Below are 144,179 nucleotides of genomic sequence, written 5' to 3'. Positions count from 1 at the left end.
GACGGTCATGTTGTGGCCCTACAGGACATTGATTAGGCCACTTTTAGAAAACGGTGTTCCCTGGTGTAGGAAAGGTGGTGTGAACTTGGGAAGGATTCAGAAAAGACTTAACAAGGATGTTGCTGGGATTGGAGGTTTTGAGCTATAGAGAGAGTCTGAATAGGTTGGGGCTATTTTCCCTGGAGCATTGGAGGCTGAGCAGCGACCTTACAGAGGTTTATAAAATCATGAGAGACATGGACAGGGTGAATAGCCAAGGTCTTTTCTCCAGGGCAGGCAGTCAAAAATCAGAAGGTATAAGTTTAAGTTGAGAGTGGAAAGATTTAAAAGGAACCTAAGTGGCAATCTTTTCATGCAGAGGGTGGTGCTTGTATGGAATGAGCTGCCAGAGGAGGTGGTGGAGGCTGGTACAATTACAACATTTAAGGGGCATCCAGATGGTATATGAATAGGAAGGGTTTAGAGGGATATGGACCAAATGCTAGCAAATGGGACCAGATTAATTTAGAATATCTGGTCAGCATGGACAAGTTGGACTGAAGGGTTTGTTTCCATGCTGTGTAATTCTATGATTCCATAGCTATTGGAACAGTAGGAAAAATAAAACTGTCTGTAGGATCCCAGAAAACTGATTGCTGTGGGGTGGTGATGCAGGGTTCTAAAGCAGCCAAATTTGATATCTCCTCAAAAACTCATCTTTGTCATCTCAATAATACAATAGGAATACAGTAGCAATTCCAATTCTCAGTACTCTGCTGCAAGTTGAACTGTGACAGAAACCAGCAATTCTGCAATATAGCTAGGAAAAATTCAAATATATAAATGGTGCATTACAGAGGAAACAAAATACAATGAGAGAAGTACTAGATATTAGATATACTAGATATCAATACTAGACAAAGGAAGAAAGCACTAGAGTGAATCATTGCAATAACAACCTAGCTTTAAGAAGTTACCTTAAGTTTACCTGAGAAATGCTAAGCTTGTATCCAAAGGTAGTGTAAGAACTGGGTCTGACCTTGATAAAGTAAGGTGAAATTTGTCATAGGATTTTGTTTGCTTGTGCTGGACATCATGTCCCCTTTATTTACCTTTTAATTTTTGAATAAAATGCGTAATTGCAGGTGTAACCCTGAAACTAGCTCTATCTTCACCACATGCTTTGACTGTACAGCCAGAGGCTGTGACACACTACCATATATTTCGTCATGACATGGTCATTTCAGCATGACTTTGGGAATTTTTTAATGATAATTCAATAGTTACAGTTTTTCCTTGATCTTCAACATGGTGTGAGATATTACAGTTTCAAATGTATTTCACATGTGTAATATGTGTGTGCACGTTCACATTACCATAGATTCTCCTGACTCTTTGTGTAATTTTCAGCTTATTTCAGATCAAGGAAGTTGAGGTCTTCATTCCTGGCAGCTACCATGATCCCTTTAAGTGGTAGACCAAAATCCCACCCAGTCTGCTTCCTTAGTGGCAGAAAAGTATGGACTGCTGACTGCAGCATTCCCTCAAAAGTACTTGTGATTGTAGTGGCCTTATTTTGAGGTAACTGAGGCCACAGAGTAAAAGCATCATAGAGTCATACAGCATGGAAACAGACTCTTTGGTTCAACTGGTCCATGCTGACCTTAATCCCAAACTAAATTCCTCCTACCTGCCTGTGTTTGGCCCAAGTTCTTCCAAATATTTCTTATTCATGTACTTATCAATTTTAAACATTGTAACTGTCCCCGCATCCTCCACTTTCCCTGGCAGTTCATTCACACATTACACCTTTATAAAAAATTGTCTCACAGGTTTTTTTGAATCTTTCTCGTCTCATCTTAGAAATATGCCCCCGGTCTTGAAATCCCCCACCTAGGGAAAGTACACCTGCCATTCATCTTATCTGTACCCCTCATGATTGTATAAATCACTATAAGGTCATCCCTCAACCTCCCACGCCCCAGTGAAAAACGTCCTAGCCCATTCCTTATAATTAAAACCCTTCATTCCCAGCAACTTCCTAGTAAATTTCTTCTGAACCCTCTGCAGCTAAATAAAATCCTCCTTATAACTGGGCGACAAGAACTGGACACGATACTCCAGAAAAGGCCTCACCAACATCTTGTATGGCCTCAACATAATGTTGAGAAAATTAGACTGCGCAATTAAGTTCCAGATACCTTCCTGCTAGTTTCTGGGTGCATTCACAATGGGAGTTCAGTGTGTGAAAGAGGGTATTACTACTCATCTCTCAAAGTTGGCAGAGGACTTCAGTGTTTATTTTGAAAATACAACACAGGTAACTAGGAATGGGTTAAGGATCCATTTTCAATGTTTGCAGTGTTATCCTGTCACCTCAGTGGAAAAGTACTGTTCACAAACTTACTGTCTTTTTTGACCCTGAGTTGAAATACCAACCACAAATTGTCTCCAACAAGATCGCTTGCACCTCCTTAACATTATCTGTTACAGTATCTGCTTTAGCTCCTCTGTTGTTGAAACCTTTATCTGTGCCTTTGTTACCGTTGTGTTGATGACCCCCCAAGGATTTCCTGCTTCATTTCCAACTTTGCATACTCTGCAAACTTGACCTTATCCAAACCTATGCTGCCTATAGCCTAATTTGCATTTTGTCCCATTCATGCAACACTAGTTCTTGTTCACATTCATTGACTCTAGGTCCCATAGCATCTCAATTTTAACATTTTTACCCTTGTTTGGAATAACCTCCATAGCCTTGACCTTTTCTGTTGGGAGGTGGGAGGAGGGGAGGTAATTATAATATGAAGTAGTTAGCATAGGACAGGCTTGACTAGGGAGCTAACCCTTATCTGTTCTGCTTAGTGCTTGTATGTATATCATAACAGTGGCAGTAGATGTGTAAATAGGGGTTATGGAGTTCCTCTTTAGTCATAGGAAGGTTTTTGGCTGTGCTCTTTTCAGGGATTGAAATATATGAGTTGAATTGAGGGTTGGATTTCCATGACCTTCATGAATTAGAGGTCAAACCCAAGCCCTCAATCCACTTTGGGGAAATTCTCTGTCCAAGAATCTGAATGTTTTAGATTTGACGAGCACAACAGAATCTCTCTCTCAACTTGGATGTTTTGAGAAGTGATCACGTAACATATTTCACAGAAGTGAATTCATGAAATTTGAACAAAACATCTTGGTATGGCTCTATTCTGGGTTGTAATAAAATCCCATTGGCTGCTTTCTAGTTATCTTACAGGTATTCCAAAATATTTCAGATGAATTATAGTTAGTTATCAAAGGTACAACATCTCTTTTATTTCGGTATGTTCAGTCAGGTTAGACCTCAAAGCCAAAAGTCGGCAAATTGGTAAGGCTTAGAATCTGAGGAGAATACAATTTTAAATCAACACATATTTGTCATGAGAAAGTATGCAGTCATATGATATCAGTGAAAGCTTCCTCCAATAAAGTTATAGAAATAGCCTTAATGTAATTTACCACATAAACCAATTCCTTTCACTTTCACAGTTTGAGCAAATGACATCAAAAAATTCCAATTTTTATCTTAGGCAATTATGCATCCCCTGTCATATATTTTGCTCAGAGGCCTTCCATTATCTGTGTGCCTGGACAGCTAATACCGGCTGACTATTCAATCATAACAATGTGTTATAACCACTCCAGACCCTATTCTCATTTGACATCTGCCACTGTTCAACTGCAAATAAAAAAAACCTCTTCAATATTTTGAAATTTTAATTTACTCAGATAAGTGAAGCTAGTAACTTGAACACTATAGCAAATGCATTGTTTTTATTTGAGCTTACAGAAGTTTAAGAGAAGAGATATACAGCTTGGACTACTTAAATAGGTAGTGTACAATATGGACAAACAATTTTGACTTCCATTTAATACCTGGGATCTTCAAGGACTAATAGGATTTTAGAAAGGAAAGACACTGACTTAAAGTGGCTGCAGCAATCAATTGCCCACAGAATAGTCAAGTTTTATGATACCAATGTGTGATAAAGATAATTTAAGCTGAAATGAACACTTTCAAATGAGATCAAAACTCAAATCCAGAGCTCTTGCTTGACTGATACCTTTGTAGATAAGTTTCACATGTTGGGACATGAGAGAATCCAAATTATCCAACTCAGAAAACAATGAGTTTAGACAAGGAAATATACAAATTGACTGGATTTCAAGCAGTTACTTTGACAGAGGGACAAAAGGATGTGTAACTGGAATTTGGAAGACTTGATCTTTCTTGCCCTGTTTTCTCTCAGTCTCTCTTGAAGGATACAACTGGAGATAAAGCAAATTGGAGCAACGTCAGTTGACGGAAAAATCAAAGATTCAGCAACATTTGCTTCAGCCAAGGATACAAAACATCAGTGGAACAACTGAGATTTCAGTTTATAACCCAACCCCAAAAGGACACTCTAAAACTTTAGAACTGCAGATTCTTTTATCTTCATTTATTGGACACTATTCCTTTTAAAAGTTTTACAGGATGTCCATGATTTACAAATGTCTGACTTACGAATGCTCGTAATTATGAATGAGATCTCACACAGGGGTGTATTAATATTAAAGATCCAACGTGCAGATACTTACTTGTACTTACAAACAGCTATTTCATATTATCCTGTATTGTTTTCCAGCCTGCATACAAATCGACTTATAAAAGTACTCAAGAGCAAAACCCATTCATAAATTGGTAACTGACTGTATACCAATGTTTTTGTTAATTTTTGGTGTTGCATCATTTATTATATTTTCTCTGGTTTAGCAAGTCATAAAATGACTGGATGTCGGTTTGCTAGCTGAGCTGGAAGGTTTGTTTTCGGATATTTCGTCACCACACTAGGTAACATCTTCAGTGAGCCTCTGAATGAAGGACTTGTTGCAGTATGGTGGTGAAACATCTGAAAACGAATCTTCCAGCTCAGCGAGCAAACCTACATCCAGAACCTGAGCTGCAAATCTTCTCAAAACTCACAAATAAAATGACTCATCTTTTCACTCAAGAAAGTCATTACTTTGTTTAAACTGTTCATAGAATGTTGGAGTCACTGGCTGGGCCAGCATTTATTTCCCATCCCTGGTTTCCCTTGAGAAGGTGGTGGTCAGCTGCCTTCTTGAACCGCTGAAATCCATTTGCAGTTCCAGGGAATTCTACAGTTAAACTCAAGGAACAGTGGTATATTTCCAAGTCAGGATGGTGAGTGGCTTGTAAGGGAGTTTGCAGGTGGTGATGTTCCCATGTATCCTTGTTGCTGGTGGTGTTTGTGAGTTTAGAAGATGTTGTCGAAGGATTTTGGTAAATTTCTGCAAGGCATCTTGCAAATGGTACAAATTGTTGTTACTTAGCATTGGTAGTAGAGAAAGCAAATGTTTGTGGATGTGGTGTCAGTGAAGCAGGCTGCATTTACATGGAGGGTGTCAATCTTTTTTAGATTAGATTACTTACAGTGTGGAAACAGGCCCTTCGGCCCAACAAGCCCACACCGACCCGCCGAAGCGCAACCCACCCATAACCCTACATATACCCCTTACCTAACACTACGGGCAATTTAGCATGCCAATTCACCTGACCCGCACATCTTTGGACTGTGGGAGGAAACCGGAGCACCCGGAGGAAACCCACGCAGACACGGGGAGAACGTGCAAACTCCACACAGTCAGTCGCCTGAGGCGGGAATTGAACCCAGGTCCCTGGCACTGTGAGGCAGCAGTGCTAACCACTGTGCCACCGTGCCGCCCCTTCTTGAGTGTTGTTGCAGCTGCATTCATTCACACAAATGTGGGCTATTCCACCAGACTCCTGAGTTATGCTTTGTAGATTGTGGACCAGCTTTAGGGAATGAAGAGATGAATTACTTGTAGCATTCCTAGCCTCTGACCTGCTTTAATAGACACAGTATTTATACGTCTAGTGCAGTTTGGTTTCTGATCAATGATGACCCCCAGGATTTGGCAGTGACAGTAATGCCATTGAATGTATTGAGGTGATGGTCATTACCTGCCACTTGTGTAGCCCAAATGTTACTTAGAGTCATAGAGACCATTGAGTTTTACAATGCAGGAAAAAACCCATCGTGTTCAGGTGGTAATGAAACATATAGCATTTCAATCTTATTTTCCACTACTTGCTACTTTTCAGTCCAAGCTTGGAAATTGTCCTCGTCTTGGTGCATCCGGATTGCTTCAGTATCTGAGGAGTTACGAATGGTGCTGTACATTCTGATCTCACGATGGAAGGAAGGTCATTGATGAAACAGCTGAAAATGCTTAGGCCGAGAACACATTTTATTTGATTCTGGTTGGCTCCTTATTTGATTCTGGTGAACTAACGAAGTACTTTTTTTTACTTCTTTTAATTGAAAAAAATTTTTTTTCACAAAATTATAAAATTACAAAAGAGATAGTATAACAATCTTATGGTACAATAACAATGACAATAAACTAACTACTTCTCTACGAAATAAACCAGAAATACTAAAAGAGAGAGAAAAAAAATCTTCCCATACTACAATTCAGTTCAATAGATAATTAAACATAATAAGTTAAACTAAATTAGGTTGAACTGAGCTAAACTGACTTAACTTACACCACTTGGCCCCACCCCACCGAAGCTCCCATCATTGGCAGCATCAGTTAGCATACCCGTATTTTTTCGGGGTTCCTCCTCTCAGGGTCCCCGACCTGCCAGATGCAGTCTTTGCGACTGCACAAAGGCTGTAGTCAGTGTGGCTGACAAGTCTGCGTCTATGCGATTCAGAAAGGACCACCAAGTCTTCTAAAAATTCCATTTTCTGGTGCACAATACTTGTAAGGAAGTTGAGGGGAATATGCTCCATCATTAACCAATGCCGTCATGAAAGGCCGGATGGAGTTTCCGAGATCCAGCTCATCAGAATGTTCTTCCTCGCACAGTATGTAAGAATGTTAAACAGTTTCTTCCCATCCTCATTTAGAGAAGGCAGATTCGGTGATATGAGGAGGAGGGATACCAGATCTGCCTTAATCTCAGTTCCCAAGATCTCCTCCAACACATTTGCTATGGCGCCCCAATATCTACAAATCTTATGGCATGACCACAAGCAATGTGTGAGAGTACCAATGTCTATTTTACTTTAGGGCACTTTGGAGATGCTCATTTTAAAAATGTTGTGAGCTGCTCTGGAGCCAGATGGGCCCTGTAGATAATCTTTAGTTGCATGGCCTGCATTTTATTTCAAATCAAAATCTTTTTAACGTTCTCACAGATATCCTCCCATACTTCTGACATTTCTGCTCACAATTCTTGATTCCAGATTCTGTAGAGGCACCCACTCACTGTAAATGATAGCTGTAAATGTAAACGATTTGAGAGAGTGCCCGTGGGCCGAAGCACTCAACTCTCCACATCGGACTTATAGGGATGAACCAAAAATGTGGTTCTTTTCTGTATAAAGTCCCTGATCTGAAAATAGAGGAAAAGGTCCTTATTGGATAACCAATATTTATAACTCAGCTGATCAAAAGACATTAAGACCTCCCCCTCAAATAGGTCTCCCAAACAGGAAACTCCCCTAGACTCCCAAATTAAAGCCTGAATCCATCGATCCCAGCCTAAATCCTGGTATTGCTACTATGGGGGTAAGTGGGGAGGTCTTGTGTAAATTACCCTAGCTCTGTCACATCGTTTTGCACGCTTTAACTGTGTTAATGACGATCGGATTTTTATAATACTCCCGACAGCTTTCATCCTATCTATAAATAGCAGACTAATAAGGGGACAGTTTGCCTGGGAGGCCTCAATATCGAGCCATATTGATCTTGGATCCTGGTAAGTCCAATCATTCACATAAGACAATAAAGAACTTATTTGCTATCTTTTTGATTCCTGATGAAGGACTCTTGCTCAAAACATCGATTTTCCTGCTCTTCGGATGCTGCCTGACCTGTTGTGCTTTTCCAGCACCACACTCTCAATCCTGATCTCCAGCATCTGCAGACCTCACTGTCTCTTTCTTGAAATCTGGGATGTCTATCCGCCTCCCTCCCCACCCACAACCCACCTCCCCTGCCGCCTGCCGCCCGCCACCCCCTCAAAATTCTCTGTGGGAACTGTAGCTAAGCAAACTTAATAAGAAGGTGGTGCCAAATAAAAGATCAAAGCAACCATTACGTCTCTGCAGCACCTGTCTAGGTAGCACCAGAGGGAGCATTCACATGAGGTATAATAGGCGAGGAAGAACATTAATTTTGATTGGAGCTATTCGACCCAACCAGGATATTGGTAGCACCTCCCAATGCTGAAGGTCTTGTCTTATCTTTTACAAATTAGCTTTGTACAATTGATGAAAGGTGTGCGTAATGAAAATACCTAAGTAGAGGAAACCACCCTGTGACCACCTGAAAGTAAACAGAGTTCCATCTTCAAGGTTAGGTACTCCCACAAGAGCCTCCACGGGCATGGCTTTCAATTGTAAAATTAATTTTATACCCTGAAAAAGAGCCAAATCAATTAATATTTTGTATTAAATGGAGCACAAACATTGTCGGGTTAGTCAGAAAGAGAAGAACACCGTCTGGATAGGGTGATTTTATGCTCTCCTATCCCCACTTCTGGGGCAACTATTTTGGGGACCTTCCAAATAGTGTATGCCAGCAGCTCGATCTCTAAAGTAAACAGCAGTGGTGAAAGGGGGCACCATTGTTGGCTGCCTCTACCAATACTATAATTGTCTGATTTTATGCCATTTGTGAGAACTGCTGCCATGGCACCGCTAGACAACACTGTCACCCACTTGGCGAAGACCCCCCCAAGACATAAAAATGGTACAGCCATTCCACCTGATTAGATGCTTTTTCTGCATCTAGGGAGACTACCAAGCCCGGGATCAACCTTTGCTGGCATACCTGGACCATATTCAACACTCTTCTGATGTTGTTGGAGGAGTGTGGCGCTTAAGGAAACCTAGGAGAAAGTGAGGACTGCAGATGCTGGAGATCAGAGCTGAAAAATGTGTTGCTGGAAAAGCGCAGCAGGTCAGGCAGCATCCAAGGAGCAGGAGAATCGATGTTTTGGGCATAAGCCCTTCTTCAGGAATGAGGAAGGTGTGCCAAGCAGGTTAAGATAAAAGGTAGGGATGAGGGACTTGGGGGAGGGGAGTTGGGAATGCCCCTGGGAGCAGATGCGGTGGAGGCGAAGGAATTGGGAATATGGGATGGCGTTTTTATAGGGGGCAGGGTGGGAGGAGGTGTAATCTAGGTATCTGTGAGAGTCGGTCGATTCGTAGGAAATGTCCGCGTTGAGTCAGTCACCCGATATAGAAATGGAGAGGTCTAGGAAGGGGAGGGAGGAGTCTGAGACAGTCCAGGTGAATTTGAGGTCGGGGTGAAAGGTGTTAGTAAAGTGGATGAACTGTTCAACCTCCTCGTGGGAGCATGAGGTAGCGCTGATTTAGTCATCAATATAGCGGAGGAAAAGGTGGGGCGTGGTGCCAGTGTAGTTGAGGAAGATGGACTGTTTCACATATCCTGCTCCCAGGAGGACCAATTCCAATACCGAACAACCCAGATGGCCTCTTTCTTCAAAGACCGCAAATTCCCCTCAGATGTGGTTGACGATGATCTCCACCGCATCTCCTCCACTTCCCGCTCCTCCGCCCTTGAACCCCGCCCCTCCAATCACCACCAGGACAGAACTCCACTGGTCCTCACCTACCACTCTACCAACCTCCAGATACATCGTATCATCCTTCATCATTTCCGCCACCTCCAAACAGACCCCACCACCAAGGATATATTTCCCTCCCCTATCAGTGTTCTGGAAAGACCACTCCCTCCACGACTCCCTCGTCAGGTCCACACCCCCCCACCAACCCAACCTCCACTCCCCCGGCACCTTCCCCTGCAACCTCAAGAAATGCAAACCTTGCGCCCACACCTCCCCCCTCACTTCCCTCCAAGGCCCCAAGGGATCCTTCCATATCCATCACAAATTCATCTGCACCTCCACACACATCATTTACTGCATCTGCTGCACCTAATGTGGCCTCCTATATATTGGGGAGACAGGCCGCCTATTTGCTGAACGTTTCAGAGAATTCCCCTGGGAAACCCGCACCAACCAACCCAACCGCCCCGTGGCTGAACACTAACTTCCCCTTCCACTCCACCAAGGATATGCATGTCCTTGGCCGCCTCCATCGCCAGACCATGGCAACATGAAGCCTGGAGGAAGAGCGCCTCATCTTCCGCTTAGGAACCCTCCAACCACAAGGGATGAATGCAGATTTCTACACCTTCCTCATTTCCCCTCCCCCCCATCTTTTCTCAGTCCCAACCCTCGGACTCAGTACCGCCTTCTTGACCTGCAATCTTCTTCCCGACCTCTCCGCCCCCACCTCCACTCCGGCCTATCAACCTCACCTTAACCTCTTCCACCTATCGCATTCCCAACGCCCCTCCCCCAAGTCTCTCCTCCTCACCTTTTATCTTAGCCTGCTTGGCACACCCTCCTCATTCCTGAAGGAGGGCTTATGACCAAAACGTCGACTCTCCTGCTCCTTTGATGCTGCCTGACCTGCTGCGCTTTTCCAGCAACACATTTTTCATATCCAAAGAAGAGGCAGGCATAGCTGGGGCCCATGCAGGTGCCCATGGCCTTCGTGATGGGGGATGGAGGTGATCTGCCGCCAACTGCCGCAGCAACATTGACCACCTCAACCTGTTCACCCCCTCACCCACTCCAACCTTTCACCCTCGCAACATGCAGCCCTCCACTTCCTCCGCTCCAACCCCAACCTCACTATCAAACCGGCAGACAAGGGAGGCGCGGTGGTAGTTTGGTGCACCGATCTTTACATTGCTGAGGCTAAATGCCAGCTCGCGGACACCTCCTCCTATGCCCCCTTGACCATGACCCCACCTCCCTCCACCAAACCATCATCTCCCAGACCATCCATAACCTCATCACCTCAGGGGATCTCCCATCCATCCCCTCCAACCTCATAGTCCCATACCGCCCGTTTCTACCTCCTGCCCAAAATCCACAAACCTGACTGCCCCGGCTGACTCATTGTCTCAGCCTGCTCCTGCCTGAACACATCTCTGCATACCTCAACACAGTCCTGTCCCCCTTGGTCCAAGAACTCCCCACCTAGCCCTCCACCTCCTCAATGATTTTCGCTTGCCCAGCCCCCATGGGGAGCCTTATCTTCACCATGGACATCCAGTCCCTATACACCTCCATCCCCCATCACGAAGGACTCAAAGCCCTCTGCTTCTTTCTTTCCCGCTGACCCAAGCAGTACCCTTCCACTGACACCCTCCTTCGACTGACTGAACTGGTTCTTATTCTGAACAACTTCTCTTTCCAATCCTCCCATTTCCTCCAAACCAAAGGAGTAGCCATGGACACCCTCATGGGCCCCAGCTATGCCTGCCTCTTCGTCGGATATGTGGAACAGTCCATCTTCCGCAGCTACACTGGCACCACTCCCCACCTTTTCCTCCGCTACATTAATGACCGTATCGGCGCTTCTTGTGCTCCCATGAGGAGGTTGAACAGTTCATCCACTTTACTAACACCTTCCACCCCAACCTCAAATTTACCTGGACCATCTCAGACTCATCCCTCCCCTTTCTAGACTTCTCCATTTCTATCTCGAGCGACCGACTCAACACGGACATTTACTATAAATCGACCGACTCCCACAGATATCTAGATTACACCTCCTCCCACCCTGCCCCCAGTAAAAATGCCATCCCATATTCCCAATTCCTTCGCCTCTGCCTCATCTGCTCCGAGGAGGACCAATTTCAAGACCGAACAACCTAGATGGCCTCCTTCGTCAAAGACCGCAAATTCCCCTCAGACGTGGTTGACGATGCTCTCCACCGCATCTCCTCCACTTCCCGCTCCTCCACCCTTGAACCCTACCCCTCCAATCGCCACCAGGACAGAACCCCACTGGTCCTCACCTACCATCCTACCAACCTCCAGAAACATCGTATCATCCTTCGTCATTTCCGCCACCTCCAGACAGACCCCACCACTAAGGATATCTTTCCCTCCCCTCCACTATCAGCATTTCAGAAAGACCACTCCCTCCATGACTCCCACACCCCCCACCAACCCAATCTCCATTCCCGGCACCTTCCCCTGCGCCCACACCTCCCCCCTCACTTCCCTCCAAGGCCCCAAGGGATCCTTCCATATCCGTCACAAATTCACCTGCACCTCCACACACATCATTTACTGCATCCGCTGCACCCGATGTGGCCTCCCCTACATTGGGGAGACAGGCCGCCTACTTGTGGAATGTTTCAGAGAATTCCCCTGGGACATCTGCACCAACCAACCCAACCGCCCCGTGGCTGAACACTTTAACTCCCCCCTTCCACTCCGCCAAGGACATGCAGGTCCTCGGCCTCCTCCATTGGCAGATCATGGCAACATGACGCCTGGAGGAAGAGCGCCTCATCTTCCGCCTAGGAACCCTCCAACCACAAAGGATGAATGCAGATTTCTCCAGCTTCCTCATTTCCCTCCCCCCACCTTATCTCAGTCCCAACCCTCGGACTCAGCACCGCCTTCTTGACCTGCAATCTTCTTCCCGACCTCTCCGCCGCCATCTCCTCTCCGGCCTATCACCCTCACCTTAACCTCCTTCCACCTATCGTATTCCCAACGCCCCTCCCCCAGACCCTCCTCCCTACCTTAATCTTAGCCTGCTTGGCACACCTTCCTCATTCCTGAAGAAGAGCTTATGCCCGAAATGTCGATTTTCCTGCTCCTTGGATGCTGCCTGACCTGCTGCGCTTTTCCAGCAACACATTTTTCAGCTTTTAAGGAAACCTGTCTGGTCAGCCTTTACAATGAGGGGCAATACCTTCTCCAGCCTCAACGCTAACATTCTGGACAGAATTTTAGAATCCTTGTACGAGATGGATCTGTACAAGGTGCAGTCTTCAGGATCCTTCCCCCTCTTAAGAATAAGGGAAATATTAACCTCTCCGAGAGAGGATGGGAGTAGTCTTGACTGTAGGAATGGTTGTACATGCCCAATACTGGCTCAGCCAACGTGTTTATAAACTCCTTATAAAACTCACTCGGGAATCCATCCAGGCCAGGTGCTTTGCCACTGTGGAGCTGCTTTGCCACCTCTTGTGACTCTTGTGTTGTCAGAGGGACGTTCAAAAGGGAGGCTTGCTCTGAAGTTACACCTGGAGGATCTAAGTTCTCCAAAGAGGACTCCATCCTCACCAACCCGAACGGTATAACTATGCACAATATTTCCCAAATGCTGCATTGATCTTTTTGGAGTCGTGAGGAAGTACTAGTACCCTCTCTAATGGACATGATAGATTGAGGAGTGCTCTTTTTCTGGCCATATATGCCAAGTATCTACCTGGTTTATCACCATGCTCAAATAGTCTTTGCTTCACGAAGAAGACCTCTCTCCTTGCTGCCTAGGTGAGCACAGAGTTCAGAGCAGCCCAGAGAGCTGTAACCCGCTGTAACTTAGTCGGTCTGTCAAAATATGCCTTCTTGGCTGCCTTGAACCTGGCTTCAAGTATACTCTGTTGTTCTCCCCTCTGTCTCTTCCGGATCGCTGAGTACGAGAAAATTATATTCCTTGAATAGGCTTGGCAGTTTCCCAGACCACCGATGGGTTACAGGCCGAATTAATATCCCAGAAAGTCTTAAATTCCCTTGTGAAATACTCAATGAACATACTTTCTTTCAAAAGAAAAAGATCCATGTGCCAATGCTGCTTATCTGTCTCGCTACGCCGATCTTAACCTCCAAATACACTGCCACATGGTCCAATATGGCTATATTCCCAATCTTACGGGTTAGTACTGAATCCAAAAAAGTAGGCGTGGCAAAAGACATATTGATCCTTGTGTGGCACTTGTGCAGGTTGGAGAAGAAAGTAAAATCTCTTCCCTCAGGGTGGAGACATCTCCACACATCCACCAACCCCAACTCCCCAACATAGGTCCACCAACTGTTTGGACTGAAGGGGGATGCCCAAAAGACACCTTGGCATTCTATTCACCTTGGGATCCGTAAGACGGTTGAAGTCTCCCCTGATAATTGTGTGGCGCACTCCAAGGACCATTAGCCTGGACAGTGCATCAGTTAAAAATTTGAGGGGGTGTGCCGGAAAACAATAGACATTCTTCTCCCCGTGTATTAGGGTTTTGAGGCTCACAAATCGCTCATGCTCGTCCTTAATTTCGTCTATCAACTGGAATGGTAGACTCTTCTGTATTAGGATAACCACTCCTCCACAAGAAAGACACCCGGCCGAACCCTCCCTGCTGTAACTTCAGATGCTCCTTATCATCTAAGTGAATTTCTTGTAGCAGAGCAACATCAACCCTCTCCTTTCTCATACTTGAGAGCACCTTCTTTCTTTTAACCGGTGAGTGACTCCCGTTTATGTTTCAGGTGTATCATCTAAACTAACACCTATCCATTACCATCTAAAACAGTCCGCGATCCACTGTAAGGAAGAACCCTACTCATAATGTGCCATGTGTAAACAAGAAAAGATTCATACAATCTAAAAAATCTACAAACACTACCAAAGCAAAAATTCTAATAACTACTCTGAAAATAAATAAAAGACAATTAACTAGAGACTTTCCCCCTTGCTCACAGGGGGATTCACTAACACCTCCATGGCTCCCTTCCAGCTGAAGCCATGCCCCAAACCCAGTCAAAACAGATATCTTATACACATGGAAATTAAAAGTGGGCATCCAACCCCTCCCACTCATACATTGACCCCACTAAAAGAAGTGACTATCCCCTAACCAGAATAAAGAAAGAGATAAAAGGGACTAGCAAACATAACAAGAAAGGGGAAAAACAAAGAAACCACCCCACATAACGCAGGAACATAGTCAGGCAAACAAAGTAAACAGCAGAGAGAATAAAGGAGACACCATTATCCATAGTATTTGACCCAACCAGTCTATTTTAAAGTATCTACTAAATCCTTTGCCCTCTCTGCTGAATCAAAATTATACACGGACCTCCATGGCTGAAGCACAACATTACTAGGTACCTTACAGAATATTGAATGTTCAAGTATCTTCTTTACTTCATCATAAAATTTCCTCTTTCTGATCACAGTACCAGAAAAATCCTGAAAAAACATGATTTTCGACCCCCTGTAGATCAGGACCTGTGAATCTTTCCCCAGCATTCTGGAAGCTTCTATAGCCATTTATTTATCCCGATAACACTGAAATCGCACTGGGACCAGGCGGGGGCGCTGGTCCGATCTAGGCCTGCGCAGGTGGTCTGGTGAGCCCGCTCAACTTGTACCCGGCCCTATTTGGCTCCAGGAGGCTGACTAGCTGATCTCCCTCTCGCTCAGGCAACCCGAAGATGTGGCTTTTTTTCTCCGACCTCAATTCTCGAGGTCATCGACCTGCTCAATCAAAGCTTGCACCTATGTTTTCAGGGCCTGAATCTGCTCCACCTCTTCCACGCGCTGCCTGAGATGTTGGATCTCCTGTGTGTGCTTTTGTAGCATGGCCGAGATCGGTTCCAATCTGGTCCAGGACTCCTCCAGTGCTGATTCAATCCTCTCTCAGAGTTTGACGAACTCTGAGACCAAACTCTGCTGCTTAGGTGGGTTCAAAGGCGCCTCTATGGGAGTTGGCGCTGCGGCCATGGGTTGCTGCAGGGTGTGCCCTGTGCGTTACGATTCATGTGGCCCCTTTCCTTTAGTCATTTTCCCTGAATGCTCAAAGTGATATTCAGATAATCTCGGGACTTTAAACTGCTGACTTTTACAAAAATGGCTAGTAAAAGGAGGGTGAAAGCACCACTCTGCTGGGATTGTGGTGCGCAGTTCAGCAAGGCAGACCTGTTAGATCGCTGCCATCTTGAATCTCCTGAACTACATTTTTAATGAAGTATAATAGCATTTTAAATTTTTGTTGTGGCCAACAGAGGGGGTTAAAGAAAGATGAACTGCATTACCTATCCTCAACTAGAGGCAAAATAACATAGATGCTGGAAATCTGCAACAAACACAGCAAATGCTGGAGAAACTCTGCAGGTCTGACAGCATCTGTGGAGAGAAAGAAGGAGTTAACATTTCAAGTCTGGGATCATTCTTCTTCAGACTCTTCTTCTGCAGTTCTGAGAAGAGTGATATAACCGGACTGGAAACATTACTTTGTTTCTTTCTTCACAAGTGCTGCCAGACCCATATGGTTTCTCCAGCATTCTCCATGTCTGTTTCATCCCTCCTCATTTGATCAAAACAAGATTAAAAATGTGAAATGCCACATTGTTCTAAGATTAAAGTTGTGTTAAACATAGAGAAACATTGTCAAAAAATAGAGAAGGCTTTTGAATGTACACAATATTACAGATACAGACCAGAAATTAGATGTTAACAATAACATGAAGTTACTGTTTTTAAAAAGTTAGCCAAACCTATTACTTGTGGAAAGAGAACATGCATTTTGTAACTTAACATATTCCTACTTAACATGTACAAGAAATTATTAATGATGAGATTCATTTAGTTGCACTTAAATCAATTAAATTCCATCAGTTGACTACAGTGTGTATCAAAAAATTCAATTGTTATAAATTATAAAAGATTTTTACATTAACTGTATTTGGTGAAATTTCATCTTTATCCTTTCATGCTTTTCATGACTTAAATTATTTAATGTTAATTTGTACCACGAAAAGAAAGATTAACTGAGTACAGCAGTACAGAATCCAAGTATAATTCGAGTTCATTAGTACTGGGGAGAAAACTCTTCACTTTGATGATGGCATATCAGTAGACATTGTTTATTAGGATTTTAGTAAAGCCTTCAACAAGGTACCATATAGTAGACTAATTAGTAAAGTTAGGTCACATGGGATTCAGGGTGTGCTAGCCAATTGGATACATAATTGGCTTAAAGGGAGGAGACAGTGAATGGTGGTGGAGAGTTGTTTTTCAGACTGGAGGCCTGTCACCAGCGGTGTTCCACAGGGATCAGTTTTGGGTCATCTTATGTTTGTCATTATATAAATGATTTGGATGAGATTATAGAAGTATGGTTACTAAGTTTGCAGATAACACCAAAATTGGTGGCATAGCAGACAGTGAAGAAGGTTTTCTAAGATTACAAAAGGATCTTGATCAAAGGGATCAATGGGCTGAAAAATAGCAGATGGAGTTCAATCTGGATAAAGGTATTGCATTTTGATACAATAAATAAGGGTAAGGCTTATACAATGAATGTAAATCCTTGGGTAGTGTTGTAGAACAGAGGGACTTTGAACTTTGTGTCCCATTTAGACACGGTCGTGAAAAAGGCATTTGGCACACTCATCTTAATTGCTCGGTCCTTTGAGTATAGCAGTTGGGAAGTCATGTTGAGGTTGTACAGGACATTGGCGAGACCTCTTCTGGAAAACTGTATCCAGTTCTGGTTGCCCAGTTATAGGAAGGATATTATCAAGATGGAGAGGGTTCAGAAGAGATTTACCAGGATGTTGCTGGGTATGGAAGGTTTGAGTCATAAAGAAATGCTGAGCAGGCTGGGAATTCTTTCACTGGAGCATAGGAGGGTGAGAGATGACCTAATATAAATTTATATGAGAGGTACAGACAAAGTTAATGGTAGTTGTTTTTTCCTAGGATGGGGGACCTCAAGACTAGCGGGTACATTTTTAAGGTGAGAGGAAAGAGATTTAAAAAAAACATGAGGCAAATGTTTTACACAAAGAGTGGTTCAAGTGTGGAATGAACTTCCTGAGGAAGTGGTGGATGTGAGTACAATTACAACATTGAAAAGCTATTTGGAATAAGTACATCAATAGGAAAGGTTTGGAGGGATATGGGCCAGGAGCAGGCAGGTGGGACTAGTTTAGTATGGAATTATGCTCGGCATGGATTGGTTGGACCGAAATGTCTATTTTTGTACTATATGACTCTATGGCTGATATCGTACTAGAATGAAAGGAAATAGGTGTAACTGTCAGTGCCCAATCATTTCAGTCCAAGGATGCTACTGCCAGAGTTACTCAGCAAATTGCCCTACACCCACATTCAGGTTCTATTTCAATGTCCTTTGCTCCCTATAAAGTCAGAACAAGGACTAATAAATGGCAAGTGACTTTTGTACCACATAATTGCTGAGCAATAATCATCTTCATAAAATAATAGATTAATCATCAATTCATGATATTCAATGGCATGGAATCATGGAAGACACATCATCAACATCCTGAGGTGACCATTGACCAAAGCTATAACTGTGATCTAAATGTTGTGGCTACAAGTTTCGATCAGAAGTTAGATATTAGATTCCCTACAGTGTGGAAACAGGCCCTTCAGCCCAACAGGTCCACACTGACCTTTTGAAGAGTGACCCATTCCCCAACATTCACCCCTGACTAATGCACCTAACACTACAGGAAATTAAGCATAGCCAATTCACCTAACCTGCACGTCTTTGGACTGTGGGAGGAAACCAGAGCACCCGGAGGAAACCCATGCAGACACGGGGAGAATGTTGGAGTTTGCAGACAGTTGCCTGAGGCGGAAATTGAACCCAGGTCCCTGGCACTGTGAGGCGCAAGTGACTCTTCTCCTAATTTCCTGAAGCCCTGAACCAAAGACACATACACCAAACACCACCCAACTTCAACAGCTAGAACAACATTGTCAAGTTAGTGGACCAATGCCTTACCAGCCACTTTACTTTGAATAACAAAGCTGACAGACAAACCAGCAGAACACCCATGGGATCTCTGATATCAGGGTTCTTAGCAGTGGCAGTAATGCAGAGACTCGAACGAGCAGCTCTGCCAACATCCAACCCAAACTTTGGGTCCGCTGTGTGGATTACACCTTTGTCATCACTAAAAGAAACAAAGTAGAGGAAACCTTCAAGACATCAATAATACCCTTACTGGCATAAAATTCACTAAAGAGGAGGAAAACAACACACTGCCATTCCTAGATGTCACAGTGGAGCGAATAGCCAGTGAAGAACTTCAAACCCGTGTCTACTGGAAAACAACATATATGGACCAAATACTGAACGACAGAAGCAATTATCCCAACACCCACAAATGGAGCTGCATTAGAACATTATTTCAACAAGCCACCACACACTGTCACACAGAGGAACCACAAAGAGCAGAGGAAAATCGTATAACGTATTCAAAAAGAACAGGTAGCCAGTGAACACAGTCCGCTGATTTTTCAGCAACAAACCCAAACAAGCAGACAAAACGCAACCAGAAACCCTAGCCACTGTCGCCTACATCAAAGACATCTCAGAAATGACTGCCAGACTATCCAGACCCCTTGGCATTATGGTAGCCCACCAACACACTAAATCAACAGCTAATGAACTTAAAAGACCTGATACAGACAACAAGCAAAACGAATGTCATTTACAAAATACTTTGCAAGAACTGTAACAAACACTACTTTGGACAAACAGGCAGAAAACTAGCCACCAGGATACATGAACATCAACTAGCCACAAAAAGACATGACCCACTCTCACTAGTATTCTAGTGATGAGGAAGGACACCACTTCAAATGGGACAACACATCCATCCTAGGATAAGCCACGATGACACGCACACAAGAATTCCTAGAAGCATGGCATTCCAATTATAACTCGATCAACAAACACATCGACCTGGACCCCTTCTGCTACCCTCTGAGAAAAAGAACAGAAAATGACATCACCAACCCAAAGAAGCCTAAACACACAAATAGGAAGCGGGACATAACACCAGTGTTTCATCAAAGGCTCACTGATGAGGTTACCTAACATGGTGATGAAACGTCTGAAAATGAACCTTCCTTCTCAGCGAGCAAACCTACATCCAGGATACAACCTATCATGGCTTCATTAACAATACCTTAGAAAACACGCAAGCCTTACTACTTAGAAAGACAGGGGCAGATGTATTTTGCAACATTAACATCTGCAGCTTCCTCTCCAAGCCACTGGCAATTCTGACTTGGAAATATGATGGACAGAATCTTAGAGGAGTCTGTACGATGTGGGCTGTGGTGAGAAATATAGTAGATCCACACAAGATGACTGGCAAGGCCTACCTCGATGTTGTGAGCAACTTACTACATCTTCTAACTAAGTTCTGGTTGTTGATTCCCACAAGGCAGCAGTGAGGTACCTATTAAGGGGGATTGTTGCTTGTTGATGAGCTTATTAACTGCTTAACTCACCTCATTAATGTGCAGATAACCCATCCACCATGTGCAAATCACATACCTACAGTTCTTGACATGGAAGTCAGAGTGGGCGCCTTGTGATTTCAGCTTATCACATGCTGTGAAGACCCTCAAAGTAGTAAGGTTTGTGAGTTTGCCAAGGTATTGTCAATGTAGCCTTGGCATGTTGTATCCTGTTGATTTTACACTCAGCAGTTATAATGCACATTTGTCAACAGTTTAACTGTTTAAGGTGCTGGATCAGGTTCAAACAAGTCCTTAAGAGGTGCACCACATCCACAAACATTCACTTTCTCTACCACCAATGCTCAGTAACAACAATTTGTACCATCTGCAAGATGCCTTGGAGAAATTCACCAAAGATCCTTAGACAGCATCTTTTAAACCACAACCACCACCAACATCAACATCAAGGACACGAGCAGCAGATACATGGGAACACCATTACCTGCAAATTCCCTTACAAACCACTCACCACCCTCACTTGGAAATATACCACAGTTCCTTCAGTTTAACTGATCACACAACAGCATCTCAAAGCATGATCTATGGACACCAGTCACAAGCAGCCCTTGTTCATGGACATTGGCATCCTGGAAGTACAGGCCTTCATTGCGAAGTTCACCAGCAACTAACATGGAAAGGCTACTGCAATGACATCTTGCATACAAGGTCACAGATTGGACTGATTGGTTAAATTCGAATTGTATCTGAAGACTGTTCACTTTGTCTTCTAACACACCCAATTAATGTCTGTCTGCATGTTCTCAACATCCATGCCTTGCCTAATAGTGCAGTCACACAACTGGACAGCTTACCTCCCAGTTGGCAGTCCTCAGTCAAGAGGGAAGACATCTTGTTTTACTGCTTTGCATTACATCAATTTCACACCAGCACAAGGTGCTAACAGCTTACATGGCAAACACACTAAATGGTCTATCAAGCACATCTCAAAGTCTTAGGGGAGTAGTCCAGGCACTGGACTCGAGTTAAGCCTTTGATACGAATCTAGGGGATTGTTCCCAGTCAGGCATCTGCTTGGGATTTTCTGAGTCGAGGGAGGGTTCCTCTTTTGTCTGGGGAGTGGTTCATGGTCATTCCATTAAGTTATCTAAAAAAAAGATAAATTGGTTAGGAAGGCATTTGGGGGAGGGCAGCGGTGGTTGAGGAGAGGACATGTGGTACCAGGCATGGTCACCTCATATGCCAGTAGATGGGGATGAACAGCACAGGCTTATGGGAAGGTGCACAAACTATGGGGTTTATGGGATAGGGTACCAGGATGGGGTTGTGGCTGTTTTGGGGCTCACCAACACATGGAGGCAGAAGCTGGAAGATGAGTGCTCACTGTCACCTTCCATTAAGGGAGAAATCAAAAGTTTAATGGGAAGGAAAACTGCTATGCACCCAGGGTGTATTGGCTTAGTTTCTTGATACACAATAGTTGAACTGTACAGGACACACACTTGCAGGGTTCCTAAACCCTGGCTACCCTAATGTATTGACTCCATGCCTCACATATCACTGACTACTTCACACTTTTGCAAACAGAGGCCAGGGGATGAATAGGGATATTTGACCACGAGGGGCAATGGTGTCAGTGGGACTTGTTGCCCTGTATATGATTTATTCCTCTTGCTTCCATGTACTTGATTAGCAGGAAAATGTGTGTCCTGGCATCCTGGCAAAACCTGTTACAGTCTGCACCTGTGAGGCTCAGGATTCTCTTGTCATAGTGGTGGGGAGCTTGAAGTCAGGCAGCCCTCCATCAACACTTCCTCAAATGATTTTTCTTGGTATGCTGACCTCAGAGATTCATGTGTGGAGGCAACATCTGAAGTGGTATGAGATGTGTTTTTCAGAAGGATTTTTTCTGTCATGTTGTTTTTGAAAGCATGTGTTATAAATTTGGAGCTGAGATGTCTGCTCTGGGCCCAGCAAGGTAGCTAGTTTTGTGATTTTGGTTGAAAGCAGTCAAAAGAAACGTCAGTGGGTGGGGTCACTATGGGGTCAAGCTCCCACAGAACTAGGATTTTAGTTTAGCAAAAGACTTGAATTCTCTCTCTCTCTCAGAATTGTCTTGTGATGTCCTTTCCTCCTGGACTGGAGAAATGTAGCACGTGAAACAATCTATTTTACTGAATTTGCCTCTGCCAAGCATGTATTTATGGGATGTTACTATGTTGAAACAGCTAATCAGTGGTTGTCTATATATGTATACTATCTTGTTAAATATTGCGATAGAATCACAGTTAAACTAATTTTTTAATTCTTATTTTGTCTGTATTTTAACTATAGTTTTTCTTCAAGGTAATTTGACCAATCAAAATGCTATTGGAATCTTTGGAAATGGCTAAAATTCAATTTCAAATGAAGCAGCTTGAATTAGAGGCAATTGCAAGGGAAAAAGAAAGAGCAACAAAAGAAAAAAATAGAATAGTCCTGGCAGAACAAAACAAAAAGAGAAGAAAGGTAGTAAGAGACAGTCATTGAACTTCAGAGGTAGAACTGAAAACTCAAAAACAAACTTAAAGTAGCAGAGGTAGAGGTGAAAAGTAGGAGTTGTGATGATGATAGTGATGGAGAGCAATCCCATCATAGGCAAAGGCCTGGTCAGAATCTCTTTAAATATTTCCAAGTGTTGCCTAAGTTCAACAAGAGGAATGTAGAAACACTTTTCATTTTATTTGAGAAAGTGGCTGAACAAATATAATGGCCGGTGATCATGTAGGTATTAGTGATCCAAACAAAGTTGGTAGGTAGAACTAGTGAGGTATTTGCATCACCATCAGAGAAGGTATCTGGGGAGACGATGAGGTGAAAAAAAGCCATCTTAAGTGCATACGAACTAATGCCAGAAACCTACAGACAACATTTCGGGAATCTAAGGAGAGAATTTGGTCAAACGTACATTGAGTTTGAAAACATCAAAGTAATTTTGATAGGTGATAAAGGCATTAAACATAGATCAAACATATGATGCTCTTAGAGAGACAATTATTCTGGATGAGTTCAAAAATCCACTTCCTGAAGTAGTGAGAATGCATGTGGAAGAGCAAAGAGTTAAGACTGTAAGATTAGCAGCAGAAATGGCAGACGATAATGAGTTGATTCATAAATCAAAGTTTGTCTTTGGCATCAATTCCAATCTGTGAGAGATAGAAATTGGGGAAAAGTGAAATCGTCAAGTGGTGAGGGAAAAGGACATTTAATTGAAGATGGTAAAGATAATCTACTACAGGTTAGAAAGGAAACCCATGAGGGGGAAGAGAAGTAGAAAATGCTCAGGTGTTTTCACTGTAATAAAGTAGGCCATATGAAATCACAATGTTGGTGATTTAGAAAAAGCACTGGGAAGACAGATATGGGAAACAGGAGAAGCCAGTGAGTTTTGCTGAATTGGTAAAGGAAAGTACAGGGAAAGCTACAATGATCAAGGATTTGTTGAGAGGAAATGCCCAATCTCTTTAAAGAATTTACTTGAATGGGTAAGGTTTACTCATATATGCCAGTACGAGCAAGTAAAGAAATTAAAATTTTAAAAGATATGGGAGCAAGTCATTCTTTGATGGTGAGTGATGGTGAGATATATAATTTGGAAAGAGCATTGGCAGAAAAGGTGGTAATATGTGGAACCCATGATGAGAATAGTGATTATGAAGTTGAAGGTGTGTACTGTACCTTTAAGAGAGAGTGAATGCTGTTCTGAACTGAGAGTTTAGAAGCACCTGGGACTAGTTGGCAGTCCCAGAATGTACTGTCAAATAGAAAATATGTGAATGGGATACCTGAGTTTTGGTTGCTGTTTTGACAACAATTCGAATTTAACCAATCAGTTTAAATTATGCCCCAGGATACTAAAACCCAATTGAGTTTGAATTTATTGTTTTGCTAACATTAATCTAATGAGATGACCTAATATTGGGGGTATTAAAATGTCGACATTTTTATAATTGGAGAGAGAGCAACTGCCATCAAGACAGAAATGCATAGCGAGCTAACATGATGCTCTCTTCAAGAAACACTCTCTTTCAAAGATACCTTTTCATATGAAACATACTCACAGCAAAAAGAAAAATGATTACCCAGGGAGATCCTCAGCTGAAAGAGCAAAGACAGAAGAAAACAGTGGCTGCGTGGTTTTGAAATTAAGTTGCTGTAATTTTAATAAGTATCTTTTTGGAGCAGCATATTGTTGTAGAGTTGAAGGCAGATATTAAGCAGTAAAGATAAAGGAGGGCTTAGAGTTGAGCATAGTTGTTTAATGTTCACTTTAATGTTCAGTTAAAAATAAATTGATACTATTTTCTTTAAATAGTGGAATTTGGCGGTTCTCTTACTCATATTTTAACAGATTAGGAGGCAAGGGGAGCTTTTCTGGATGTTTGAGTTTAAGTAACAGAGGGGTTCACCTCTATGTCGTAATAGTTTGAAGACTCAGGTCCGAGACAGGGGGTTTAGACAGATTCAGTCAGGGATTTGAACAGATTTGAACTGAGCTGGGCTGAGGAGTGGCAGATGGAGTTCAACCCTGCCAAGTGTGAGGTTGTCCATATTGGAAGAACAAATAAGAATGCGGAATACAGGGTTAACGGTAGAGTTCTTAGTCAGGTGGAGGAACAGAGGGATCTTGGGGTCTATGTACATAGATCTTTGAAAGTTGCCACTCAGGTGGATAGAGCTTGTAAGAAGGCCTATGGTGTATTAGCGTTCATTAGCAGAGGGATTGAATTCAAGAGTCGTGAAGTGATGTTGCAGCTGTACAGGACTTTGGTTAGGCCACATTTGGAGTACTGTGTGCAGTTCTGGTCGCCTCACTTTAGGAAAGATGTGGAAGCTTTGGAGAGGGTGCAGAGAAGATTTACCAGGATGTTGCCTGGAATGGAGAATAGGTCGTACGAGGACAGGTTGAGAGTTCTCGGCCTTTTCTCGTTGGAACGGCGAAGGATGAGGGGTGACTTGATAGAGGTTTATAAGATTCCTCAGAGGAATAGATAGAGTAGACAGTCAGAAACTTTTTCCCCAGGTACAACAGAGTATTACAAAGGGACATAAATTTAAGGTGAAGGGTGGAAGGTATAGGAGAGATGTCAGGGGTGGGTTCTTTACCCAGAGAGTGGTGGGGGCATGGAATGCGCTGCCCGTGGCAGTGGTAGAGTCAGAATCATTGATGACCTTTAAGCGGCAATTGGATAGGTACATGGATGGGTGCTTAATCTAGGATAGATGTTCGGCACAACATCGTGGGCCGAAGGGCCTGTTCTGTGCTGTATTGTTCTATGTTCTATGTTCTATGTTCTATGATTTGGGGTACGAACAGTCCAAGCAGATTTAAACTCTTGATGGTTAGTGTCCTACATCTTTAAATAAAACTTAGGTGAGAAAATTTGTTTAATTTCAGTTACTTGTGGTCGTTTAAATTAAAAGTGAGGGCAATGGCTCTTAACATTGGTAAAGAGGTTTTGGGGTTTGAAGATGCTTCCCAAAATTTGCCAAGAAAGTTTAGAAAGACAGGAAGGACATACTTTAAGAATTAGCAAATAAGTTAGAATTGGGTTTAGATTAGATTAATTACTTACAGTGAGGAAACAGGCCCTTCGGCCCAACAAGTCCACACAGACGAGCCACCCACCCAGACCCATTCCCCTATATTTACCCCTTCACCTAACACAACGGGCAATTTAGCATGGCCAATTTACCTAAGCTGCACATCTTTGGACTGTGGGAGGAAACCCACGCAGACACTGGGAGAATGTGCAAACTCCAAACAGACAGTTGCCCAAGCCGGGAACTGAACCCGGGTCTCTGGCGATGTAAGGCAGCAATACCACTGTGCCACCATGCCGCCCAGCGACAAAAGTAAAGCTGAAATTGTAATGGAGTTGGTCAAGCACATAGGTATATCAGAGAAACAGACAAGTGCAGCAGAGTTAGAAAAACTTAAATTGCAAATGAGGCAAATGGAGTTAGAAGAAAATGAAAGGGAAAGAAGAGTCATGTTAGAGGAAAAAGAAAGGGGAGAAGGTTTTTAGCTGAGCAAAAACAAAGAAAGAGAATTTGAACTTCAAACTTTGCAAATTAGTCAGGAAAGTCAATTAACCAGATGGAGCTACCTGATGAAAGAGCAATGCTCTGAAAGCTAGTACTTTCAAATACACCTATTGGACTATAACCTGGTATTGTGTAATTTTTAACTTGTCCATCCCAGTCCAACATAAGTACCTCCACATCAAGGATGAAGATGAAGGGAGAAGATAGTGATGCATACAAATATGTTAAAATGTTGCCACATTTTGATGGGAAAGATGTTGAAGCCTTCTTTATTTCATTTTAAAGATTGGCTAGGCAAATGGAGTGGTCAGAGGACTTGTGGGTAATGCTAGTTCAGACTAAGCTGATAGGCAGAGCTCGGGAGGTATTTGCAGTGCTGTCAGATGGAAGAATCAAGAGATTATGCAGATGTCAAAAAGATTATTAACAGTACTTATGAATTGGTACCAGAAGCATATAGACAGTGGTTCAGAAATATAAAGGAAGGACCAGGTCAGACTTATATTGAGTTTGAAAGAATTACACATAGTAATTTTGATAGTGCTGCAAGGATCTGTTTTGGAGCCACTGCTGTTTGTTATTTTTATAAATGATCTGGAGGTGGGAGTAGAAGAATGGGCCAGTAAATTTGCAGATTACACCAAGGTAGGTAGAGTTATGGATAGTGCCTAAGGATGTTTGGTTACAGAGGGACATTGATAAATTGCAGAGCTGGGCTGAGAAGTTGGAAATGGAGTTTAATGTGGGAAAGTGTGGGTAGTTCACTTCGGAAGAAGTAACAGGAATGCAGAATACAGCGCTAATGGTAAAATTCTTGGCAGTGTAGATGAACAGAGAGATCTTGGTGTCCAGGTGCATAAATCCCTGAAAGTTGCCACCCAGGCTGATAGGATTGTTAAGAAGGCATATGGTGTGCTGGCATTTATTGGTAGGGGGATTGAGTTTCAGAGCCACGAGGTCATGCTTCAGCTGTACAAAACACTGGTAAGGCCGCACTTGGTGTATTGCATGCAGTTCTGGTCACCGCATTATAGGAAGGATGTGGACTCTTTGGAAAGACCTCAGAGAAGATTTACTAGGATGTTGCCTGGTATGAAAGTAAGGTCTTATGAGGAAAGGCTGAGGGAACTGAGACTGTTTTCATTGGAGAGAAGAAGGTTGAGAGGTGACTTAGTTGAGATGTACAAGATAATCAGAGGGTTAGATAGGGTGGACAAAGAGAGCCGGTTTCCTCAGATGGATAGATTAAGGACAGATATCGGGGTAGTTTCTTTACTCAAAGAGTAGTAGGGGCATGGAATGGCCTGCCTGCAACAGTCATAGACTTGCTGACTTTAGGGGCATTGAAATTGGCATTGGACATACACATGGATAATAATGGAACGGTCTCGGTTAGATGGGCATCAGATTAATTGCGTAGGTCGGTGCAGTATTGAGGCCGAAGGACCTGTGCTGTGCTGAAATGTTCTATGTTGAAACCTTATTATAATTAAAAGAGGGAACTGGAGAAACAGATATTAGGTACTGCCTTGCAGAGTTAAGAATCAATTCAGATGGAGTTTAATGTGTCTCAAAATACATTATGTAATGAGGAAGTCCTTGAGGAGTGGGATAGGTTAATGAGTTATCTCTCCCAGGAGCAAAGAACTGAGTTGGAAGGTTTTTTGTAGCAGTATGAGGACATATGCAGGAATAAGATGGGGAGGACTAATACTATTGTGCATGAGATGGAAGTAGGGAATGCTGTTCATATAAAACACTCCTACAGGCTTTATCCTCTCAAAGCCACACACACACCAGGTCCAGAAGGAAGTGGATGTAATGCTCAACGAAGATGCCATCGAACCAAGTCAGAGTGAGTGGAGTTCACCAATCATGTTAACTTAAAGAAAACAGAATTCGTGAAGACATAGAATGCTGATCCCAAAGTGTCACAAAGCTAGTCCTTTTTTTCTAAAAGCTGTTCCTTGGTTCAAAGAGACTCCATCCTTGATTTTTTTCAGAGGGGCAATAAATTGGGCCGCACACCAATTAGTCTGGTTTGGTAAAGAGATAAAAAGGATTTTGAGAGGCCTTTTGTTTATATGTAATTAGATGAGACTTCAGGCCAAAATGGTCATGTTTTAGAAGTGACCTTTGTAATGAAAGAGGAATGCTCAAGGAGCTGTGTGGAAACTCTCTCTATCTCTCTCTCTTTCTGCCCTTCACCTTCAACCTATAAGCATGTGTTCTATTTATATTCGTTTTTAAAGGGAATTTGCTTTTTGGGACTGTTGTGTATATTTGGAACAGCATAATTAAGTCAAGTTGGATAGGTTGTGTTATGTAGGGGTCCTTTGTGTTTCAATATGCAATTTTGTGAATAAATTTTTTGTCTGTTTTAAAATCTAGTATTCAATCTAGCTAACTTAATCTGAGTAACTTTCACTGTACACTTTCTGAAACAAATTACAAAGTTATGGTCTGGGGCTACCTGCTTAAAAATGTTTTGAGTGGTCTGGTCGAGTCAATAACACAAGGAATGCAATATGAAGGCCACCTAGGAATTTCCATAACCATCCTCAAAGAAACAGGTGCTTCGATTTTGAGGACAGAATGGATTCTATCGGAAGTTTGTTCCAAACTTCAGCAGGACTAACAGATTTACTAAAGAAGAACACAAAATTTTGTTGGAGAGAACAATGTCAGGAGACATTTGAGAATTTAAAAGCAGTATTAACCACCATACTAGTTTCAGCGACACCAAATTTTTTGAAACTCTTCAAAGTTGCAATTGATGCTAGTGATATAGGAGTTGAAGCTGTATTGTTACAAGAAAATGATGATGGAGATGAAATGACCAATTGCCTTCTTTTCCAGCACCTACCAGAGAAAATATTCTACCATCGAAAAATAATTATTGAGTTTGGTATTGGCCTTACAACATTTTAATATTCCTGTGACAAACGATGTGTCAGAAATGGTTGTGCACATAGACCACAATCCTCTTACATTCTTGGAAAGATTTAAAGACAAAAATATGAGACTATTTCATTAGAATTTTACGTTACAGACTTAATTTACAAACTATACATGTTGCAGATCGTAAAAATGTGATAGCAGATGCGTTATCATGGATTTAAAGTAAGTGTTGATAAAACTGGACAGATTCCAATGTGATATATGTGTGCAGAAATTAATATGAAAAGTATAACTTAGATTAATGACGTATGTATTTCATCATAATGGGATTAAGAATTAGAAAAAAATGCCGCCATCCTTTCATTATGATGGCTTTCTTTTCTTAAGGAGGAGGTGTTATGAAGTTAAAGGTGAGTACTGTACCTTTAAGAGAGAGTGACTGCTGCTCTGAGCTGAGAGTTTACAAGCACCTGTGTATATGACTAACTGGCAGTGCCACAGTGTACTGGCAAATTGAAAATATGTATCATTTGGCTGTGAAAGGGATACCTGAGTTTTAGTTGTTGTTTTGACAACATTTCAAATTTAACCAAACAGTTTAAATTATGCCCCAAGATACTAAAACCCAATCGAGTTAGAATTTATTGTTTTGTCAACATTGAACCAATGAGACGATCCGATGCTGGTGTTATGACACAGAGTAAACTCTCCTGCTTAATTTCAAACCAGCAACACAGAAAAGATTTATAGCGTGCTGCAATCAGTGAAAATTCGATAGGCCAAGAACTCGTTAAAGTAAAATTTAACAACTTTATTTCTTAAAGTATAACTAACAACTATTTACATGTCCTTACTCTAACCTATCTTTTACCTTCCCTTCTATAATACTAGTCTGATAAAACTCCTGGTTACAATTTACAAAACCAAACTTCTTATGGATAGCGAAGAGGGTTACCTCAGATTACAACAGGATCTTGACCAGATGGGCCAATGGGCTGAGAAGTGGCAGATGGAGTTTAATTCAGATAAATGCGAGGTGCTGCATTTTGGGAAAGCAAATCTTAGCAAGACTTATAAACTTAATGGTAAGGTCCTAGGGAGTGTTGCTGAACAAAGAGACCTTGGAGTGCAGGTTCATAGCTCCTTGAAAGTGGAGTCGCAGGTAGATAGGATAGTGAAGAAGGCGTTTGTTATACTTTCCTTTACTGGTCAGAGGATTGAGTACAGGAGTGGGGAGGTTATGTTGCGGCTGGACAGGACATTGGTTCGGTCACTGTTCGAATATTGCGTTCAATTCTGGTCTCGTTCCTATTGGAAAGATGTTGTGAAACGTGAAGGGGTTCAGAGAAGATTTACAAGGATGTTGCCAGAGTTGGAGGATTTGAGCTATAGGGAGGGGCTGGACAGGCTGGGGCTGTTTTCGCTGGAGCTTTGGAGGCTGAGGGGTGACCTTATGGAGGTTTACAAAATTATGGGGGGCATGAATAGGGTAAATAGGCAAAGTTTTTTTCCTGGGCTCGGGGAGTCCAGAACTAGAGGGTATAGGTTTAGGGTGAGAGAGGAAAGATATAAAAGAGACCTACGGGGCAATTTTTCAAACAGAGAGTGGTACGTGTATGGAATGAGCTGCCAGAGGAAGTGGTGGAGGCTGGTACAATTGCAACATTTAAAAGGCATTTGGATAGGTATATGAATAGGAACGGTTTGGAGGGATATGGGCCGGGTGCTGGCAGGTGGGACTAGATTGAGTTGGGATATCTGGTCAGCATGGACGGGTTGGACCGAAGGGGCTGTTTCCATGCGATACACCTCTATGGCTCTATCTCAAAACCAGGCAGCTTTCAGTTCTTCTATTTGAATCTTCCTGTGTCTTCTTCTTCTTAGGGATTCAGCTTCACACGTTTCTAATCAATAAAGATAAACAGCAATTTTGCAGGCAGTCTTTTTACATGCTGGTAGCGTGGCAGTTCTCCTCTCAACTGTTCAATTTTCCCTGGTCTTATACCCCCCCCCCAAAAGCATCGGATTGTGTGATTGGTTTTTAAGATTGTCAATGCATTAAATTCAAACTGGATTGGAGTTTGGTATTTTTCGGAGTATAATTTAAACTGATTGGCCTAATTTTAATCTGTTTTGTTGTTTCCAGGCAACCAGCTACCCTAGCAACCCCAGTAGCTGGAGCACCTGTTATATTGTGTCTTATTGAGAACAGTTGGTGCTGTCACTGCTACCTTTTAACCCAAATCTTCATGACACTGGGGGTATAAGAATGACGACATTTTGAAAATTGGAAAGAGAGTAACTGCCATCAAGACAGAAATGCATGGACAGCTAACATCTTGCTTTCCAAGAAATTAGAGAACACTCTCTATGAAACATACTCGCAGTAAAAGAAAGATGATGACCCAGGGAGATTATCACCCGGAAGAGGGAAAACAGAAGACGACAGTGGCTGTGATGTTTTGAAATTAAGTTGATGTAATTTTAATAAGCGTCTTATTGGAACAGCATATTGTTATAGAGTTAGAGGCAGTTAGTAAGCCGTTAAGAAAAAGCTTAGAGTTGTGAATAGTTGTTTAATGTTCAGTTTTAGAATTAAAAAATAAATCAATGCTATTTTCTTTAAATAGTGGAATTTGGGGGTTCTCTGTCACTCACATTTTAGCAGATTAGGAGGTGAGGCGAGCTTTTCTGGGTGTTTAAATAACAGAAGGATTCATCTCCGTCTAGTTACAATAGCAGTGTTCCTTTACATAAAATGAGGTTGGACAGTCTTGTGAAAAGTGATGAAGTGGTGGTAGTAGTAATAAAGAAATTCTTGGTTCTAGAAATACAGTCTATCCTCAGTAATGATATAGCTGGATCACAAGTGGGTGTGATGCCTATTGTGGTTGAAAGGTCAGTGGAAAATTAGGCAACTGAGGTGTTACAGGAAATATATCCTGGGATTTTTACTGAGTGTGTGATGACAACATCACAAAGCCAAGGTTGAAACAGGAGGAGAAATCTATAAATAAAGACAAGACAGTCGAAGTTCAATGATCAGTAACTATGTTTGATTAAATGGTTTGGAATAAGTAAGGACAGGTTGAGGACAAAGTGGATATTTTTATTTGAGAGATTAATTGACTTACAATACAAAGGTGAAAACATAAAGCAGTTATATTAAAAAGCACACACAGAAACAGAATCTAAGAGTATCCAAGAATGTTACTCTCTTAAAAACAAGTATTGATGAGGAAATGGAGACCATCAAACATTCAGGCAGATGACCAATGGGCAGAAATTAATCAAGTTGTATTACTAGTGGGTTACAGAAAGGAGGTGCTGTGGATAGTACATGAATTACCAGAAAAAGGTAATTTGGGAGTAAGGAAAACTCAAACCAAAATACAAAAACATTTTTATTGGCCTAAAGTGCACAGAAATGTGGTTGAATTTTGTCAGGTACATGTCAGTTAATTGGAAAACATCAGACAGTAATAAAACCAGGATCCTTCATACCCATTCCTGCATTTCAGGAATAATTTACAATAATCTTAAACTGATTGTGTAGGACCTTTGCCCAAAACAAAAAAAAGGGCATCAGTATTTGTTGACCATAATGGATACTAGCTTTCCGGAGGCCATTCCATTATACAGTGTAATGGCTAAAAGGATTGGAGAAGAGTTACTCAACTTTTCACGAGATATGAAGAAGGGCTCATGCCCGAAACCTTCCTGAAGAAGGGCTCATGCCCGAAATGTCGACTCTCCTGCTCCTTGGATGCTGCCTGACCTGCTGCGCTTTTCCAGCAACACATTTTCAGCTTTTCATGAGATATGGATTACCCAAAGAAATGCAAACAGATCAGTGATCAAATTGTACATTAAAGTTACTCAAGAAGTTAAGGATAGTTCAGGAATAAAACAGTTCAAATCCAGAATTGTAGGGAGCATTAGAATGGTGACATCAAACTTTAAAGACCAATTTGAGGGCTTATTAGTCAAGACTATCCAGAGGATTGGGATAAAGGAATTTTATTTACACTTTTTGCAATTAGGATGCATCTAATGAATCAACTAAAATCAGTCAATTTGAATTAGTTTTTGGGCATGAGGTATGAAGACCACTGAAATTAATTAAGGAGAAATTGGTGAATAAGAGTTCAGAGACCACATATTTGGACTTTGTGTCAAATTTTAGTGTGTGAATTGTCTAGACAGCATTTAAAAGTAGCATAGCATGTGACTGAACTGAAAGCAGACAAGAAATTCAAAATCTGTAATTTTGTTAGTGGAGATAAACTGTATGTGAACCTTTAAAGGCAAGGTTTGTTGGGATTTATCAAATTAAATGGAAATTGAGTGAGCTGAATTATTTGAAAAAAATGCCAGATGGAAAGAAATCTGGGTGTCTTGTGAATATGCTCAAAAGGTATTTTGATAGGGAAGGAAAGCAAAAGGAGATCGTGTTACTGGTTACAACACAGAGTGGAGAGCCAAGTTCAGATAATTCTAACTTGGACATTCCTCAAACTAAATTGGACAATGAGGAAGTTCTTAAAATTTGGATACATTATTGCATTACCTTCCAAAGGAAAATTAAAATGATTTGAAAGAGTTATTACAATCACATGGGGAGATATGTGAGAATAAGCTGGGAAGTTTACATCTAATTATGCATGTTGTAGATGTAGGAAGTGCTGTTTTAATTAAGCAACATCCTCATAGACTTAACCCTTTAAAGTTGGCACAGGTTCAAAAAGAGATTGAAAGCATACTCAGAGATGACATAATCGAAGTGAGTTGCAAAGAATAGAGCTTATCCATAGTAATGATGTCAAAACCAGATGGCACCCACAATTATGTGTGGATTATCACAAAGTCAATGCTGTTATGAAATCTGATTCATATCCTATTCCACGTTTGGAAGACTACATTGAGAAGATGGGACAAACAACTTACAATTCTAAGCTGGATTTACTCATCGGATACTGATCTGAAAGAGTGAAGGACATTTCAGCTTTCATGACGGCGAATGGACTGTACTAGTTCAAAGCCATTTTGGGATTATCCAATTGTGGGGTGTACAATAATTGTGGGCTGATTTTTGATCACACATGGAACATTTAGAGTATCTTGCAGAATTTTTTGATTGACTTCTGGAGGCGGTGCAAGTTTTTTAAACTTGAAAGTCTTTTGCCTGAGGCAGTATCTATTAGCTATTATCAAATTGGCCTTAAAACCCATCCATGCCCAGACTTTTTAGAACCTGTGTTTTTACGACTGTAATAAAACCAAGGACAACATAAACTTGTTAAAGGAGCATCATCATCATAAAGATTACGAAAGAACTTGTTTGCTGATGCATTTTCACAACTTGGATGAATGAAGAATTGGGTGCACTGTGGCAGAAAAAAACGGACTGAGATGAATAGTCTAACTAAACTTTTGTATACTTAAATTTAGTGGAATGTATAAATACAATATATAGAGAAGTGTACTAATAACTTGAGACTAGAAGTTTTAAAAATGAAGCCAGCTTTGTATTTTAATAATTCATTTTTAAAGGAGTGAAGTGTTAGGAGATGTGCCTTTAAGAAGGATGTTTGTTCCGTCATGATTGTTTTGAAAGTGAGTGCTATAAACTTGGACTCTAGACTGTCTTCTCAGTATATCTTGAGGGGCTTTGGTCTGGTCTGTAATAGAAGTCATTGCATCAGCATACTAATCCCACCAATTGACATATACAGTACCTTGGAGCAACCTCGCTGCCTACAGGGAATTTGGTAAGATATGACAAGGGAGTTACTAGATCTCATGGTGAAGAAACTTTACGAAAGTGACAGTTTGCCAAAAAGAGTACAAAATTTAGCTCATTACACTTCCTTAATCATCAATGGATCCTGGAACTCCCTATACTAAATGACACTAGTACATAGAGAGTACAATGTTTCAAGAAGGTAGAAAATCATCACCTTCCGAAAGGTGCTGGGGATTGCAGTAAATGCTGGCCCAGCCAGTGACATCATATGCAGGAAATGAATAAAAATTAGATCCAAATTAAAATGGTGAACAAACATAGCAGACAGGCTCCACCTAGTGGCCCTTGTGTTTGGGCCGAAATATCTCAACGGTCTTTTTGATACTTGGCACTTAAATGGTATTCTTATTATACTCTATAATACCCTCATCATATGGATCTTAACCATTGCTTCATTTCCTTTTAGACAAAATATGAGATGGATATTTGAACTCTCTGATCCTCTGATAAAATTGGACACTTCTCCCATCTGTAAAATAGGCAGAACAAAATTTTAAATGATGTATGCACAAGATAAATTAACAATCTTTGTAAAATATCCAGTTAACTTAACCTCCAGTTGGCAATAGAAAACAGGATCATTCATCATTATTAGATCTAAAATGGGTATTCATAAAATACGCATAAGGAATTTATTAATCTTCTATTCCATTGAATTTAATGGTTAGCCAATGAAGTAATTCTCAAAATCAAAATAGATAATGGAAATGAAAATCTACTTTACTGTATAAACGTTATAGGTTATGTCACAAAGCTGGTCCCTTTTTCCTAAAAGCTGTTCCTTTTCTCAAGGATACTGTGTCCTTGGTTTTCAGAGGGGTAATAAAACTCTCCCGGTTCCAATTAGACTAGTTTGGTACAGAGATGAAAGGGATTTTGAGATGCCTTTGGTTTATATCTAAACAGATGAGACTTCAGACCAAAGTGGCAATGTTTTAGAAGTGACCTGTACAATGGAAGAGGAGTGGTCAACTCTCTAGCTGAACAGTTCAGTCCAGAACTAGTTGAGAGTTCAGCAGTGGACTGTGCGAACAGGCTCGCTTTCTTTCTGCCTTTCTACCTTCAATCTGTAAGAATCTGTTCCATTTAAAAAAACATTTTTTTAAGGGGGTTTGCTTATTGGGACTGTTGTGAACAGCTTAGTTAGGTGATGTTTGGATAGGCTGAGCTCTGTAGGGGTTCTTTATTCTATTCTTTGTGTTTCATTGTATCATTTCGTGAATAGTTTTTGTCTGTTTTAAAACCTGGTAGTCAACCATGCTCACTTATTCCGGGTAATTTTCACTTTACACTTATCGAAACAAATTGCAAAGTTATGGTCTGGGCTACATGCTTAAGAATGTTTTGAGTGGCCTGGCCTGATCCATTACAGATCGGGGACTCTTTGCGGGATTTTAAACAGCGAGTGGTAGGTGCAAGTGTCTCTATTTCAGGTATTGGTTTGGTTGGGTGCACAAAGCTTGGGATAGTAATGGCTCTTTCAGTCGCCACAAGTTTCTGGAAGTGGATGTGGTGACTTTGGAAGTTTTGCAAAAGGTGACTAAGCTGCAGGAATTAGCGGACAAGCTGGAATTGGACCTGCCTGCTTCTGTGAGGAAAGGAGAGATAATTGCAGTAGCATTTAAACTTGCTGGAGAAGCCATCAGAATCTATAGAGATGGCAAAAATTCAATTGCAAATGAAGCAGCTTGAGTTAGAGGCGAGAAATAAGGAAAGGGCAGCAGAAATGAAACAGTTTGAATTACGATGAAAAGCAGAAGAGAGGGAAAAAGAGAGAGCAGCAGAAGAGAAAGAAAAAAAGGAACTTTTTAACTTCAGAAACTGACACGTAAAAAGGAAAGTCAGCTTAAAAGGCTGGAGATTAAGGCTGAAGGTAACCTCAGTGAGGAAGAGAGTGAGGATGATAAAGCCCTTGGTAGTCAAAAGCCTAGTGAAAAACTGTTTAAACACATTCAAGCATTGCCTAAATTTGATGAGAAGGATGTGAAAGCCTTTTCATCTCATTTGAAAAGGTGGCTAAACAAATGCTGTGGCCAGTAGCAATGTGGGTTTTATTGATCCAAACGAAACGAGTGAGGTATTTGCATTACTATCAGAGGAAGTATCTGAGGAGTATGAGGAGGTGAAAAAGCCATTTTAAGTGCATTAGAACTTGTACCAGAAGCCTACAGACAACGGTTCAGGAATCTGAAGAGTGACCTAGATCAAACCTACATTGAGTTTGAAAGGGTCAAACAAAGTAATTTCGATATCTGGATAAGAGATTTAAAAATCGAGCAAACCTATGATGCCCTTAGAGAAGTAATTATTTTGGAGGAATTCAAAAATTCACTGCCTGAAGTAGTGAAAACTTATGTGGAAGAACAGAGAGTTAAAGCAGCAAGGTTAGTAGCTGACGTGGCTGAAGATTATGAGCTGGTCCATAAAACACAGTTTGGCTTCCAGAATCAATGTCAGACCATGAGGGATAAAAATTGGGCAAAGAGAAATCCTCACATGGAAAGGGAAAGGTAGATCTCAGTGAAGATCATAAGGATAACATACCACAGGATAAAAAATAAATCCTTGAGGGGGACAAAGAAGTTAAAAAGCTCCTGTGATTTCATTGTAATAAAATGGGCCACATGAAATCACAGTATTGTTGGGCTAGAAGAAAGCCAGACAAGCCTAGGAGTTTTGTTGGGCTAGTAACAAAAAGCACAAGGGAAGTTAGACAACTGCCTCAGAGTGTACAAGATGATCAGAGGTTGGTTAAGGAGGAAGTGCCAGATCTGCTTAAAAAATATACATACAAGGGTAAATTTATTCAGATAGGCCAGGAATAGCAGGTAAAGAGGTTACAATATTAAAGGACACAGGATCCTCTCAGTCTGTAATGCTGAAGGATGAGGAGATATGTACTCCTGAGGGACTACTTCCAGAAAAGGTACTGGTAACAGGAATTCATGGTGAGACAAAAAGTGCTCAGTTATGAAAAGTGAGGCTAGAGAGTCCACAGCAGAATGGAGAATTTGTGGTAGGAGTACCCGACAAACTCTCAGCTCCACGAATACAACTTGTCCTTGCAAATGATATCTGATTCACTGGTAGGCGTGCTGCCTACTCTAGTTGAAAAGTCAGTGGAAACGCAGACAACTGAAGAAATGAAGGATGTGTATCCAGGAATTTTCCCAGATTGTGTGGTCACAAGATCACAGAGGCATAAGCTGAAGCAGGAGACATCGAAAGGCACAGATAAGGAAGCTTACATAGCTTTATCCTAGATAAGTTTTTTGATCAAATAAGTGGGACAGAGCAGGAGCAACTCGATAAACATATAAGTATCTTTAGCTCTGCTAAGCTGATTGAATTACAACAGAAAGATGAGAACTTAAAATAGTTGTGTCAAAAGACATTTACAGAGGAGAGTGAATGCATCCCTGTGTGTTATTACTTAACAAATGGTGTCTTAATGAGGAAATGGAGACTATCACACATTCAAGCAGATGAGAAATGAGCAAAGATTCATTAAATTGTTTTGCCAGTAGTGTTTAGAAAGGAAGTCTGCGAGTGGCGCATGAGCTACCACTTGGAGGTCATTTAGGGGTGAGGAAAACACAGGCTAAAATACAAAGATATTCTTATTGGCCTGGATTACAGAAGGATGTAGTTGAATTTTGCCAGACATGTCACACATATCAGCTAATTGGAAAACCACAGGCAGTAATAAAACCTGCACTTTTAATACTTATTCCAGTGTTTGAGGAACCTTTCACAAGAATCTTGATTGATTGTGTAGTTCCCCAACCTCAACAAAAAGTGGGAATAAGTATTTATTAACGATCATGGATGTATCGACTAGATTTCCACAGGCAATCCCATTATGCAACATCTTAGCTAAAAGAGTTGTAGAAGAATTACATAATTTTTTTTACCAGATATAGACTACCAATAGAGATCCAGTCAGATCAAGGATCAAACTTCACATCCAGACTATTCAAGGAGGTTATGGATAACTTGGGAATAAAGCAATTCAAATCTACTGTGTACCATCCCGAATCACAGGGAGCGCTAGAGAAATGGCATCAAACACTAAAGACCGTGTTGAGGGCTTATGATCAGGATTTTTGGGGTAAGTGGGTACTGTTTGTACTGTCTGCAATCAGAGATGCACCAAATGAATCAACCAAATTCAGTCCATTTGAATTACTTTTTGGGCATGAAGTAAAAGGATCATTAAAATTGATGAAGGAGAAATTAATAAGTCAGAATTCAGAGACCACCCATTTGGACTATGTGTCAAATGTTAGAGAACAATTAAATAGAACTGGACAGTTGGCTAGACAGCATTTAAAAGTATCACAGCATATAATGAAACAGGAAGCAGATAAGTAATTAAAAATTTGCAATTTTGTAATTGGAGATAAGGTATTAGTGTTACTTGCAATAACAGATGAGCCTTTAAAAGCAAGGTTTAGTGGACCGTATCAAATCGAGACGAAATTGAGTGAGGTGAGCTACTTAATAAGGACTCCATACAGGAAGAAATCTCACACATTGTGTCATATGAATATGCTCAATAGATATTTTGATAGGGAAGGAAAGCAAGAGGAGAAGGTGTTAATGATTACAGCAAAGAAGGAAGAACCAAGTTCAGAGGATTCTGAATCAGACATTCCTCAAATCATATCGGACACTGAGGAAGTTGTCATAAATTGGGATAAATTATTGAGTTACCTTCCACAAGAAAATTGAAATTACCTGAAAGACTTATTGCTATCACATAGGGAGATTTGCGGAAATAAACTGGGAAGTACTAGTCTAATTGTGCACGATGTAGATATAGGAGACGCTGTTCAGATTAAGTAACATCCTTGCAGGCAAAACCCTCTAAAGTTGGCACAGATTCAAAAGGAGATAGAGCGCATGCTCCAAGATGGCATAATCGAAGTGAGTTAAGTGACTGGAGTTCATCCATAGTCATGGTGCCAAAGCCAGATGGTACCCAATGATTATGTGTGGACTATCGCAAAGTCAACACTGTTACAAAGACTGGTGCATATCCAATTCCACGGTTGGAGGACTATAGCATCATAGAGACGTACAGCACAGAAAGAGACCCTTCAGTCCAACTCATCCATGCTAACCAGATATCCCAAACCAATCTAGTTGCACTTGCCAGCACCCAGCCCATATCCCTCCAAACCCTTCCTATTCATATACCCATCCAGTTGCCTTTTAAATGTTTCAATTGTACTAGCCTGACTATGTTGAAAAAGTGGGACAAGCAACTTATATTTCTAAATTGGACTTGCTCAGAGGCTACTGGCAAGTACCTCTGTCAGAGAGAACAAAGGCAATTTTGGCTTTCAAAAGTGAATTTGCCAAAGCCCAAATAACCTTCCTGGATCATGTTATTGACATGGACAAATGGCCCCATGGGATGCAAAAGTGAAAGTAATTGGGCAATTTCCCACAGCATCAACGACAAAAGCCGTAATACAGTTCTTGGGATTGACTGGATTTTACTGAAGTTTGTGCCGAACTTTAATAGTGTGACTACTCCACTCATCGAATGTTAAAAAAGGACAAGAAGTTTCAGTGGACAGCGGACTGTCAAAAGGCATTTGACAGCCTAACCACTGTGTTAGCTACTGCCCCAGTATTAGCCACACCTGATTACACAAAACCTTTCAATGTGGCTATCGTTTCATTGTGAATAAATTTTTGTCTATTTTAAAACCAGATAGTCATCCTCACTAACTTACGCCAGGTAAATTTCACCGTACACTTATCGAAACAAATTGCAAAGTTATGGTCAGGGCTGTGTGCTTAAGAATGTTTTGAGTGGTCTGGCCTAGTCCATAATAGTTAGGTTCGATGGCGATGGTAGAATCCAGGGCTTTGAATGAACAGATTAGAAGTTACATTTACTTCAACAGAAATCCTTCCAATTGCACAATAAATTTTACTTTGCTTGTATCATAAAAAGTATACAATAATAAAGATTAGACATAAATTTGGAATACTAAAATCTAGCTATGGTTGAGTATTATAAGACAAAGTAGGGAATAGTAATACAACAGTCATATTATTAAGTCTGACCTAATGATCCACAGTTTGTCAGGTCAAGGCTGGTGGGTGACTGTTGTCACAGGCAGTTGGCTGACAGTGTTATTGAGGCCTGGCTATTGAAGTGGAGTTGGGTACATGTTGGGATCTTTGGGCAGGCAGTATGCAAGTTCTGTTGTGTCCAGGAGTTCCTATTCTTTTTTTGTACAAGAATGTGAAGCCGGGTGTATGTTCTCTGGATCCAACCACAACCAGCTGATAGTCGGAATAGGGGGCTACCAACAGTTGTCCTTTCTACTCTTTCAAACAAAAGCTCCTGGTGGTGCATAGTAATAAAAACAAAAAGCAGTCAGTGTACAAAAGAATGGAAACTTACCAAAATCAAATCAAAATAAGGTTATCCAGGGTGATTATGTATCCTACTCCAGTGGTGCCCTCTGGTCTGCTGTTGTACTTTTATTCTGGGTCTAAGGATCTGTTTGGTTTACAGCAGGAATGAATGAATCACTAAGGAGTCTTAACAAGAAACTTATCTTAACACCAAGATGTATTTCATTCTGTGACATCAATAAGTACAAGTTACATTTGCTATTTCAACAAAATTAGCCAAAAAATAAGACAGGATTGACATGTCTAAACCTACTGAAATCTCATGATAGGCTCCTCAATTCTCCACCCAAAACTGTATGGCACGATCAGATTGGGTGAAGCCTAACGCAGTCTCCAATATTAACCTTTTTCAGAATAATTCCCTCATACAATTCTCATCATTGACATTTATATCGTCAAGTTGTCTCAACTGTGAAAAATATTAACCCTCTAATGTCAAAGTCTATCATTTGATTTTAATACCTGAGACCTTTATGAATTGAACTGGTTTTGAAAATGAAGGAACATGGAAGTGAATTGGCTGCCATAGATTGAAGCAAGTTAAGAAAACCAGTGTGGGATAAACAAAATAATCTAAGTCAACTGAGTCTGAAATGAAAAAACTTACATATATTTTAACAACCATTTTTATTGTCGGTTACATGTATTGGAAATGAAATGATTGCCCACAACCATCCAACTTGGGAGACATTTAAGTCAGATTGGGAATTCAACAATGAAACATATTTTAGTAGCTGCTTGGCAGAGCAGCAGAGAGAGACAGAGAGAAAGATTGGTAACAGCAAAGATCGGAAGATCCTTTCTTTCCTTCTGTTTCCACCTTGAAAGCTAGCACCAATGTTAAACAAATTGGAGAAACACCCTTTTGCCAATAACTGAACATTTCTTCAAATTTTACCACTGCTGAGGATACAAGAGATAAACTAAATAGACATGGTTACAGGTTCAATTATAACAACTCAGATGTTAAGAATTATTAAACTACATGTGCGATATCTTTCCATTGTTCTAGATACTCTATCATTACCAGATTTGAGACTACTATTTGTGTGTGTTCGATGCCAAGTTTTATTATTTTTCTTAACACCAGTCGGTAATAAAATTCCTTTTTTACACTTCAGAACTCTTGGGATTGATTCCTTAAATTTGAGAAGTACTACATTTTAATTGAAATGATATATAACTGCCTACTAACATAAATTAAAAATCGTTATTGTGGCTAACCAAGTGAGGTTAAAAAGGGAGTGTATTCACTAAAATGCTCCCCCCAAATCCACTCCTCACAAGGTACACAAATAATTTTGTATTTATCACAAACCCATGTAGCTCCAAGACTCTGACATCATAAATTCAGTTGGTCTGGTATGGTCACAATTCTCACAGAACTGAGTCTATTCAGAATTGAAAGATCGGTAGGTCTTTGGCTTGAGGACTATTTTCCTTGATTCTGATCACTGGAGGGTCTCTTATCTCTCTGACATCCTTTGTTGGGAATGAGGTACTTGCTAAAGCCAATAATTGGTCGATTTTCTTTACTCTTAACCTCCTGCATTACCCTCGCTGAGGAACTCAGGTGGTTGCCCCAATAATATTATCTGGAGGACTGTTATCATCATGAATGTTCTTTATGGAAGGTGGCTTCGCTGTAGAAACCAATCCTTTCCCCTTTTTAATATTCTCAATATGCTGACCAGGCAATGCCTTATTTGTGACCATGCTGAATCTGTGGACATTGGTCTGACTTGCATAGCATCACAGATTTCTGACGAAGAGCTTTTGCCCGAAACATCAATTCTTCTGTTCCTTGGATGCTGCCTGACCTGCTGTGCTTGTCCAGCATGACACTCTTGACTGTTGCATAGCATCACATGCAGCTTAACTCCATTTTCTTCAAGAAAATCTTTACTATCAATCTGCTGATATAGGTGTTTAAGCTCTTCAACTTATTGAGTATATTGAATATCTTCATTCAGCCTCTTTGGATGTGTCCTGTTGAATGGGACATTTTCATGTCATCAATCATGGTACTAGCAAACTGCTGCTTACTTAGCATTACCTCTGTCCCTATTACTGATAATTTTTCTTCAAAAGACAAAAGATTTAAATGTTGCTTCTGAACTTGTGTCAGTTCGTCATTCGCTGCACATGGACCTTGGAGGTCTACGCTGCAACAAAATTACAGGGAATATTGCTTCCTAGTCTGTCATCTGGAAATGTTGATATTGTGCTCTATACACCAAGATCCAGGTCTACAGTATATATCAAAAGTGGCATCACATATTACCAACTCCTGGTAAAGTCTACATACATGTTTCTTAAATCTGAGAAAACTATTTACTACTACTCTTTGTTTCCTGTTACTCAGCTAACTTCTTGTCCCTTTTATTCCATGTACTGTATTTTGCACACAAGCCTATTTTGTGAAATACAAAATCTATTTAGGGAGTCCATATGCATCATACCTGACCAGTTCTTCTAATCAACCAGATTAATCAAAAAATCCAATCAGATTAGTTTGATATTTGTCTTTAACTACTTCATGCAGGCATTCCTTAATTAATTTATTGTTGTCCAAGTGACAGTTAATTTTGTACCAGATTTTGTTTCTAAAAGCTTTCCCATCCATGAGATTAAACAGACTGGGCTGTAGTTACTGAGTTTATCTTTACACCTTTCTTGATGAAGGGTGTAATATTTACAACACTCTAGTCCCTTTGCATCATACTGTAGTAAAGTAGAAAATTATGGCCAATGTCTCAGTGATTTCCACCTTTTTTTCTCAATTTCCTCGAATGTATCTAATCATGGTGACCTTACCAACTTTTAGTCAGGTGTTTTTAATGCTTCTTTATTAGTTTTAGCTCATCTAATGTCTTAACCCTTTCACTTTGAGTGGCTCATTCTGTTTCATTCTTATTTTAACTAGTGGTATGGTACAAACAAGTACCTTTCTAGGCCACTTCAGGGGCAGTTCAAAGTCAGCTACATTCTATGTCTGAAATGTGAAGTAATTTATTTTCTTGGAAAAATAAGGAGAGGCAATGTAACATTGAGGTTCTTTCTAAAAACGGTACAGGAGCAGTGTGACCTAGGGATATTTGAGCATCAATCATCAGCGCATGTTGAGAAAGCAATCCATAAAGCATATGGATTTCTAGGCTTAATATCAAGAGGTACAAAAGTATTAAACTTGTAGAAAACATTTGGTTCAGTCTCAGCTGGAGTATCATGTCCCATGACAATGTTGTGAAGACACTAGAGAGGGTACCGAAAGATTCATGAGCGTGGTTCTCTAGACGAGGACCTTAGGTTACTTCAGTTCAGTTTGGGGACACTGGAGATATTTTGCTTAGAGAAGAGATTATTAAATGGAACTCAAAATCATGTATACGGCTGGACAGATTAGATAGAAAATATTCCTGTTGTTGGAAGAATCATGAAGGAAACAAGAATGGTTAAACATAACTGGCAAAAGGAAAAAACGTGGCATTAAGAAAAATATTCTTGTGCAGCATGTGTTTGGGGTCTGGAAAGCACTTGCCTGACATTTTGAATTTGAATTTTATTGACTTGACACCTGAAAACCAATCAAATTGTAAGAATTTAATGTGTCATGGGGGATATAAAAACCTGGTATTTTGAAAATTAGAGGGAGAGCAAGTGCTGTAGAGCTAAATGCCCACCTAACATCGTGCTCTTAAAGAAATTAGAAAACACTCTATCAAAGGTACCTTTTCATGTGAAGTTAAAAATCACACAACACCAGATTATAGTCCAACAGGTGAGAGTGACACGGTTGCTCAGCAGTTAGCACTGCTGCCTCACAGCACCAGGGTCCCAGGTTCAATTCCAACCTTGGGTGACTGTCTGTGTGGAGTTTGCACATTCTCTCCGTGTATGCGTGGGTTTTCTCCAGGTGCTTCGGTTTCCTCCCACAGTCCAAAGATGTGCAGGTCAGGCGAATTGGCCATGCTAAATTGCCTATGGTGTTAGGTGCATTAGTCAGAGGGAAATGGGTCGGTGTGGACTGGTTGGGCTGAAGGGCCTGTTTCCACACTGTAGGGAATCTAATCATTAACTTTCAGAGCACTGCTCCTTCATCAGGTGGTTGTCAACCATAGTCTTTCCAGACCAAAGGGCTGCCCACTCACAAGAGACATCAGGTAGCAGTTTAACCTGAGGATTACCATGCCTTGGGTAAGGGGAGAAGTTGAGCAGAGTCCTTCATAATAACTTCAGTTGGTGTATGAATTGAACTCTCACTGTTTGTGTCAGTCTGTACTGCAAACCAACCTTCTAGCCAACTGAACTAACCAAACCCCATTTTTCCAACTAATCCATGTTAAAAAGATCCAATTCAAACCCTATTTGGATAAACAAATACTCCAAATTCTTTATTTGATTTATTAGCGACCACTGTGTATTTATTGCCCTTAATTTTGATCATCCCCATGTATGGAAAGATTGCTTTCTGGAAATAGTGTGTGTTGCTGCTCTTTTTAAAACCTCAGCGCCTCCTGAAGCACTTTACAATAATTACATTGTAGATTTTACAATTTGGTGACAGGAAACAGCCTCAAATAGATAACTTACGACGAGAAAGAAGAAGAATTGGAAAGTCATGTCCAGTTAGGAACTGTAAATGGTGATGTTGAGAGAATTTGGATGAGTGTGAAGTGAATGGCAAGTATTGGCCCAAGAGAAGAGATTAGATTAACGTTTCCTGCTATATTAGTTACCTCTGTCAAAGGTTTCTGACAGAAACTTCTCTTTTGAATACGTCTCGAAACATCCTCTTCCTATTATTTTTTTACCCAATTTTCACATAGACATTGATTCACACATTGCCATCACCTGCCTTGACTCATGTTGCTGCACTATCAGATTACTTTTGTATTATCCAATGAACAAAGGATTTCTTGAATATTGAGAAAATTTAAGCCACTTTTTTTTAGCGTTTCTGCTCTAAACTCAATTCTTTATGCTAATATGCTAGGGCATTTTGAGATCAAGAAAGAAATGATGTTGGATCTCTTGAAAAGCATTAAGGTGGATAAGTCCCCAATGATAACCACCCCAGGTTATTGAGAGAGGCAAGAGAGGAGATTTCTGGGGCTTTGACTAAGACCTTTGTATCCTCATTAGCACTGGAGAGATCCCGGAGAACTGGCAAGTAGCTAATGTTGTTCCTCTTTCAAGAAGGGAAATAGGGTTAATCCAGGAAACTATAGACCAGTGAGTCTCACATCGGTGGCTGGGAAGCTATTGGAGAGAATTGATAGAATTTATATGCATTTGAAAAAGCATGGCCTAATTAGGGACAGCCAGCATGCCTTTGTGCAGGGCAGGTCATGTTTTACTAACTTGATTGATTTTTTTGAAAAAGTGACTAAGGTGATCAATGGCAGTAGAGCCATGGATGTTGTTTACATGGAGTTTAGTAAGTTTTTGACAAGGTCCCTCATGGTAGGCTCATCCAGAAGATTAAGATGCATGGAATCCATGGTGACTTGGCTGTGTGGATTCAGAATTGGTTTACCCATAAAAGGCAGAGGGTAATGGTTGAAAGGTGTTTTTCAGGCTTCGGGTCTGTGACTCGTTGTGTTCTGCAGGGATCCATTCTGGGACCTCTGCTGTTTGTGATATATATAAGTGATTTTGATGAAAATTTAGATGAGTGGGTTAGTAAGTTTGTAGATGATATAAAGATTGGTGGAATTGTGGATAGTGTAGAAGGTTCTCAAAGGAAACAACAGGGGATAGTTCCAAATACGAGCAGAGAAATGGCAGATGGGGTTTAATTTGGGTAAGTGCGAGGTGCTGTACTTTGGGAGATCAAATGTTGAGGAAAGGTGTACAGTTAATGGCAGAACCCTGAACAGCATTGACATCTTGAGGTTCAAGTCCATAGCTCTCTGAAAGTGCCCACAAAAGCATGGTAAAGAAGGAATATGGCATGCTTGTCTTTATTAATCAGGGAATTGAGTACAAGAGTTAGGATCCTATGTTGCAGCTTTATAAGACTTTGGTTTGGCCGCACTTAGATTATTACGTTCAATTCTGGTCGCCACATTCCAGGAAGGATATGGAGGCTTTGGAGAGTGTGCACAAGAGGCTACCTGGATGAGAGGGTCTGAGCTATAAGGAGAGACCAGAAAAAAACTCTGGTTGTTTTCTCAGGAGTGAAGGTGACTGATGGGAAACTGATGAAATTATTAGATGCATAGATGGGGTTGATGCTAAGAATCTTTCTTCCAGAGTTGAAATGCCTAAATCTGGGGGGCATGCATTTAAGGTGAGAGGAGGAAAGTTTTTTACACAGTGGGTTTTTTGAAGAAGTAACAAAGAGGACTAATGAGGGCAGAGCAGTAGACGTGATCTATATGGACTTCAGTCAAGCGTTCGACAAGGTTCCCCTTGGGAGACTGGCTAGCCAAGTTAGATCTCATGGAATACAGGGAGAACTGGCTGTTTGGATACAGAACTGACTCGAAGGTAGAAGACAGAGGATGGTGGTGGAGGGTTGTTTCTCAGAATGGAGGCCTGAGACCAGTGGAGTGCCACAAGCATTGGTGCCGGGTCCACTACTTTTTGTCATTTATTTTAACCATTTGTCATTTATTTAAATAATAAGAGATATAGTTAGTAAGTTTTCAGATTATACCAAAATTGGAGGTGTAGTGGACAGTGAAGAAGGTTACCTCAGATTACAACGGGATCTTGATCAGATGGGCCATTGGGTAGAAGAGAGGCAGGTAGAGTTTAATTTAGATACATGCTAGGTGATATATTTTGGGAAAGCAAATCTTAGCAGGACTTATACACTTAATGGTAAGGTCCTAGGGAGTGTTGCTGAACAAAGACACCTTGGAGTGCAGGTCCTTAGCTCCTTGAAAGTAGAGACGCAGGTAGATAGGATAGTGAAGAAGGTGTTTGGTATGCTTTCCTTTATTGGTTTGAGTATTGAGTACAGAAGTTGGAGGTCATGTTGCGGCTGTACAGGATGTTGGTTAGGCCACTTCTGGAATATTGTGTGCAATTCTGTTCTCCTTCCTATTGGAAGGATATTGTTAAACTTGTAAGGGTCAAGAAAAAATTTAAAAGGATGTTGCTAGGGTTGGAGGATTTGAGCTACAGGGAGAGGCTGAGTAGGCTGGGGTTGTTTTCCTTGGCACATTGGAAGCTGAGGGGTGACTTCATGGATGTTTATCAAATCATGAGGGGCATGAATAGGATAAATGGATACAGTCTTTTCTCTGGGATGGGGGAGTCAAGAACTAGAGGGCATAGGTTTAGGGTGAGAGGGGAAAGATATAAAAGAGATCTAAGGGGCAACTATTTCACACAGAGGGTGGGATGTATGGAATAAGCTGCCAGAGGAAGTGGTGGAGGCTAGTACAATTGCAAAACTTAAAAGGCATCTGGATGGGTATAGGAAAAGGAAGGGTTTGGAGGGATATGGGCCAGGTACTGGCAAGCGGGACTAGATTAGGTTGGGACATCTGGTCGGCATGGACAAGTTGGATCGAAGGGTCTGTTTCCGTGCTGTACATCTCTATGATTCTATGAGGAATCTAGAATGCGCTGCAAGGGTTGATGGTAGAGGCAGACATGATAGGAGCAATTAAGGACTTTGAGATAAGAAGATTAATATGCAAGGAATGGAGGGATGTGGGCTGAAGGAAGTAGAAGAGATTAGTTTAATTTGGTGTCATGTTTGGCACAACATCATGGGCCAAAGGACCTGTTCCAGTGCTTAACTATGAATACCATGCATTTCCCTTCTGGAAACAGTGTAATAAAGATTTGCAAAATATTATCAGCAGTTGTGAATTTGGAATCTAAAGAAGAGAAAATTGATGTTAGTTGTCAGTTATGTGAAATCCTTTTCTTTAAGAGGTCATAGTCATTTTTGAAGTTTGAATATCACTTTAAGAAAATATGTTAAGATACATTGATTTAAGTGAGACTACAGAGGAGATGGTCAAAAGCTAGAATCATGTTTCAGCTCTTTAGAATGGAATTATATCAGCTGATGGGCAGCTAATTTGTGAAATCTTCAGACTGGAAAGAAATATTTACTTATTTTAGCAGTTCAATGAAAAGGACCATGAAAGATCATTATTTTGTCTTCAGATTCAGAAGTAAGAGTCAGAGAGATAATCTGTTTTTGCAAGGTTTGTAGCTCAGGTTGAGGTTTAGGGTGTAGGTTTGCTCGCTGAGCTGTAGGTTTGATATCCAGACGTTTCATTACCTGACTAGGTAACATCATCAGTGGTGACCTCCAAGTGAAGCGAAGCTGTTGTCTCCTGCTTTCTATTTATATGTTTATCCTGAATGGGGTTCCTGGGATTTGCGGTGATGTCATTTCTTGTTCATTTTCTGAGGGATTGATATATGGTATCTAGATCTATGTGTTTGTTTATGGCGTTGTGGTTGGAGTGCTAGGCCTCTAGGAATTCTCTGGCATGTCTTTGCTTAGCATGTCCCAGGATAGATGTGTTGTCCCGGTCGATGTGGTGGTTTTTTTTCATCTGTGTGTAGGGCTACGAAAGAGAAAGGGGGTCGTGTCTTTTTGTGGCTAGCTGGTGTTCGTGTATCCTGGTGGCTAACTTTCTTCCTGTTTGTCCAACGTAGTGTTTGTGGCAGTCCTTGCATGGAATTTTATAGATGACGTTGGTTTTGTCCATGGGTTGTACTTAGTCTTTTAAGTTTGTTAGTTTTTGTTTGAGAGTGTTGGTGGGTTTGTGTGCTACTAGGATTCCGAGGGGTCTCAGTAGTCTGGCTGTCATTTCTTCATAAAAGACCCAGTACAACCCATGGACAAAAGCAACATCAAGCTTTGTTTTTATGTTTTGTGTTGTAAAGTTTTGTTAAAAAAGTTGGCAATCTTGCATAAAATGAGTGGCTAATTACCACAGTAACAGAACTATAAAAATAAAACTTTCACCTATGATTTCACTCTGAGAGCTGACTTGTCCAGTAGTACTATCATCGTTCTCAACCTTTGTGTCATTTTTGAATTCTGAATAAGTCATATCAGACTTTAAATGTTGACTTTCTCTCCACAGATGCTGTCAGATCTGTTGAGATTCTTCAACACTTCGTTTTATTACAGATGTTCAGCATCCACAATATTTTACTTTCATTTCAGTGTTACATTTAATCCTGTATTGAGCTTTTGGCTTCATCTTTTTTGAACTGAAAATGTGTTGCTGGTTAAAGCACAGCAGGTCAGGTAGCATCCAAGGAACAGGAAATTCGACGTTTCGGGCCAGAGCCCTTCATCTTTTTTACTTGGCTTTGCCTTGCCCCAGTTTATCTTTGACACCCTCATTCAGTCTTTTGGTCCCTCTAGTCTGGGCTATCTCAATGCACGCAAGTCTCGCATATCTCCCACATTTTACTGTCTCTAATATGAGCTCTGCTGCCTATATCATAACTTCATCATGTTCCATTCTTCTATCACTATTTTGCTTGCTGATTTACAGTGATTTTTAAAAAGTTTATTAAGGCCTTAATTTTAAAATTCTAATACTTGCTTTTAAAGTGCTCCATTCCTTTTTATTTGTTTGAACTCCACTAGCACCACTACTGATAAAGATAGCGGTAGAGTAGGACATTTTAGCCGGAGCTTCTCTGCTTCGCCAGTTCCTTTTGCTTTCTCTTGTTCGTCTTTTTTGCAGTTTCCCCCCGTTTTAACTTCTTAAATTACCCCACCCAGAGGGAATGGAGGTGAGTCCAAGTCCAGCATGGCATGGAGAACGAATCGAAGACTGTGCCAGTGCAGGAGCGAGTCGTGGCCGGGTCCCGGGGTGGGAGAAGACCGATCTGGGAGGCAAGTCGTGGCCGGACCCCACAGCGGGAGCAAACCAAGCCCAAACTGACCTCGGAGGCCAGTCTCGCCTTGAACTGGAGCAGACCTGAACGGTAAATTCCGGAAGCGAGTCACGACAGAGCCAGAGCAGGAGCAGACCGAACTCAGGCTGACCTGGAAGATGAGTCCCTGAAGCAAGTTACGACTGGAGCCTGGAGTGGAGCCCAGGCTGGCCTGGGAGATGAGTCCGAGTTGGAGGCCGTGTTCTGAAGCTTGGTGGGCACAGACTCAGTGAAAAGGACTGGAACTGAGTACTTTCTAAAGATACTTTTTATTCATATTCTAGACTTTGAGAATTTGAGCATTTCTCAAAACTTTGTGTTCCTATGCTATTCTTTATCATTTTTTTCAAATCTGTAAAAAACACTTAAGTATCCGAACCTCAGTATCCTGTACTGAAGATGGTTGAAAAGAGGCAACTTTACAAACTTTTCATTGCACTTATTCAAGCGCACTTGACAATAAAGGCTATTCTATTCTACACCCTTTAAGATGCCACTTTAATGTAAGTTTGACCTCTGCAGCACCTCAATTGTCTAAGCTCCACCATTGTTGATTTACTTACAACTGTTTGGGCAAAAATCTGGAATTGCTTCTCTCCCCTCCCTTAAGATGCTCCTTAAAACTATTTTGACAATCTGACATTTTAACTAATTTTGTGACTCAGCCGCAATTTATTTTATAAGGCTCATAAAGGGCCAAAAATGTGTCACAAAAATGCTTTCATAAAGAACTTTCTTCTTACAAATACATAATGGTACTTTGCGTACTATTCCTTTGTGCTTTGGTTTTTGATTTTTGTTTAGTCCTGGTCCCAAAACTTTTAAGCAAACTTCTATTTTGATTGCAAAGGAAAGAACTGTGGATGCTGTAAATCACAAACAAAAACGCAAATTGCTGGAAAAGCTCAGCATCTGTGGAGAGAAAGCAGGAGGAAAGGTCACTTGACCCGAAACGTTAACTCTGATTTCTCTCCACAGACATTGCTGGACCTTTTCTCGAGCCTCAGCTTTTCCAGCAACTTGTGTTTTCGTTTTCATTTTGAGTTCTATTTCTGTATGGCTTTTGTTCCATGTGTTGGCTTTAATGGCTTTTGCTTTCACGCCTGGATACAGAAAACCACAGGTCAGAGTATATAAATGTATTTCTCCAAACTTATGCACATTCATAAAAAGACAAGAATATTGCATTCTTGTTACCCACATCAACTGTGAATGGTTGCCCATGTTGCTGTCCACGCTGAGAAAATGTTTGAAACATCACGAAGAGTAGATCATAGAAACGTGTGCATAATACACTAGCAACAGTAAGTAAACAATGACTACAACATCCACCCCTACCAAAATTGCAATTTGCACCAGGAAAGCAGAAAACGATGATCAATTAACAGTGTTGAAGTCATGACTGCACATGCGCAGGCGGTCCAGCCCACACTGAGAATGCGCAGATGCTTGAGGCTCAGCTGACCCGAACGAGCCCGGAGGCCGCGTAAGCGCGTCAAGGTCAGCTGACCCACGAAGCCCAGAGAATGCGCAGGCGCGTGAGGTTCAGCTGACCCACCGATCAAGGACCAGGTTGCTCAAGCAATGTGAGGGAAGAAGAGGAGGAGGCGGCGGCGGCGGGGGGAACGGTTACTGAAATACTGACCGTCAGGAGCGGAGTAGCACTGTCTTTCCCCCAGTCTAACAGGCGGTACGTCATTCTACTTTCTGCAGTGGGGCATATTTGAAAGGTGATGGTTGTCTTGTTATGGTTGGGTTTGGGCGGTGGGAGACGTGGGACGGTTGTTTGTTAAATGGAGAGAGAGATAAATTACGAGGGATAAGCCTCGGGCCCCATTGGAGACTGGCCCGATCCTCCTTCCTTTTCCCTCAATGAAGGATCAACTGGTAGATTGAGGTTGTCACTGCCATTGAAGGCCCCAGCTTCTGGCTGTCACTGTGCGAGCATCGCCCTTTCCTACGTCTGTCAAGGGCTGCAAGTTTTAGGGAAGTGTAAACATCAGTTGAGCAATCGCTAAAGTAATCCACTCGCTTTAGCTGGAAAAATGTTCGTCTGTTGTGGTTGAGTATGGAGCGTTTTTGAATAAAATAAAATTCATCCATCTGTTTAGTGCATGACTGCTCTGTTGTTAACCCGTGTAGAAGACACCACAGAACAGGGGTATATGCAATAGCGTTTGAAGTACGGTGTTAACGCATTTTCTGGGAACTGCAATCAAAGACTCTGGTGTTCACATTTTTTCCTGTATTTTGTGGGGTATGAGCAACACTGGCTCAGTCAGCATTTGTTGCCCAGAGTCACATGTAGGTCAGACCGAAGGCAGATTTTCTTCTGAAAAGGAAATTCCTCTAAAGTGCATTAATGAATCAAATAAGTTTATCGCCAATGGTTGCATGGCTGACATTAGAATAACTTATTTTTAATACTGTTTTTTAAAAAATTAAATTCAAATTCTACCAATGGACATTACATGATTCAAATACATGTCAGGGTCACTATAAACAAAATGTTAATTGTGTTTTCTCTCCATAGATGCTGCCAGATGTGAGTTTTTCCAGCAATTTGTTTTTATTCCCAGAATATCGGCCTAGGATTCTGGATTACTAGTCCAATGATTTTGATCCCTTGACTTTCAAGAGTTCTGATTCTTTATTTAAAAAAATGACCAAGTAGTGTATAAAGCAAATTTTACTAGGAATCTGATTTGGATCTCACTTTCATGAGATTTTTCATGTTGAATTGACATTGAAGGGATTTTGCAGTTCATTTATGTATAGATGTACTGCTATCATTTTTATTGGTATTCATATTCCTTTCTTGCAAATGTGTTGCCATGCTCTGTAACCTACACTAATTTTGAAAAAATCTTTTTTATTTCAGTCAGAATGAGAATGATTGATTATGTTGTAAATTACAGGTTTGTGTAGCAAATATCATGGAAGCATAACAACTAGGAACAGGAGTAGGGTTTTCAGCCATTCAAGCCTGCACTCCCATTTGGTATGATTGTGGCTGATGGTTATGTTACCAAAGCAGAATTGTCACTAAAGTGAATTGGATCTCCAAACTGGCATTCTTCTTGTTTATGTGTAAATGTCTTGGCATAACATGTCTCAACTTAAGTAATTTTTGAGAACTTGAGTTTGGATAACAATTGTTTTCCCATTGCAGATGCTGCAATTGACTATTCATGGGCTTTTTTTTATGAAATATCTGGAAAGGTTGATTAGATGAAGCAATTAGATTGTCAGGTTATGTATCTAATACAGTAGTTTATACATTTTGTTCATACTTAGGACTTTTCTGATCCCACTGATCAGTGTAGAGATGTTGTAATATCCCATATTCCTGCAGCCATCTGTGATTAAAAGGTGTACAATCCCATTTCCCTTTTTTGTTTAGGAGAGTCTACTATATGCTGAAGCTACATATTACATCCTGCAACAGACTTCTTTACAACTGAATAGCTTGTAACCTTGATGCATCTCATTAAGTTTAAAATTGATCCCATATCATTCTCCAAATGCAGAAAATTAGCTGACCACAAAGGAATGATTAAAATCCTGTATAATTTTAAAAATCTCCTTTTGTGCCTTTCCTGCATTGAATAGAAAGTCAATGAAAAATTAAACATAGTGCTCTTAGCTGCAACCTCAGCATTGTTTTATTTAAATTTATTGTTTTGCGTTCTGCACCCTAATATATATCACCAAAAATGCTGATGGCCTTTTGTGGCACTTAAGTATTTGAATCTCTCAATTGTCTGTGTTCACCCATACCTTCATCTTTCAATTGAATATATATGCCTTGTTGTTCTTGCTCACTTGTTCCATGTACTGGAAATTCTTTCTGCTGTCAGAAACAAGTTCTGCACAGTAGGTTGCCTCTTTAGGCACCAACAACTAAAAATGGATACAGTACTGATCACCGGATACACTAATCCCCATCTTTTCTGAGTCTGAACAATATTCATCTATCCTGACTGTTTGTTGTCTGCCAACTAAGTTTCTAACTAGATTTACTGTGTCTAGAAACCAAAAAAAGTCTGCTTAGTTTTCAAAAGGAAACATCTTTCATGATGTGCCACATTGAGCATTTCGAAGAAGTAAGTACAAAATTTGATAAGGATGACTTTTCATCTGTAATTTAACTTTCAAAAAGCCTTTGCAATAAATTAATAAATAAGTGATTGTGGGGTCTGGGGACAGGTAACAGCATGGATAGTGTGCCAGTTTTGTTGCAGAGTTAACAGATGGTTAATCCAACTGATTGAAGGTGAGAAGGGTTGGAGAATTTGAGCTATAGGGAGAAGTTGCATAGGCTGGAGCTGTTTTCCCTGGAACGTCGGGGGCTGAGGGGTGACTTCATAAAGGTTTATAAAAGCATGAGGGGCATGGATAGGGTAAATAGACAAGGTCTTTCCCGGGAGGGGGGGGGGGGAGAGCGGAGTGGAGAGAGTCTAGAACTAGGGGGCATAATTTTAGTGTAAGAGGGGAAGGATATAAAAGAGACCCAAGGAGCAACCTTTTCAAACAGAGGATGGTATGTGTATGGAATGATCTGCCATAGAAAATGGTGGAGGCTAGTACAATTGAAACATTTAACAGACATTTGGATAGGTATACGAACAGGATGGGTTTGGAGGAATATGGGTCAGGTGCTGGCAGGTAGAATTGGGTTGGGATATCTGGTCGGCATAGACAAGTTGGATGGGAGGGTCTGTTTCTGTGCTGTAAATCACTATGATGCTATAAGTCTTACATAATGAGTAATTGGATCACTTCACAATTTGATATTAATTTGGGTTTTAGTATTAGGATCACAATTTCTAAATTTGCAGATAGAAACAAGTTGCGGAGTGCCACAAATTAGAAAAAAAATTGAATTTGCAGATTACACGCAAATTTGGCAATGATAATAGATAAATTTGAGGTTTTACATTTTGGCAATCATGGAAAATAGTGAGACAGTTTAACAAGGCTGGAATTAAATCAAGCTTATTATTGTGGCTTCTATCTAGTGGTATAGAATTGCAAGTAAAAGTCTTAAACTTGAATCTAAGCCTGGTTAGACCAAAGCTGGTGTATTGTATTCAATTCTGGTCACTATTATAAAAGGAATATGGAGGTACTGGTGAGAGTGCAATGAGAATTTACAAGGATGATACTAGACATATAAGGATATATCTATTAGAGGTTGAACGGACTGGTCTGTTTCTACTGAAGAGATGGGTGAAGGTTGATTACATTGGTAGAGTTGGATAAAGGAAGATGGGAGGAGAACTGAGTTGAAAGCAATCATCTACATGGAATATTTGGGTCAAGTTACGTGAATTGTATATTTCATGCTTTCTTTCAAATCACTTGAGTTGCATTTTTGATTTCTGAAAATCCTGGCTCATTTAATTGATTACCTTTCTTTAATGCAGTTTGATATCTTTTCAAAACTATTGCTTTAACATCCTATTTGCATTTAATATCAATCACTCTCTCTAATATCATTTTTCATGAATGGTATCAGTAAAGGGTTAGGAGCAGGTTATTTGCACTGTAAAGCTAGAATTCAATGATACCAAAGTAATAGTGAACAAGGATGTAGTTGTGAAACAGGATGGGTTAAAATTTGATAGAGAAAAGTATTGGAAAGGCTGTTGAACTAATTGGTGAGCCACCAAGTTTAAATGAAAGTCTTTTGAGGATAATGAGGGAAGTGAGGTTGGAAACAGCAGAAGCACTAGTCATAATATTCTAACTTCTCTTGGACACAAGCAGTGCCAGAGAATTGCAATTGTGAGCAAGAATGTAGCTATGTTTCCAATGCAGGATATGGGGCAACTTCATTAAAAATGGGTTCTGTGATCCATTGGCATGAATCCAGTTGTACCTAAAGTTTTTAATATTTGGTATTAGTAATATTCACCATGCTTGATACAAAGCAGAACAAAGAACAACAAAATAAATGATTTGAAAGCATTTGGTTTTGCACATATATGAAGGTTTTTCAGTGGACTGTGTTCTCAGGAATGACTGGTATTCGACAGTACTCTGTTATTGCTCCTGTCAGCCAGTGTGACTCTGAGCTATGTAATTCTTTTTAATTACAATTCCTGTCAGTAAAGAGCAGTTTTTGTTGGCAGATTAGAAGAAGGTATTGTGTGTGTGTGTAAGTAATGTACATAACTGTATCTCCTTATCAAATCTAGGATGAGGTGATTTGGTTGATAAATACTGCCTAGCTCCTGGGCATAGGTTTAAAAGCATCCTTCAAATTTTACACATGCATGCTCTCCATCTGGCAATGGCCATAAATGCAGTGAGTGCAAGGATTAACCCAACCACTTATGATGGGAAATTAAGTTGGTTGAATTTTGGTCAGGCAGTGTAGTTGAAATGGCTCACATGAGTTTCCAAAAGGCATTTGATAAAATTAAATGTTAGGTTTGAATGAATTGAATTGAATAATTAATTGTCACTTGTATTTAACAAACCACAGTGCAAAGTGTAATAAGTCACCATGATCTGGTGCCAGTTTGAGTTAATAAAGATATAAAATATAACTAAAAACAGAGTCCTTCCTCCCTCCTTGTGCTCCGCTCAACATCAGTGGCAGGGGGTATGCTCTATACCTATCAACATCCCTGCATCACAGTTCATTCCAGAAGGCCAACATTGTTCCAATACCACAGCTGGTTTACTACACCGCCGCTAAGATCTGCCAGCAATACCAATTCCGGTCTACTGCATTGTCATATCTGAAGTCCAATGTCCTGATTCTGCCGACTGCAGAGGCTACCCTGCTGTCACTGCCATCTTGAAAAACCAGTTCTGCTGGCACTACTTCAAGTCTTGCATTGAGTCCACCAATGTTGAAGACACCATGTTCTGGCGCCATCTGTCTCTGTTGGGCCCGCATTCACTGTCAGAAGCTCTCTGAAGGTTTGCTGTGCCCCACATTGGGCTCACTGTCCTTGATAAACCGACTCCTGTCACTATTGTTGCACGTACTCGGGAGACCAGGCCCACTCTTACCCTGCTAAAGGTGCCGAAAAGGACTCCAAAGAGGAAAAGAAAAGAATAAAAGTAAAAAGGGGAACAAAAAAGCAGATGGATGTGTGTGAGCTCTGGCTCAAGAGCTTGGACATAGCACCACTACTCTACCACCATCTTGATAATAAAGTTAAAGTCCTTGGAGTAAAAGGGATGGTGTCAACATAGATCTCAAGTTAGCAGGGTGACAGGAAGCAGTGATTTGTTGTTTGGGTGGAAGCGATGTCTGCAGGGTTTGTTGAAGATCTGTGTTAGAACCTCTGCTTTTTTCAATGATGTAGATTTGGTTGTTCAGGGAAAAATTCCAAAACTTTGGATAACTGGAAACTTGGTAGTATTGTAAACAGAACAATGTGAAGGATAATTAAGATTTCAAAAAGGCATGGCAGGCTAATGGAATGCATGGTAAAGTGGCAGAAGAAACTTTATACAGTGAAGTGTAAAGTGTTATATTTTAGTATAAAGAGTAAGTAGAGGGAAAAAAAGGATCAGTTTTTAATGGAGTGAAAGATCAGAGAAACCTAGCAGTATATTTGCCAAATTGTTAGGTACCAGGGAAAGTTGAGCAATTAGTTAATACTTGACACTGGGATCTGTAAATTGAGGCATAGAATACATAAGTAAAGTAGTCGTGATTTGGAGATGCCAGTGTTGGACTGGGGTGTGATGAAGCAGCAGTCCGAAAGCTAGTGTGCTTCCAAAAACCTGTTGGACTATAACCTGGTGTTGTGATTTTTAACTGAGTAAAGTAGTTATGGAGAACCTGGCCTCAACTGAAGTATTGTGTAAATGTCTGGACAACCTATCTTAGAAAGCTTATGAGGAATTTAGAAAGGATATATCAAAGATTTACAAGCATGGGTCCAGAGGTGAGGGACTTCAGTAGTATGGATAAATTGGATAAGCTGGGATTGTTCGCCTCAAACAAGTGAAAGTTAAGAGGGGTTCCAGGTAATGAGTGGTCTAGGCACAGTAGATTGAGTGAAACTGTACCCACTGACCAAGCGATCAGGAATCGGAGGAAGCTGGTTTAAGGTATAGATATATAGCAAAGAATCAGTGCCTGTCCTCAAACAAAACAAAACTGCAGTCCATGTCATTTTATTGCTGTGCATCATATGGACAGTAACCAGCACCTGGAAAACATTAATGTTTGTGATTTACTAGTGAACAGCTGTGTTTCCCAGCTGACATGCTTGTGAAAAGCATGCTGGAAATTTCCTACTTCGCACTCTTTCCTCTCTATTTGCCCTTGTGCATGTAAAATATTAAAATAAAAATGTTCAACAGCTTGCAAGTTTATCAGCATCAGAGGTCACTGGGCTTTTAAAGGGGTAAAGTAATTTATTTTATCATCTGCACTTTTCAACAATTTGTGAGGGAAACATACTGAGCCAAGGCTTTATTATACAATGTTGTTGAAGATTTAATCTATGAAACAAAAATAGCGTGTTCAGAATGCCTTGAATTAAATTGTTGTTTCCAATAAGGCATGATTAGATCAGGAAATTTACTAGCTGTGCTCCCTTGGAACCAAATCGAGTTGATATTAATTGTCAGATTTTATTTGTCACTGTACATTTAGACTGGGAATTAATGTTTTAATCATTTTTAATGGTGTTTTACAGTTACATGAAGTTTAATATGAACAACTTCAGATTAATAAAAGTAGACTAGACTGAGAGTGAGGGGAGGATAAACTTATACTCAATTTGTTTGTTTCTTCTGTGAGTAAGAATGGGACAGGAAACAACTAGCACAAGACTTTGGTAAACTGATCATCAGGAAGTTGCTGGAACGCTTGGGTATTTTTCAAGAAGTGAAAACTTGGTGATTTCAGTTCTGGTCCTACTGTGTAACACGTGATTTGTCAATTCTCATTTGAAAATGTCAGTCATAGAGATGTACAGGACAGAAACAGACCCTTTGGTCCAACTCGTCCATGATGACCAGATAGCCTAACCTAGTTTAGTCCCATTTGCTAGCATTTGGCCCATATCCCTATAAACCCTTCCTATTCATATATCCATTCAGATGCCTTTTTAAATATTGTAATTGTACCAGCTTCCACCACTTCCTCTGATGGCTAATTCCGCACACGCAGCACCTTCTTAGTCTGGACTGTCCCACCCTAGGACAAACACTTTCTCTATTTACCCTATCCATGCCCCTCCATATTTTATAAACCACTATATGGTCACCCCTCATGCTCCAGGGAAAACAGCCCTACCTTATTCAGCCTCTCCCTGTAGTTCAAATCCTGCAACCCTGGCAATATCCTTTCCTTTTGAAAGTTCTTTGACTTAATTTTCTTTTGAGCTTGTATTTTACTATGATTCATTCTTAGAATAGCGCATGCGAGTTCATATATCCAAAATTTTTCATATGAAATATATTTGATATGCTTTCTACTTTGTGGAGGGAGAGAGGAAGTATGTGTCATTATCAGAGACTAATTAGCTAGCATCTCTGAACAACCTTGCCACAATACAGAATGGTATGTAGGTACCATGCTTTTCTTTTTCTTGCCTATTTTCTGTCCTACTGCTTTGAATGATATGAATAAAACTGCACCATGATTCCAAACATACAGGCAACCATGCATAACCATGCCATGTGAACCTAAATAGTAATTATTCAGGTGACAGCTGATCCCAGTCTTGCCTTTATCCAATATCTGCGCATGTACTTATCAGCCAGGATTTCTAATCCTGCCATGAATTGCGTTATCTTTCCTGAATGTTGAGGCAAATTTTATGATTGTCGGTATAACTGATTACAGCAAACTTGCATTAATTGGTAATTGAGACTCAAACCTCTGTTCTGTATTGCTTTACCTGTTGCATCGACTGGCTTTACCAGGTAAAGCCAGTCGGGATTCTGTGTAAAATTTCATGTACTTATGACGCCTATCTGTGATTCTCTTTAGTTATAGGCAGGCAATTTTCTTCAAAAGAAATATGAGTAATAAAGTTTGTAAGAAAAATGGCAGTTTTGCATTCAAGTGTCAATGCTAAATATGTAATTAAAAACTGAAGTTCCAGCAATGCAGTTTAAGTTGAGTGCTGAATTATTGAGGTATTATCTTATAACTAAGACATTAGAGAGCACCATGTCTGTTCTCCTTGGATAAATAAGGCCCAGTGGCACTACACAGAACAGCAGAGATGACTTCATGCTACTCTATGACTGAGACTTGGTTGAGGGAAGGGCATGGTCTGTAACAAAATATCCCAGGATATCGATGTTTCAGGCAGGATAGAGAGGGAGTTAGAAGGGGTGGAGGTGTTGTATTACTAGTTAGGATACCACAGCTGTGCTGAAGGAGGGCACTATGGAAGACTCGAGCAGTGAGGCGATATGGGCAGAGCTCAGAAACAGGAAGGGTGCGGTAATAATATTGAGGCTGAACTTCAGGCCTCTCAACAGCGAGCATGAGATAGAGGTACAAATATGTAAACTGATTATGGAAAGATATAGGAGCAACAGGATGGTGATAGGAGATTTTAATTTTCCCAACATTGGCTGGGATTCACTTGGTGTTAGAGACCTAGATGGAGCAGAATTTGTACGGAGCATCCAGGATGGTTTTCTAGTGCAGTATGTAAATATTCCAATTCTGGATGGGCCATACTGGACCTGGTGTTGGGGAATGACCCCGGCCAAGTGGGTGGAGTTTCAGTTGGGGATTACTTTGGGAATAGTGATCACAATTCTGTAAATTTTTAAATACTCATGGACAAAGACGAGAGTGGTCCTAAAGGAAGACTGCTAAATTGGGGGAAGTCCAGCTATACCAAAATTTGGCAGGAGCTGGCGAATGTGGATTGGGAGCAGCTGTTTGATATGTGGGAGGCTTTTAAAGAGGTTAATTAGAGTGCAGGACAGACATGAAAATGAGGGAAAGAAATGGCAAGATTAGGGAGCCATGGATGACAGGTGAAATTGTGAGACTAGCTAAGAGGAAAAAGAAGGATACAAAAGGTGTTGGTGACTGAAAACAGACGAAGTTCTGGAAGAATATCAGGAACGTACAACCAATCTGAAATGAAGACTTGAGGGCTAAAAGGGGTCATGAAATATCTTCAGCAAGCAGGGTTAAGGAAAATTCCAAAGCCTTTTATTCACCTATAAGGAGCAAGAAGGTAAGTACAGAAAGGGCTGGCGCACTCAAGGACAAAGGAGGAAAGTTATGGGTGAGATTCTTAATGAGCACTTTGCATTGGTATTCACCGAGGAGAGGGACATGACAGATGTTGAGGTTATGGATAGATGTTTGATTACTCTAGATCAAGTTGGCATAAGGAGGGAGGAAGTGTTGCGTATTCTAAAAGGCATTAAGGTGGAGAGGTCCCTGAGTCCAGATGGGATCTGTCCTAGGTTACTGAGGGAAGTGAGAGGAAATAGCTGTGGCCTTAACAGATACCTTTGCAGCATCTTTGAACACAGTTGAAGTCTCAGAGGACTGAAGAACTGCTAATGTTGTCCCCTTTTTTAAGAAGAGTAGCAGGGATAATCCAGGAATAGACTGGTGAGCCTGACATCAGTGGTAGGGAAGCTGCTGGAGAAGATACTGAGGGATAGGATCTATTCCCATTTAGAAGAAAATGGGCTTATCAGTGATAGGCAACATGGTTTTGCACAGGGAAGGTCCTGTCTTACCAACTTGATAGAATTCTTTGAGGAAGTGACAAAGCTGGTTGAGGGAAGGGCTGTAAATGTCACATACATGGACTTCAGTAAGGTGTTTGATAAGGTTCCCGTGGAAGGCTAATGGAGAAAGTGAAGTTGCATGAGATCCAGAGTTTACTAGTTAGATGGATAAAGCATTGGCTGGGCAACAGGAGACAGTAGTAGTGGAAGGGAGTTTCTCAAAATGGAAAACTGTGACTAGTGGTGTTCCACAGGGATCTGTGCTGGGACCACTGTTGTTTGTGATTATATATAAATGATCTGGAGGAAAGTATAGGTGGTCTGATTAGCAAGTTTGCAGGTGACACTAAGATTGGTGTAGAAGCAGATAATGAAGGCTCTGTCAGAGAATACAGCAGAATATAGAGTGGGCAGAGAAATGGCAGGTGGCGTTCAATTCAGGCAAATGCAAAGTGATGCATTTTGGAAGATCCAATTCAAGAGCGAACTACATCGTAAATGGAAAAGTCCTGGGGAAAATTGAGATACAGAAAGGTATGGGTGTTCAGGTCCATTGTACCCTTAACGTGGCCATGCCGGTCAATAGAGTGGTCAAGAAGGTATACACCATGCTTTCCTTCATTGGATGGGATATTGAGTACAAGGGTTGGCAGGTCATGTTGCAGTTGTATAAGACTTTTTGGTTCAGCCACACTTGGAATACTGCGTACAGTTCTGGTCACCACATTACCAAAAGGGTGTTGATGATTGGAGAGGGTGCAGAGGAGGTTCACCAGGATGTTATCTGGTATGGAGGGCACTAGCTATGAAGAGAGGTTGAGTAGGTTAGGATTATTTTCAATAGGAGGTTGAGGGGGGACCTGATTGAAGTCTAAAAAATCATGAGCGGTATAGACAGGTTACATAGTAAGAAGCTTTTTCCCAGAGTGGGGGACTCAATTACTTGGGTGACGAGTTCAAAGTGAGAAGGGAAAAGTTTAAGGGAGGTATGCGTGGAAAGTTATTTATGCAGATGGTGGTGGGTGCCTGGAACACGTTGCCAATGGAGGTAATATAGGCAGGCATGGTAGCGTCATTTAAGATGTATCTAGACTGATACATAGATGGATAGGGAGCAGGGCCTGCTCCTGTGCTGTAATTTTCTTTGTTCTGTGACCAGCATGAGAAATGCTTTCAGCCAATATCATTATAACAAACTAAAACATATTATCCTGGATGTAAGTTTGCTCGCTGAGTTGGGAGGTTCATTTTCAGACGTTTCTTCACCATCCTAAGTAACATCATCAGTGACCCTCTGGTGAAGCACTGGTGTTCGTGCCTGTTTCAATTGGTGTTTAGCTTTCCTTGGGTTGGTGATGTCATTTCCTGTTCTTTGTCTCAGGGTCATATTATCTTGATCTGAAGAAAGCTCAATGTTAACTCTGCTTTCTTTCCATGCATGATGCCAGACCAGCTGAGTTTCTCCAGGATTTTCTGTTAGTCTTATTTATTTCATTGCTATTTGCTCTGCTAAAAAGAATTGTTTGGGATGTCTTTAAGATACTCCCAGGCTTGAAAGGTACTTTAAAATGCAGGTTTATCAGTGACGTTAAGCAGCCGAGGTAAGTGGGTTGTTACTATGCATTAACTTCCGTACTCTTAGCCTATACTGATTGGAGTTTAGAAACCTGAGAGGTGATCTTTGTGCGTTTCACAATTTTGAGGGAGCTTGACAGAACATATTCACTTGAGGAAATCTAGAAATGCGGCATTGTTTTAAAATAAAAGCGTGAAGATGGACATGAAGGTTTCTTTCAGTGGGTTTTTAATCTCTGAATTCACTGTCAGAGAGCAGTAGAGACTGGGTCATTGAATATATTCAGGGCTGAGTTTAACAGACTTTTGATTGGTAAAAGAGGCTGGGATTATGGACGAGGCTGACAGTGGTTGGCAGGGAAGTGATCAGCCGTGATCTCATTGAATAATGGAGCAGGCTCAAAGGGTTGAATTGCTTAATCCTTATCCTGTTTCCCATGTTAAAGACAATTGGAGAGGAATGCACTCTATGCAGTTTTTGGCAGCTCCGTTTAATTTTGCCATGAAATGTTTCCATTTGTCATTGTTCATTAGCAGTTGACTGTATATCTTAGAAATATTTAGTTTAGGATCTTTAATTTGATGGAGCAGAAGTAATGTCCAATTTTGATTGTGGGTCTGAATATATAATTCATTCAATGTCATCCTGGCCTTGTAATTGTATTTAACTTTGCAGGGGTAATATGACATGATTAGTGAGGCTAATTCTATAAACTGCATGTACAATGAAGCATGAAGATACTATTGCATTAACTGGGTTTTGTTGTCTTATTTCAGTATATCCGTTTACTTCAAACAATTTACTTATTGAGGATGACAGAATTTTGGTTAATATCTGCTCCTGGGGAGAAAACATGTCAACAGACATGGGACAAATTAAATGCTGCAACGACGAGGAACAACCACCTCTCTACCAACTTCAAGTTTGCAATTCCAGATTTGAAGGTCAGTCACAAATTATTCGTTGAATTTGTGAATTTTCAGATAAAGCTATCTTGAAATGTCATGATATAACTTTGCAAGTAATGCCCTCAACTAGAGTCCTGTTGCAATTAAGCCAATTATATTTTGCCCCAAAATATGTATTCCAAGTCCATTGTCTGGTGCAAGGTGAGCACATTGTTTGGTCTTTTATCCAGCTTTGCTTTAAGTTCCGGAATTGAAGTTAGAGTACAGGGATATACACAATGCTAAAATGATAAACAAATACTGTTGGACTGAAAATAGTCTTAATTTTCGTATTGCTACAAATGCTTTCGGCTACTGTGATCTGAAGTGAATGTGAACATGACGAAGTGGTGAAGTCTTTATTCATCGGTCCACATGATTGATCTTTTACGTTGTTGCCCTTGAAGACAGAAACAGGGCATTATATTACGGGGAAAAACGAAATGACAGATGATTGAATTGGTACTTCAGATCTGTGTTCACTGGGGAAGACATAAGCAATCTCCCTGAGGTAATAGTGACTGAAGGACCTGAACTGAAGGGAATTTATATTTGCCAGGAATTGGTGTTGGAGAGACTGTTAGGTCTGAAGGTTGATAAGTCCCCGGGGCCTGATGGTCTACATCCCAGGGTACTGAAGGAGGTGGCTCGAGAAATCGTGGATGCATTGGTGATTATTTTCCAGAATTCGATAGATTCGGGATCAGTTCCTGCGGATTGGAGGGTGGCTAATGTCGCACCACTTTTTAAGAAAGGTGGGAGAGAGAAAGCAGAAAATTATAGACCAGTTATTCTGACCTCAGTGATGGGAAAGATGCTGGAGTCTATTATAAAGGATGAAATTACAACACATCTGTATAGTAGTAACAGGATTGGTCAGAGTCAGCATGGATTTATGAAGGGGAAATCATGCTTGACTAATCTTGAATTTTTTGAGGATGTAACTGTGAAGATGGACGAGGGCGATCCAGTAGATGTAGTGTACCTGGACTTTCAGAAAGCTTTTGATAAAGTCCCACATAGGAGGTTAGTGAGCGAAATTAGGGCGGATGGTATTGGGGGCAAAGTACTAACTTGGATTGAAAATTGGTTGGCTGATAGGAAACAAAGAGTAGTGATAAACGGCTCTATTTTGGAATGGTAGGCAGTGACCAGTGGGGTACCGCAGGGATCAGTACTGGGACTGCAGCTTTTTACAATATATGTTAATGATCTAGAAGATGGTATTAGTAATAACATTAGCAAATTTGCTGATGATACTAAGCTGGATGGCAGGGTGAAATGTGATGAGGATGTTAGGAGATTATAGGGTGACCTGGACAAGTTAGGTGAGTGGTCAGATGCATGGCAGATGCAGTTTAATGTGGATAAATGTCTGGTTATCCACTTTGGTGGCAAGAACAGGAAGGCAGATTACTACCTCAATGGAATTAATTTAGGTAAGGGGGCAGTACAGAGAGATCTGGGTATTCTTGCAGGTACAGCATGTAGTGAAGAAGGCTAATAGCATGCTGGCCTTCATAACAAGAGGGATTGAGTATTGAAGCAAAGAGGTTCTTCTGCAGCTGTACAGGGCCCTGGTGAGACCACACCTGGAGTACTGTGTGCAGTTCTGGTCTCCAAATTTGAGGAAAAACATTCTGGCTATTGAGGGAGTGCAGCATAGGATCACGAGGTCAATTCCTGGAATGGTGGGATTACCTTACACTGAAAGACTGGAGCGACTGGGCTTGTATAGCCTTGAGTTTAGAAGTCTGAGAGGGAATCTGATTGAGACATATAAGCTTCTTAAAGGATTGGACACTCTGGAGGCAGGAAACATGTTTCCAAACCAGAGGACACAGCTTAAAAATACGGGGTAGACCATTTAGGACAGAGATGAGGAGAAACCTCTTCCAGTCTCTGGATTCATTTAAGAAAGAGTTGTTTAGAGCGTTCAAGCATTGTGGAATCAAGGGTTATAGAGATAAGGCAGGAGCAGGATACTGATTAAGGATGATCAGCCATGATCATATTGAATGGTGGTACAGGCTCGAAGGGCAGAATGGCCTACTCCTGCATCTATTGTCAAATCAAATCTTGGGTGCAAGAAAGATCTGCAGAATGCTAAAAATCACAACACCAGGTTTATAGTCCAACAAGTCTATTTGGATGCACTAGCTTTCGGAGCGCTGCTGCTTCAGGTGATTGTAGAGTATAAGACCATTTGACACAGAATTTATTGGAAAAGTTTACAGTGTGATGTAACTGAAATTATATATTGTGAAAAACCTGGATTGTTTGTTAAGTCTCATCTTTTAGAATGACCATGTTGGTTTCAGCGCTTTCATATGTAAATCGCAGAACATTTAAAAATTACATTCTCAAGTGAACTTTACCAGTTGACAATGTAACTTGAGAATGTAATTTTTAAATGTTCTGCGATTTACATATGAAAGCGCTGAAACCAACATGGTCATTCTAAAAGATGAGACTTAACAAACAATCCAGGTCATTTTCAATATATAACTTCAGTTACATCACACTGTAAACGTCTGCTATAAATTCTGCATCTTACGACCTTACACTCCACAACCACCTGATGAAGGAGCAGCGCTACAAAAGCTAATGCTTCCAAATGAACCTGTTGCATTATAACATGGTGTTGTGATTTTTAACTTTGTACACCCCAGTCCAACACCAGTATCTCCAAATTATGCAGAATGCAGCACTAAACTGAATATTTACTAATAAGCTAACTGTGGAAGTTTATTGTTTTAGTTCAATTAAACCCAAACGTATCTGAAAACTTAACATCTATAACTAAGCTAACAACTTTTCTATAATGGTGTAAATGACAACTGATACCCAATTTCTGGGTACAGAAAAAAATGCTGTAGAGGATGATTGTCTTAGCTAAACTATATTTTAATTTTTAGTTCTAGTGCAGTTGAGTAGTCCACCCACCCCTGAAAATTTTCATTTAACAGCGTGTATAGGATAGAAAATTGTAATGGTTGTGGGATGTATATTTTGAGTACTACTAATTTACACGTTTAGTTAATTCAAAGAAGCCCACATCCAATAAAATTCAGTTGTGATAAGAACTATTTTGACTCGAGTGCAACGACTGTATGTCTGTCTGTTTCATTCTTGAGTAAGTTTTTTTTCTGACAAGTAAACAGTAACTTTTTGAGTTATATAAAAGATTTTAACATGTTTGTGGAATGTGGAGGGGCAGCATGATGGCTGTGCAGCAAACAGATTGAAGTATTTGAGGCTGGTCTAGTGGAACAGAAGCAGTGAAGCTTCAAGTGACCATCAAGCAAGGTTGCATTGTTGTGTGATCAGGTGGACAATCAGGATCAAAATTGTGTAATTCCAAATTTCTTTTAGCTTGCATTGGATAATTAGTGCTGAAGGTTGTACTTCAAATTTTTAGTGAGAAAAATATAGTGCACGTGGCGTGTATTGAACCCTAGGATCTTTAAACTAGTCAGTGTAGCTTTAAGCTAATGGTTAAGATAGAATAATAATCAATAGGAGGCATGTCTGAAAAACAATTTCTCACTGCTTGTCCCATGGGTTGTAATGTTTTCTTCACAATAAGAAAACGCTTCAAGCATTGGAACTTCTAAGCACTTAAATATATGATTAACACTGCCAACAAGTAGAAATAACTAGAAAGGGGAAATGATAGAATGCAAACCTGTTACAAACATTATCTCTTCTAAAATAAGCATGTGGGCAACTCCAGAACAATGTGGAATGCACAAGGCATTGAAATGAAGTTGGCTGCTCAGAACTTCTATCAGAAGATTCTAACATATTGCTAATCACGATCAATAGTGCAGAAATGGGAATATGTGTCACATAACTATCAATCAGTCAGACTGCTGGAAGTGGATGCAAGAGACCAACAAAGTGAACAAAAGGGAGCTCCATTTCAATAGTCAAATTGTCATGATTATGATTGTTATGATTGTCATTTCAATGCCATGTGCATTCTACGTTGTTCTGGAGTTGCCCACATGCTTATCTTAGAGGTAATGTTTGTAATGGGTTTGCATTCTATCATTTCTCCTTTCTGGTTATGTCTACTTGTTGGCAGTGTTAATTATATATTTAAATGATTAAATGTTCCAATGCTTGAAGAGTTTTCTTATTGTGGAGAAAACATGCAATCCGTACAGTTTGGAAGCAGGCAATTTAACCCATCAAATTGACACCGACTGCCTGGAGAGCATCCCACCCAGACCCATTTCCTACTCTATCCCCATCACCCTGGCTAATCCACTTAACCTGCACATTGCTGAATATTTTGGGCAATTTAATATGGCCAATCCAACTAACCTGCACATATTTGCACTGTGGGAGGAAATCAAAGCACCCAGTGGAAACCCACGTAGACATGGGGAGAATGTGCAAACTTCGCACAGTCACCCAAGGTTGAATATGAACTTAGATTCGTGGCACTGAGTGCTGACCACTGAGTCACCATGTTGCCCTTTCAAAGTTATTATTATCTTTCGAAAAAGGTCAACCTGCATTTTAGTTCTTAAATGAAAATGTTTTTACTTCTTTTCGTATTGGATTTAACTTGACATTTTTTGGCTTAGGTTGGAACTTTAGATGTCTTAGTGGGTTTATCTGATGAGCTGGCCAAATTGGACTCATTTGTGGAGGGGTAAGTTCATTGAATATTTTTTACAGTCTGAAACTAAACTTGCAATACTTGTTGTCTGTCCTTTTCTGGAGCGTTCTGTTAAGACAAATGCACAATGTTTTGCATGTTAATTAATAGGTGCTACGGTGACCTTATACAGTTTCTGTGAAAATCATAACAGGTATATGATTATTGCTATCCCTTTTTGAGCATGGATGTCATCATAAATGAGCTACTGCTTATTCAGTCTTTAAAAGCAATCGGTTTGCATGTGGTTTATGAAAAACTATCTTAGAAGCATTGTCTTTAAGTGACCCTGGTTTGGAGGCTGAAGAACTGATTTGTTCTGATGTAGCGTAAAAAAAAATACACCTGTGCAGGGAACCGTATTCATGGAGATAGTTGTTTCTCTGAGACTTAGTTTAAAAAATAGCTGTATAACAAAAAAAAATTTACCTTAGTGATCGGTTTGCAATATATTCCATCAGTTGATATAGTTGTAGGGTCTAAGTGATGAATTTTGATTTATTCTGTTAGAAAATCATATATGACTTATTCTTTTCAGGTTTTGCAGGAATTTTAAACCTGTGAAATATTGAGAGATTTTGTTTTATTTGTGATGTATTACATTATATAGTTAAGGTTCTGTGGTATAAACCTTGTGATAGCATATTAAGATAAGGTTAAAAAATGGCTGAGGGTAACTGGGTAATATGTGCAAAAATATATGGCAAAATCCTTAATAACTGGTTTTCAACAACTCAGAAGTCCTCTTTTGAATCTCAGATGTTGGTGCATGAGAATTCTGAATTATGGATAACTGGGACTTTTCTTGTATTATGTGTTGGAAGGAAATAATGAATCAAATGCTTTATTAGAGCTAGTTCAAATTTCTTTATCTATAAAGATAGAATCCCCTATTATGGTCATGTATACCAATACTTATGAGTGGTCTTAGCCATTTGATTTTAAAATTTCATGTTCATCTTGTGGCAGGGATAAGTCAAGTTCTCCCAATCGCAGCGAGTACTTCTCATACAACCAGCAGATTTAGTTCCCCATTATCTCACCCATTCCCCACATATTCCGGGAAATACTTCTGATTTATAATGTTTATCCTTGTTAACAAAATCTTCTTTTGTTGTTGAAGTGATTATCTGTCACTTGCAGGAAAGTGATTGACAATGTTAGATGTGACTCAGACAGTAGTGCTCTTGTCTGTGTCAGGCTATGGATTTAAATTCAGTTCCAGTTTTCAGCACAAAAACCTTGTCTGACAACTCTTGGCACTGTTGGGCTAATGCTGTTGGAGTTATCTTATGGATGAAGTTGTGAAACTGACACTAAAGAACAGCAAGAGAATTATCCCCAACTGTGCCAAGAATCGCTCCACTTTGAAAATGATGCTGCATTTACTGTGGCATGGACACGAAGCCTTGAAATCTGGCTTTTATTGTTGGATATCGAAGGGAACATGTAAACTTTGAATATATTTCTGCTTGCTTTGTTGAAGACTACAGTGTGATTCCTAATGAAAGTAATTACTTTCACATCAACCAAAGGGATTTTTAAAATTTTAGTTTTAATAATCAAATATTTGTGTTTAAACTTGTTGAATTAATACTTGAAATTTCTCTTTGAACTGCATACTGAGTTCCATTTCCAAGCCTAATTTGGGTTTCAGAGAATGATTTAATACAAGGTGAATTAAGCACACAGACAAGAATTGAAAATGAAAAATACAAGTGTACCTACCTACATATGAAAATGGAAAATAACAATTGGAAGGGAAACAAAGTACTGGAACTCTGAAATTAAACAGTGTTAGAGAAACTCAGGTCTGGGGCAACATTCGGTGGAGAGATCACTCCAACCATGCTGCCAGGCCTGTTAAGTTTCTCCAGCTAGTTTTGTTTCTATTCTTGGAAAAAATCCCTTTTTTTTAGGACTGACTGAGGGCATGTGTCAAATTTGCTGAAGATGAATGCAAAGAGAAACTGAAATTTGAAGTAATGTGAATGAAAGCAAGTTAGGAAGAAGTAAGTTATGATTGCCTCAAATCTTTTGAGGCCCATCCCCTGTTTTGAATGCAGGAAAGCCTTCAGCAAATCCCCTGACCTGCTGACCCAACCAGCGGGTCCACGTGGGAGCGAGGCCCTTCAGTTGCCCCGAGTGCAGGAAGGCCTTCAGCAATTCCTCCAACCTGCTGAGGCAGTGGTGGGTTCACACCAGGGAAAGGCCGTTCTCCTGCCCTGAGTGCGGGAAGGGCTTTAACTGCTCCTATGTCCTGCTGACACACCAGCGGGTCCACATGGGGGAGAGGCCCTTCAGCTGCCTCAAGTGTGGGAAAGGCTTTAGCGATTCCTCCAAACTGCGGAGGCACCAGTGGGTCCACGCTGGGGAGAAGGCATTCTCCTGGGCTGTATGTGGGAAGGGCTTTAAATGCTCCTCCATTCTGCTGACCCGCTGGCAGGTCCAAACTGGGAAGAAGCCCTTCAGCTACCCCGAGTGGGAAGGCCTTCACCCAGGCCTCTGCCCTTATGAGGCACCAGCAGGTCCGCACCGGGGAAAAGCCGTTCACCTGCTCAGAGTGCGGGCAAAGGTTCACGTTTTCCAGCAGCACCAGCGCTCCCAACAATTGGATTCCATCGGTGACTCTGCTGTGGGTCACCCCCAGTATTGAACCTCCTGCCCGTTCTGACAGTGGATGCAGTTGGAGAGTCTGTGAACTTTGCTGCTGGATGGCACCACCCTCTCTCACCAACCCCACATTGGCCCATGGTCGGCACTGTGACTCAGTAATGAGCACTGCTGCCTCACACCACCAGGGACCAGGGTTCGATTCCACCCTCTAACTGGCTGTCTGTGTGGAGTTTGTATGTTCTCCCTTTGTCTGTGTGGGTTTCCTCCCGCAGTTCAAAGATGTGCAGGTTAGGGTGAATTGGCCAAGCTAAATTGTCCCGTAGTGGTGTTCAGGAATGAATTAGTGTGGTGCATTAGTCAGGGGTAAATGTAGAGTAATATGGTAGGAGAATAGATCTGGGTGGGTTACTCTTCAGAGGGTTGGTGTGGACTTGTTGGGCCGAAGGGCCTGTTTCCACATTGTAGGGATGCTATGATTCTCTGAAAAAGCTGAGTAAAATACTCCAAAGTAAAGAAAAGGTACTCAACAGAACATATACAACATGCCTTAATGACTATTGCTCAGTGGCTGTGACCTCTATAATCATGAAGTGCTTCAAGAGGCTGGCAAAAGCCCACATCAACTCTAGCTTCCCAGCCTGCCTTGATTCCCTGAAATCTGGCAAGAAAGGTCCACTGCAGGTGCTATTTCCCTAACCCTACACTCATCCCTGGAATATCTGAATAACATGGACACCTGCATCAGCCTCCTACTCGTTGACTGCAGATCTGCCTTCAACACCATAATCCCTACAACGCCATCTGAAAGCTCCAATACCTGGGTCTTGGCTCTACCCTCTGCAACTGGATCCTCAGCTTCCTGACCCACAAACCCCAATCAGTGAAAACAGACAACAGCACCTCCTCCACGATAATTCTCAACACTGGTGCTCATCAAGGATGCATACTCAGCTCATTACTGTACTCCGTGTACACCCATGACTATGGAGCCAAATTCCATATGAATGCCATCTGCAAGTTTGCTGATGACATCACCATGGTAGACTGGTCAAACAATGATGAGTCAGAATACAGAAAGGAGATAGAAGGCTTGGTATCTGGTACAACGATGACAGAGAGAGAGAATGTGCTGAACAGAGGTGACAGCTGTACAGGGAGCTAGCATGGACGGTGTGTTACACAATTAGGATCCAGTGACTAGCTGCACCCAGAGAAAACCGTGTTTATTTTTGTGCGACAGCACAACTGTTGAGAATTTGGAAGTACGGAGAGGGTTCTCTGCTTACAAGCCTATCAACTGGGGTGAGATGTCCAAGAGCTCACTCTTTCTCTCTCGCTTACTCTCTTTCTTTCTCTCTCTCTCGCTCTTCCCCCATCTGCATTAACAGCTGAGGTGGAGAGGGTTGAGGGGGTCCGGTTCCAAGAAGTGACGATAACCAATGATCTATCCTGGACCTCCCATGTAGGATATGACCCAACAACTTCTCGTCTTCCTCAGGCAACTTAGGAAATTCAACATGTCCTCACTAACTTGTACAGATATACCACGTCTTTCTATCCGGGTGCATAATGGCCTGGTACGGCAACTGTTCTGCTCAGGATTGCAAGTAACTACAGAAATACGGCGACATGATGGCTCAGTGGTTAGCACTGCTGCTTCACAGCACCAGGGACTCTGGTTCGATTTCAGTCTCTGGTAAATGTCTGCGTGGAGTTTGCACGTTCTTGCCGTGTCTGCGTAGGTTTCCTCCAGGTGCACTGGTTTCATCCCGCAGTCTAAAGCTGTGCAGGTTACGTGAATTGGCCATGCTATGTTGCCCATAATGTTAGATGTATTGTTCGGAGGGAAGTGGGTTACTCTTCGGAGGGTCGAAGGACCTGTTTCCACACTGTAGGGAATCTAATTTAGTCTAATCTAAAATTGTATGCCCAGACCATCACGCAAGTCGCCTTTCCGTCCGTGGAGTTCATTTACACTTCTCATTGCTGCAGAAAGGCTGCCAACATCAAAGACCCCTTCCACCCTGATAATACTTTCTCCCAACCACTTCCGTCAGGCAGAAGATACAGAAGTTTTAACATACCCACCAACAGATTCAAGAACAGGTTCTTTCCCGCTATTGTTAACGACTGCTGAATGGACCTCTGTAGTTCCAGAAAATGTTATCTTGCTCTGTGCACCTCCTGTTAGCTTGTGTACATTGCTCTGTCTAAGCATCCTATGATCTGTATGTCCATGTTTGCTATAAAAGCCTATAATATCTCAAAACAAAACTTTTCACTGTACTTAGTTACATAGAGTCATAGAGACGTACAGCACAGAAAGAGACCCTTCGGTCCAACCCGTCTATGCTGACCAGATATCCCAACCCAATCTAGTTCCACCTGCCAACATCCAGCCCACATCCCTCCAAACCCTTCCTATTCATATACCCATCCAAATACCTCTTAAATGTTGCAATTGTACAGCCTCCACCACATCTTCTGCCAGCTCATTCCATACATGTACCACCCTCTGTGTGGAAAAACTTGCCCCTTGGGTCTCTTTTATATCTTTCCCCTCTCATCCTGTAGTTCTGGACTCCCCTACCCCAGGGAAAAGACTTTGCCTATTTATCCTATCCATGCCCCTCATGATTTCATAAACCTCTATAAGGTCACTCCTCAGCTTCCGACGCTTTAGGGAAAACAGCCCCAGTCTGTTCAGCCTCTCCCTATAGCTCAGATCCTCCAACCTTGGCAACATCCTCGTCAATCTTTTCTGAGCCCTTTCGAGTTACACAACATCTTTCCGATAGGAAGGAGACTAGAATTGCACTCAATATTCCAACAATGGCCTAACCTAACCAATGTCCTGTACAGCTGCAACGTGACCTCCGAATTCCTGTACTCAATGCTCTGACCAATAAAGGAAAGCATATCAAATGCCGCCTTCACTATCCTATCTACCTGCAATGAGCCTACAATAAATCAAATTAAATCTAAAATTGGCAGGATGAAAATAGACCTTGGTACATCTAATTCATCTTCTATTAATGCTGTATAATATCAGATTAATTGAGCCACAGCACTCAGTCTATTAATTAATCTACATCAAACTAGATATGAGATGAGTAAGTTCCCAGTGGTGGAAAGCTTTTGGCACTGAAGTCACTTCATTCATGTTTCACATTGACCAGATAAATCTCTCAAAATATTATCTTGTGAAAGATCCATCTAATTGGTATTTGGATGAATCAACATTTTCACTTCTCCTTGGGGATCTGTTCTGTAGTTTTAGAATTTGTTCTGTGAAATATTTTGATTTGTTTTGAATTTACTCTCTGAAAGTGGAAGTGTGAACAGAGAAGCTAACTGTGAAATATCATTCTTCATAGATTCATGCAACAGTGGTAGCACTATTATATTTTCTATTGCTTTTAATGCAGCATCCAGTTCTTAAAGCGTTGGTCAATCTTCCTTTTGTGTTGCACGTGGAGAGACAAAACTGGGTGTGCCTTTTGAGTGGGGCTATTGAGATGGACTGAGATTAATGGAAAATATCTGACGAATTGATGAGTGTGAAACTCGAGCAAGTTTTCAAAAGTAGTTTAGTGAATGTGTAGAAAGCTTGATATGCTCAGTTCGGAAACAAAGAGCTAAAAGGGGGCAATTGATGTTTTTAACGGTGGTGAGCAGTTGGAAATCCTCATCGATGGAAGGGATGGGTTGGGGAAGTTGCTTAAAATTCCATTCACTAGGAGGAAGTGGCTGCTCAGATGCTGCTTTGTCGCCAGTGGAGATCGTCCTGAGATGTGCTGTTGAATTTTGGGTGTCGGAACTTATTGGGAAATACAGTGGGATTTGCTCATTTGTAAGCCATGATAGTATGAAGCTAATTACAACAGCAAGGAGGCGAGGATGATGGTCTTGGGAATGCCAAGTAGGTAGTCTGTGAGTGTGTGCATAACTAATTAGTTGACATCATCACTTAGCAGGAATGTGTTTTGTGAATGCTGAGCTTTGTAGTGCAATTGTTTTAAAATGTTTCTTTAAATTACAAGTGAAAACCAATTCTGAAAATGTTGCAATTGGAATTTCTAATGAATACTTCAGTTCTGTTTGCATTGGGATGGGAAACTTGAATAGAAACACAAGGTGTCAAGTGGCAGATTTCACACCTTTCACATGTCTTACAAAAGAGAGGAAAACTGCTTCGGGCATGCAGGTCGAAGCATTGGACCTTCCTAGGACAGGTATTCATGTGTCGAGAAACATTCAAATTCTTTACAGAGTAAAACATTTCCCAGAACCACCTAAACTATTTAGAGTTCAGGTATAGGAATCTCTGAAATTTTGGATTTCCAAAAATGTTGTTGACTGAGGGTAAGGGGGCTTCATTGAGCTAGGCCTTACTGTTGGTACTTGTATCTGGAAAAATTTGGGAGCATCGGATAAATTGTTAAAGGACATTGGCACTTTTGACCTGGCATTGTAGAGAAAAGGTGACCTGTGCTGGAGAGTTGTAAGTGAGCTTGAGTTATGTGCAAGAGTGTGTTGAGTGATAGTTTGTGAAGAAATGTATTAATTGGATTGCTACTGCATATGATAAAAGCTCTTGGTGTTGCAGTGATATATTAGCATGGATACAGGTGTGGTCAGTTTGATATTAGTTGCCTGTTTCTTAACATTTGATCCACGTTGATTTTAGCTTGTTCACTGCAGCCATGATGTCAAGTCTTGTTTTCAGGTTCTTTGCCTTAGTTGTTGGGGAAATTCAACTCTCTTTAAAGGGCTGTTGGTCTCCAGAGGATTGTAACATGTGGAAGACTAAGGATTTATTGGATCACGACTATAGCACACTGGCCGGAGAACAGACTGCTCAGTAACTGTCACAGTTCAAAGAAGTGCAACAAACACACAGGTAGTGCTAGGGCTATGTTGGTGCAACAGCATAAACCTTCAATTTTATTTGCAAACTTTGAAACTTGGATTTGTCTGAACTAAGAGTTGCTGAACAACTCAAGTTTGGACTACTTCAGACTGACTCTAGTGACTTAAGCTTTTTAAGTTCAACCCTTTTTAATATTAGCCTAAACTTCAATGATGAAAACGTGTGTAAATGATACATGCCATCGCTGATGTGTAGATGAACCAGCAACCTATTGCCTAGGGGTGATACCCTATGAATTGTGAATCACCACAAATGAAGGCCAATTTAACCTGCTTGGGTGTTAGTTTTTTGTAGTTATAGCATTGCACTTGTCACTTATGAAAAGCATGTTGACTTGAGTGACTGCATTTAACTACCACATTTATAGTACTTCTATAACACTTGTTTATTAAACGTGATTTATGAATTGCCGACTTTCTTTTATAAAGTGCACTGCCATTCACTGTTACGCGATTCCCATCCCTGGCACTCGATGTCGTGGTGCCGGAGGACTGGACTCTGCGTTGGCATCACGTGATCGGTTGACTTGTATGTTTTCACGTGAGCAGCTTCATGAAAGGTATTGTGAAGTGTTTGTGCTAGGGAACTTGGAAAAGCATCATGAAAATGTCTGTACAACTTGAGGACAAAAAGCTGGGAACAATCTGTTTAATTTAGAGTTGAAATAAGAGTGAAATTTCATTGGAATTGACTAACAGTAAAAGGACAGTGTTGAGTAGTTTGAAACTTGGCTGTGTTGTATGAATTAAGAGCTTTTTTTGTCTCGTTTAAAAAAATACGTTTAGATGTTAAAGAATATCTGCAGACGCATGTAAATTGTTTCAATGACTAATCACTATGGTAACTAACTGCAAAACAAAATACCAGTACAGGGGCTTGGACATGGTTAGTCAGCTGCTCAGAGTGGTCAGAGTTAGGAAACTCTGCACATGGTTGTTCAGGGAGAAAAAGGTGGTTGGTGCATTCAGTGCTGCCAGCAGGTATCGATGCCATTCAAGAGTATTTAAGTACTCAGTTCAAGATTGTGATGATTTGCACTATACAGTACCATTTAACAGGTCAAATTTTACTTAGATTGAGCTATCGTTTATATTAGGCTAACTACTGTTTTTATTTCAGTTTCTTTTTTACTGCTATTTTTGGTGCTTTGTCCCAACCCTTTTTTTCCCATCAGCCACATTAGTTCTCTTGCACAATTTTCCAAAACACAGCATTGTATGGAAATGCAACTATGATGTTGTAAGAGAACAGATTTGAAAAGTGTGGTGCTGTAAAAGCACAGCAGGTCAGGCAACATCTGACATTTTGGACATCAGCCCTTCTTCAAGCGTGTGGAGAGGGGAAGGGGGCCGAGATTTAAATTGGGTGGGGGTGAGGTAGCTGGGCAGGTTGAGGGGGGCTTATGGAACAGATAAAGGCAGCTCCTTGGATGCTGTCTGCCTGCTTTGCTTTCCCAGTGTTGCATTTTTTGATTCTGATCTCCAGCATCTGTAGTCCTTATTTGCTCAGTCATAGGGGAACTACCTTTAATTGGCATGGAAAGTTAAACCTATTGATGGAAATTCATGATTTGATAACTGGCAATAATTCTCTCTGGCATACAATTAAATGCAGAATCCCATTCCTAAAGGTGTTGAATTGTTGGACTAACGAATCAGATTGTAAAGTTAATTTTCTTGTCATTTATTTCTTGCTACCAAATCCATTGTTTTATTCCTTCTGTTTTTATGCCAGAATTGACATTGACTTTCCGCAGTCCAGTTTGCCCTCTTTCTCATCCTTCCTCTATTCAGGAATGATTAGCTTTAGACATCATGTGTATGCCATTTGGGTCAGATTTGGAAATCCAGTAGCTTGTAAATTTTGAGTCCTCTTGTATTTCTAATTTTCTACTAGAACTACTTGTGTACAGTGACTGCCTACCCATATTTTGTTGCATTATAGTGTTAGTATTTACTGGATCCGGTTTGTGGTCCCTTTGATGTTGGTTACTGAAATGAATGGTTACTTGGAAAGTTTCGTATCCTCAAGTCAAAATAGTTGATTGCATCATTTCCTTTGATACAATCCCATTCGGTTCATTTGAATATTGACATTTAGTGTGAAATCATTTTTTTTTACAATGAGATGGTTGTGGAATCTGACAGGTTTTTTAATATCGTGTGATCCAAGTAAAAGTTGCTTACATCTTTTTCGATTTGTCTAGCTTTTAAATTAAGTATGTTGTACTCATCGAGGGAAACCACTTCTTTAACGTGGTGGGCAGGGTGGCTGGGAAACAAATGTAGCGAGCTTCGAGTATGGAATAAATTTGAACAAGCCAAACTCAGAATATAAAATGAACTAACACGTGAAGACGTTTTGACTTGAACAGTATGTTAACCTATGATAGTAGCAATCAATCTTGAATTGCCTAGTGAGAATTGTTCAGTTGTGATGGGTGGAAATTCTTTTTAACATAGAACAGTACAGCACAGTACTGGCCTTTTGGCCCTCGATGTTGTGCCTCTGACATCTCCCCTAAACCTTCCTCCAATCACGTTTAAAATCATGCCCCCTTGTGATAGTCATTTCTGTCCTGGAAAAGAGTCTCCAACTATTCACTCTTTCTATGCTCCTCACCATCTTGTGGACCTCTATCAGGTCACCTCTCATCCTTTTTCGCTGAATGAGAAAAGCCCTAGCTCCCTGAAACTTTAAGTCCTGCCCTCCAGTCCAGGCAGCATCCTGGTAAATTTCCTCTTCACCCTCTCTCAAGCTTCCATATCTTTCCTGTAATGAGGCAATCAGAACTGAACCCAATATTCCAAGTGTTGTCTAACCAGGGCTTTATAGAGCTGCAGCATAACCTTGTGGTTCTTAAAGTTAATCCCCCTGCTAATGAACGTTGACACACCATACACCACCTTAAAAAGGCAAAGGTGAGGACTGCAGATGTTGGAAACCAGAGTTTAGATCAGAGTGGTGCTGGAAAAGCGCAGCTGGTCAGGCAGCATCCGAGGAGCAGGAAAATTGATGGTTTGGGCAAAAGCCCTTCATTGGGAATAGAAGCAGGCGAGAACCTGGAGGCTTCCCGCCTCTATTCCCGAGGAAGGGCTTTTGCCTGAAACGTCGATTTTCCTGCCCCTCAGATGCTCCTTGACCTGCTCTGCTTTTCCAGCACTACTCTGATCCAAAAACCTTCTTAAAAAGCCTTTTCGCAACTTTGAAGGATCTGTGGACATGGACCCCAAGATCCCTCTGATCCTCCACACTCCACAAAGAATCCTGCTTTTAACCTTATATTCTGTGTTCAAATTTGACCTTGTAAAATGAATCACTTCACACTTTGCCAGGTTGAATTCCATCTGCCACTTCTCAATCTAGTTTTGCATTCTGTCAATGTCCCATTGCAATCTGTAACAGCCCTCCGCAGTATCCACCATTCCACCAACCTTCATGTCATTAGCAAACGCACAAACCCACCCTTCCACTTCTTCTAAGTCATTTATAAAAATCACAAAGAGCAGAGGTCCCACAATAGATCCGTATGGAACACTACTGATCACCAACTCCAGGCTGAATACTTTCCATCTATTACCACCCTCTGAATTCTTTGGCACAGCCAAATCTGTTTCCAGACAGCCAGACCTGTATTCCATGCCTCCTTCCTTCCTGAATGAACCTACCATGGGGAACCTTATTTAGCCTTGCTAAAATCATGTACAGCACATCCACTGCTCTACTTTCAATGTGTTTTGTCACATCTTCAAAAAATTCAGTAAGGCTTGTGAGGCATGACCTGCCCCTCTCAAAGCCATGCTGACTATCTAATCAAACTATCCTTTTCCAAGTAATCATAAACCTTGTCTGTCAGGATCCTCTCCAATAATTTGCCCACCATAGATGTAAGACTGATGACTGACTGGTCTATAATTCCCAGAATTATCCCTATTCCCTTTCTTGAACTAGGGAATAGCATTTGCCACCCACCGGTCATCTGGCACTAGTCCAATGGACAGTGAGGATGCAAAGATCATCGCCAAAGGCACAGCAATCTGTAGGCATGTAAGCTTCACATTTTGAAGAATTGCTTGGTCCATTGTTCTTTGACTCCCAGATTCAGATTTAAAGTCATTCAACCTGATTAAATTGTATTCCTTGATATTGAGTGACTTTGGACAATCTTAGCTCAAATTCTAGTATTTCAGTCCAAAACTTACAAATTTCTTGTGAAAATACTAAACCAAAAGATTTGTCAAATGTATTTTTTCTTTTGTCTATTGACATTTATTACCTGGTATTAGTTATCCATGGAGGGTAACAAGCGTCATTGCTTGTAGAATTAAGTTTTTTTTTGTTAAAGAGGGCATGAAGAACCAGTTGTGCTGTATGGATCACTGTCTGACCAATGTGTGACTATGTATGTCACTGGAGGGCATAAGTGAACTGGATGAATTTTTGTAATAATCTGTAGCAAACTTTAGATGCTAGCTTATGAATGATAAATTGAATTCAAGAAATTCAATCATGGTGAAGCATATACATTTGTCCCCTCTGTCTAGTCTGTTAGGTGCTACTTTATCTAAAATGCTGTAATATTTCATGACTGATTGGAAAAAAGATGCTTTATTTTATTATGTTGAGATGTATTGGTTAAATGTGTAACCTTTAATTGTGGTCTCATTTTTCAGTGTTGTGAAGAAGGTAGCCCAGTACATGGCTGATGTGTTGGAAGACAGTAGGGACAAAGTACAAGAGAACCTTTTAGCCAGTGGAGGTAAGTGGTGTGGGGTTATAAAAGTTATAGATGCTTGTTTATTTGGTATTTGTTGGAGTGTTTTGTAACAGGTACTGAATTCTGTCATCATACATCAATGTTTGCTGTATTTGTAACTGATACTGGTAAATTAGGTTTCTTGCCATTGTAATCAAGTTCTTTGAGCATTGCCCTGGTTTAATTTTCAGAAAATTGAGAAATCTGGAGATAAAAACTCTTGCTTACAGATGATAACCTGTACGTTTTTAATTTTTTTTGAGAAAGAAAACAGATCACATATCTGACATCCAGTAACCGACACAAAATGTCTTTCAATTAAGTTTTGGGAGAACTGAAGCTTTTGTCTTTGGTCCTGACCAAAAACACATCTTGGTTGCCACTGACCTTGTCAAGCTGCTTATAACCTTAGTGTTATATCTAACCTTGGAATTTAATCAGCATTGTCTTACTGTCACAATTGTATATTAATTCTTATATTTAACATGAGAAATAGGACCAGGAGGAGATCATTCATACTCATGAACCTTCTTTACCATCAAATCAGTCATCTTATTGAACACTGGAGCAGCCTCAAGGGGCCAAATGGCTGGTCTGCCTGATTGGAGACACCTGACCCACAGTGCTGTAGTTGACTCTGAACTGCCAATTGAAGTAGCACCATTCAGTTCGGAGCGATTAGGGATGGGAAACAAATGCTGATCATGGGAGTGATGCCCACATCCTATGAAAGAATAAATAAAACCTTCCTCCCACTTTCTCTAAAGGCCAAAAATCTATTTTGCTTTTTAATTTCTTGCTATTTATGCTGACACTTCGTGACTGATAAGAGGGCAACCAGATCCCTTTGTGCAACTTCTTTTCATTTTACAATATTTTGCTTTTCTATTCTTTACAAAGAGGGCAACATCACATTTTCCCACTAAATTCTGTGTTAAGTTTGCCCACTCATTTCAATTACCTACATCCCTTTGCAGAATATTTTATATCTTCATCTTGACTTACTTTCCTACCCAATTTTCTACTGTTAGCAATTTGGCTACAATACAGTTAGACCCTTCAATTCAGTCATTAATATAAATTGTAAATAGCTGAGGTCCCAGCATTAATGCACATTGCTTTCCCTGAGTTTTACATAACCAGTTTTCAAATCTCCCCACCTCAATCCAGGTCAAGCCCTTGTTCTCCACCTTGCCCTCTTGACCTGATTCTCCACCTTCCCTCTACCTACTGCTCCATCCTTCCCACTGACTAATCACAATCACCTCTTATCTGCATCTACCTATTTCCATCCTACCTACCTTTCACTTCCCACTGCCCCAGAGCCACCAACATCCCTCTCTCTTTATTTCTCAGCCACCATCCCCTCCCCAGTCCAAATGAAAGGTTCCAACCTGAAACGTTGACTCCTCTGCTCTTCTGATGCTGCTTGACTAGCTCTGCTTTTTCTAGCTCCACACTTGTTCAAGTCTGATTTTCCAGCATCAGTCCTCACTATCTCCAAGTTTTACTTAATTTGCCAAGTTGAGAGTGAACCATTTATCTTGTTTCAGTTTTGTATTAATTCGCCAGACATCTTTCCAAACGGATGCATCATTGCAATACCATGAACTCTGGTCATGGGCATTAAGCTTTTACGTGGCATATTATGGAATACCCTTTACATATCAAAATACACTACATCTTCTGGTTTCTTGCAATCTATCCTGCTTGCTATCTCAACTGAGATCATGCTGATGTGATAAACTTCCACTTTACTTTCTTGCATTTTTTTCCTATAACTCTTGCAAACCTTAGTGATCAGATATCTGGCTGTTTGTTCCTTGAATATACTTAATGACATCCTCTTTGCAGTGAAGAATTCCATGGATTTACTATCCTCCGAAGAAATTCCTCCTCATTTCAGTCTTGAATTGGTGACCATGTCCTTATGTCCTGGACCCATCAGCAAAGGGGACAGAGCTTCTCAGCATCTGTCTACTTTAAGTCACCTAAGACTCATTTGTTTCAATTTGGCTGCCTCTCATTCTTCTAAGCTCCAATGAGCACAAGCACAACCTACTCAACTTCTCATAAGACAATCCCTCCATGCCAGGTGAACCATGTCCCGACTGACTCCAATGTCAATACATCTTTCCTTAGATAAGTGGACCAAAATTGTCAAATTATTCTAGGTGTGGTATAACTATACCTTGAGTCGTTTTCAGAATTTGTTTATTTTATACTCCATTCCCTTTCATGTAAAGGCCAACAGTTGATATACTCTATCCCTTTCCGCTGAACTTGTATGGTAGCTTTATGTAATTTATACATGAAGACCCCCCAAATCCCTTCATCTGTAGCTTTCTGCAGATTTTCTCCATTTAACTAATGTTCAGCTCCTGTACTCTTCTAAAGTTCATAGCCTCACATTTTTCCACATTATGTTCTACCTGCCAAGTTTGGTCCACTCACTTAATCAGTCTGTACTCCTTTGCCTACTCTTTGTGCAATCCTCATCAATTGCCTCCCCACCTATTTTTCTGTTATTCCCCAAACTTGGTCGTACAATCACACCCATCATCTAATTGATTAATATATTTTGTAAATTATTATGGCCTCAACATTAATCTCTTTGGCACTGTACTAGTTACAGATTGCTATCCTGAAAATGCTCCCTAGTCTCTCCTCTCCTCTCTCTCCTATTGGTTAGCTTTTAGTTACCATTCGAAAAAAGTCAAAATTGATCAAACCTGATTCCCCTTTCACAAAACCGTGTTGACCCTTGATTCTATTATGATTTGCCAAATATTCTACTAACTCAACAATAGATTCAAGCGTTATCCAAATGAGTTTTTCGGCGAACTAATGTAGTTTCCTTTCTGACTCCCTCCTTTCTTGAAAAGAGGTGTTATGGTTACAGTTTTCTAAGTTTTTTTTGTGAACTTTACAGCATCTTGAGAATGTTGAAAGATTATTACCATTCATCCACTCTGTTATCACTTAGTCTTGGGGGTCATGCAGCATGGAAACAGACCCTCTGGTGCAACTCATCCATGCTGACCAGATATTCTAAAATAGTCTAGTCCCATTTGCCAATATTTCGCCCATATCCCTCTTAAACCCTTCCTATTCATATACCCATCTAGATGCCTTTTAAATGTTGTAATTGTACCAGTGAAGAGGTGACTGTCTAATACATTATCGCTGGACTGTTAATCCAATAATAATGACTCAGGCACCTGAGTTTGAATCCTGCCACAACAGATGGTGGAATTACATTTGAATAATATCTCGAATTAAAAGTCTAATAATGACCATAAATCCATTGTTGATTGTCAGGAAAAACCTATCTGGTTTACTAATGTTCTTTAGGGAAGGAAAAGCCTACACTAGACCTACAGCAATGTGGTTGACACTTATCTGCCCTCTGGCAATTAAGGATGGGCAATAAATGGTTGCCAAGCCAATAATACCCTTATCTTATGAATGAATACATTTTTAAAAAAATTCTCCATCACTTCTTTTGGCAGCTCATACACTCACCACTTACTGTATGAAAAAGTTGCTCCTTGGGTCCCTTTTAAATCTTTTCCCTCCCATCTTAAACTTATATCGTCTAGTTTTGGACTGCCCTCCCTGGGGAAAGACCTCGTCTATTTACCCTCTCCATGCCCCTCATGCTTTTATAAACCTCTATAAGGTCATCCCTCAGCCTCCGATGCTCCAGAGAAAATAGCCACAGTCGATTCAGCTTCTCCCTGTAGCTCCAACCTAACAACCCTGGCAATATCCTTGTAAATGTTTTCTGAACTCGTTCAAATTTTACAACATCCTTCCTATGTAGGGATATCAGAATTGCATGCAGTATTCCCAAAAAATTGCCCATTGTGAACACAGATCCAAAATAGATATTCAATGTCTCTGCTGTTTCTTTGTTTTCCCCCTGTTTGTTCTTACCACGTTTATTAGGTTTCTCTCATACTCTTAATTTTCCCTGTCTTTTTCAACATCCTGTTTTGGCCCATAAAGTTCAATCTTCTGGGCTATCACTAATCTTTGCAGCGTCATGAGCCTTTTCAATTTGATATAATTCTTAACTTGCTTTGCATGCTGTGGGTGATGTATCATCCACGCAGTATTTCTTTCTAAATGGAATATATCGTTGTTGAGAGTTAATAATTATTTCAAGAAATGTTTGCTACTGCTTCTCTACCATTTTATCTTTTAGCCTAGGTTCCCAGCACTTTAGACAGCTTATATTCATATGCTTGCACCTGTAATTGGCTTAATTAAAATTTAAGACCGTAATTTTAGACCCAGATTTCATGTAGTGAAACTGAATGTGAAATTCTTCATGTATGATTGCTATTACGTAGAGGATCCTTTATTGTGAAATAAATTAATTATGTTTCAATATGTAGTATTGAGTCTAATACAGTGTACTCCTTGGTTTTTAGAATGCATTGTTGGAAGAAACTGTCTGAATATGCTCCATGAACCCATTCTCCAGATTTCGTTATAATTTGATATGCCTGATCTGCATAAAGATTATGGTTGCCCATGAACATTGCGCCACCTTTTTTTTTATGAATCACTATTTTTACTTGACTTATACTTAGTTCTGCAGTGCAGCAACTGTAATAAGCATCCCACCAGGGACTTCATATCTGTTAACTTTTTTTTAATCTCCAACCAAACTGATTTTGTATTTGATCTTGGGAGTAGGATTATTCCTCACTACTCCCTTTATTAGATGATGTACCCACAACCTTTTCCCTTTTCTTCCTGTCCATCTAAAAGCTGTATTACTTAAGTCTCACCCTGTAACCATATCTCTGTATTGGTTGTGATATCCTATTAATTTCTGTTTGCACTATCAAGTCATCTATTTTGACTGAATGCTGTGAGCATTCAGAGTGCTTTTAATTGTGTCATTTTAACACTTTTTCCAGATCCTGATCTTATTTGACAGTGCATTTTTGTGTTTGCATGCTTGTTGCCTTCCTGACACACATTGCTGATTATATTTATGGCTGCCCTGCATTACAAGTTGCCCTTTCCCTTTTGACTTTCCAGAACTTCCCTTGTGTGTCCCCATTTCCCCGCTTAATTATTTTGTTTTAAACCCTCTCTGCTCCCTTAATTATATCATTTGGCAGGGTATTGGTTGCAGCATAGCTTATGTGAAGTTCATCGCTGTGGTACAGCTTCCTCTTTCCTCCCGACTTATGCCAGTGCACCATAAATAAAAACTAGTTTCTCCAACTCCAATCTTTGATCTGCCACGTTCAATTATTTGATCTGATGAACCTCAAATTAATTTGTTTATGGCTCCAATAGTAACCCAGAAATTTTTACCATTGTGGTTCTACCTTTCAATTAGACACCTCACAGCTCATAGTTCGACAACATTTTGTATCATCGATAGTCACTGGTAAGGTGCTAAAAGACTGGAGATTGACTAACGTGGTGCCACTATTTTAAAAAAGATGGTAAAGACAAGCCAGAGAACTATAGTCCTGTGGGCCTGACGTCGGTGTTGGACAAGTTGTTGATTGAGTTGAATTGATTGAGTTTTTCGAAGACATAACAAAGAGAATTGGCAAGGGCAGAGCAGTGCATGTAATCTATATGGACTTCAGTAGGGCATTCGACAAGGTTCCCCATGGGAGACTGGTTAGCAAGGCTTGTGGAATATTGGGAGAACTAGCTATTTGGATACAAAACTGGCCCGAAGGTAGAAGACAGAGGGTGGTGGTGGAGGGTTGTTTTTTGGACTGGAGGCCTGTGACGAGTGGAGTGCCACAAGGATCAGTGCTGGGTCCACTACTTTTCATCATTTATATACATGACTTAGATGTGAGCATAAGGGGTACAGTTAGTAAGCTTGCAGATGGCACCAAAATTGGAGGTGTAGTGGACAGTGAAGAAGGTTACCTCAGATTACAACAGGATCTTGATCAGATGGACCAGTGGGCTGAGGTGTGGCAGATGGAGTTTAATTTAGATAAATGCGAGGTGCTGTATTTTGGGAAAGCAAATCTTAGCAGGACTTATACACTTAATGGTAAGGTCCTAGGGAGTGTTACTTAACTAAGAGACCTTGGAGTGCAGGTTCATAATTTCTTGAAAGTAGAATCACAGGTAGATAGGATAGTAAAGAAGGCTTTTGGTATGCTTTCCTTTATTGGTCAGCATATTGAGTTGAAAGGTCATGTTGCAGCTGTATAGAATATTGGTTAGGTCACTTCTGGTGTAATTCAGGTATCCTTCCCATTGGAATGGTGTTGTAAAACTTGAAAGAGTTCAGAACACACTTACAGCATGTTGCGCTCGGGTTGGAGGAATTTAGCTATAGGGCAAGACTAAATAAGTTGGGTTGTTTTCCCTGGAGTGTCAGAGGCTGAGGGGTGACCTTATTGAATATTATAAAAATCTTGAGGGGCATGGATAGGGTAAATAGACAAAGCTTTTTTCCCTGGGGTAGGGGAGTCCAAAACTAGAGGGCATAGGTTTAGGGTGAGAGGGGAAAGATATAAAAGAGACCTAAGGGGCAACTTTTTCATGCAGAGGGTGGTATGTGTGTGGAATGAGTTGTCAGAGGAATTAGTGGAGGCTAGTACAATTGCAACATTGAACAGCCATCTGGATAGGTATATGAATAGGAAGGGTTTGGAGGTATATGTGCCAGGTGCTGGCAAGTGGGACTAGATTAGCTTGAGATATCTGCTCCGCATGGGCGAGTTGGGCTGAAGGATCTGTTTCCATACTGTACATCTCTGACTCTATGATTTTATAATTGAGCCTCTTTACTAAACTTCGCTACATCATTGGTATCCATGGGAACCATGATCCTCCTCCTCCCATTGCACATTTCTCTCCAGCACTGAGATGTCTTTAACCTGGTACTGGTCTGGCATCACAGCCTTTAGACTCCTATTCTTGGCTGCTAAACACAGCATCTTGTCTTCTACAGCTACTAGTGCCTTTAATCTCCCCATTTTTAAAGGCACCTCTAGACCACAGCACTGTGGTCAATTTGTTCATTCTCCCTGCAGTCTTTGGTCTCATTCCTGCAAGCTTTAAGCTGGTCAATCCTGTTAGACAAGTGCAAGGCTAAAGCTCCTTTGTTTTTACCTTGTGGAGCAGCATACTGCTTCCACTTGTAGTGATACTTTTCTAACATTGACTAAGCCAGAAGTGTTTAACCTACAGGATGTGATTGCCTTGAAGAACAATGTTTCCAGATAACTTGCTCCTTTTTGAACTCCTGTTTATCAAGCACACTGTTTGCTTGGGTGTCTACAAGGCCACACGTGCTACAGCAGCAAAGTATCACCTGCTGTGTATCTATCATGTGCTTATTTAACTAATTCATGCTTCTAAATATCAGGACAGCTACTTGTCCTTGTATTAAGTTTATCTAGGTAAATTCCAAATTTAATATGCATTTCCATTCATGACAAACCTGTTCTCAGTAAATAAATTCCTTAGTTGGACTGTTCATAAATTCTTATTTGTGCAATTCCTTTTATTTTCACCCATTTGAAATTTTAAATTCTTGGCTTGGAAAGAAAAAAAAATGTACTGAGCCTGACTTTGTCTCTGTTTCAGGTTTTTGCAGATGAAACCATGATCCATACCTTTGTTACCTCTAGACTTGATTGTCCTAACATACCCCTCCCTGGCAGCCTGTGACCTGCCCACTGTGAACTTGAAGTGAGCTAATACTCTGCTTGTGACTTAAATGACTGGATCCCATTCACCCTTTGCCCCCTCCTCTCTTCCCCCCCCGCCCCCAATGGTGCAATACCTTAGCAGGGATGACAGTGGAGGAACAATGGTGGATATTTCTGTGTATAATGCAGAAGTTGCAGGATCAGTCCATTCCAAAAAGGAAGAAAGATCCTAGGAGGAGGCATGGGTGGCCGTGACTAACGAGGGAAGTTAAGCAACATATCAAGTTAAAAGAGAAAAAGTATAACATAGCAAAGAAAAGTGGGAAAATGGAGGACTGGGAAGCTTTTAAAGAACAACAGAGGATTACTAAGAAGGAAGTACGCAGAAAAAAAAAGAGGTACGAAGGTAAACTGGCCGATAATATAAAGGAGGATAGTAAAGGTTTTTTAGGTATGTGAAAGGCAAAAGAATGGTTAAGACTAAAATTGGGCCCTTGAAGACAGAAACTGGGGAATATATTACGGGGAGCAAAGAAATGGCAGAAGGATTGAGTTGGTACTTTAGATCTGTGTTCACTGAGGAAGACACAAGCAATCTCCCTGAGGTAACAGTGGCTGAAGGACCTGAACTGAAGGAAATTTATATTTGCCAGGAATTGGTGTTAGAGAGACTGTTAGGTCTGAAGGTTGATAAGTCCCCAGGGCCTGATGGTCTACATCCCAGGGTACTGAAGGAGGTGGCTCGAGAAATCGTGGATGCGTTGGTGATTATTTTCCAGAATTCGATAGATTCGGGATCAGTTCCTGCGGATTGGAGGGTGGCTAATGTCGTACCACTTTTTAAGAAAGGTGGAAGAGAGAAAGCAGGAAATTATAGACCAGTTATTCTGACCTCGTGATGGGAAAGATGCTGGAGTCTATTATAAAGGATGAAGTTACGACACATCTGGATAGTAGTAACAGGATAGGTCAGAGTCAGCATGGATTTATGAAGGGGAAATCATGCTTGACTAATCTTCTTGAATTTTTTGAGGATGTAACTGTGAAGATGGATGAGGGAGATCCAGTAGATGTAGTGTACCTGGACTTTCAGAAAGCTTTTGATAAAGTCCCCCATTGGAGGTTAGTGAGCGAAATTAGGGCGGATGGTATTGGGGGCAAAGTACTAACTTGGATTGAAAATTGGTTGGCTGATAGGAAACAAAGAGTAGTGATAAACGGCTCTATTTTGGAATGGCAGGCAGTGACCAGTGGTGTACCGCAGGGATCAGTACTGGGACTGCAGCTTTTTGCAATATGTTAGTGATCTAGAAGATGGTATTAGTAATAACATTAGCAAATTTGCTGTTGATACTAAGCTGGGTGGCAGGGTGAAATGTGATGAGGATGTTAGGAGATTACAGGGTGACCTGGACAAGTTAGGTGAGTGGTCAGATACATGGCAGATGCAGTTTAATGTGGATAAATGTCTGGTTATCCATTTTGGTGGCAAGAACAGGAAGGCAGATTACAACCTAAATGGAATCAATTTAGATAAAAGGACAGTACAGAGAGATCTGGGTGTTCTTGCACACCAGTCAATGAAGGCAAACATGCACGTACAACAGGTAGTGAAGAAAGCTAATAGCATGCTGGCCTTCATAACAAGAGGGATTGAATATAGAAGCAAAGAGGTTCTTCTGCAGCTGTACAGGGCCCTGGTGAGACCACACCTGGAGTACTGTGTGCAGTTCTGGTCTCCAAATTTGAGGAAAGACATTCTGGCTATTGAGGGAGTGCAGCGTAGGATCACAAGGTCAATTCCTGGAATGGCGGGATTACTTTACACTGAAAGACTGGAGCGACTGGGCTTGTATACCCTTGAGTTTAGAAGACTGAGAAGGGATCTGATTGAGACATTTAAACTTATTAAAGGATTAGACACTCTGGAGGCAGGAAACATGTTTCCGCTGATGGGTGAGTGCCGAACCGGAGGACACAGATTAAAAATATGGGGTAGACCATTTAGGACAGAGATGAGGAGAAACGTCTTCACCCAGAGAGTGGTAGCTGTGTGGAATGCTCTGGATTCATTTAAGAAAGAGTTGGATAGAGCTCTCAAGGATTGTGGAATCAAGGGTTATGGAGATAAGGCAGGGACAGGATACAGATTAAGGATGATCAGCCATGATCATATTGAATGGTGGTGCAGGCTCGAAGGGCAGAATGGCCTACTCCTGCACTTATTGTCTATTGTCTATTTTGTTTCAGAATGCCTCTTGAAGTACGTTGGGAAGGTTTATTTCGTTAAAGGTGTCACACACTAACTCGTTATCTAAAGGGGATAGAACTACAGAACTCTTGCAGATAGCAAACAGTGTATGACACTGAGTTATAATGTAAATCTCCTAACTACCATGAAGGACTCTGAGATTGGGCTGGTTGAGTTAATGGAAAACAATTCCTGTCCAGTGCCAGCGTCGCAAACTTATAGACCTATGGTTAGCGAAGCTGTAGATAATGATGACTATAAGCTGTTACTGGAGAAACTTGTGCTGTTTTTCAAATACAACCTACAGGAATATTTCCCATCGTGTTGACGTGAAACTTCAATTGTTGTTTAGAAAGTCTTTTGATGTACGAGATTTAAAATATGCTTTTATGTATTTTATGGACTCCCAGCTTTTAGTAGTTCTGGCATAAACCTATTTTACTACAAAATAAATCAATCAGTTTAATTTCAGTGATGAAGGGAAGTTTGCAGGAACAATTATTTGGAATAGAATTAGAAACAAAGGAAAAGATGGGTTGATTAGGAAGAGTCAGCATTGATTTCTAAAGGGAAAGTCCAATTTTAACAAGCTGGTGTTTTTGAAAAGCTAACTGGCTGGGTGAGGGTAAAGCTATTGATGTTGTATACATGGATTTCCAGAGGGTGTTTGATAGTGTTACATAGACTTATTAAGAAAGTTATGGGTCATGTTATAAAAGGGACAGTAGCAATGTGGATACAAAATTGGCTCAGTGATATGAAACAGTAGTGGTAAGTAGATAATTTTCGGGTTGGAGGAACATTTGTAGTGGAGTTTCCTCAGGAACCTTGGGACCCTTGCTTTTCAAATGTAGATTAATGGTTTGGATCTTGGCTTGCAGGGGAGTAGTTTTGAAGTTTGCAGATGACATGAAATTTGGAAGAGTTCTATCCTAAGGAGGACAGTGGAAGAACTGCAAACAACATTTGACAAGAGGAGTAAACAGAGGGGTGACAAATGAGGTTCAATGAAGAGGAGTATGGGGTGCTGCACTTTGGTAAGAAGAACATTGAAATACAATATAAAATAGGGGGTACAGTAAAATTCTTAAAGGGGACAGCAGAGAGACTGTGTATATATGTGCACAGATTGTTGAAGGTGACCGGACTGAAGTGGAGACAGCAGTTAATAAAGCATGTAGTTCCTTGGCTTTATTATAAGGGGCATAGAGCAAGTAGGTGATGTTCAACTTGTATAAGATACCTGTTTTACCTTTGCTGGACTATTGAATACTGTTGTAGATGCCATGTTATAGGAAAGATGTGAATGCGCTGGAGAGTGCGCAGAGGTAATTTACAAGAATTGTTCCAGAAATTAGAAACTTCAGTTATGAGGATAGATTTGAAGAAGTTAGGATTTTTCATCTTGGAGAGAAGGCAGTTGACAGGAGATTTGATAGAGGTTTCCAAAATCATGATTGGGCTCTATGAAGTAGTAAAGAGTGAAAAACTGAACAGGAATGAGATTTAAAGTAATGTGCAAAAGAAGCAAACAACGTAAAATGTAAGTTTTTTTTTCCCCTGAGTAATTGGAATCTGGAATGCACTTCGTGGAAGTGTGAAGAAGACAGATTTATTTGAAGTATTCATGAGGGCATTGGGTGTTTATTTGGATAGGAATTGTGTGTAAAGGTGAGAGGGAAAGTGCAGGAGATGGCACCAGATAGTGTTTGTTTGAAGAGCCTGTGCAGAGGGGCTGAGTAGCTGCATACTGTGCTCTAGCAATTCTGTGATTGTGCAAAAATTGCTATAATTTAATTAAATTCACAAAATTCATCAATTCCATTTCAATTATATCTGATCTCTTTGTCTATGATTTTATTGGCTTTTAAAGTTGAATTTGTTTGTGGTAACTACAGATAGTTCTGGAGTAACGTGCATTTCAGCAGCGCGATTTGGCTATAATGTCACTGAAGAATTAGAGAAAGGCACTTTAGAAATGCTTACCTCTGGCAATAGCACAATTCCCATCTGTTCACGCACTTTGTTCTGCGAATGTGCATGCTAAAATCTGTGATGTTTAGCGTGTGCGCTGAAGTTCTTGCTCTACTGCGCATGAGCCAGTGCCGGTCTTCATGCTGTTCTGCATATACACGATGTCTGCGCTGAAGTCTCTGTGCATTCCGCACATGGGCGATGTCAGCGGCAGTCTTCGTATCGTCCTGTGCATGTGTGATGTCAGTGGCAGTCTACGCCTGCACAGATGTTAGCTTCCAACAGCAGCTTTCTGAGAGGAACTGTACAGAGAACAGCTTTCTTAAGTTTTTCAAATGAACTGTTAAATTTACTTTTTTTTTAGTAAACATGATTTCAACCTTCATTCAGGCTGTGCCATATTTTGCATGAGACTTTTGGGTGATGTTTGAGCGATTGTGAATGATTTTTGTTGACTGGTCTGCCCCTAACCCCACTTGTCCTATGGGCCTCAATATTTCTATGAAGTGATATTTTATTAATCGATCTTTTGCTGGAATGCAACTATGACATTATCGGAGAACTACCTGTATATTTGCAATTATAGCCTTCAGTTCTTTTGAATTGATTTTTGAAGATTGTAATGCAGGTTGTTGGAATCTGGTCCACAATCTATTTTTTTTTTAAGTGTCCTTTTGTCCTTGATTCACTTATTTTTGCACTGTTCATAAATGATTACCTTTTATGTTTGTTTCATAACTGAAACCTTGATGTAGACAGAGCCATTTTATTATTCATTGCCTGTTTTTTGTTTGACTTTCGTGCATGTAATAACCCCCGTTGCTAGCTATTGTTTTTATGGGAGAAAAATAAGCTGCAGGTGTGTTTACTCTTTGTGGTTAGCCTGGATTCTTTTGGATGAGCAACACACATATTGCGTTTTGTGTCCCACATCAGGCATTTGCTTCTTTAGGTGTACACATCTCAAGTCCGTAATATGGAACCTAGGACCAACGCCCCATATACAAGCATTTTGAAATTCCGATAGAATTGGTATGTCCAGTTCGTATTTTGGCATGTCTAATTTGTTTAATTGTAATAAGCGAGGGATCAGAAACCAGAACTTGACCCTTCTTTCTTTTAAATTTGTTGAATTAGTGTTTGTTTAATTATGAACTGTCTTAGAGTGGGGATTTATCTACCTTTGTTTTAAGACGTCCAGCACCACCACCTTTGTAATATTTCAAGCTATCTCTTTATTTTCCATGTTCCCTATCTTCCATATCCTTCTCCACAGTAAACGTTGATGCAAAATACTCATTTATTATCTTCCCCCGTTTCCTACGGTTCCACACGTGGGCTGCCTTACTGACCTTTTAGGGACTTTATTCTCTTCCGAGTTACTCTTTCATCCTCGATATATTTGTAGAATCTCTTTGGATTCTCTTTAACCCTATATACCAAAGCTATCTTATGTCCTCTTCTTGCTTTCCTGATTTCACTCTTAAAAGTACACCTACTCCATTTATATTCTTCTAGGCATTCACTCGATCTCTGTTGTCTATACCTGACATGTGTTTCCTACATATTCTTGACAGAAACCTCAATTTCTCCCATCATCTAGCATCCCCTATGCCTACCAGCCTTGTCCTTCATCCTTACAAGAACACCCTCACTCTGGACAATTGTAATCTCATGTTTGAAGGCTTCCCATTTTCCAGCCATCCCTTTACCTGCAAACATTTGCCCCCAATCAACTTTTGAAAGTTCTTGCCTAATACCATCAAAATTGGCCTTCCTCCAATGTAGAACTTCAACTTTTAGACTTGGTCTATCCTTTTCCATCACTATTTTAAAACTAATAGAAATATGATTTCTGGCCCCAAAATGCTCCTCTGCTGATACCTCAGTCACCTGCTCTGCCTTATTTCCAGAGAGCAGGTCAAGTTTTGCACCTTCTCTAATAGGTACATGCACATACTGAATCATAAATGTTCTTGTACACGCTTAACAAATTCCTCTCCATCCAAGTCATTAACACAGTGGCAATCTCAGTCAATGTTTGGAAAGTTCACGTCCCCTACCATAACCACCTTATTATTCTTACTAACTGAGATTTCATTACAATTTTGCTTCTTAATTTCAGGCTAACTATTGGGGGATCTATAGTACAATCCACATAAGATGATCATCCGTTTTGTATTTCTCAGTTCTACCCAAATAACTTCCCTGCACTTATTCTCAGGAATATCCTCTATAAGTACAGCTGTACTGTTCTTGATCAAAAGCGCCACTCCACCACCCCTCTTGCCCCCCTTTCTATCCTTCCTATAGCATCTATAGCCTGGAACATTAAGCTGCCAGTCCAGCCCATCCTGGAATCATGTCTCTGTAATTACAAACACCATTCTGATGTTTGGCTGTTGGTTGCAGAAATGCCTGTCTGTGCCTCTGACTACAGAGTCCCCATCACAATTGATCGCTTGGAACCTGACGTACCCCTCATTACAGTAGAGCCAGTCCTGATACCAGAAACCTGGCTGTCAGTGCTACACTCCCCTGAGAGTACTTCACCATTTACATGTTCCAAAACATTGTATCTGTTTGAGATAGCGATAATGCAGGAGTCTCCTGTGGCTACCTGCCTCCCTCTCCTACCTTTCCTGGAGGTCACTCATCTACCTGACTGTATCTTTGATTTATCTTCCTTCCTGCAACTGTCATCCATCACACCACCTAGTAACTGTAAATTCTTCATTGCCTCTAACTGCTGCTACAACCGATCCCTACAACCTGATAGGATTCGCAACCAAACACGCATTCTACAGACTAATTATCAATAACATGGAAACTCTCCCTAATTTCCCACATCTGACAGGAAGAGCACATCACTCTTCTAAAGGCCATCTTTGGCATTAATAATCTGCAGATCCAGTAAACAACCCAGTCTTACCACTCTTAAAAACACTGTTTCAGGCTAACTTATTACCTAAATTTAATTGAGAGACCGATCTCAATAAAAGCATAAATAAATTAATTAATTAAAAATCAGTAGGACTACACTTTAAAACTAACTACTTAGCTGCTCCCCTGCTGTGTGAGCTTCCCCATACAGGTTTCTCCAAGGTCAGCTGTGAATTTTGTTGGTTGTTTATTTTTCTTAGATGAACTCTGACATCCAGAGATCCTTCAAACTAAACAGCAAATGCAGTTAGCTGTGCAAGTTCTCTGCTGGGCCAGAAGAAAATAAGCTGTGCAGGTTTGATTCATTTCCCACATGGTCACTACCTTTGTCTCTCTCCCTCTTTTTTTAAAGTGCTGTTGTTTTGACCCTTTTTCCCAAATTTCCAAAACAATGCAACAGCTTATAAAACAATTACTACTCCTAAAAGTTGAGGAAATCAGCTCCAACACGGAAAATAATTAAAAAGAAAGCAGCAGCTCTTACAGCCACAATTTTTTCCCAGCTTCCCAGGATCTGATCAGATGTATATTAGAACTCTGTGGGAAGCTTGGGAAGTGATTGCTGGGGCCCTTGCTAAGGTATTTGTATCATTGATCACCACAAGTACAGTGCCAGAGGTTGGCTAATGTGATGTCAATATTTAAGACGGATGGTAAGGAAAAGCCAGAGAATTTTCAGCCAGTAACATCAATGGTGGACGTGTTATTGGAGGGAATCCTGAGGGACAGGATTGACATGTATTTGGAAAGGCAAGTACTGATTAGTGATAGTCAATGTGACTTTTGATGGAAGTTGTGTCTTAATGACTTGTTTTTTTTGAAGTAACGAAGATGGCAGAGCTATGGATATGATCTATGTGGACTTCAGAAAGACATTCGACAAGGTTCCTCATGGTAGACTGATTAACAAGGTTAGATCACTTGGAATACAGGAATAACAAGCCATTTGGATACAGACTGGCTTGAAGGTAGAAGACAGAGGGTGGTGGTGGAGGTTAGCTTTTCAGACTGGAGGCCTCTGCCCAGCAGTGTCCCACAACAATCGGTGCTGGGTCCAATGCGTTTTGTCATTTATGTAAATGATATGAATGTAGGATGTATAGTTAATAAGTTTGCAGATGTCATCAAATTTGGGGATGTAGTGGCATTGGAATCGTGGTTGTTAAGAGCCAGAAGTATAATTGAGTCAGTCTGAAATTTCACTGTTACTCTGTGATGATGACACTTGGCTCATCTCATGACAGCTTAAGATGACTAGGTAACGAAGCTGTTGTAATTTCAAGTTTATTTGTGTTATTAAATAATCAACGTGTAATGCTGAATGGAAATGTAGTGCAGGAGTATTGCTGAAATATGAGTATAAGGAAAACCACAAGTTAAATGGACTGTATGACAAATTATTTAATTTTCAACCATCTTAACAACATATTTAATTACTCTAGGAAGTTTATTATTCCAGACTGACCATTTTATGGTAAACTATATTGACTCATAAGACTTCTGATGCCTTCAGTTTAAAGTTCTAATTTTCAAGATTTAAATACCTTCATTATGTACTCTGTCCTTATCTCTCTCTACTCCTTCAGCTGTACAGATGCCTCTTGATTCCAGCCTTTTGGATACTCCCCAGTCCCTTTGGCAAACATTGATATCCATGTTTTCAACCTTCTGGACCCAACACACTCCAGTTTCCACTATATATCTTCCACCCATTTAGTATTTAATTGTAAGTGATTTGCCTGAGCACAGGTAACATAGAAACATAAAGATTTCCAGGATATTTAGACCATTGTGCCCATGCCAATTATAAAGAGCTATCTGGTCTAATCCAGCTTTTGGTCTGTGTTCCTGAAGCTATGGTAACTCAAATGCACAACCAGGCATTTTTTTGAAATGAAATTGCTTTACCTTCCTTTCAGGCAATGAGCTCCAGATCACCCACATCTTGTGGTGAACACGTGTCCTGAACCTCTATCTAATCCTTCCATTGATTACATCATGTCCTTGCTATTCAACCCTTTGTTAGCAGAAATAGATCACTTCATTCCAATCTCTTAGCTAGGGTCCTCATTTACAAACATCAGTTAAATCTTCCTCTCAATCCCCTTGGTTCCAAACAAATGTAGACTATCCAATCTTGCCCTATCTGAAATTCTACATTCCTGGCAGCACCCTTCTAAATACTTTCTGAAGTATGATTGCATCCTTCTGTATTGCAGTGACCAGAAAGCACTCCAACCAAAGTCTCATTGTATTTACACAATTTTTGCATAACCTCTCAGCTCTTAATTGTAGGCCTCTCTTGTTAAAGGAGAGAATTCTATATACTTTCTTGTTCATTCAATTAAACTATCCTACCATACCTATTTATTTTACCACCTTGAATGTAATGTCACCATCTTCAATGGGAAGCCACTCCCATTTCAGCATCTTGAAAGGACCATTCCTTCCAAGATACTATGGTCCACTCTGCTATCATCCAGACCTTCCTTACGGCTTTCCATATGAACACAGGAGATGTAACTCTTGCCATTTTACTCCTCACTATGCAAGCCCCTAAACTGCCATCTAGCTGAAGCATTTGTTGCGTATACTTTCAATCTAGTCTCTTTTTAATTAGGGATGTCTAATTGCAGATTAGTTAAGCACTTCGTGGAGATCTTAAGTCAGTCTGCAGGAATGACCCTGAGCTTTCTGTGGCCTGTAATTTTAATTCTCCACCTTGCTTTCACACTTTGTCCACTGCCCTATTCACTGCAAAGTTCCAGTGATGTTTCGTGTAAGCATGAGGAACAGTACCAGCTTTCAGATATTTTGCATTGTGCACTCAACAATGACTTCAGCAATTTCAGACCATCATTTCCGATAGTCATTTTGTTTCCTTTTATTTGCACCTTTTGGTTTTCCTCTTGTATTTGCTTTCTGATCGCTACTCAAGGATTTTTTTTTGTTTCTTCATTTTGTTTCTGCCTCATTACCATTTCCTTTGGCTCAAAGGTTTACTTTGTCAGGCAATTTCTCTTGTCCATGACCATATCACAAACTGCTTTTTTTTAACCTGTTCCCACCCATCCTTCACTCAAAACATTGCATCTCTAAATTTTATTAGCCTGAAATATTAACTTTGTATATGTTGCTTGAGCAATTTCTGCTTTTGTGTTGTTTATTTAGTCAGTTTACTGCCTACATGATCCAATTTTTGAACACCGGTTAAAACTAGAGCTCTGAACAACAACACGAGATGCTGTGACATTTGATGCTGCTTAGAAATTACTGACCTAGGACATCTACCAGACCATGTACTGTTTTCGTGTTCGCTTAATAATGTTACATAGTATTTAGAATGTTCCTTTATGCCTCATTAGTGATTTACAGATTCTTTGCATTTTTTTCTTGCCAGTTTGATTCCATTTAGGAAGGCATTGATGTCTTTTAGCACATTTCCTATGTAATGTACATTTAAAATGACGACTGTAGCCAGTATCATCATTAGATCTGTTCACGTCTTTGTGGTGCAACTTGTTGGCAATGAGGCTTAAGATTCCTAATTGTTTTCCCTGTGCAGCTGCAAACAGTTAAATAATTCACACTTGGGAATTGAACCTGAGATTTCAGTCTGTGAAACTCATTTTGTTTTAAATAGTTCATAATTGGAGATACATTTGTGGGTTATATGGACTTCACTACTGTGTTTTCAAACAATTAATGGTGTGCATTGTCATTCTAGTTACAAGAGCTAATAGTAAACTTTCTCAGGATGAAATTAAACTTTGCAATTTTAAATGTATAACAATAAAATTATTAACTTTGATTTTTTTTGCGCGGAATAGAGTATGTTTCTCATTGGGTTGCATTTTTTGTGAAATGGCTTGGCTACCTAGGTATTTATGTAATTTTAGTTGTACTCTAATGTATATTTGTCCATTTTACAGCAATGTGACAATAGACAATAGATGCAGGAGTAGGCCATTCTGCCCTTCGAGCCTGCACCACCATTCAATATGATCATGGCTGATCATCCTTAATCAGTATCCTGTCCCTGCCTTATCTCCATAACCCTTGATTCCACAATCCTTGAGAGCTCTATCCAACTCTTTCTTAAATGAATCCAGAGACTGGGCCTCCACTGCCCTCTGGGGCAGAGCATTCCACACAGCTACCACTCTCTGGGTGAAGAAGTTTCTCCTCATCTCTGTCCTAAACGGTCTACCCCGTATTTTTAAGCTGTGTCCTTCGGTTCAGCACTCACCCATCAGCGGAAACATGTTTCCTGCCTCCAGAGTGTCCAATCCTTTAATAAGTTTAAATGTCTCAATCATATCTCCTCTGTCTTCTAAACTCAAGGGTATACAAGCCCAGTCACTTCAGTCTTTCAGTGTAAGGCAATCCCACCATTCCAGGAATTGACCTCGTGAACCTATGCTGCACTCCCTCAATAGCCAGAATGTTTTTCCTCAAATTTGGAGACCAGAACTGCACACAGTACTCCAGGTGTGGTCTCACCAGGGCCCTGTACAGCTGCAGAAGAACCTCTTTGCTTCTATCCTCAATCCCTCTTGTTATGAAGGCCAGCATGCTATTAACCTTCTTCACACTCTGCTGTACCTGCATGCTTACCTTCATTGGCTGGTGTGCAAGAACACCCAGATCTCTCTGTACTGCCCCTTTACCTAAATTGATTCGATTGAGGTAGTAATCTGCCTTCCTGTTCTTGCCACCAAAATGGATAACCAGACATTTATCCACGTTAAACTGCATCTGCCATGCATCTGACCACTCACCTAACGTGTCCAGGTCACCCTGTAATCTCCTAACATCCTCATCACATTTCACCTTGCCATCCAGCTTCATATTATCAGTAAATTTGCTAATGTTATTGCTAATACCATCTTCTATATCATCAACATATATTGTAAAAAGCTGAGGTCCCAGTACTGATCCCTGCGGTATCCCGCTGGTCACTGTCTGCCATTCCAAGATGGAGCCGTTTATCACTACTCTTTGTTTCAAGTTTGTTTTCAAGGTCAGCTTGAAGATTCCAGCTACTTCAGTTTGTTTGCTTTATTCCTGCGCAGTTTTTCTTTAGTTATAATTGAATGAAGTATTGCAGGGCAAGCTTCTTTCAGTAAGCTTGAGATAGACTGTCATTTGACCATTTCTAGCAAGTCCATTCAAAGACCTACAATGTTAATCTGTTAAATGTTTCGGGAGTTATTGTCTCACCTCTTTTGCCTGGAATTTAGTTTCACCTCTTGATCATTCAAAGTTACTTTTACATCACTTTGACATTGTGCTCCTTTTGGCATGGTGTTATGGTTTAATTCACAAAGCAGTAGTTCATATTTACTTGTAGCCTGAGTAGAACATGAATAACCTCTGAAATCTGAGCTATTATATCTGTGTTCTGTTGATGAAAATTATATTTCATTTGCATATTGATTTAAAATTGTTCAGTATAAAATCTAATTTCCGGTTCCAATTTCACGGTCAACACTTGTGCAATGTGTGTACTTCTACACTTTGAGTACTTAATAATGGAGTTTTGCAGTCAGCAGTGAAGGGTTCATTTGTTGCTAACCTCAAGTTGCTCACAAACATCTAGCAATCTTTGGTCTGTTTTTCCTGTTCCTTGTGTTAAATTTGCCACCAAGTTGAAATCTTTTGGCGTGCAGTAGCAGTGATGTCAGCAAACAGGCAAACAACTAATCATATTAAAGCTTTTAGATGTGCCAAACAAGAAAAGATAAAATCAGTTAGTAACTTCACATTGCATTTTTATTTGCCAAAGTATTAAGATGAGAGTGGTAGCTGTGTGGAATGCTCTGCCCCAGAGGGCAGTGGAGGCCCAGTCTCTGGATGCATTAAGATGAAACTTATAAAGTAAACTACTCTTAAAATTATTTCAAAAGTGTATGGAATCTTTTTATAATGTGGCAAAATTAGTAACTTGTCAAACATAAAATAAGCTTTCTAGGGCCAGTGAAGATATTGAACAGTAATTGTGAAATTAGCTCTCTGTTTTAAAAACCCTGTTAAAGACTCCTCCTTCCCCTTCCTAGACCTTTCCATTTCTATCTCGGGCAACCGAATCAACACGGACATTTACTACAAACCGACTGACTCCCACAGCTACCTAGACTACACCTCCTCCCACCTTCCCCCCTGTAAAAACGTCATCCCATACTCCCAATTCCTTCGTCTCCACCGCATCTGCTCCCAGGAGGACCAGTTCCAATACCGTACAACCCAAATGGCCTCCTCCTTCAAAGACCGCAATTTGCCCCCAGATGTGATCGACGATGCCCTCCACCGCATCTCCTCCACTTCCCGCTCCTCCGCCCTTGAGCCCCGCCCCTCCAATCGCCACCAGGACAGGACCCCACTGGTCCTCACCTACCACCCCTCCAACCTCCACATACATCGTATCATCCATCGTCATTTCCGCCACCTCCAAATGGACCCCACCACCAGAGATATATTTCCCTCCCCTCCCCTATCAGCGTTCCGAAAAGACCACTCCCTCCGTGACTCCCTCGTCAGGTCCACACCCCCCACCAACCCAACCTCCGCTCCCGGCACCTTCCCCTACAACTGCAAGAAATGCAAAACTTGTGCCCACACCTCCCCCCTTACTTCCCTCCAAGGCCCCAAGGGATCCTCCCATATCCACCACAAATTCACCTGAACCACCACACACATCATTTACTGCATCCGCTGCACCCGATTTGGCCTCCTCTATATTGGGGAGACAGGCCGCCTACTTGCGGAACGTTTCATGGAACACCTCTGGGACACCCAGACCAACCAACCCAACCACCCTGTGGCTCAACACTTCAACTCTCCCTCCCACTCTGCCAAGGACATGCATCCTTGGACTCCTCCATCGCCAGACCATAGCAAAATGACTGCTGGAGGAAGAGCACCTCATCTTCTGCCTAGGAACTCTCCAACCACAAGGGATGAACCTAGATTTCTCCAGTTTCCTCATTTCCCCTCCCCCCACCTTGTCTCAGTCAAATCCCTCGAAGTCAGCACCGCCTTCCTAACCTGCAATCTTCTTCCTGACCTCTCCGCCCCCACTCCCACTCCAGTCTATCACCCTCACCTTGACCTCCTTCCACCTATCGCATTTCCAACACCCCTCCCCCAAGTTCCTCCTCCCTACCTTTTATCTTAGCCTGCTGGATGCACTTTCCTCATTCCTGAAGAAGGGCTCATGCCCGAAACGTCGATTCTCCTGCTCTTTGGATGCTGCCTGACCCGCTGCGCTTTTCCAGCAACACATTTTCAGCTGTGTATAAAAGACCAGATTGATTTCTAATGCAATACTGAAGGAGCGCTTGACTGTTGGAAATGCCCTTTTTGCGTATAAAAAAAAACCAAAGTGCATGGTCTGACTCTGAAGAAATACAGCAGTGTGATTCTTAATGTCCTGACTAATATTTATCCTTCACTTTACATCTCAAAAATGGGTTATCTAGTCATTATCAGTGTTGTTTCTGGGAGGTTGCTATGTGCAAATTGGATGTCACATTTCCTATATTACCATGGTGATTTCAATTTCAGTGTGGATCATGACTGTGACATTTGGTGGCAGTGGAAAGTTCTACATAAGCACAGTCCTTTTTTAAAAGTATTGTAATGAATTTGGTCATGTCAGTTGTGATTTATTAGCAGCATATAAGACTTTGGTTCCGATGGCTGCAGATCTTAGTCCCATTCCTAAAATGTGAGCACATAATTTAAACTGGTACTTTATGGCAATACTGAGGGGATGCTTATCTGCCAAATCTGCAGACTGTCAGATGAGATTTTAACAAGAAATCTTGGCTGTCATTTCAATTTGCATTGATTATAGCCCTGTACATGACCTCAGGACAGATGCTTTACAGCAATTATAAGACCATAAGACATAGGAGCAGGCATTTGGCCATTCAACCTATGAAGTCTGCTCCAACATTCAATCATGGCTAATAAGTTTCTCAACCCCATTCTCCTGCTTTCTCCCCGTAACCTTTGATTCCCTTCATACTCGAGAACTTGCCTACCTCAGTCTTAAATATACTCAATGACCTGGCCTCAACAGCCTTTTGTGGCAATGAATTCCACTCTCTGGCTGAAGAGATTTCTCCTTATCTCCATTCTAAAAGGTCTTCCCCTTTTACTCTAAGGCGGTGTCCCCAGGTTCTAGACTCTCCTACCAATGGAAACATCTTCCCAACATCTACTCTGTATTCTGTATGTTTCAGTTAGATTCCAACACCCCCCACTCCCCCCAAATCCTTCTAAATTCCATCGAATATAGACCTCAAGCGTTCCTCATATGTTAAGCTTTTCATTCCTGGGACCACTCTCATGAATCTCCTCTGAACATGCTTCAAGGCCAGTACATCCATACTGAGATATGGGGCCCAAAACTGCATACACTATTCCATATATGGGCTAATCAGAATCTTTTAGAGCCTCAGAAGTACATCCTTGCTTTCATATTGAAGTCTTCTCAAAATAAATGCCATCATTGCATTTGCCTTCCTAATTACTGACTCAACCTGCAAGTTAACCTTGAAGAATCCTGGACTAGACCTCCCAAGTCTCTTTGCACTTCAGACTTATGAATTTTCTCCCCATTTAGAAAATAATCCATGCCGGTAGTCTTCCTACTAAAATGCATGACCTCACATTTTTTTCATGTTGTACTATATCTGCCGCATCTTTGCCCACTCTTCTAACCTGTCCAAATCCTTTTGCAGCCTCCCACTGCCACCTCAATGCTGCTCAAGAATTTACCTTTCTTTGTATCATCTGCAAACTTAGCCAGAATGCCCACAGTTCCTTCATAAAGATCATTCATGTCTCAAGTGAAAAGCTGTGGTCCAAACACTAAGCTTTGCTGAACACCACTTGTTACTGGCAGTCATCCTGAGAAAGACCCTTTTATCCCTGCTCTCTGCTTTTGGCCAGACAACCAAGCTTGTATCTGTGCAAGCTTGCCACCTTGCCTCTAACACTATGGGCCCTTATCTTACTCAGTAGCCTCCTGTGTGGCAACTTGTCAAAGGCCTTCTTTGAGTTCAGGTGGATAATGTCCATTGAATCTCCTTGGTTTAACCTGCTTATTACTTCCTCAAAGAATTCTAGCAGATTTGTCAGGTATGGCCTCTCCTTGATGAAACCTTGTTGATTTTGCCCTGTGTTAGGCTAATCGTTTGTAATTTTCTGTCTTTTTCTTTACTCCCTTTTTAATCAACGGTGTCATGTTAGCGATTTTCCAGTCCTCTGGGACCCTTCCTGATTCTAGTGATAGATGAAAGATCAGCATTCTCGCCTCTGCTATTTCTTACGTACTTTAAGTGTGGTTATTCCTCTCAACCAAGTCATTAAAGGAATGCGTTTACTGATCAAAGTTGTTTGTGTAATCACGAATGCTTATCGGCTTTCCTTTGTCACTTTTGCAGTAATGCTTCAGAAGTTTTTATGTTGGCTGTGAAGGGGTTTGGGAAAGAAGCATCCTGAGAAAGATGCTAATAACTCCAAATCTTTTGCATTGTGTACATTAAATATTTCACTGTATTTAGTTATATTTCTTGTAAAGTATAATTTGTGAAACCACTGAGCGGGAAAAAAAGTCATGTTTAAGTACTAGTAATCTATTTCTGGTTTGATTTTTTTTTAATTTAAATAATCTTGATTTGCAAAATATGAAACCAAATGTATTTTTAAACAGGTGTTTTGACTATTTCATGCATGTGTTAAACATTGTGTGAAATACTGTCTGTGCATCAAAATATTTCAGATATGTGTAAGATTTATTGAACTATTTTTAGTCTTTGTCATTGACTTTTGAATTGTTGGAATGTGGAATTGCATACACGGAATTATTTGCTACTGTTAATGTTGGCTAATTTGTGTTTTTCCTTAACTATTGCTTTGTTGTGGAATAACTGAAAATCTTCTTTTGTTATATTTTTAAAGAAAAAGTTCTTTTTTTGTAGTTGATTTGGTCACCTATATCACAAGGTTTCAATGGGACATGGCGAAGTATCCAATCAAACAGTCTCTGAAGAATATTTCTGAAATTATTACTAAGGTTGGTGTGGTTTTAATGTTAGAAACTTCATATGGCATCAGCACAAAATTTGCATCATCCCAAACTTAGAGATATTGTGTGGAATGCCAAAGATGATTCAAACAGTCAGGAGATTTATAACATTGAAGTTGGTACACTCACGTTGAATGCTTGTGAGCAGAACTTAACCTGTTTTAGTTTTTACTCTTGTTGTTAATGTAATGCAACCGAATAACGCATATAGGTATAAGTTTATTGTCAATAATTGGGAGCAGGTGCGATTTACTGATTTTTGCTGGGGTTAACTGTGGGATGTTTAGTGATACTAAGGAAAATAAAAATGACAAATTTATGTTTTATATACTGTTTCCTTTTTGAATACTTTAAATGTTAAAATTTAAGGTTTAATTTGGTGAGAATCAAGCTCTTATTCTGCAAATGTTTCAAAGAATTTTTATTAGCATTGCTTCATGTTGATTCTGATGTAATTTTCTTAGAAGCACTGAATGAGCTGAATATCAAAGTCATAGTGATAACCAGGTATTCTTAAACGGAGTCTCTGTTCGTGGAAACTTTCTGGGGCTCTTTGAAACAATGTGCAAATGCACCCTGAGTAACTGCCTTGGGCTCTGTGGTACATATAAATAAATAAATAATTGACTATAGGAACAGAGTCTGGTTGAGTGGAACACCAATTACCAGTTAGCCCTGTTGTTACCAAGTCTGATTGGCAAGTGAGTTCATGCTAGTTCAAAAGAGAGGTTTTATAAAAATATTTGTCCATTACATTCTTCAATGTAAGGGCACCAGATGACGAGAGCACCTAGGTCTTTCCAAATGTAGTACTGAACATAATGAGTAATGTTTAATGTTATTATCTCAAGATAGGTGTCCATAATTACTTAGAATAACAGAAGTACTGCAGTGCAGAAGGAGGTCATTCAGCCCAGCATGTCTGTTCTGGCTCTTCAGTTGAGCATCCATATCTAATGCCATGTGGGTTGGTTAGCTTAGTTAGCTCGACAGTTGGTTTGTCCTGCGGAGTGACACTAACAGTGTGAGTTCAATTCCCACACTAGCTGAAGTCAATATAGGAGGGGGTGTCCCATCTTCCCAACCATGCTCGTTGCCTGAGGTGTGGTGATTGTCTGGTTAAACTCAACAGTCATTTCTCTCTAATGAAAGAGCAGCCCTGTGGTCCTCCTGAGGCATCTACTTTTACTTACCAGTACCTAATGCCAATCATAAATTTCCCATCACCTTATTTCTATCTAAATAATCATACAATACCCTTTTGCATGCCTCAATTGAACCTGCCTCTTCACACTTGCAGACAGTACATTCATACCCTAACTATTCTGTGTGGAACAAAAAAATCTTTTCTCACCTCCTATTTAGAACTTTTAGAAATCACTTCAAATTTTGTTCTTGGTTCTTGTTCTTCCAAGTGCGAGAATAGCTTCTCCCTGTCTACTTGATTTAGTCCCTCATGATTTTGAAAACTTTTATATCAAATCTTCTCTTAACCTTCCCTCCAAGGTGAACAGCCAAAACCTGTTCAGTCTCCATTTGCAAAGGGGGGCTTATTCAAAAATGTTTGAAAACCATTGCTTGTAACAATTAGGCACTGATGCTAAATTTTATGTCCTAGGATAGCATAACTGTGCCCTTTCCATGTAGTACTGAGAGTAACTGCTTTTGTGTTTCTGCAGAAGATACAAAATGGTGAGGAGTTGGCAACATTTGAGTTTCTTTGCAATGCTCTTGTTCTTGATAGTTTCTTGAATTAATCTGCATTGTTAAAGACTTATGTCTTATATTGCATGGTCTGCTCACTATGCTAGGCTGTTCACAAGAATTGTTTTCAAGTTTTGTGGTTTTTTTCAAATCCTCTTTAATTGAAAACACTTAGAACTGAATAGATAAACTTGTATGTTTGCTTGGGGCTAAACTTCAGAGTAGATTATTTGGGTATTTTAGAATGGATTGAAATTGAAAGCTATAAAAAGTGTTACAATTAAAAGAGGACAACCTACATCCTTAAACTATATTTCTATTGTGTGTTGCTCTAAGATTTTATTGATCAGTTATGTTTTAAGTGTAATTCAAAACTTCTAGAAAATGCTTTGAGAAACTCACATGTTTTATGGTTGCAACAGTGTTCATTATAGAAGTGATTGTCTAAAAACGCTGTCAATAATGAATCCACTACATATACTGAAACATGTTTTGTTCCCATTCAATTCATTTGTTCATTTTATACAAAAATGTTGAGTTGAAAGGGAATCAGTACAATTTCACCTTTTTTTAAATTCACTATTGGGATGTGGGTGTTGGCTGGGCCAGCATTTATTGTCCATTCCAAGTTGTCCTTCAGAGGATGGTGGTGAGCTGCCGCCTTGAGCTGCTGCAGATATCAAATGCAATGGCTGAGTTCTGTAATGGTTTTGTATCAATCAATTTGGTCTCTCTTAGATGACATTTGAATTAGTTGAATTACTAAGACCAGAAGAAATGGGAACAGGATAGGCCATTTACTTATCAACAAATTTTGGTAAATTATTTATATCCCCCTTGCAACCTGACTTTGCGTCCATTTTGGCATCTGCAAATTTGACGACAGTGCATTCACTACCTTTCTCTAAGTTATTAATATATATTGTAAACAGTTAATGGTCCCAGCACTGATTCCTTTTGGGATTCCACTGGTCGCTGGTTGTCAACCTGAAAAAGACCAACACCCCCCCCCCATTTGCTGTTTTTTGCCAATTAGCTCATCCTCTGTCCATGCCAGTATACAACCTTGAACACCATGAGCTCTGATCTTATGACTTTACCTTTTGTGAATTACTTACTAAAGTGGTTAAGTGTCATTTTGTCAATCTGAATAGAATTATATTAATGGGGACTAATATGTCATAAAGTGTTTAAGAAGCTCTAAACATGAATATCATTCCCAAATCCTGGTGCTTCCACACTAGTCAGCTGATTAGCAATGCAGGTAAGAAACACACTCTGATTGGAGGAGCATGAGAGAGACAACCTGAAAGGAGAAAATAGCTCGTCACAGATTCTGATTTACACATAATTGTGATCTTTCTCAGATTTGATTTGCCACTTGAGAAAGCGATACTGTGGCCTAGATGTGAGCCCTAGTAATTAACACTGTCTGTATCTCAGTCTTCCAGATATTCTGGTGCTGGGTACACAGCATCCATTGATTTTGGTCCCTTTTCTATTTTGCCAGCATTGGGGAAAGAATTCCTTAAGACCAAAAGACATGGGTAAAGAAGTAGACCATTTAGATCATTAAGTTTCTCTGCCCTTCAGTGTGATCATAGCTGATCTGATTATCCTCAACTCCATTTTCCTGCTGTTCCCCCATAAACCTTGATTCCCTTATAAATGAACCTTCTCTGCCTCAAATGCCAGTATATCTTTCCTTAGATGAGGGACCCCAACTGTTCACTGTAGCTGTGGTCTGATGAGAGACGTGTATAGTTTTCGCAAAAGCTTCCTGGTTTTATACTCTATTCCCTTTGAAATAAAGGCCAACATTCCATTTGTCTTCTCTACTACCTGCTGAACTTGGAGGCTAGTTTTTTGCGATTCATGGATGAGGACTCTCAAATCCATCAGTTCCATCGTTCTCTGCAGTCTTTCTTCATTTAAATAATATTCAGTTCCTCTTTCTGCTGAAGTGCATTACCTCACATTTTCTCCTATTATGTTCCATCTGTTAGGTTTTTGCCCACTCGGTTAAACTTTCTATATCCCTCTGCAGACTCTGTGTCATCTTTACCCTGCTAGTCTTCCCGCCTTATCATCAGCAAACTCTACTGGGACTGAAACTGTTTAAAATATACATTGACTTCTCTCATTGAATACGTTAATGCATTTTACAAATACCTGTGGGCCCAGCACTGTTCCCCTGCATTTAATGCCGCATTTAAACTTACTGCTTAAAGGCTCAAGTCCTACTTTCTTTATTTATGTGGTCAAAGTTTCAGAATTAATTTTTTGATTGAAAAATATTTTACGTGGAAAAATTGAAATTTCTTGACTTGAGATTTCTGTTTGGAATCAATATGGATTGATTGATATTGGTTGATAAAACAAGTTTTTTTAAGACGAGCTGAATTCTCCTTCCACGTGTCAACACAAAGTGCACCATATAGCAGTTTATTTAGGAACAAGGCCTGCCTTTTGACTGTGGATTGTGGAGGTCAGTTGACAACCTTTGCACCAAAGCTATATTGTCTGTTAACTGACCGTTGAGCTTTATACTTACAATCCAAAAATGGGAGCACTTTCCAAATCTATCCTCACAAGCTGTGAAGTTGTTTTCTGTGCTTCAGTGAGATAATTCTTCTAAACTTGCTGGCACAGTCTCCTTGATTTCTCCTACAGGACGATCTTACTATCTCTGAGGCTTGCCTGATGAACCTTTGTTACATTCTTTCAATTACCACTTTTTTCGATATGGAAGCAACAACTGCATGTAATACCCCAGGTGTGTTTTCCAGATGATTGCATCAAGACATTTTTATTCATTGTGCTCATCCTCTTACAATGAAGGCTTTGTGTATGGGGAATTGTGTCTCACTAACTTGATTGAGTTTTTTGAGGAAGTGATGAGAATTGATGAAGGCAAAGCAGTGGATGTGGTCTATATAGAACTGAGTAAGGCGTTTGATAAGGTTCTGCATGGTAGACTGGCTAACAAGGTTAGATCACATGGAATACAGAACAGACTCAAAGATAGAGGACAGAGGTTGGTGGTGGAGGGTTGTTTTATTAGACTGGACGCCTGTGTTTAATAGGGTGCTGCAAGTATCAATGCTGGGTCCGCTGCTTTTTGTCATTTATATAAATGATTTGGGTTTGTGCATCCGAGGTATGGTTAGTAAATTTGTGGATTACACCAAAACTGGTGGCGTAAGTGGACAGCCTAGAAGGTTGCCTCAGAGGATGGAAGGTTTTTGATCAGATGGGCCGATGGACTGAGGAGTGGCAGATGGAGTTTAATGACATCTCCCCTAAACCTTCCTCCACTCACCTTTAAAATTATGCCCACTTGTGATAGCCATTTCCACCTTGGGAAAAAGTCTCTGGCTGTTCACTCTATCGATGCCAGTCATCATTTTGTTTACCTCTATCAAGTCACATCTCATCCTCCTTCACTCCAGCCCTAGCTCCTGCAACCTTTCTTCATAAAATATGCCATCCAGTCCAAGCAGCATCCTAGTAAATCTCCTCTGCATCCTCTCTGAAGCTTTCACATCCTTTCTATAATGAGGCAACCAGAACTGAATACAGTATTCCAAGTGTGGCCTAACCATGGCTTTATAGATCTGCAGCATAACCTTGTGTTCGTAAACTCAATCCCCCCCCACCCCCCAACTAATGAAAGCCAACACAACCCTATCAGCTTGCGTGGCAACTTTAATAGATCTATGGATGTGGACCCCAAGATCCCTCCACACTGCCAAGAATCCTGCCTTTAACCCTGTAATCTGCATTCAAATTTGACCTTCCAAAATGAATCACTTCACACTTTTCCAGGTTGAACTCCATCTGCCATTTCTCAGCCTAGGGCTGGGGGAGTCCAGAAATAGGTCATTGGTTTAAGGTGAGAAGGGAAAGATTAGTAAGGGACCTATTGGGCAACTTTTTCACACTGAGGGTGGTGTGTTTGTGCCAGAGGAAGTGGTGAAATCTGTTACAATGACAACATTTAAAAGACATCGGTGAGTGGGTAAATTAGTAAAGAAGGACTCAGAAGGATCTGGATTAAATGCTGGCAAATGGGACTAGATTAATTTAGGATGTCTGGTTGGCATGGATGAGTTGGACGAAAGGTCTGTTTCCATAGTGTACATCTCTGACTTTATAAAAGCAAACATGTTACTTGTTTTCCTCAGCACTTACATGCTTTTAGTGACTAATGAACAAGGGTACAGAGCTCCTTTTTGTATATCAGCACTTAGCAGTCTCTTGCCGTTTAAGAGATGCTCTGCAAAGTGAATATCTACCAAAATGGATAACTTCAAGTTTTTTCTGCATTGTATTCAACACGCCATGCTTGCCCATTCACTTTGCAAATAAATTATATGGATTGTGAATAGTTGGGGTCCAAGCACTGATCCTTATGGTATCCCACTGGTCTCAGTTTGTCAACCTGAGGGAGACTTGTTTAATCCTATTTTGTTCTCTGGCCATTAATCAATTCTCAATCCATGCCAGTATATTATTTCTAATCTTTTTAATGCTAATTTTGCTTCTTAGCTTTCAATAAAGATCTTACGCAGCAAGTTGTCTCAAATTCCAAATACACCATTTCAATTGTTTCCTGCTTATTTATTCTGCTAGTTTCATCATCAAAACTTCCAAGTTTGTCAAGCAGAATTTCTGTTTCATATACATTCATATTTATAGTCTGAATCTTATTATTATTTTCTAAGTGTCCAGTTATCGCATGCTTTTCACTAGATTCTAGCATTTTCACTATTTCTATTGATGTCAGGTTAGCAAGTTTGCTCTTCAGTTTTCACTTTCTTTTTTCCTTAAAGGCTCAGTTACATGTGTTAGCATTTTGTTAGGTTAAAATGTCTGGTTTTCTGTTATGTGCATAATGGTTATATTATGCAGTTAAAATACCACTTCAAAAATCTACTCCAATTTCAATGGCTAATTCCTGCAAGTATTCTTATTTTAAAGCAAAAACGTGCATTTTTCTAAATGTCAGGCAGTCCCTCAGAGCTGCACAAAACATTCATATTCTCCAGAGTTCAGAGTGGAGTTTCTGTTGGTGGGGAAGTCAAAACAAAATTATTAGAATAATGGAAGTTTATACTGTGTTTGTTTAGAAACCATTTTATATCCAATTATTACTATTTTCAGGATATACATTATTGCAATTATACATTTATTAATAGTTTCCTTTCCAGCTATTAACAGAAATGCGACAGATTTTAATGCTTATCTGCTAAGTAACCTTTGACCATGTTCCACTGTTTCACAAAATCAAATTAATTGGTTGCACAAAGGTTAATGGGATGATATTCAGTGAGATTTTATTTTAAAGAAGTGACTGAGTAACAAGGCTGTTTGAGGCTGAAGTCATTCAAGATTCTGGTAATGGGTTGTGGGAAGGCTGCAGGTTGCAAAAGAAGTCTGAATCAGAATGTGCATGCTTTGGTGGCACAGTGCTGATGGAGGGACTTGTAAATAAGGATAGATTTTGAAATTATATTGAGAGCTTTAAGTTGGTAAGAGAGGTGAAGGGCACGCAAAGCAGTTATGGGCTTACAGTAGAGATACAGAGAAAGGCATTCACAAAGTAGTTAGATGCAAGCTGGCACTAAAAGAATTATTACTATTAAGTTGCGTTTTCCAGCCTTTTTCATGTATGCTCAAACCATAGTTATTTCCAGATTATAGAACTCACTGGTTCAGAGAAACCTAGGTATCTGGTACCTGAGTCTCAAAAGGTTAGCGTGCACGTACAGCAAGTGATTATGAAGGCAATTGGAATGTTGCTGTTTTATTGTTGAGGGGAATGCAATATAAAAGCTGGGATATTTTATTACAGCTGTACAAGGCCTTGATGAGACCACATTTGGAGTCCTGGTCTCCTTTATTTGAAAATAATCAGTGGAAGCAGTTCAGCAAAGGTTCTCTTCTCTCATTTCTAAAAGTTTTATCCTCTGAATAAAGGTTGAATAGGTTGGGCCTGCACAGATTGGAATTTGGAGAGGAAAGATGAATTTATTGCAGTATTGGAGATTGTGGGGAAGTGATGATGTTTATCAGGATGATGCCCCTTGAAGAAGATTAGAACTATGGGACACCAATTGAAAGCAAATCTCTTGAGAGTCATTAAAATGTGAAATTCTGTTTGCCAGAAAGCAGCAGAGATTTTGTCACTGATTTTAACTGATGTTTTGATTTTTGATAGAAATTGAGGGTTGTGAGGGACAGACAGGAGATAGAGTTGAGACCACAACCAAATCAAGCATGATCCTACTGAATGGCAGAACAGATTTGAAAGACCTAATGGTTGCCTCTTGATCCTAAATCCAGTGTTCCTGGACCTATGTTTTTAGAATTTCATTCTTTAATGACTCGACTTGAGATCTTTTATGATTTTTGCAAAGAAATTTAAACAATGTAATTGATTAATGATTGCCTCTGTGAAAAGGGACTAGCTACAGTTTACATAATAAACTAAGTGCAAGTAATTTCCAGGTACTACAGAAGATTTAACTTATTTTTACTTGTTTTATTTTTACGCTGTTTATGGGTAACAAAAATCAATTAACTGTTAAAAACTCTTTACAAATTTGCAGCAAGTATCTCAGATTGACAATGATCTGAAAGCAAGAGCATCAGCATACAACAATCTGAAAGGAAATTTACAGAATTTGGAGAGGAAGAATGTGTAAGTTTTTTTGTGTATTGTGGTTTACAGTGAATTAATTTGCCTTTTACTTGTGAAGTGATGATTTTAATTTATTTTTATTCCTTTTTTTATTGTTCCTTTCTTTCTCTCACCCCAAGACTGTGAACTGATTTATCTCAAATATTCATTTTTCAGTCACAAGTTGAGATTTGCTACAACAAAAGAATTATTCAAAGTTATGATGAAACCACTTTGGGGTTCAGTAGTTATGACAGCAATAATTCATACAAATGTATTTGTATGGATATATAATGTAATAATACCTCATAGGGCAATTCACAGGTGCATCATAATACAAACATATGGAGGTATTAGGTATTAGGTATTAGTGAGTTTTGAGAAGATTTGTAACTCCACGTTGAGGCTCTAAATGTAGGTTTGCTCATTGAGTTGGAACATTTGTTTTCATCAACATACTAGGTAACATCTTCAGTGAGCCTCCGGATGAAGCACTGTAGCCAGCTTTCTTTTTATGTGCTTGGGTTGGTGATGACATTTCTTATGGTGATGTCATTTCCGGTTCTTTTTCTGAGGGGGTGGTAAATGGGATCCAAGTCAATGCATTTATTGATAGAGTTCTGGTTGGAATGCCATGCATGTAGGATTTCTCTTGCGTGTCTCTGTTTGGCTCGTCCTAGGATGGATGTGTTGTCCCAGTCGAAGTGGTGTCCTTCCTCATCTGTACATAAGGATACTAGTGAGAGGGGGCATGTCTTTCTGTGGCTATTTGATGTTCATGTATCCTGGTGGCTAGTTTTTTGCCTGTTTATCCAATGTAGTGTTTGTTACAGTTCTTGCAAGGTATTTTGTAAATGACATTAGTTTTGCTTGTTGTCTGTATAGGGTCCTTCAAGCTGCTGTTTAGTGTGTTGGTGGGTTTTTGGCTACCATGATGCCAAAGGGTCTGAGTAGTCTGGCAGTCATTTCTCAGATGCCTTTGATGTAGGGGAGGGTGGCTAGGGTTTCTGGATGCGTTTTGTCTGTTTGTTTGGGTTTGTTGCTGCGAAATTGGTGGACTGTTCATTGGTTACCCGTTCTTTTTGAATACGCTGTATACCTGATTTTCCTCTACTTTGCAGTGTTTCTCTTTGCAGTGTGTGGTGGCTCGTTGAAATAATCCTCTAATGCACCTTAATTTATTGGAATGATTGCTTCTGTAGTTCAATATTTGGTCCGTATGTGTTTTTTTCCTGTAGTTACTGGTTTGAAGTTCCCCATTGGCTATTCGCTCTACTGTGACATCTAGGAATGGCAGTTTGTTGTTGTTTTCCTCCTCTTAGTGAATTTTATGCCAGTAAGGATATTATTGGTGGTTTTGAAAGTTTCCTCTAATTTGTTCCATTTACTGATAACAAAGGTGTCGTCCATGTAGTGGGCCCAAAGTTTAGGTTGGAGGGTTGACAGAGCTGCTTGTTCAAGTCTCTGCATTGCTGCCTCTGCTAAGAACGCTGATATCAGAGATCCCATAGGTGTTCCATTGGTTTGTCTGTAGGTTATCTTGTTGAATGTGAAGTGAATGGTAAGGCATAGGTCCACTAGCTTGACAATACTGTCCTTGCTGATGAAGTTGGTGTTTGGTGTATGTGTCTTTGGGTCTTCTAATAGTGTAGTCAGTGTTTCCTTGGCCAGGTTGATGTTAATGGATATGAACAGGGCCATTATGTGAAAGGAAACCATCATTTCATCCTCTTCTATCTTGGTGTCTTTTGTTTTCAGGAATTCTTGGGTGGAGTGGATGGAATGGCATGAGTCTTCTATTAAGTGTTTTAGTCTTTGGTGTAGCTCCTTGGCCAATCTGTAAGTTTGTGTTCCACGTAGCGAGACTATGGGTCTGAGATGGTCTCCTTGTTTGTGAATTTTGGGTAATCCGTAGAAGCATGGTGTGTTGGATCCATCTGGATTCACTTTTTTGGAAGTCAGTCTTACTTGTTTCTCCAGATTTCTGAAGTTCTTTCAATCGGGTTGTGATTTGGTTCTCTAGTTGTAGGGTCAGGTCTGTTGCCACTTGTTAGTAAGTGTCGGTATCTGCAAGTAGTGCATCACTTTCTTAATGTAGTCTCTTTGATTTAAAATGGCTGTCAAGTATCCTGTGTCTGCAGATAGGGTAACAATGTTTTTATCTTAAGTATTTCTCGTTCTTTCCTTCCTTGTGTATTGAGTGTGTTTCCTTCTTTTTTCCTGCTTAATGTTGGTGCGACTGCATGTCTATTGGTTTGCTGGGTTTCTTCTGTGAGTTGGTTGTCTTTCAGTGTTGTTTCTAATGCTGCTAAGAAATCTTTCTTATTAGCATCCTGGAAGTTGTAATTTAATCCTCTCACTAAGACTACTTTTTCAATGTCAGTTAAGGCTCGGTCAGAAGTTCTTTTTAATCCATGTTTCTGTTGTCAGTGTTATTTTGTGTAAGTTTGTCTAGCTTTTTCATTTTCTGTGTTTGTTACTGACTGATTACAATGACTTATTGTATTACATCTGACCATTCATGGTCTGTTGCATGAGTGAGTGAAGATTTTTGGTGCAAACGTTTCCAGTTGTTATTACTGAGTCTGTTGTGGGCATCATTAATCATTTCTTGAAATATTCAGTGGCTGTTTTGCTCTGCTATTCCTTTGGCTAGTGGGGTGTTAAGGGGAGGTTTGTATTTATGACACTTGGGTAGTACCTGTTTCCTTTTGCATTCGTGCAGGAAGTACAGTTGTTCACAAAAAGACATGACCCATTCTCACTAGTATCTTTAAATAAAGATGAGGAAGGACACCACTTCGACTGGGACAACACATCCATCCTAGAACAAGCCAACAGAGATACGCACAAGAATTCCTAGAAGCATGGCATTCCAACCGGAACTCTCAATAAACACATTGACTTGGATCCCATTTAACACACCCTGAGAAAAAGAACAGGAAATGGCATCACAATAGGAAATATCACCACAGGAAATGACATCATCAACCCAAGGAAACCCAAGCATATAAATAGAAAGCGGGCTACACCACCAGTGCTTCATCCAGAGGCTCACTGAAATTGTTACCTAGTATGTTGACAAAATGTCTGAAAATGAACCTTCCAGCTCAGCGAGCAAACCTACATCCAGGTATAGGATATAACTGACCAAAAGCTTAGTCAAAGATGTACATCTAAAGGAGGGGAACAACATAGAACAGTGGAGTGTATTCTGGCATGGCCACCAATGATGGAGTGCTTAAAATTAGAGATGCAGAAGAGGCTAGAATTATAGTATAGTTATCCATTTTCTGTGGCTGCAGGAGATAACAACAGATTGGAGAAACATGGTCATGGAGGGATTGGGAAGAAAGAGAGAATTTTAAATCAATGTGTTAATTAATGAAAGCCAGTGTAGGTTAGCAAACACAGTTTTCAGGGGAATGGGATTTATTGCAACTTGAGATATGGGCAGCAGAGGTTTGGGTGACCTCAAGTTTATAGACAGTTGAGTGTGGGAGACCAGTTTGAAATGTACTGAATAATCTAGTCTGAAGGTGACAGGCATGATTTAAGTTTTTAGCAGCAGTGAGCTGAGGTGGGTATCACCATAGGAAATGACATCACCAACCCAAGCATATAAATAGCAAGACAGCTATACCACCAATGATGGTTCGAAGTGAAAATAGACAGCTTTAGTAGTGAGGAGAAAGTGAGGACTGCAGATGCTGGAGATCAAAGCTGAAAATGTGTTGTTGGAAAAGCGCAGCAGGTCAGACAGCATCCAAGGAGCAGGAGAATCAGTGTTTCGGGCATGAACTCTTCTTCAGGGCTCATGCCCAAAACATCGATGCTCCTGCTCCTTGGATGCTGCCTGACCTGCTGCGCTTTTCTAGCAACACATTTTCAGTCTTAGGAATGATCCAATGTGAGTTCAAAACTACTGCTACAGTCAAATGTGACACCAACTTTGGGAGCACTGCCTTAATCTGACTGTTTCCAGGAAGAAGAATTTAGTCAGTGACTAAGGAACAGAGTTTGGAGGAGGAACAAAGACTATGGTTCCAGTTTCCCCAGTATTTGAGACAATTATGCCCATGTGTTGCCAATTTTGTCTGATTTGTATTAGGAATGGATCCTCATCTTCGTGATATTCTAAAAATGAATGCTTGATCCATGGTCTCAATCTTAATTGCATCCTTTTTTAGAAACTGTTACAAATATCGATGTATTACTTTTTCCAGGAGAACAATAGTATGTGACTTGCAATAATTGATCTGTCTGGCCATTTGCAGGGGAAGCTTGATGACAAGAAGCCTGGCTGATATTGTGAAGAAGGAAGACTTTGTAATGGACTCTGAATATCTTACCACATTGTTAGTAGTTGTCCCGAAGTAAGAATCCTTTAAAATGTATTTTAAAAGCAAGGAAGGTTTTGAAATGTGTGCTTGGTTAATATGGGGGAGAAAGATAGTCATAGGGATGTACAGCACGGAAACAGATCCTTCGGTCTAACTCGTCCATGCTGACTAGTTATCATAACCTAATCTAGTCCCATTTTCCAGCACTTTTCCCATATCCTTCTAAACCATTTCTATTCCTATACCTATCCAAATGCCTTTTAAATGTTGTAATTGTCCCAGCCTCCTCCTCTTCCTCTGGCAGCGCATTCCACGCACGCACCACCTTCTGCCTCTTAGATCCTTTTTAAGATTTTCCCCTCTCGCCCTAAACCTCTAGTTCTGGACTCCCCCATCCCAAGAAAAAGACCTTTTTGTATTTACCCTATCTATGCCCGTCATGATTTTGTATACCTCTATAAGGTCATCACTCAGCCTCGACGCTCCAGGGAAAACAGCCCCAGCCTATTCTGCCTCTCCCTGTAGCCTAAATCCTCCAACCCTAGCAACATCCTTATAAATCTTTTCTGAACCGTTTCACGTTTCACAATATTCTTCTGATAGGAGGAAGACCAGAATTGGGCACAATACTCCAACAGTGGCCTAACCAATGTCCTGTACAGCTGCAACATGACCTTCTAACTTCTGTACTCAATACTCTGACCAATAAAGGAAAGTGTACAAAACACCACCTTCACTGTCCGAACTACCTATGATTCCACTTTTAAGGAACTATAAACCTGCACTCCCCAGGACCTTACCATTAAGTGTATAAGTCCTGTTAAAATTTGCCTTTCCCAAATGCAGTACCTCACACTCATCTAAATTAAACTTGACCTGCCACTCCTCAGCCCATTGGCCCATCTGATTGAAATCCCATTGTACTCTGAGGTAACCTTCTTTCCTATCCACTACACCTCCAATATTGGTGTCATCTGCAAACTTATTAACTATACTTCCTATGTACACATCCAAATCATTTATATAAATGATGAAAGCAGTGGACCAGCACTAATCCTTATGGCGCACTACTGGTCACAGGCCTCCAGTCTGAAAAGCAAACTTCCACCACCACTCACCTCTGTCATCTACCTTCAAGCCAGATCTGCATCTAAATGGCTAGTTCTTCTTGTATTCCATGAGATCTAACCTTGCTAACCAGTCTCCCATGAGAAATCTTGTCAAATAACTTACTGAAGTCCATAAAAAAGATAGGTCTCGATTATAGTGGTGCTGGAAAAGCACAGCAGGTCAGGCAGCATCCCAGGAGCAGGAAAATCGACATTTCAAGCAAAAGACCTTCAATAAGAATGGCTTCAGGAAAGGCATCCATAAAGATGGCATCCATTCTCATCCCTCATCAATCCTCTTCATTACTACTTCAAATAATAACTGAAATTTCTCAAATATCTGAAGGAATTTGAATTGATGTATTTTACATGGACAAATTAGAAACTAAATTAAAAGGTTGCATTTTGGAAGGGGTTCAAGGAACCCAGGCATTTGCAGGCACAAATCTTTGGAGGTGGATAGGATATGTCAGCAAGGCTATCCTTCATTTTCCACTTGGGGATCTTGCAGCCTTCTAGACTCTATCAAGTTCAGCAATTTTATGTAGGAATAAATTACTGCAGATGCTGGAATCTGTATTGAAGACAACAAATGCTGGAGATCACAGCGGGTCAGACAGCCTGGAGAGTTTCAATTCTGATGCAAGTCATCTAGACTCCATGTTAGCTTGCTCTCTCCATGGATGCTATCTGACCCACTCTAGCATTTGTTGTTTTAGGGCTTGGGCTCTCATGTCATAACACGGCCTGGTGTGTGGGGTAATCACCGTAGTCTGCCATTACACACAGGCCAGTGTTAGTTATCAGCAATTCCAATGAATAACTATTCACCCTCTTAGCCAGATAGTTGTCCAATCCTTTATCTGTCTAACTGTTCTCTCTTTTTGGGCTCTACCCTCATCTATTGTTTACTTGTTACCCCCTCCCCGACCCCTTCTATTTTCCTAGGTCACTCAACCTGATAAGATAACTTTGATTTCTTTCCACAAATGTTGTCAGACCTGCTGAACTTTTCCAGCAATTTCTGTTTTAGAGGCTGTCACTAACAATTGTTTTAGTGTAAATTTGCTCTATTATAAGCATGTCAAGGATTAAGAGGCAGTGCAGAGGAAATCTATAGAATGTTACCAGAAATGAGGGAGTTCACTTGTTTAATAAAATTAGAGAAACTGAGATTGTTCTTTAAGCAGAAGACTTGAGGAAGGTTTAGTAGTGATGCTCAAAATTGAGGGATTTTGGCAGAGTATATGGGGGGAACAGCTCTTTCCACTGGCATAGAGTTGGTAATCGGAGAGCACACATTTAAGGTAGCTGGCGATAAAGCCAGATGAACATAAGAAAATTGTCATCCAGATTGTGTTAGCTGAAAGGATAGTAGTAGAAGATTCAAAATTTAAAAAGTCACTTAACAACCCTAACTTTTTCTGTAATATTTAGTGGGTAAGTAGTGGACAAATACAACAAATTCACGACCGTGCTTAGATTTCAACAGCAAGCTTTGTTAGCCAGGTGCTGATCTAGTATAGTATGGAGGAGCAGGATGATCAGGTCAGCATGTTCTAAACTTCTCTGCTTAACTCTGCGTGTACTGACCTGCATAAACCATTCACAATGGTGATAAGTGAAATTAAATTCACTATTATTTGGAATAAAATTCTAGGTCACTTTGTTCTTTCAAGCACATTGCAGTGTTATGTAAACCTAGCTCCATTAGTGCAATCTTTCAAGAAAGCTAGTACTTGACGCTTTGTCAGGAAATGTTTGTTTAACAATTCATGAATATACTCCTGAAAGGAGAGACTTTTGTCATGCTCTTAACTATTTTGTTTTTCCTCCTTATTACACCATCTAATTTTAATGTTCAGTCATTTTGAATTGGGTACAGGATGGCCTGATGAGTAAGATGCTTTCATATTATGATATAATTTAGGAAAAGTTAAAGCAGCAATTTGATTCTCAACTGAAGTAGTTGTAAGCAGGAGCTCATCTTTATGGATTCAGTGCTTGAAATTCTCTCAATTATCAAAGCTGTATCAATTAGCAAGTAGTAATTGATCAATAAGAAAGCTATGAAGGAGGTATTTTGTGAATTCTAAGTAGTCTTTAGCAATCTGAGTAAGTAATTTAACTCAATTGATTCCAGTTAAACAACCAATTGTACCTTGGTTATCCTGGTCCTTGAACAACTGTATAATTATTCATTACTCTTTACTTCTTTAGAACAAATTATCTCGAATGGGAAAAGACTTATGAAACTCTAGCAGACATGGTGGTTCCACGGTCAAGCAAGTAAGGAAGTTCTTCCATGTATTTTTTGTGGTCTTTCTAACCATTGGAAGTTGTATAAAATGCCATTCTAACTTGTAGTTTTACGTTTGCTGAGGAACCACTTGAACTACTTGGAAGAGTCTAGTACTGTGTCCTAAAGCTTGATTTCAATGTGACTGATCTATTTTTTTCAGTTTAGGATGATGGAAATTCTTGATATACCAGTGTCTAACAACTAAATTGTGCATTTTTTTTGATGGATTGAAAAAAAAGGATCAACCAGTGTCAACTCATCTGAGACAAGTGGGATGGCCCAGAAGTAGGGTCACTTACCTCTGAGCCACGTGACCTTTGAGCGTGAAATGCAGTGGAATGGCAGGGCACTAAATTAAGTGGTTTGTGCAAATATTGACAGTTTCGTGTTGATGGTTTGTGTTTATTGCATTTATTTTAGTCCTGCATGGGATGTGAAAGACCAGCATTTGTTATCCATCCATATATTTCCTTCAGTCACTTGGTCATTTCAGAGGGGAGTAAGAATCAGCCACATTTTTGCTGTGCTTCTGGAGTCGTGTGTGGGCAGAGTAGATGAGTATGGCAGATCTCCATACCTAAAGTTCATTCGTGAACCAAATGGATTTTTACAAAATCAGCAATGGTTACATTGTCACTGATAGGAAACATCTAAATCCTGGAATTTGAGTTAACATTCCATGTTTTCCAAACATTTAACTTGAGGCTGTAGATTACTCGTCCAGTGACAATGTCACCACCCCGACCAGACTGTTCTCCTTGGAAGAAAGCAGACCATTTGATAACAGATTTTAAAATCATGAAATGTTTAAATCTAGTGAGTAAAGAGAAATTATTTCCATTGGCCAAAGGACTGCTAGCCAGGGTACACAGGTTTGAGTGATTGGTTAAAAAGCCAGAGACAATATGAAAAAGTCTTTATTTTTTTGGAATGTATTACTTGATAGGGTGCTGGAACCAGATTCAAAAGTGCTTTCAAAACAAATTGGAGAGATGCTAGGAAAAGGAAAAAGATAAGTAAGTGGGAAGAGTTGGATGTTTTTAGAAAGATCCATTGGAATTCTAATTGGTTGAATAGTTTCTTCTGTGCTGTATTATTTTCTGATTCAATCTTAGCAAAATGAGAAGAGAGCAGTTGTTGGCAACTTGCATATATTAGGTAGGCATGCAATCTGTGCTGCTTTTTAACCATCTAATTAAAACAAAACTGACTTGTATTTAAAACTTGTTGCTTCTGCTGTTTGCATTTGGCTAACATGCAGGGAATCAATGCTAAATCAATCTCAGCCATAACTTTGAATGTGGTGTATTGTAACTGCAGCCAGAGTGAGTTCACTTGTGAGCAAGGTAACAAACTTCTTGTACGTCTAATTGCATAAAACCCTGCAGCCTTATTTCAATGTAATAATATAATTTTTGATATATACTCCTGTTTATTAAAAAGGAATTTTCTCCTCCCTCTCCTTTTAAAGGTTGATATGTGATGACATGGATAGCGGCTTGTACACTGTGACCTTATTCAGAAAGGCAGTTGATGACTTCCGACTGAAGGCCAGGGAGAACAAGTAAGAATTTCTTACCAGTTTCCATTAGAACCTTGCATTTCAATATGAATGTACTCAGTTTTCTTCTCACTTCAGGTTCATTGTTCGGGATTTCCAATATAATGAGGAGGAGCTGAAAGCAGATAAAGAAGAGATGACTCGACTTTCAACTGACAAAAAGAAACAATTTGTATGTATTATAAGCCACACTTTCTGCAGCTATAAAAGTTGTGCTTCTATGTGCTCTATACAAGGTGTTATTCTGTCATGACTGCTGTCATTCAGTGCAGTTTGGTGCAGAAACTTTGTAGGTTTACCTTCAAAAAGAAACTTGGCCAAATTAATGTGACATTTTCCCTTAGAAAAGGAAACTGAAGATCACTGTATCTTAAAGTTTCCAGGACATTGCTAATAGGTGTTCACAGTAGAATCTCGCTTTATTCTTAAAATTGTGAAATTGTGGGTAACAGTGCAAGTTGCAACACAGAAGGAGGCTTTTCAACCCAGTGTCCATGCTAGCACTCTAAGAGCAAATTAGCTTCTCCCATTTCCTTTTGTTTAACTTAATCAGGGTATGAAGGCGACACTGGCTGTGCCAGCATTTGTCTGCTCGTTTACCCAGAGGCAATTTTCCTGTGTGTCTAGAGTCATATATACCTTACCAGGGAGCCAGATCGGCTTTTGTGACCATTGCCAATGGATTTATGGTCATCATTAGAATCCAATTTCCGCCATCTATTGTGGGATTCATACCCGGGTCCACAGAACATTACCTGGGTCTCTGGATTCACACTCCAGACATATACATTTAGGCCAATGCCTTCTCCCTAAAATCTATCTATCTTGGCCTTCAGCATACTGAGTGACCCTTAAACCCAGATGGGCCTTGAACCCAAAATGCTTAGGAGACTGTGGCTCATTCCCACCCACTCATTCAGACTCAAAGATATACAGCATGGAACCAGGCTCTTCGGCCCAACCCGTCAGTGCTGATCAAATATCTTAAATTAGATTAGATTACTTAGTGTGGAAACAGGCCCTTTGGCCCAACAAGTCCACACCGAACCGCCGAAGTGCAACCAACCCATACCCCTACATTTACCCCTTCACCTGACACTACGGACAATTTAGCATGGCCAATTCACCTGACCTGCATATCTTTGAACTGTGGAAGGAAACCCACGCAGACATGGGGAGAATGTGCAAACTCCACACAGTCAGTCGCCTGAGGCGGGAATTGAACCCGGGTCTGTGGCGCTGTGAGGCAGCAGTGCTAACCACTGTGCCACCGTGCCGCCTAATCTAGTTCCATTTTCCAGTACTGGCCCATATTCCTCAACCCTTCCTATTCATATACCCATCCAGATGCATTTTAAATGTTGTAATTGTGCCACCCTCTGGCAGCTCAATCCATACATGTATCACCATTTGCATGGAACTGTTGCCCCTTAGGTCACTTTTAAATCTTGCCCCCCTCACCCTAAACCTGTACCCTCTAGTTCTGGACTCCCCCATCTCAGGAAAAATACCTTTGTCTATTTACCCTACACTTGCCTCTCATGATTTTATAAACCTCTATAAGGTTCTTCCTTAGCAAGGGAAAACAGCCCCAGCCTATTCAGCCTCTTCCTGTAGCTCAAACTCTTCAACCGTGGCAACGTCCTTGTAAGTCTTTTCTGAACCCTTTCAAGTTTCACAACATCCTTACAATAGGAGGAACACCAGAACTGCACGCAGTATTCCAAAAGTGGCCAAACCAATATCCTGTACAACTGCAGCATGACTTTCCAATTCCTATACTCAATGCTCTGAATAATAAAGAAAAGCATACCAAACAACGTCTTCACTATCTTGTCTACCTGGAACTACACTTTGAAGAACTATGAACCTGCAATCCAAGGTCTCTTTGTTCAGCTACACTCCCCAGGACCTTGCCATTAAGTGTATAAGTCCAGCTAAGATTTGCATTTCCAAAATGTAGTACCTTACATTTATCTAAACTAAACTCTGTCTTCCACTTGTCAGCCATTGGCCCATCTCATCAAGATCCTGTTGTACTCTGAGATAACCTTATTCAGTGTCCACTACACCTCCAATTTTGGTGTTATCTGCAAACTTACAAACTATACCTCCTCTGTACACATCCAAATCATTTATATAAATGATGAAAAGCAGTGGACCCAGCACTGATCCTTGTGCACATCAGTGGTCACAGGCCTCCAGTCTGAAGAAGAATCATCCACCATCTTCTGTCTTTGAGCTACTTCTATATTCAAATGGCTAATTCTCCCTGTATTCCATGTGATCTAACCTTGCTAACCAGTCTACCATGAGGAACCTTGTCAAATGCCTTACCGAAGTCCACTGCTCTGCCTTCATCATTCCTCTACTTCAGAAAACTCAATCAAATTAGTGAGGCGTCATTTCCCATGCACAAAGATTTGTTCTTTCATTCTAGCTCTGCGCTTCCTTTTTGAAGGCAGAAATTTAATCTGCCTTCCCCCACACTTAGTTGTTTTTAGATATGAGCCACTTTCTGATTTTTAAAAAAAGTTTCTTCTATTGTTGGTACCCAGGAGAGGGGGTATTCTGGCTTGGACCAAAGTAAGGGGGCTGTGAGCCAGATGTGAGAAGGGAACAATGAGGACAGTGGCTCTAGGCTGAGATTAGGATGTCCATGATCGAGATTGTGCTGGGGAGCAGAGAGAGAGAAGGGGTCCCAGCCCCTCTGTCCCCTGTCCATCCCCAGGGAGTCAGCAGACACTACCTTTTACATATTAGCTTGTCTTAAAAGATTCTAAATGACAGAACAATAGTTTGCCATTCAGTGGATTGCAGGCAGTATGCACTGTTCAGCTGTCTAAGGTGTGTTTTGAAACAGATTCACTAATGGGCTGTTAAAATTTAAGAGGATTTATGAGAAATTTAATCAAAAAGTTTTAATGTAGTGGATCACATCACTAGAAGTTTGACTGGTGTTGACCAGTGTCGCTTCTTCCTTGTTTTGCTTGACTTTTCAGTTTCCCTTTTGACTGCTCCTGTGTGGTCTGTATGATTCTGGAAAAGCACAGCAGGTCAGGCAGCATCTGAGAAGCAGGAGGATCAATGTTTTGGGCATAATTCCTTCATTACTAATGAGGCTTGTGAGCCAACGGGGCAGAGAGATAAATCGGAGGAAGGTGGGCTGGGGGCAAAGTAGCTGAGAGTGCGAAAAGTAGATGAAGGTGGGGTAACGGTGATAGGTCGAATGTGGGCAGATAGGACAGGTCATGAGGGCGGTGCCGAGTTAGAAGGTTTGGTCTGGAATAAGATGGGGGTGGGGGGGTGGGAAGGAGAAATAAGGAAACTGGTGAAATCCACATTAATTGTGTATGGTTGGAGGGTCCTAAGGTGGAATATCTTCTCACCTTCGAACTCGGCACCGGCATCATGACCTGTCCTACCTGTCCTTCTTCCTTCCCATGTATCCACTCCACCCTCCTCTCTGACCTATCACCATTTTGCCCCACCTACATCTACTTATCATATTCTGTTGCGCCCCCCCCCCCCCCCCCCCCATTTATTTCTCTATCCCTCTTGACTCATAAGCCTCATCCCTCAGGAATGGCTTATGCCAGAAGCGTCGATTCTCCTGTTCCTCAGATGCTGCTTATCTGCTGTGCTTTTCCAGCACCAGACTCTCAACTCTGATCTCTAGCATCTGCAGTCCTCACTTTCTCCTGGTCTGTATGATTGTTTGTAGTACATCACAATATGAAAATTATAAGCTGAACAAAATGAAGTAATAAATATAATTTAAGTCTGCTGAAGACCCACTGTGTTAGGTTTGATGTCATTCCAAAGAATTCTGTATTCATTTTTCATTTCTCCCTGATTTCCCCCATTTTCTACCTGCCAAAAATTAAGTTTCCGTAACTAATAATGAAATAAACTAAGGACCGTGGAAATTATATATTTTGCCTTTGTAAAATATATAATTTCCCATAAAATTATGAAGAAAGCAGTCCCATTTTTGAGCTGTCGATATGATGTCTGTTTGCTTGACAGTGTTTAGATATTTTCTAATCAACCTGGGCAGAGATGTTATGACACATCTCTGGAGCAAATGGGACTTGAACTCTGGTTTCCTGGCTCAAAGATAAAGACGTTACGACTGTGCTGCAACGCTCCCAATGACACTGTTTTAGATGTTTTTAATCGGTCTGTTTTGAAATGTTATGGTACATCTGGAGCAGGTGAGACCTGAACCTTGTCCAGTTGGCTTAGAAATGGGGACCCCACTATTATACAACAAGAGCCGTGGCACTGTTAGTTTAGATATTTTTCAGTCAACCTGGTCTAAGATGTTATTACACACCTCTGGAGCAGGTGGGGTTGTAGCCATACCTCCTGGTGCAGAGGTAGGGATGTTGCCACTGCATCTCAAACCCTACAACAATGGTTTGTTTTGTTGTAAACCTGCAATTCAAATCTGTTTGCAAGTAAGTCTTCATCTCCAAACTTCATTTTTCAGCAGCCATTGTCATCTACTGATGTTAGGGGGCCTCCAAGTCTATTTGTGCAGAATACACCAGGAATTGGTATACTTTGATAGAGACTTATTTTGTGGTTCACAGCTTTTACACTTCCACTCCCCATGTGCCCCCCTCCAGTGCAATTAATTAAACTGTTTCAAGAATAAACTATTTATTTACAGGGTCCCTTGGTCCGATGGTTGAAAGTTAACTTCAGTGAAGCTTTCATTGCATGGATTCATGTGAAAGCATTAAGAGTTTTCGTAGAATCAGTTCTAAGGTATGGCATATTAGTTAATTCACCAATTTGAAATTCCACAACATAATTGCGAATGTTGCTGCAATGCCTTTTCAAGTTTTCATTTAGATTTGATTCTTTTAATTTGTATTCATTGCATAGTATTTCTAACTCTAAACTGGGTTTGTAATGTTTAAATTTGATTGTCTCTCTACTGTTCAGAAACCTCTTCTCTCAATTATTACCTTAGAGGTAAATTACCTGAGTCAGCAATTTAATTTCAGATGAAATTTTGATTTTCCGCATCTTAAGACCCAACCTGATATTTCAGAATTGTTATGGAGCAGCAGAAGCCCATTCAGTGCTTCATGCCTGCACTGGCTTCCCAAATGAGCACCATTACCTCATACCAATCTCCTGCTTTAATCTCCATACTGTTGCACACTATTTCTATCCAAAAAAGAAATCATCCAATACCCTTTCAGGCATTGCATTTCGTCCCCAACTACTTGCTGAATAAGAATTTCTTTCTCACATTAGCCCCTTTACTTTTGTGTATCGCTTTAAGTCAATGCCTTGTTATTCATGTTCCTTTTATGTCTGGAAGCAGTTTCTCTATCTACTACTACCCTTATTTACTCCAGTCTGAACGTGACTTTGAAATCTCTATCAGATCTCCTTTCTGCTGCCTTCGCTCCAAGGGGAATAGTCCCATCATTACCATGTTGCTACCTACCCTTTTTATTCCATAACTTGTACCTTTCCTCACGACTCTTTTGTGGCCTTGTATCAAACATTTTCTCAGAGTCAAAGTACACCACATGAGTAGCATTGCCCTCATTGAGCCTTTCTGTTGCATCTTCAAGAAATTCCCAAGTTTGAAAGATGAGATTTGCCTTTAGAATTCTATGCTGACTCATCCCAATTAACTCATCATTTTTTAATGTGGCTACTAATTCTGTCCTGAATAATTGTTTCCAGTAGCTTCCCACCACTAAAGTTAAACTAACAAGGGTATAATTGCTGGGAATATCCTTTCAAACTGCATCCACCACTTTCTCAGGATGTTCATTCCATACTTGAATGACTCTTTGTGTGAAGCAGTTGCCCCTCATGTCCTCCTTTAATCTTTCTCCTCTCACCTTAAAAATGTACTCTCTAGTCTTGAAATTCCCCATCCGAGCAAAAGACACCTACCACCCATCTATACTTCAGTGATTTTATAAACCTGTTTGAGGACATCTCTCGATCTCCTACACTCCAGAGAGAAAAGTCCCAGCCTATCAAGCCTTTCTTTATAATTGAGGCTGTAATATTTTGATTTCTTCGGTCTTGTATCTTGCTGAATTCAGCGAATACTGTAAGAGCATTGTCCTTCAATTTCTACCCTCCTTTCCTTCAAAATCTTTAGGTGCATCTAATTTGGTCCCGGTGCCTTTAAACACCAACTGTCTATCCAGAGACTCCTCCCTTTTAGGAACAGCGCTTCCTCTTGTTACTATATTCTGGGGAGCAGATTCCTCTGTTGTAAAGACAGATGCAAAGGATTCACTTATCATGCCCCAAGCTTCATGTGGAAATCCCCTTTTTGAACTCTACTCGGCTCTACTACTACAACCACTCTTTTACTATTTATATGCTTACAAAAAGGCTTTTTGTTTTGCTTCTCTTTTCTCGTAATTCCTCTTTGCATCTCATATTTGTTTCTTCACCTCCCTTCTAAACCTCTAAAAGTCCTCATGATTCTCAATTCTATTTTCTGCTTTACACCTGTCCTAAACACGTTTTTATTTTAATGTTAATTTCTATCACCTTTGTCATCCAGGGAACTCTGGATTTTTCTCTATCTTTCCCATTTGAAGGCATATACCTTGACTATCCCCGAATCATCTCTTTTAAGGTAGCCGATTGTTCATGTTTTTCCTTCCAACTACTTGTTCCAATCAGTCTTGTGCAACTTTGCTCCTGCTCCATAGAAGTCAGCTGAAGCCAATTGAATTTGCTCACTCTGAATTGTTGCATAGCTCCACCATCATCCTGAACCTTATGATACAATGTTTACTGTACCTTAAATTACCCCCACTGGCACTTGATCCACTTGGCCTACTTTTTATTCCTGAAGGCTAAGTTGAGCAATCCATCCTTTCTTGTTGAGCTGGACACATACTGCTGTAAGGAACTCTATTGTAGGAATACCTGCTCCTGATTGCCCCTTACACTATTATTATTCCAGTCTATATTTAGTAATTGAAATCCTCTATTATAATTGCTTTATAATATTGCTATTTCTTTGTAATTTCCCTGCAGGTTGACTACTCTACATCCTTTCCACTTGCTGGTGGTCAGTAGACTACACCAAGCAATGTAACTGTTTTCTTTTATTCCTGGGTCGAACTAAATTGAGTCTGTTCTTGAAGATTCTGAGGACATCTTGTTTCTCCTGCACTGCATTGTCTTCCTTAACTAATATTGCTGCTACCTTTTCTCTCTTTTGTGAACAACTTATGCCAAGAAATATTTAACACCCAGTCTTGCCCGCCCTTGAGTCAAATCTGTGATTGCTTTAGCATCGTATTTCCATATGGCATTCTCCTCTGTTATTCTCTCTTGGTTCCCACACCTGTGCCAACTTAGTTTAACATCTCACAACAGCAGCAGTAAACACACTGCAAGGAACTCAGTCCCAATGCTGTTCAGATGCAACCCATCCAGATTGTAATGGTGCCATTTTCCCTCGAACTAATCACAGGAATTTCAAGCTTCCCTCCTGCACTGTTTTTCCAGCCATGCATTCATTTACCTTATCCTCCTATTCCTGTACTCACTTGTACATGGCCCTGGGACTAATCTGGAGGTTATGATATTTGTTCAGAAAGGTATGTACTGTAATGTATATTCTTTGGTTCAAATGATACTGCTATAAAAAGTATTTTGTGCACAATAAAGACCAGTAACACTTTTAAAATAATTCAGAGGTGCAAGCCATAGCACAGTTTTACCATAAATAATTCTATATTGAATAACAATTGGACATTTATGGACAAATGTTAATGGTATTTTATTGAAGACATATATTTCCAGCTCAAAGACTGAATTGAAGTGTAACTTATATCAAGAAATTTGTTTAAAGTCTACGTCAAGTTTAAAAAATGTATAAAACAAGAATCAGGTGAGTGCTAGACATATTTAAAGAAGAGTCAAGTTGATTTAAATATTGAAATTACAAACTAATGTGCCATTCCTGCATTACAGGCTCTGAAGTACATGTAGATTTTGTTATTTAAATACTTAATTGACAGCAAGAATCCTCTAAAGAGGGCTTGCATCATTATCTTTCCATCCTAAAGACGACTCTTTTCTGAGAAAGTGTTTTGCAGCATCAAATAGACTCATGTTTTCTAACTGATATTGCCAGAGTTGTTAAATGTCTCCAGCATTAATTCACATTTCATTATGTAATTCTACCCGCATCTCATCTTGTGAGGATCTAAAAAATCATGGAGTATAAGCCATGTTTAAAATGTCAAGTGTAAAATTCTTCAATAACTCAAAGTATGATTTTAAAGAACAAAAGGAATATGAACATGAATTAGGTATTACTGAACAATGATCTAATTTACTCAGTCTTTCCTACTTTTTTTCAGAATTTTTGAAGTTTACAATTGTCTATAATGGTATTCAAATCTTGCATTGAATGGGAAAAACAGATGGATAAATATGTATAGATTTTGGTCTCCATATCCAAACATTGGCATTTCTTTATAATATTGGAGACATGGGAGAGAAGCAGACTGAAGTCCTCCTTATTCTCTACCCTGTCTTTTTTGTTATCAGATTAGTTTAATTTTGAACAGGTGTAGTGTTTCTGAATCCAATTTGTGAAGCCTATTTGAAAATAAATTGCAACAAACTCTTTAATCGAAACCCAAAATATTTTTTATTCATGTACAAGTCATGGGTGGTCTGTACAATTTCACACGCAAACTCTAGAGAGAAACTAGAAAACCAAAGAATTTTATGACTAGGAATAAATTAAAAATTAATGGTGAAGAACTGAAGTCACGTGAATCAAGTTCCAATGAAGGGTTCCTTCTCTGTGGAATTCAGATCTGTCCAAATTTTGCAGATCTCCTTAAAGTCGACCATGTCACAGCAGGATGTTAGTATGAAGGGAGTTGGCCTTGAGTGATCTGGAAAAGTTTCAGAGACTTGGACTTGAGGCAGGCGTGTAATTACAAGTTGACAGAAATCTGCATTATTTGGGTTGAAAAATCATGATAACTTTAGCAAAGAAATAATTTTCTGGGTAAATGCTTTTAAAACTTTAAGCTATTACAAGAAAATTACATAGCAAAAGTCTATCTCTTCAACTTTGATTCGGGTTGACTTTTGATCTTTTTTGGGTTAGTTCGTTAGATAGTCCGCAGTTTTATCTTTATCTCAGTGTAAGTTCCCTCCTAAGTTGTTATGATTTCATCAAGCTACTTACTGAAATCTGTTCTTGGCTATAATGGTCACAATGAATTGTAGATGAGCATTCATTTATGCTCATAAAAGGGCACTTAGATTTGCATATGGACAAAAAGACAAGTGTCTTTGTTTTGTAATCCATGATAAGTAATTGATTCACAGTGTACTTTTAATGGAATAAAGCCTTTCGGGTTCAATTCTAAGATAGAAACCCATCATTTTCAATCAGTCAAAACGTGTTTCAGTGTGATTCATGATTGCTAAGGAACTCCTGGGATATTATATTTGTTTAGATTGAGGATGAAAATATCTGTATGGGAAAGCAATATTGATTTAATGTAAAGCCTCAGTAAGTATGAAGTTGTTATTTTAGGGCTGAAGTATTCTAGCTACAGTATACTCCAAACATTTATTTGCAAACAGAAACGAAGCTTCGCGTTTACCTTAACAGTGGCCTCCATTTTGAATGAGCGCGTGTAACTTATATACAAAAAAAAGTGTAACAGCTTAGAGTTTGAGGGTTATCAAGGTCCAATTATAATATTTCAACCCATGAAGAGACACATGTACAAGACTATTCTCATAAAAGGATAGTTTTTAACGTGACTGATTTTACTAAACTAAATATATTCTTATCTAGTTTCTGATTGTGAAAAGTGGTTACCACAAAAACTAGGTCTGAAGAATCTTAGACTGCTCAAACACCTTCCAAATACTCATTCATAATTGACTTTGCTTGAGCACATTGTCATGAAAACAATGTTAAGAGTGCAGAAGAGAGGAGAGAAAAGCCATCAGACCTCCGCAAAAGCATGGTCTTAAGTCCTGAGAATTTTTAAAAAATAAGTATTTCAAGTCACTACCTTTTAAATTAATACATATATATATATTTTTAAAGTCTGACCACAGTTAAATGTCAGTTAACTTAGTGGTCTTATAAAGAAGTGGAATGCACTGCTTGAGATGTGTTAGAAACTAATTCACTCATGTTTTCGAAAGCACCTGAAGAGAGACTTTGCAGTATATATGGGGAAAGGAATTTTCTTTTGCAGAAAGCTTGCATTGACTCAGTGGACTGAATGGATGCAGCAGGGGAGGAGACAATTCTATGATTCAGTGTTGGCTTTCTGTCTCGGATCAGCTATCTGCACCCCTCAGTCTCTTTATCAACTCTGATGTAGACTGATCTGAAAAGTGATCTGAAGTTTTCAAATTTTGGAAAAGAGTAGGAATACACACCTTTTGGCTGTGGAAGCCACGTGTATCATTGAACAGTGAGAAACTATTTGTGGAATGTAAATGCTATTCTGAGGATGAGGAAAAATGTCGATCTTTGGAGTTTCACGTAATGTGAAAAGACCTATACAATAAACTACTTTGTTTCACTATTTCAAAACAAAATTGAGTCCTATACTGAAAGCAAAATTTTCATGTGTGGTATAATTTGATATATATGACAGACAGGTGGCAGGTCCAGTGACAGCTGACAGTTTATTGGTAAGATGAAAAATTTAGGGAAATGTCAGCATTGCAAACAGGGTGAAATACCTTTTATGGTCTGGTCTGATTCCCAAGTGTACTTCCTTACCAATTCATAGCCAATCATTTATTTATTAATATACTTAAACAATGTTACGGAAATCTTGATTTTGAAACACCAAGTATCTGAACTTAATACTATAAACATTTACAGTAACAACCTGTGAATAGTTAATTTAATTACAGAACAGCAAGCAACTCAGACTTGGGGCAATGCACAGAGATGAGCTCCATCATACTCAAGTCAAAAAGAAAGTGTGTAGTTAAGTCTTTTACAAGTACTGACAAAATTAGGACATGGGAAGTTAACAATATGATAATGTATATGCAGTTGTAAAAATATTTCAAGTATATGCACTTTACATAGGAATCTTATTGCATAGGCATTTTCCAATGGAGAATGCATGACTGTTCACAAAGGAAACTTAGTAATTCTTTGGGAGAAATTGAGCTCTGCTCAATGTACACCTTTTTAGGTTTGCTTCAGTTTTGCAATTTTTAAAATATTGTGAACAATTTGAAACTTCATATAAAGGGTTGATTGTACAAGTAACACATCTGCATGTGCATCGCACAACATTTTTCCCTTAATGTCGAAGAAATATTGCAAATATTTTTGTAACTTTTTTTTTGTCTTGTCTCTTGTATCCAGATATGGTTTGCCGGTGAATTTTCAAGCAATGCTTTTACAACCCAACAAAAAGATGATGAAGAAGCTTCGAGAGATTCTCAATGATCTATACAAACACTTGGACAGCAGTGCAGCTGCCATCATTGATGTAAGTATACGCATGACATTTGTATTATTTGTGGTTGATGTATTAGTTGGTGCTACCAATGAAGCAGCAAACTTAGATTTTCTAACTACACATCTTCAACCAGATGCATAATGAGTATATAGACTGGGAATGTCTGTAGTTTGATCCATGAGCTGTGCTGATTTCATTGATACTTCATTATTGCTAGAAACTTATCCTTCAAGCGGATCATTCAGGAGGCTGAGGGGGTAATTGAGAGGAGTTACCAGCAGTTGGTCACTCCTGAGGCTCAGGATAAGGATAGATGGCTTACAGTCAGGGGGAGGAAAGGGGACAGACCAACAGTGCAGGGGTCCCTGTGGACATTCCCCTCAGCAATAAGTATATCATTTTTGTTACTGCTGATGGGGGGAATGACCTACCAGAGGAAAGCCATAGTGGTCAGTTCTCTGGCACTGAGCCTGACACTGGCCCAGAAGGGAAGGGGACAGAACAAAGAAGCGCTAGTGGTAGGAGACTCGATTGTTAGGAAAATTGACAGGAGATTTTGTGGTCAGGATCGGGATTCCCGGAAGGATTGTTGCCTCCCTGGTACCAGGGTCCGGGACGCCTCCGATCGGGTGTGTAAGATTCTGAAAGGGGAGGGTATTACATATTGGCACCAATGATATAGCCAGGAAAAGGATCGCGGATATAAAAAAGTGATTTCAGGGAGTTAGGGTGGAAGCTGCAGAGCAGGGTGAACAGAGTACTGTTCTCAGGTTTACTACCGGTGCCACGAGATAGCGAGATGAGGAACAGGGAGCTGGCGCAGTTTAACACGTGGCTGCGCAGCTGGTGTAGGAGGGAGGGCTTCAGATACGTAGATAATTGAGATGCCTTCTGGGGAAGGTGGGACCTGTACATGAAGGATGGGTTCCACCTTAACTGGAAAGGGACCAATGTTCTGGGTGGAAGGTTTGCTTGAGTTGTCCCGGAGGGTTTAAACTAGTATGGCAGGGGTGTGGGAACCTGAGCTATATACCGGAGGTGAGAGTTGATGGAGATGAGGCAATAGCAAGAGGTAGCGCAGCCAGTGGGAAAAAATTTCCTGGGAGAGAACCAAGGGATCGGTTAAAGTGTGTTTGCTTTAATGCAAGGAGGATCAGGGATAAAAGTGCTATGATGTTGTGGCCATAACAGAGACATGGGTTTCTCAGGGGCAAGAATGGTTGCTGGATGTTCCAGGGTTTAGAACATTTAAAAAGAATAGAGAGGGGGGAGAAAGAGGAGGGGGTGTAGCACTGCTAATCAGAGAGGGTATCACAGCTACAGACGTTACCATTGTCGAGGAGTGTCTATCTACTGAGTCAGTATGGGTGGAAATTAGGGACAGTAAGGGAGCAGTCACCTCATTAGGGGTTTACTACAGGACCCCCATTATCAGCAGGGAGATTGAAGAAAGCATAGGTCGGCAGATTTTGGAAAAGTGTGAATGTAGTAGGGTAGTTGTAATGGGTGACTTTATATTGATTGGAACCTCCTTCGAGCCGATGGTTTGGAAGGAGCTGTTTTTGTAAGGTGTGTTCAGGAGGGTTTCCTAACTCAGTACGTTGTCAGACCGACGAGGGGAGAGGCCATTTTGTATTTGGTGCTTGGCAATGAGCCGGGGCAGGTGTCGGATCTTGTGGGAGAGCATTTTGGGGATAGTGACCACAACTGCCTCACTTTCTATATAGCTATGGAGAAGGAGAGAAGCAGACACAATGGGAGGATATTTAATTGGGGAAAAGGAAACTATGATACTATCAGATGTGCGTTGGGAAGCATGGACTGGGAGCAATTGCTGCATGGAAAGGGCACTATAGACATGTGGAGACTGTTTAAGGAACAGTTGTTGCAAGTGATGCACAAATGTGTTCCTCTGAGACAGGCAAGAAGGGGTAAGATAAAGGAACCTTGGATGACGAGAGCGGAGGAGCTTCTCATCAAAAGAAAGAAGGCAGCTTATGTAAGGTGGAGGAAGCAAAGGTCTTGCTCAGCTCTAGAGGATTACAGGCAGGCGAGGAAGGAGCTCAAAAATGGTCTGAGGAGAGCCAGGAGAGGACACGAAAAAGGCTTGGCGGGAAGAATTAGGGAGAATCCAAAGGCATTTTACACGTATGTGAGGAATAAGAGAATGATCAACGAAAGAGTAGGGCCGATCAGGGATAGCATAGGGAACTTGTGTATAGAGTCTGAGGAGGTAGGGGAAGCCCTAAATGAGTTTTCTGCTTCAGTCTTTACTAAAGAAAAGGACCTTGTAGTGAATGAAACCATTGAAGAGCAGGTAAGCATGCTGGTATGGATAGAGATTGAGGAAGCTGATGTGCTGAAAATTTTGACAAACATTAAGATTGACAAGTTGCCAGGGCCAGACCAGATTTGTCCTCGGCTGCTTTGGGAAGCGAGAAATGTGATTGCTTCGCCGCTTGCGAAGATCTTTGCATCCTCACTCTCTACCAGAGTCGTACCGGAGGAGTGGAGGGAGGCAAATGTAATTCCTCTCTTCAAGAAAGGAAATAGGGAAATCCCCGGCAATTACAGACCAGTCAGTCTCACGTCTGTCATCTGCAAGGTGTTAGAAAGGATTCTGAGGGATAGGATTTATGACCATCTGGAAGAGCATGGCTTGATTAAAGGCAGTCAGCACAGCTTTGAGAGGAGCAGGTCATGCCTCACAAATCTTAGAGTTCTTTTGAGGATGTTACTAGACAAGTTGATGAGGGTTAAGCAGTGGATATTGTGTATATGGACTTCAGTAAGGCATTTGATAAGGTTCCCCATGGTTGGCTTGTTCAGAAGGTCAGGAGGAATGGGATACAGGGAAACTTAGCTGTCTGGATACAGAATTGGCTGGTCGACAGAAGACAGCGAGTGGTAGTGGAAGGAAAGTATTCTGTCTGGAAGTCAGTGGTGAGTGGTGTTCCACAGAACTGTATTCTTGGGCCTCTACTCTTTGTAATTTTTATTAATGACTTGGATGAGGAGATTGAAGGATGGGTTAGCAAGTTTGCAGGTGAGGTATCGTTGACAGTATAGAGGACTCTTGTAGGCTGCAGTGTGACATTGACAGGATGCAGAGCTGGGCTGAGAGGTGGCAGATGGAGTTCAACCTGGATAAATGTGAGGTGATGCATTTTGGAAGGTCGAACTTGAAAGTGAGTACAGGGTTAAAGACAGGATTCTTGGTAGTGTGGAGGAACAGCGGGATCTTGGTGTGCAGGTACATAGATCCCTTAAAGTTGCCACCCAGGTGGACAGGGTTGTCAAGAAAGCATATGGTGTTTGGCTTTCATTAACAGGGGGATTGAGTTTAAGAGCCATGAGATCTTGTTGTAGCTCTATAAAACTTTGGTTAGACCTCACTTGGAATACTGTGTCCAGTTCTGGTTGCCCTATTATAGGAAAGATGTGGATGCTTTGGAGAGGGTTCAGAGGAGGTTTACCTGGAATGGAGGGCTTATCTTACAAAGAGAGGTTGATTGAGCTCGGACTTTTTTCATTGAAAAAAAGGAAGGGGGGGACCTAATTGAGGTGTACAAGATAATGAGAGGCATAGATAGAGTTGATAGCCAGAAACTTTTTCCCAGGGCAGAAATTGTTAACACAAGGGGTCATAGTTTTAAGCTGTTTGGCGGAAAGTACAGAGGGGATGTCAGAGGCGGGTTTTTTACGCAGAGAGTTGAGAGAGTATGGAATACGTTGCCAGCGGTAGTTGTGGAAGCGAGGTCATTGGGGATATTTAAGTGACTGCTGGACATGCATATGGTCACAGAAATTTGAGAGTTCATACATTAGGTTTACCTCACATGAGGATCAATGGTTGGCACAACATCGTGGACTGAAACCTGTTCTGTGCTGTACTGTTCTATGTTCTAAGTTGATGACCCACTGTGAGAAGAAAATATCTCCTGATGTTTCACCTAGTTCTTTGATGCTATACTTCACATAAATGTGCCTTAGCACTACATTGGCTTGGCCTTCATTACTTTTAAACATTATATCTCTCAAGGCCATGCTGTTCGAGAATTAAAATCTGTTTTTAAGCCTATTTAAATAATTAAGGCCTTTCAAACTGGTTAAATTTAGAGGCTCCTTCTGAACTTTTTACCCACTGTGTAAGAGGATGAAAAAGCAAAACATTCTAAATGAAGCCAAGCTAAGAGTTTGTATGCTAACATGCTCGTGTGACCTGGGCATCCCAACAATGATCCTTAAGATGATTCTGTAATCCCATGTTTGTATTTCTCCTAACTAGGCGACATGGTGGCTCAGTGGTTCGCACTGCCCCTTCACTGTGCCGGAGATCTTGGTTCAATTCCAGCCGCGGGTGACTGTGCAAACTAAACACAGACATTCTTCCTGTATCATCTTGGCTTTTCTCCCACAGTGTAAAGATGTGTAGGTTAGGTGCATTAGCCAGGGAAAATGCAGGGTTATGGTGATAGGGGGGCAGAGGTGAGTCTGTGTGGGATGCTCTTTGGAGGGGTGATGTGGACTTGATGGGCTGAATGGCCTGCCTCTGCACTACAGGAATTCTATCTTCTGAATGTAGGCTAATGATTACAGCTGAGAAACAAGGCCACCCACAAGCCAGTCAATAGTTTTAAAATATTTGACTGCACAATAGTTTTGCAGCTTTTTTACATCAAAAAAGGCCCTGCACCATGATAATCTGAACTTGATATTATAAACATTAACAGGCTGTTACAGTTAGCAGACTCTTTTCTACCCACCTCCCCAGAGTCTTTCTATCCCCATCTCCCAAATTTAGACATGTCTTTTTGAAAATTAGCATAAGGTAATGCAGTTATGATTTACGTTTTGCAAATTTCTTTGGAAATTCCCTTCAAAAACTCAGACATGTTCCTGTTATACACTCTCTCCTATGATACTAGTCACCCACCAGTACCTTTCAGGGCAAAAATATTTAGAGATGGTTTCCGCATCTCTTGAAGAACAGATATGTTACAATCAGAGCAACAATTCAATGGTGCAACACTTCTTTGCATTTCTTGTGTAAAATCTCTCCTCCTGGAAGTTGTTTGAATTATGAACATTTGTTGTGTAGTAGAGATTGCAATGATTGACATGAGAATTACTTTGTTTGATTAAGATGGTATTTATTTTACACTGCCTTTGGAGCAGTATTCATGTAGCTGATTGAAACTTGAATAAAGTACTCAAAATATGTGGTGACTGTCTAATGTTTATCCTACGTAAACTGCAGATTGAAAGATTTATATATTCTGGCGCCTGTGACATTGTCTGAAATTGAACAGATCATTTAAATTTAAAAATTTAAAATTTACAGAATAAAGCAGATGCTAATTAATGTTCAACTCCTTTTGCAGGCTGCCATGGACATCCCAGGTCTAAGTCAACAGGAATACTATCCGTATGTGTATTACAAGATTGACTGCAATCTGCTTGAGTTCAAATAGATACTAATACAATTTTCTCAAGCCTCGGCTTGTAGAGTATGGGTTACAGTAGTAATGGACAGATGCCTGCTTGTCCCTTAATTTCCTCTAAGTCTGGGTTAACTGGTGTTTGCTTACTCAGTCCTCAAATGGTGCAGTCCTGTGTTCTGTCTGCTGCTGTTTCCTTTAAAAACATGTATTGATGTACTTTTTTTTAACCAATCAGGTATTGAATTATGTGCTGCAATAATCTGGATCTATATTTATGAAACAAATGAATTATTTAAAAGCAAAAGAAAAAGTCATTTGTGAAGTGCTGTGTGGTAAACTGCATTGGTGTCAATATTCCTTGAAGACCTTGTTTACAACTGTAAATTAATAGTGCAAAAGAGTTTGTATCATTTCACCTATTTACTTGTGTTTGATACATAGAATTTTAAATAGTCACTGGTCATAACCAATCGTGTTTATTGAAAAAGTGTGTGAGATGTACAGGGTCAGTACTAATGTTTTAAACATGACTCCAAATGTGTAAAAGCTCTACTTTCATGATTTAGCAAGCTGTAAGGATATGGAATAAATGTAAAAGCCATGAGAATCAAGTCTCTTTCAATGTTGAGTAATTTTATACCTTTAAACAAAAATGAATACTACAGGAATGTTCTGTTTAAATACCAGCTAAGTTTATTTAGCTTAACATATCATATAATTTGTGATCACTGGTTTAAGTGACAATTCTAGTGCAAGCAGAACTTGAATATTATACTTTATCATTTGCAAATTGTTTCTGCTAGCAATTAGAACTCCTCTTGGGTGAAGGAAATAACCTTACATAATGACATTTCTACAAGCATTGTCTTTGAGTATCAAATTTTTGGTGTAACTCTTGTGAATCCAACTCTTGTGAATCCAAACCTATTTGGAATTCTGCATTCCTCATTTGTGTTGATTAGGCCAGTTAGTTTCAGTCCTCAGCAAAGGTTTACTGGGTTGGTTCCTGAGATGAGAGGGTTGTCATATATTGAGGGTCTGAGTAATTTTGTCTTAGACTGCAGAATTTAGAAGAATTGAAACATGCAAGATTTTGAAGGGGTTTGAAAAATCCGAGAGATCATTTCCTTGGCTGGAGATATAGTCTTGAGATATGGAAGTAATCATTTAGATGAGAAAGTTCTTTATTCCAAAAGTTGTGAATCTTTGGAATTCCTTAACCCAAAGATGGATGTTCTATTGTTTTATTTTCACAAGATTGAGAAAGATTTTTGGTGTTTCAAGGAATTGATGGATTATGCGGAACAAGCTGGAAAGTGGAGTTGAGAGGATCAGTGATGATCACATTGAGCAGCAAAGCAGAGTCAAGGGGGTCATATGCTATTCCTTATTCTCTCACACATTGGGAGATGGGAATAGATTTATTTTTAACCTGTAATGTTAAAATAAATATGCCAATTCACTAACTTGTCTGTTGTGAATTACATACTTGTGATCTTTACCATTTTCCTTACCATTCCCTCTATATGCCTTTGTTTTTTGTTCTGTTGCTATCCCTCTGTAGTGACGACATTTTGATACTTATTTTCCTTTGTTCTTAGTAAGTTGTTTTGCCAGTGCTATTTTTAACTGTTTGCCATCCTTGCAGTAGTGCAGATAAGCTGTATTAAAAAGCATATACTGTGACCCTTTTAGTAAATGCTAATATTAATTTGATCTACTTTACGAAACAATTAGAATCTAAGAATGAGTATTAAAGCAATTCCTTAACATTAAATTGTTATCCACAGAATGAATCTATTATTTTTGGTTCAGTTGGATGAACTTTGGTTCAACATTTTGAGTTAAAGACCCAATTTAACTCAAAGCATCTTGGGTAATCAGTGGCAATACTGTGTGTAGCACTGAAGGAATGCTTCATTGTTAGAAGTGGCATGTGGATGCTATATTAAACTGAGGCCCTGTTTACTTCCTTGGGTGAATATAAAAAGTTGCCATGGCACTTGTTGAAGATGAGCATAGTCACCAGTGGTGTGGCAAATACTTACCTTGCAATCAACATCTCAAAAGCCTCTATTTGTATTCACCTATCCCTACCT

At 40.3% G+C, this 144,179-nt stretch overlaps 1 protein-coding gene across 2 annotated transcripts; it reads left to right on the top strand.

The window, feature by feature from the left end:
* Positions 1–52,769: 52,769 nt before the first annotated feature.
* Positions 52,770–143,546, top strand: atp6v1c1a (ATPase H+ transporting V1 subunit C1a). Of its 2 annotated transcripts, none has more exons than XM_060823249.1 (13): positions 52,770–53,002; positions 65,365–65,532; positions 70,134–70,201; positions 82,430–82,515; positions 107,334–107,428; positions 115,759–115,850; positions 120,107–120,205; positions 123,502–123,570; positions 125,055–125,147; positions 125,223–125,316; positions 129,823–129,920; positions 136,540–136,666; positions 142,021–143,546. In XM_060823249.1, the coding sequence occupies exons 2-13, from the start codon at positions 65,401–65,403 to the stop codon at positions 142,108–142,110; spliced, it is 1,143 nt and encodes a 380-aa protein (XP_060679232.1). In that variant the 5' UTR covers positions 52,770–53,002; positions 65,365–65,400; the 3' UTR covers positions 142,111–143,546. The 2 variants fall into 2 exon arrangements, with proteins under 2 accessions (XP_060679232.1, XP_060679233.1); XM_060823250.1 differs by having other exon boundaries at positions 52,770–53,042.
* Positions 143,547–144,179: the final 633 nt, after the last annotated feature.

The sequence above is a fragment of the Hemiscyllium ocellatum genome, chromosome 4 (genome assembly GCF_020745735.1).
Source record: "Hemiscyllium ocellatum isolate sHemOce1 chromosome 4, sHemOce1.pat.X.cur, whole genome shotgun sequence".
NCBI classification, from domain to species: domain Eukaryota; kingdom Metazoa; phylum Chordata; class Chondrichthyes; order Orectolobiformes; family Hemiscylliidae; genus Hemiscyllium; species Hemiscyllium ocellatum.
The sequence above is the reverse complement of the archived record's forward strand: the minus strand, read 5'-3'. Positions and strand labels throughout refer to the sequence as shown.

Excerpts from the sequence above, each read along its gene's own strand:
- atp6v1c1a (XM_060823249.1), top strand. The coding sequence starts at position 65,401 with ATGACAGAATTTTGGTTAATATCTGCTCCTGGGGAGAAAACATGTCAA. Across the intron at positions 125,148-125,222 it reads CTGAAGGCCAGGGAGAACAA|GTTCATTGTTCGGGATTTCC; the intron begins GTAAGAATTTCT and ends TTCTCACTTCAG. Across the intron at positions 129,921-136,539 it reads TTCGTAGAATCAGTTCTAAG|ATATGGTTTGCCGGTGAATT; the intron begins GTATGGCATATT and ends TCTTGTATCCAG.